Source organism: Leopardus geoffroyi, chromosome B1 (genome assembly GCF_018350155.1).
Source record: "Leopardus geoffroyi isolate Oge1 chromosome B1, O.geoffroyi_Oge1_pat1.0, whole genome shotgun sequence".
NCBI lineage: Eukaryota > Metazoa > Chordata > Mammalia > Carnivora > Felidae > Leopardus > Leopardus geoffroyi.
Genome location: NC_059327.1, coordinates 181,148,074 through 181,292,252, shown reverse-complemented (window position 1 = coordinate 181,292,252; position 144,179 = coordinate 181,148,074).

The following is a 144,179-nucleotide window of genomic DNA, read 5'->3' as shown; positions in this document are numbered from 1 at the left end:
GGTTAAGCGTCCGACTTCAGCCAGACTTCAGCCAGGTCACGATCTCGCGGTCCGTGAGTTCGAGCCCCGCGTCAGGCTCTGGGCTGATGGCTCAGAGCCTGGAGCCTGTTTCCGATTCTGTGTCTCCCTCTCTCCCTGCCCTTCCCCCATTCATGCTCTGTCTCTCTCTGTCCCAAAAAAAATAAATAAACGTTGAAAAAAAAAAAAACAAATTTATTTGTCACGGTTTTGGAGACTAGAGGTACAATATTAGGGTACGAGCATGGTTGAGTTCTGGGGAAAGCCGTCTTCAGAATCGTAGAATTCTCGTATCCTCAAAGAGAAGAAGGGGCTAGGGAGTACTATGGAGTCTCTTTTACAAGAGAATTAATCGTATTCATGAGAATCCCCCCATTATGACCTAATCACCTTCCTAACACCATCACACTGAACGTTAGGATTTCAGCACATGAATTTTGAGGAGACACAAACCTTTGGACCACTGCAAATATCCATTTTCTAGAGAGAACTTAATGAGTTTAAGTGGCTACGAGTTCACACAATATCAAGCCTTCATTGAGGAGTAAAATCTTGTCCTCAGGGTCAGTGTATGATTCTGGGTTCTACACAGACCCTTTGCAGCCTCCTCCTCCCAGGGGCTGCAGGTCTATGATCCAACTCTCCACTGAATTCTAGACTTTTATGGCAAGAGGTAGGGATCGGGAAAGCATTCGGTTCTGGGTCTTTGGGAAGCATGAAGCTCTGTGACAGGTCCTATATGATGATGTGTGCACAACAACCACAGCGCTCCTGGACTACTGTCGTTCCGTGGTGGCCCAAGGAACGCCATGGGACATGCTGCCTCCAAGGGGGAAGGGATAGATGACTTTCACATCTCTGGGAGTTTTATCACTTCCGGAATGACATTTAGAACTCAATATGAGAGAGTGAGGGCAAGGATTTTGGTCAGAGATCAACTGAACATTTCTCTCTATGGTTGCCTGTCCTTGCTCTTTTCTCCTGCTTCCTACACAGTGTTAAAATCTTACTCAAATGTTCAAGATTGCTCACGTTAAAACTTGAAAACAAATGCTGATAACTTGTGTCAAATGTCTTTATCAACTCTATAGTTTATCAAATATCAATGTAATTGAATATGGTATCTCTTGTGACTTTGTTTCACAGCGTTTGGAATTAAGATTCAGACAATACCTGGAAGAAAGATTTTAGTCTGTTCTCTGGTCCATGATAACAGAAATAACATAGGAATCATACTGCATATAAATGTTCGTGAGACTTCAGACATAAAACAACCTGGATTAAGTGTGTTTTTCAAATTGAAGCGTTCATCTCTGAGTGAAAGTCCTGTGAAGGTTTTCTAACTCTCCTTGTGTAAATTTTGGCATTAGAAATTTCTCAAAGCATCTAATTTTAATATTCTCTTAAATATGTTTTATTTTGGAGAGGAAAAAAGGAACTCCTCACTAATCTTTTGTAATTTTTTTGTAATTGTCCTTTCTGTGATTTTTCATGGTAATTTTTGGGTATTTTTTTCTTTCATATAAACTGTGAACTGAATTTACTAATTACAAAAGCAAATCATATATCACTTAATATATGATTGGAATGTTATTACATTTATAATTAATTTAGGAAGAAGTGACATTTTTATGACCATGAGTTATTTCCAGAATATAATTGTCTATACATTAACTCAGATCTTATTTTATTATGAAATCCCATGAAGTTTTATGTATCTTTCAGTAAAAAAGTACCGTTTTTTTTCACATAGGCCCTTTATTTTCTGCTACACTTATTCCTAAGCATGTGTATTTTTCTAATTTTTATTTAATTGGATGTTTCTAATTATCAAATTTCTTACAAATTTCAGTCATTTAGTGTCAAGTTTGCGTACTTTGGGGTTATAACATAGAATATATAATTTGCAGATAAAGACAATATTTCTTCTCTGTGTGTATATCTTTGTATGCAATATAAGCGCACAAAGTTATTTTTTTTTATTTTATTACCTAAAATGCAGAAAAAATGCTGAATATTTTTGGTCATTGCAATGCCACAGATTCTTTATGGAAACTGTTTTATATACTAATATTTTTGATTTGTTGATTGTTGAAACTATTGGTAAATATAATTCATCATGTTAGTCATTACTTCTTTTGAAATTCTTCAAAGGATTGCTGCTGATTTGTATCGTTTCTTCATAAATCTTTTTTTTAAACCAAATATTTATATAATGGTATGGTATTGATCATTAATTTGTTAAATAGCTTTTGAAATTAAGATGTATACAATATTTGGGGAAAGAGTTTTAGTATCTTTCTATATAGTCTGTAACAGCAGAGGTAACATAGGAATATATAAACATTAAATTTTAGATGTAAAATAATCTGGATGTAGTATCTTTTACATTTAAGCATTCATCTCTGAGTAAATGTTTTGTTGAGGTTTGTAACTCTTTAAATAAATTTTCCCAGTAGAAATTTTCTGAGACATGTTTAGAGTCATTAAATATCCAACATTATTAAAATTAATTTGTAAATGCATCCCTGTAATCTTGTTCTCATATTTGGCATGTTTCAACTTACTCTTTCCAACATTGCATAATCTTATTTTCTAATTTTAATTTTCTTTCATCAGATATTCAAGGTCTTATTTCTTTCAATATTGTCACAAAATAATCAATTTAATGTTACCTAACTTTTCTACAGTTTCTTTACTGTTTTATTAATTTCAATTTCAACTTACATTTTTATGTTTTTATTTTTTTTGGTTTTTTTGTTTTTTTTTTTGTTTTTTGCTTCGCATTATACATTGTTGTATAGTTTTGTGATTCTCTTGTGGTATGTATTTTATTAAAATATGAAATGTTTTCATTTTTAAAATGTTTTAGACATCTAATACTATCTTTAAGGTATATTTTAAACACATTACATTAATTTTGTTATAAATAAGTCCTTTGATTAATTATTATTTTGTTCATAAAAATATATTTTACTTATATAAAGTGGATGTCACTTTTAAAAAAATGTATCAACCATGTTTTATTAATTTATGCCTGACTATTTCAGTGTCAAGGTATCTCTAGACTATGTAAAGTTTTTAGGGCTGGGTTGGCTTTTGAGTCTTGCCTACTTTTACCTTTATTAAGACTCAGTGATGTTGAAAATACTGTAGACAGGTGTACTTCCAAAGAAATGTACAATTTATTGACTTGCAACAGGCCATCCTACCCTGGAAAATTCCATTTGTTTTGGATCCTAAAAACCTACGCCCTAACAGCAAAAGTTAAAATCAAGCACAAAAGCAATGCATAGCACAGTCGGTAGAATCCATTTCTTAGTAGGACATAGCAGATATCAACACATCATCAAGTCTGCTACAAAGACTGTAAGTAGAGGGAGGCACCTGAGGGTCACATATGTGAACACCTTGGGAATCTACAGAAGCCAGGACAATAGGTTAAAGTAACAGAGAGAGAAGAACCTGTATTAGCTTGAGTTGAGAATTGTTTCTCTTAGAGTGGCTATTTGTCAACTTTTATTCAGAGCTAAAAATCAGTTTTGCTATAAGCAGAAAAACTGCACTGGGGAAAACGAAAAATCAGCATAATTTTTGAGGTCTGCATGAGCTGGCATGACATAATAATTCCCAAAATATTTTCTAATTTTCTGCCAATTTGCATTCCTTGGAATTTGGCTGACTACCTGGGTAGCACGCTAAGCTATAGGACTGAGATGAAAGGGTAAAGGAAAAATCTTTTACTATCTTGCAATGCTTGGGAGACAAGTCATGCTAAGGAGAGGGCTTTCTCCTAGGACCTTTGTCAGATTTTGAACTTATTTGAGGTTAAACACCAAAGCTAAGCTAAAAATCTTTGAAAAGCAAAACTTTCAGAGTAAGAGAGGGGGGTGTCTGCCAGGATCTCAGTCAAAAGCTTGCACAAACCAAACTCTAGGAAGCATTCCATCTGAAAGGCAGTGATGTCTGTCTTTACAGTGCTCAAGTATAAAGCCCTTCTAAGAGGTAACTGCAAGATCTATATTTGGCACAGAATCTAGTATTATAAGGCATAAACTGGTATTAAATAATAAATGATAATCAAGGCAAGAATAAGAAAGATTGAAATAAGTGCACTGATAATTTTCATGTTGGAGTTAGTACAAAAGGACTTTAAGATGACCATAAAAATAAACAATATAGAAATCAGAGTGAAATGAAAGGTAAAAACATAAAGGAATTCAATAGAGATTGTAATTTGTTAATATAAAAGAATATAATGAACATCCTAGAACAGAAAAATTGTAACTTTTAAAATTACTAGTAGAGTACAGGATTTACTTACCTAATTAAACATTAGTGCTCACTCAAGTACCTGTTGAGTTGGAGACTTTCTTCACCAGGTGTAGCCACAGTGTGTGACATTTCCAAAATAGTGGAGGAAGGAGGGAAAAACAGCCAAACCATCTTTCCGTTCTGGAAGAAAGTCACTTTATCCTTAAGGGCTGGAGAAGCAAGAACATCTTTACCTGAATAATAGTTTTGACAAAGTCAACTTCACACACACCTGAGACTTTTTGGTTTCATACAATAATATGATGACACTCGGGTTAAAGCCTTTTAATCTTTATGACCTTTTTTCTATAATAAAGGTGAGTTTAAGATTCTTAATTCCACCTGTGTGAACCCCTTTCTTCAGGCCTCTGTTATGGCCCATAAGCATTGGAATTTAGTCGTTTAATATTTCTGAGAATGTTTCTAAGTTCTTTAAGAGAGTAGACCGTTTCTTCTCACCTACCAGTCCCCTTATCAATCAGGGAAAATAACTGACAAATCACAGCGGTGAACAATTGTGAAAACTTGGAATAAAATGTGAGCGTTGAAACTCGGAACGTTCAATGTGAAACTTGGAATGTGACTTTTTATAGTATTCAAATGAAATCTTTGTGGAGAATTCTTACCTAAACTAGTGGATGTATTGTGGTCAGAGAATTTAAGAAAAGAAGAAAAAGTAATAGACAATACAAAACACCAGAAAGAGTTTCATCAATATTATTCATCAATACTAACAAATAGAAAGCTATTGGAGTCACCAGATAAGTGAAAATCAGGCAACTTTCTTAATTCTTCGTGTAAACTTCAAAACTGTTACCACTGTTCTCAGAAAGTTTAAAAGCATTTTAGAATGTTAATTTTTGAAAATTTCCTGTAAATTGGGGTCCTGGGTGGCTCAGTCTGTTAAGCATCCAACTTTGGCTCAGGTCATGATCTCGCAGTCTGTAGGTTCGAGCCCCGCGACGGTCTCTGTGCTAACAGCTCAGAGCCTGGAGCCTACTTCTGATTCTGTGTCTCCCTCGCTCTCTGCCCCTCCCCCACTCGTGCTCTGTCTCTCTCACTCTCAAAAATAAATAAACATAAAAAACATTCATGCAAATGAAACAAAACTTGAACTATCAAAATAAAACTCTTCAAGGAATTTTGAATAAAGACGGTATGATCGTTAATTTAGGATAGCCAAAAATATTACCTTAATGAAATGTAAAAGGAAAATTGTGGCAAAGGGAACTTGCATACTCTGAAAATTCTCGCACATCGTTTGAGTGGCCTGAAGAACAGAACTTTCTAAATCCATTTTATTTCTTTTTTAAAATGGGAATATAGCAAAATTTGCTTTTTGGGTGTACAGTGTTGGGAGTTTTGAGAAACACATAGAATCATAAAATCACCACTACACTCCCCCCCCCATCAGGATATAAACAATATAAAACAATGCTGCACCTTTGTAGTCAAAACCTTCTCATTCTTAACTGATGGTAATCATTGATCTCTCACCTATTGAAGATATGGCTTTACATGCACTAATATTATATGTATGCATGATAGAGTTTAGTATTAATTTGTATTCAATATTGTCAAAAGAAAATATATAGCTATTTGGCATCTAAATCAGAACAAAGGAAAAGATTTATAACTGTAACACAAATTTGGAGTCTCACACACTTTATTCTTCTCTTACATCATTATCATATTTACAATGAAATTACCACTGTAAAATGATTTTAGTGTTACTTGCATTTAGGCAGAAATATATCTAAGAATTAATTTGAAAAGTTATTGAATCAGTGTTTTATGATCTCCAAAGCCTAAATTCCCGGAAAACTCTAGTAAAATAAAGTAGCTTTTAGGTTTACTTCTTCAGTTATATGTAGAACTATGACAGCAATAAGCAACAGGAAATAAACTTTCACAAAAGTTTAATATGATCCAAACCTGAAAAAAGTACGTGATAATTATTGAACCATCATATTTTTTATCTTTGTAGTCACATGGTTTTACATAATCCAAATTTGCAAGTTTATTTGTTAATGGATTAAGGTAGTTTATTACTAAATTTTGTTGTATAAATGCTCTAATAATTGATTTCCCCAGTGAATAAGCTTTCGCATTTTATGTATTTATTTCTTTACTTCTTAGAGTACAGTCTCCACTTACAGATCTATCAGAAATTTTTACCTCAAAATGATTTGAAATGGTCATTAGCATTACTGTTTGTGCTTATTAACAATATCAGGATTTGTTTAAATATAAGAAAAAGGAAAGTAGTCTCTCATTTATAGTTCTTGATGTTAAACATGTCCATTTTTCCCCCCGTTCGGTTGATTTTACCATTTCCATTGAATGCAGCTCTTGTAATTTTCTCATAGTAGACAGTGATGCTAATGCTTAAATGAAGATGTTCTGAGCTTGATGAAATATTAAGTGATCGAGATTTGTAAAAAGTATTAACATCCATGTTATTTCCAGTTGCATTCCAACTGTACAGACTTGGTCTTTTTTCAGTGTTTGCCAAGTGAAAAACCAAAGTGTTAATGGTAGGGAAACATTGTTTTGGAATATCTATTACCAAATTACTGTTTTCATCTAGGGAGAATACCTGCTTTGCTTGATGAGGACGCCTTCCTTTGCAAATCTGCATAAGAAAATGCTTAAGAGCTTGCAGACAATATTAAAATTGCCTTTCGATATCTTTTAAAGGTCATCCCCAATCCTGAAAGCCTTTTTCATATTTACCATGAGAATCTTAAGCATAATGGTATTAAATTATAAACCTCATGAGAACAGGGGTTGAGTGCATTATGTTTATGACTGTTTTCAAGTACCTGGCATGGTGCCTGGTACAGAAATACTCAATAAATATTTACTGAATGAATAAAGAAATACATGGACAAATGAATAAAGACAGTAGAACATCTGACTTAAATCTGAGATTATTAAATCTGATTTTTTTACTTCCAATATATTGTGCAACCTAAAGAAAATTTGTCTCTTGAAATTAATGAAAAGCATATTAGACTAATAAGTAACAACACATACTTAAAAGTGTTATGCCTGGTGTTCCAACATTTTATGGAAGATAAAATTAAAATTATAGAGGAAAAATTATTTTTATTAAAATGGAAAAAGGAAACAATTCTGCTCATATTGTCATAGGAGCAGAATTCTATAAATGGCCACCTAGCTAGAAAGAGTATTGTTGTTGTTGTTGTTGTTATTTAAGAAAATAAAAATATCCTTGGACAGCTATTTTGTTTAAATGTCAGCCCAGATTTCACTGGAAACATATGGAAGGGAAATGTGAGGTTTCTGGAGCTCACAGGACAACAAGGCTACACAAATATTAAGTCCTACTTTAGCAACTAATATCATTGGAGAGCGATTTCAGTTATTGACAATCATCTATAACACCCTAGATGGTTAACTCATCTCCTTAAGACCATCCTGGCCAATGTGGTGAATTGGAGATGACCCTTGACAGTTAAATTCAATTTAGTTGTTCAGTATGCAGACATAATTGCAAACAAGAGATAACTTGGTTCCAGATGTATATTTACCTAAACTGATAAACACATTTTTAATCTAAAAATGGGTGCATAAATAGTCTTTTGATGTGTGTATATTAACTGTTCACAAGATATTTAAAATTTAATATTCACACTTTTGAAATGTTCACCATACAGTCATTTAAACCAATCTCCATCATCTTGATATTGCTTTCTCAGCATGTTTCAGAAATGTAGGGGTGCCTGGATGGCTCAGTCGATTGAACATCTGGCTCTTGGTTATGGCTCAGGTCATGATTTCATAGTTTGTGAGTTTGAGCCCCATACTGGGTTCTGTGCTGACAGTGTGGAGCCTACTTGGGATTCTCTCTCTCCTTCTTTCTCAGATTCTCTCTCTCTCTCTGAGAACGAATAAAAACTTAAAAAAAAAAGAAATGTAAATGCATTTAAGCTTCAAGAGCACATTTCACATTATACTGCAGATGAAGAGTTGCCCCACATTGTTTAGATGTTAATTGTGTCAGAGCCATCCATTTATAGGAGCACATTTATGGTCAAACTTAAATTTATTAAACTTTGATAGCAGAAAAGGAAGAAAACAATGGAAAATGTGATATTTTACCAAAAAGAGTTGTTAAGAGGGTGTAATAGTTAATCTTATGTGTCAACTTGACTGTGGTAAGGATGCCCCAGTAGCTCATAAAACATTATTTGTAGGTGTGTTTGTGAGGGTATTCTGAAAGAGATTAGCTTTTGAGTTCAGAGACTGAGACAAGATTACTTTCACCAGTGTGATTGGGAAACATCTAATCTGTTGAGGCTCAATAGAACAAAAAGTTGGAGGAAGGATACATTTGCTTTTTTTAATTGAGCTGGGACATCCATCTGCTCCTGCCCTTTGACATTGGTGGCCCCGGTCCTCATACTTTCGGACTCAGACGGGGTCACACCATCAGTCCTCACTTTCTCAGACATTAGGACACAGAATTATTTCCACCACTGGTTCTCTAGTTTTCAGACAGCAGATTGTGAGACTTCTCAGGATCCATAAATATGTGAGCCAATTGCTGTAGTAAATATCCTCTTATCTGTATCTATATCTAGATGACCTATATCTATATTTATATAATCTATACTATTGGTTTGATTTCTCTGAAGATCCCTGACTAATACACATTTAACTATAGAATTTGGGGAATCTGTTAGGAGATTTAGTGGAAAGGTCAAGAAAGCATGGGCTGTTCTAGATTGAGGACACTCGGAAGTCAGAGACACTTTGAAGATTTTTTTTTTTTATGTTAAATCAAGAGAAACAGAACAGCCCAGGTTATCTTTAAAGAAGAAGCTATGAGGACAAAGGATTGTTTGGCCAATTGTTTTGTACTTGAAAATATGTTTACTTTTATTACTCTTTAGACATATCTTGTACTAATCTTGGTTTTCTCTTCTTTTATAGACAGGGATAGTTCGTGTTTACTGTTGATATTGTGAAAAAAAAAAAAAGTATGTTAAACAAAACATCATGGCTAAGTTGGTAGAAAATAGCTCCCAGATGTGAGGGCTGTCTTTTCTGCTCTCTTTCTCAAACCAATATGATAGTATGATGTGAATAAATTCTTCCACAGACCCAGTTCTGAGATATAGTTTTTACAGTTTTTTTTGCAGACATTTAAAGTATACAAAGAAATACATTCCAATTAGTTGTGGTCATCTTTCCTTTTCCTTTTTTTAATGTCCATTATTTTTGAAAGAGAAAGAGAGAGAGAGAGAGAGAGAGAGAGAGAGAGAGAGAGAGAGAGAGAAAGGGGCAGATAGAGAGGTAGGCAAGACAGGCTCTGTGCTGATAACAGACAGCCTGAGGCAGAGCTCGAATTCATAAACCATGAGATCATGACATGAGCCGAAGTTGGACGCGCAACCAACTGAGCCATCTTGGCACCCCAGTTATGGTCATCTTGATAATAAATTTTTGTATTTGTTCTTCCTGGCCCTGCTCTTGTACTTCAACTGCCATCTTTGGGATTATGCTTCCTCAGACTTTCCCTCAGACTCTGCCTTCTTATGAACCTGAGTATGACAGTGGCTATGATTACGGATCCTAAATATGTGCAGGATGGATTTTGGGACCTAGATTACTCATTAGTCTAAAAGGACCGTGTTACTGATGGCAATTAGGATTCTTATTTCTCTTGCACATAGTACATCATCAATACTAAAGTTCTTACCTATGATTAATTGGTAAGGGGAACATTAAATCACAAAACACCAAACTAGGCTTTAACTTCACTGCTTAAAAAGCATGGAAATAATAATAATTATAACAACTGCTGAGTGGCCTGGCTTTTTTATGACTGCATTTGAAGTTTTTAGAAAAGAAAATTACAGTCCCAGGGAATACAACTGGTAACTTAGGGCAAACAGTAGAAGCCAAGGGGATTCTACAGCAACATTTAAAGACACTCATATGTTTTGCAACTGTTATAAATCAAGCTTAAGATCTTGATCAATGAAAGAAATGCTTCATAGAGTAGAGTTAGACACTCTATGTCTAACCTTGATAGGTTTCCTATGTGAAAGGGTAGGAAGAAACTGAGAGGTTGAAACTTAGGATGGGGGTGTCTAGATAAATGAGCCTGCGAGAATTTTGAACCCTCAGACTCTCCTGAATCCTCTAGGGTTGGAAAAGTAATTGTCTCCTACTATCTTGAAGACAGTAGCACATTTTCCTCAAGATTGTGCAAAGAAGTCACACAGGGCATGTATTTTGAAGATTTTTCTTGCTGGTTTCAAGATACTTCACTGATAATCTTAATTGCCTGAATGTTAAAAACAAGAGCCAGATATTATCTTAGCCTAAGTTGTAAAGTACAGCCCTTGCTCTGAGAAGAAATAGCCTACATACTGAAAGAAAGAAATGGGTCAACACTTACACCTACCAAGCAGGTAGGTAAATACATTTGGAATGATTAGTGGTGTTGCTGGGTCATCATTAAAATAGGGAAGATATAAAGATGGTTAACAAAACATCTGATGACATGGGGGCACTAAATCAAGTCTCTAAATACAAGGTTTCAAAAATATCTGTGGACATTACTAACATTTTCCTGAGATGGTTTCTCAAAGTTTGATATAGAAATAGATGACTGGAATAAAGTAGAGATGCTAGAACTTCCTTAGTAGGATGTATAAGGCTCAAGAAGATGACCACCTTAGAACAGAATTTTCCTGTGTATTCTGAAAATACTATGGGAATTTATTTCCTATAATTTCTACAATAAATCCCAGGGGACATTATCTTCATGCAGAAGAAAATAAATATGGGGAGTGAGGGAAGAGAGTGATACTCACTAGTGTCTTTGAGAAACTGGAGGTGGTTTCCCATGTAAACTAGAGGTAATGACAGGAGGAGTTTGCATGGGATTGGGCATTCTGGGATTCTGGAATGGCAGGAGCCCAATAACAACACTTGCAAATTAAAGGCAATGCCTGGGTGAAGATCATGATGCCTTGGTTCACCAGGATGTGTAATGATGGTTAATAGATTTTTATATCCTTGAAGCAAGATGGAGAGGGGGTCAAATATCATACTGATCAACGTGATCAGTATTGATCAAATATAGTATTTTTTTTTAATTGAGATAGAGTAAGTAGACGTCTGGTGATAGCTTCTAGAGTGAAAAGTGACAATCTTTTACCTAATCTTATTTCTAAGACAATTCACAGACCAAGGACTTAATAGAAGAAGGAAGCGATAGGTATCATTTAAGAAGAACCTGTAATATCACATTGAGTACAGTGTTATGTTGCACCTGATAAAACTGATATTATACCACTGGAGATGTCCTACCTTAAACCAGATAAGAATTTCAGGAAAATTATTTTATCCTTTAGTAGTTATTGACAGTTACTGATTTCCAATCTAATATTACTTAAACACTATTACAGTGTTCAGTTATTTGGCACTGTCTTAGGACATATTTTATTATCCCAACAATAGTTAAAAGATGAGAAATATTCTTAGCTGTAGTGTTAAACTTCACTCAAAGCCTCAGAGGTTATTATTGTAACTTTAATGATATGAAATTGTATTCTGAAAAAACAAATGATGACAAATATTTCTTCTAATATCTCTAAATATTTTGACTCTACTGAGAGTCAGACAGTTAGGTCTAGCTCTATGTTTATGCCTATTCTTGAGGATGTTATCCTTTGATTTCAAAGCAGTAAATGAAACTATTTGGGGGCACATGGATGGCTCAGTCAGTGAAGCGTCTGACTCTTGATTTTGGCTTAAGTCATGATCTAACGGTTCGTGGACTGAGCCCCACATTTGGCTCTGTGTTGACAATACAGAGCCTGCTGGAGATTCTCTCTTTCTGTCTCTCTGTCTCTGTCCTTCCCTCGATCTCTCTCTCTCTCTCTCCCTCTCTCTGTCTCTGTCCCTCAAAATAAACAAATTTAAATAAAAGGGAAATATTTGAAACATAGCAACAAAAATGTGGGAGGATGTCACAATTTCTGTATCCCCAATGAAGATCACAGTATAGATAGGCCAACAAAGAACAGAATACAGTAATGCCAGGAATGAACACTTCTGCACATTGGTGGATTATAAGCTCTTCACGACATACTCTTTGAGGTCTTCATTTTTTTCCAGGTTTTCTAACATGGAAATATCAAAAGAATCAAAAGTTAAATTTCCTGACCACCTCACCTGAAATACACTCTCAGGATTTCCTAGTGCTCTTTTCCGAAAGGTGTTAACAACCTATTGGTTGTCAGGGCATTACAGGATCCTTGTTGTGAGGTCGAAAAAGGAAAATGGGAAGGCTTGACTTGACTCCAAAGGTGGAAGGCAGGAGGTGGTGCTTGGGCTTGAAGACCGATAATAAAGCCCAAGAAGCAGGGGGAGAGGAAATGGCTGTTAGGATAGATATATAATGGAGAGATAGATCTCTATTTCCATATAACACCCTGGACCTTACATGATTTTGAGAGCTTCCTGTATGGATATTTTGGGTCAGAAGAGTATATCAATCATTGTAACTCTGAGAAACGTTGATGAGTTCCTCTTTACCATGTTTAGCATTATAGGATGCTTTCTACTATTTTCCTTCTCTCCTTTTCTCCTTAGTTTTGTTAATTTAATTTTTAACGTTTATTTATTTATATATTTGAGAGAGAGAAAGAGAGAGAGAGGGAGAGAGAGAGAGAGAGAGAAGAATGTGAGGGGAGGAGGAACAGACAGAGAGAGAGAGAGAGAGACAGAATCTGAAGCTGGCTCCAGGCTCTGAGCTGTCAGCACAGAGCCTGATTCAGGGCTCAGATTCATGAACCACAAGATCATGACCTGAACAAAAGTCGGATGCCCAACTGACTGAGCCACCCAGGCCCCACCCCCCTTAATTTTGTTAAAATTTAAAATTTAGGTATAAGATCTATATATTCACAGATTTGAAATCTATTCCAGTTCAAGTTTTGGTTAGAATATTAAAATCACCACTCTCACAAGTTACAAAGTGGTTTGTTGAAATGTCAGATTAACAAGGAAGTTGGTGGTATTTTTGGAAAGTTTACTATATATCTATAGATAATATAGATATAGATATAGGACTAAAATATAGATATAGATTGTAGATATAGATATGTCAGGCATTTAGTAAGCTCGGGGTCACTTTAGCTCAAGTAAATCTCAATATCCTGGAAACCCTTTTATTTGAAAAATAAAATATGTATAAACAACTTAGTCTCTGCCTGGTGGAACCATTTGAAATAAAGATTTCAAAACAAAAAAATAGGATAGGGCTTCTGAGTGGTTTACTTGGTTGATTAGCTGACTCTTGCTTTTGGCTCAGGCCATGATCTCATGGTTTTGTGGGTTCAAAACGCTGACAGTGCGGAACCTGCTTGGGATTCTCTCTCTCTCTCTCTTTCTTCCCTCCCTTTCTGCCCCTCCCCTGCTGTCTCCTCTCACTCAAATAAAATAAATAAAATCGGGAAATAGGAGAACATTCTGTATCCATTCTGATAAGAGTGCAGAGTGTGATGGGGAATTCTTTGGATTATAAGAAACATCATTGACAAAGTTCTTAGTGATGGAATCTTTTACTCAAGATTTACATTACTTTGCCTAAATATATCTCATACACTTTACTTAATTTACATTTTGCTTAAACAAAATAGACTACATTGCGGTTTTCTAGTAAGAACATCTATTGGGTTGATGAAATACTTCAGTCTCATGTAAATGACAGTGCTGTGGAACCTTTCAACGTGGAAGGTTTCATAGAATGTGTCAGGTTTGAAAAATGCAAAACGTTTTTTTAGCAATAATTTAATAATTTTGATATTCACCTGCAGAAGAATTATTCTTGGATTTATAAAGAATTTGTAAGTCACTGGTCCTTTTGTTTTTCTTATATTGTGTTATATATAAAATTGTCAGATTTTCCTTGTAAACTGTGCAAAGGTATGGCTTAGTGTCACAAGTAAGGAAGGAAGAATGCCAAACCACACCATTTGCCAGGGAAAGATGTGTGAAATTTTTTGATCAGTGTCAGATTTTATATGACCTGATAGACTGAGAAAGGGAGATCATAACCAAAAATGACAGCCTCTGTGTCTGCAGAGCACTGTGTTCATGCCAAAAAACTTGTTTGTGAGGGTCATATAATCTACCATTTTTGAAGCATGTTACAAATTCAGAGAACAAAATACATATCCTCCTCAATCAATCAAATCTCTCTGAGATGGGGCGCCTGGGTGGCGCAGTCGGTTAAGCGTCCGACTTCAGCCAGGTCACGATCTCGCGGTCCGTGAGTTCGAGCCCCGCGTCAGGCTCTGAGCTGATGGCTCAGAGCCTGGAGCCTGTTTCCAATTCTGTGTCTCCCTCTCTCTCTGCCCCTCCCCCGTTCATGCTCTGTCTCTCTCTGTCCCAAAAATAAATAAACGTTGAAAAAAAAATTAAAAAAAAATAAAATAAAATAAAATAAAAAAAAATCACTCTGAGATGATCTTTAATTATGCACGATAGTAGCTAATGATGTAGTAAAAGTCTTAGATTCCGCTGACAGAACTTTTTTTTTAAGTGACCCTGAGATTAAATTTATACATATGTCTTCCTGATCTTTCTTATTTTGTCAAGTCTATCCATCAGTGGGCAAGCAGATGTGTTAAGACAGAAAAAGAAAGACAAATGCAATCCAACACTTCTGATAAAAACATAACCAAAAATTTTTTAAATAGCTATTCATGTAAGTATACCTAATTTATGGATAGCCATTTGAGATACCAACCAACATGTTCACGAAGAAGATTTTGATTGATGTTGTTTTACCTTCCATACCCCTCCGCCCTGCAGGAAGAGTTGATGCCCCTGCTGAAACAATAAAATCATACCTCACTAACTGTATAATTTCAGCCTCTCTAATCTTTATCCACTGCACCTGGTTCATTGTCTCCATTTACTCAACCAATTTCCACAAGCTAGAGTTACAGCCTTAACTGGCTGCTGGCCAAAAATAAACAAAAGAAGGAGAAAGTGAGTCTCTGCATTCACGCCTTCCCAACACAACACCAGAGAGAAAAAGGAGTTTTAATCGGTACAGCTTTTCTTTTAAATACATAAAAACTAAACAAGCCATTACGGTTTGTTTCCATTTACTTAACTTTAAAGATTTGATTTAATTCTCATCTCCAAGAGTACTTGTAAACTTTTGGATCCTGTGGTGAAATTTAATTTGCAAGTGATTTAATTGATTGCATAAATTCAGTGTGTTAGGTCTTGAGAATAGATATGGCCAGTTTTGCCCCACTAAGCATTTTTGCTGGAGTCTTTCGGGTACATGTTAGGAAGTTTGACACATATCGTAGACCAGAAAGATACATCTGTGGAAATTTCTGTATGGAGTGTGAGGTATTATGATACATATGCAAACTTGTTTATAAAATATGCAAATCTCTTATTGTTATTAATACTGACACCTGTCCAAACCATGTGTTGCCCATAGAAAGAAAATGTATGTATTTACTGTAACGTAGAGATTTACCAACTTGAATTTTTCAAGGCTTTATTTTTAACGCATCTGTAAGTTTCAGTTTTGGCTCCCAAGTTGAGAGAATAAAAACAAAATGTACCGTGGTTTTATGAATAGATTTCTAAGCAAATGTGGCTTGATACATGTAGAAAAGTAATCGGGAACAAAACATATTTTTGTGTGCAAAATGCAATTTGGGTTTTTAATCCTCATTCAACTAATTATTCTAGTTATTTTTGGTCTCCAAACTCATTATATCTTATAAAGCACACGTTCCTGTACAAAAACTGTAGTTTGTACAATAATAACTCAAGCTACAAATAAAAAGCAAATGAGTTAAAGATAAATGTGATAGAGGTGATAAGGAAGGAGAGAGGTGAATGCATTTCTACCCGAAGGACTGAGAAAAATTCACATTCCAGGAGACGATGTAGTCAAATCTTAAAACATAGGTTAGTATTTGACACAGGAAACTATGTCCTCCTTCTACACATTTTATGGAGGAGACAGCCTTAAGCTATCATGATAGTTTATTAGGCTACAGTCATAATTTTGTTTTATTTTTAAACCTCATTAGTAGTTATCAGGGTGACAATTATTGTGTAAAATTGGTCAAGAAAATCATTAGAGATTCAAGGTCTGACAGTGCACACAACGGGCACGGTTTTCAAGTCTGGTGCAACGGAGTGTTGTGTGCAATGAATTTCCGACTATCGATCCCAGTCATGAGCTGTTCAAACTCTGCTTTGTTGTAAGAACCTGCTGTGGAGAGCAAGCCAAGCCTGGCAGAGGCTTCTGGCTCCACTAAGTAAGGCAGAAACTGGCCCTGAGACACATAATTAAAGCCAGAAGGTAGAGGGTTCCTTTCTAGGGTATGTCTACCACTGACTCCCTTACTTTTTCTTAAATTCTTTTCTCCCAACTACACTTGGTTCCATCACAACTATTTTAATAAGAAGTATAAATATATATAAAACATGGTCTACTACATGTTCCAAACTTGGTTATTTTACGAGTGGAAGATTATAAATAATCCTGAACACTTTCACCCATTCCCAACCCCCACCCTCACCCCACTTCTGGCAACTACCAATCTGTTCTGTTTCTATAGGTTCAGGTTTTTTGGGTTTTTGTTGTGTTCTGTTTTGTTTTGTTTTTAGATTTCACATATAAGTGAGATCACACAGTGTTTTCCTCTGACTTATTTCATTTCTCATAAGTTCTCAAGGTCTATCCATGTTGTCACAAATGGCAGGACTTCCTTCTTTTTATGGCTGAATAATATTCTGTTACATGTATAACTTTTTAAAACATTATATTCATCTTTCAGAGAAAAGTTAGCTTTTCTCCGTATCTTGGTGATTGGGAATAATCTATAATGAACATGGGGTGCAAATACATCTTTGAGGTGGTGATTTTGTTTCTTTGGTATATATACCTAGAGGTTGGATTGCTGGATCATATAGTAGTTCTATTTTTAATTTTTTGAGGAACCTCCCTATTATTTCTGTAGCAGCTGAACCAATATACATTCCCACAAACACTACAAGAGGGTTCCCTTTTCTTCATATCCTCACCAACACTTGTTATCTCTTGCCTTTTTGATGATAGCCATTCTAACAGGTAGGAGGTGATATCTCAATGTGATTTTGATTTGCTTTGAAATGGTGAGTATTTGCATTTTTGTTTATATACTTTGTTTTTTAGTGTAGTTACAGAGGCACAGAAAAATTGAGCGGAAGGTACAGAGATTTCTCATATACCCCCTATTCTCACATGAGTACACAGCCCCCCCAGTATCAGCATCCCCCACCAGAATGGTATATTTGCTACAAAGGTATATTTGTTACAATTGATGAACCTACATTGGTATAAAATCACTCCAATTCTGTAACTTCTTTTTGAGTTTACTCTTGGTGTTATGCATTCTATGGGTTTGGAACAATGTATATGACGCGTATTTGCCATTATAGTATCATACAAAGTAGTTTTACTGTTGGAAATGTCTTGTGTTTTGTCTGTTCATCTCTCTCCACTAACTCCTGGCAACCTCTGATCTTTTTAGTGTCTCCATAATTTTGCCTTTTCCAGAATGTCAAATAGTTGAAATTACACAATATGTTGCCTTTGCAGATTGGCTTTCGTTTTCCTAAGCAATATGCCTTTAAGGTTTCTCCACATCTTCTCATGTGATAACTCATTCATTTTTAGTGATGAATAATATTCCATTGTCTCTATGTACCACAGTTCCTTTACCTGTTCACCTAGTAATGCACATTCTGATGTCTTCCAGTATTTGGGAATTATGAATTAGCCTGACATAGACATTTATGTGCAGGTTTTAGTGTGGACACAATTGTCAATTCTTTTGAGTAAATACCAAGAAGACCAATTGCTGGATCCTATGATAACAGTATATTTTGTTTTGTGAGAAATCATCAAACTGTCTTCCTAAGTATTTGTACCATTTTGCATTTCCTCCAGCAATGAACGAGAGTTCATGGTCCTCCACATTTTTGCCAGCGTTTGGAGTCATTGCTCTAGATTTTTAAGTATTCACATCTTAATGCTTGTGTAGTGCTATTTCATTTATTATTATTGTTGTTGTTGTTGTTGTTGTTATTTTAAACCTATATGTTAACTTTTATTTAAATTTTTATAATTGTTTTTCTAAATCTCAGTTATAGAAAAGAGCATTGTGGTAAGGGAAGAATATTTATTTTTTGTTAAATGTGTTTTAATGAGAACAGTTAAAAATTCTGGGACATCTGGGTGGCTCAGTCGGTTAAGTGTCCAACTTTGGCTCAGGTCATGATCTCACGGTTCAGGGGTTCAAGCTCTGCGTCGGGCTCTGTGCTGAACAGCTCGGAGGCTGGAGAACTTCAGATTTTGTGACTCCCTCTCTCTCTGCCCCTCTCTTGCTCATGCTCTGTCTCTATGTCTCTCTCTCTCTCAAAAATAAACATTAAAAATACTAAAAAAATAATTCCTTGGTCATTTAGTTAGCATACTTAAGTGATAATTGTACAAATATTTTAGCTGCATGAGTTCATATATATATATATTATTCATTGTTTTAATTTGCATTTTCCCTGTGATATATACCATGGAGCATCTTTTCATATGCTTATTTGTCATGTCTGTATCTTCTTTGGTGAAGTGTCTGTTAAGGGGTGTGGCCCACTTTTTAAAATTGCGTTGTTTTATTATCGTTCAGTTTTAAGAATTTTTCATATATTTTGAATAATAATTATTTACCCAAAATTTTTTTTTGCAATTTTTTTTTAAATTTGTGGTTTGTCTTTTCATTCTCTAAGTGTTTTTCACAAGCAAAGGTTTTTGATTGCTTTTGTTTCTGTTTTAATAAAGTCCAGCTTATAGCTTATCAATTGGTCTATGTCTGGTTTTTCTTTGTTTGTTTGCATGTGGATGTCCACTTGTCCCAGCACCATTTGTTGTAAAGACTCTTTGCTTCATTGCATTGCCTTTGCTTCTTTGTCAAGGATCTGTTGACTATATTTCTGTGGATCTCTTTCTGGGCTCTCTATTCTGTTCCATTGACCTATTTGTGTATTCTTTCACGGTATCTCACTCTCTTGATTACAGTAGTTTTATAATTTGTCTTGAAGTCAGACAGAACCAGTCTCAGGCTCTGTTACTTTTAACCACCTTTTAAATTGTATTAGGAAGGGAGTGACTGGTGGCTCAGGACAAAGCCTGTTTGGAATTCTGTCTCTCTCTCTTTTCTTCTCTCAAAATAAATAAATAAATAAATAAATAAATAAATACATACATACATATATTTAAATTGTACTGGGAGGTAGAGTGGCAATAAATTAATAAGGAGGGTATATGGGTTAGATGAAGGCTCTGGTCTTAGACAATTTAGGAATGAAGCTCAGCTCTGCTCCTTACTGATACTATGAGTTTAGGTATAGGCAAACCACTTAACGAGTTTAAACTTTAGCTTTTCTTCATACTTAAAATTGGAATAATTGAAGAGTGTACCCCTTGCATTGTGAAATTAAATAAAATTGTTGATTTGCAGTGTTTTGTAAAGATATACCCCAAGTCAAGGTGAGGTATATCATTATTCTCAGTGGCAGCGATATTTTTTTTTTCAGTTTATTTATCTATTTTGAGAGAGTGAGAGAGAGAGAGAATTGCAAGCAGATATCTAACTCATGAACCATGAGATAATGACCTGAACCAAAGTTGAAACTTACCCAACTGAGCCCAGCAGTTTATTACTCAGTGACAGCAGTTTATTACTATCATTAGTATTGATGCGGCATTGACTTTATTGTTCACCCACTCTGGACTTCAATTCCAGTTCTGGACTTTACTATATAATATACAGCTACATAGTGTATTGTGAGTATGCAATCTAAACACACCCAAAAAAGCACTTGGCACAAGCAAGCTCGCGAAAATGTTTAAGAATTGGATAATTGGAAATCAATCTCTCTGACATTCAGTTTCCTTTTCTGTAAAAATCATGAAAATAATACCTACCTTTCAATGCTCTTGTCAGGATGAAATCAGATTATATATTTAGCGGCCCAGAATATTATAAAGACTAAACAAATTACATCATCATTATTATATTATTATTGAGAAGTGTTTTAACTACAGAACTGGAAATATGTTCACTGTGTTTGTCATATTTCAAACTATATATTTAAGAAAATTGGATGTTACATTTTGTTTATTTTTGCCGGTTTTTGTTTAATGTACTGATATGTTCTTTCTAATGAAAGCTAGCTTAGAAGTCCAAAAGAAAAAAAAAAAAAAGAAAGAAAAACAGAACTGTTCCATTTAAAGTAGTGGGGACTAAGGGTTCCTCATACTGGACCCATTCTTTACCCCTCCCATCAAAATGTCCTTGAAGTGTCTCTGTAGAAAACAATTGGAAAACCAATGATCTTATCCAACCCTCTCAATTCACACAGAAAGGCATAAGGTGAATTTCCTTCTTCAAAGTTGCAGAGGAAGCTAAAGATAGAGCAGAAATAAAATCTGAGATTCTAGATTTCTGGTTTATGCTCCCTAACTCTAAGGCGTATGCATGACATTGGGCTTGACAGTGACATTGCAATATATGATTTGCATCACACATTCCCAGGAGGCAGGGGCAGTGGCATTTATTTTGCTGTTGCAAGTGCATTGGGCACTTAATACATAGTTTATGCTGCTCCATTCACTCCTTTCGTGGCTGGGATTTATTGACTGGTAGTCGTTTGGTTTTATTTTGTGAAATACAAATTTAATTCATAAGTTGGATTATTATTAGAATACTCTACAAAGTTAGTGAAATTTGAAAGTTTCACAGATCAGTATTCTAAAGGGCCATGCCACAGAGCCAAAATTATGAAAGACATGTTCCTAATTCTTTTAGCTACAATGAATATGATTGAAAACATATTCTGTTTTAAAAAATACAGGAAACAAGATTTTCAAGGGCTTTTCAGTAATAATAAGTTGGCATTTAAAACTTTTTTTTTTTTTTTTTTGAGAGGGGTGGTGCCTGGGAGGCTTAGTTGAGTAAGCATTGGACTCTTGATTTCAGCTCAAGTCATGATCACATGGTTTGTGGAATTGAGCCCCCCATGTTCCGTTCTGTGATGGCGGCCTGGAGGATGCTTGGGATTCTCCCTCTCGCCATCTGTACATCCCCTGCTCACTCTCTCTCTCTCTTTCAAAATAGATAAATAAAAATTTTTCAAAAATGAAGTGAGAAGGATTGATTTTTTAAAAATATTTTAAAAAAAGAATTTTTATTTATTTATTTTTTTGGTGTTTTAATATAGTGACAAAGCACTTATCCACCGTTCAAGGAAATGGCAATACCATTCTGGTTAGCATGATGTATACTTATTATTAAATCTCAAAAATATAATTTGGGGGTTTGATGATCAGCATAGAGAATATAGTCAACAATATTATAAGAGCGTTGTTTGATGACAGATAATAGCGTCACTTGTGGTAAGCATAGCATGACATATAGAGTTGTGCAACCACTAGGTCGGAGACCTGAAACTAATGTAACATTGCGTGTTAACTGTACATCAATCTAAAAAAATTCAAAAGTAAAAGATTTAATCGTTGTCATGCTGATAGCTTAAAGGTGTTAACAAACCAATCTTCACTGTTTACCTTTTCGTTTGGTCCACAAAAATGGAATGCAATGGTAGACTTCTAAATGTATTAGTTAATAAAAATGGAAATAAGTGTGCCAATGTGAGAAGTATTAGGAGTGGGTTGCCCTGAAATATCACCGAAATGTCTTGATGAGTTACTGCTTACTGTGGTAAGGGTAATAATTCCCTCCATAAAGTTTTAGTGATATTTATTTTAGTGATAAAGGATATTTATAAGATTTTGAAATCTGCTTTCAGATGACACTTTAATTCAGAGACTTCTTTAGGTTTCCATAGAGTCATAATGTAATAGTTCAAGATAGGTGAGCAGAGTGAGGTGAGAAATTTGAGGCAAAATGGTCAAACCTTTGGGGCATAATTTGCATTTTGATCCTTTCTACTGAAGAGCTGATGGGTTTTGTAGGTAGTTTCTAAAATAAATAATAATTATCTGTTCCCTTTATTTTCCTGGGCAAAGGTCTCCCAGAGTGGGAAGGTCATAATGATGAAGAAGGTGAATAATAAAAATCACTTTCATAAGAACAGGAAGCCGTGTTGATTTAGATGTTTTGATTTCCAGTGGATTCACACATAAGAGAGATAAAAGAGAGATAAAATCAGAAATTGCATATTCTGGCAAATGTTAGATGTATAAGGGTTTTAGTTTCTACCACAAAATCAATTTATATGTATTTTAAAAAGTTTTCCCAGGTCTTGCAATCTTCAACTGAATTGTTTAAAACTCCATGCTCTGGAACCTCGAGATTACTTGTTCAATGGCATTTTCACGGCCTCAAATAGTTAATGACATTTTCACACATAATTTACACCGTGTTCCTTCATGTACCCCAGGGTGGCTTTGCCTCCAGCCAAAGGTACTAGATAAAGGGTCCACAGAGAGACTTCCCCTTAATGCTCCATTGCCTGCCCATATTCTCTATCTAATCTTTTCTCTCTTCAATGAATTATTTCATTCATTCAACAAATAACGACCAGATTCCTAGTATGAACAAGACAGTTCAGCAGTCCCTGGGGACCGAGAAAAGAAAGAAGAACCCACAGTTTTGAAGTTTCATTCTGTCTGACTGGGAAAGAAAGAAAATGAACAGTTAACATTGTAATCACCATGAGTGATTTGAAGGAAAATACAGGCTGGGGCCCAAAAGAGTCTATAGTAAGGGAAGCAAACCTAGTGTGGTCAGGGTGGTTTAGGAACGAGTCTTTGAGGGGATGAAGTTTAAACATGGAGTTTCACGACGAGTGAGATTTAGCCAGGTATCATGGCAATGGGAGGGAGAAGGCAGAGGAAATATCAGGTACAGAACAAACATTTTTTTATTCATAAATCTGGCATTAGTTTAACACTATTTTTCAAGTCTATCACTTTTCTAGGCATGTCAATGTAGTAGTAAAAAGAAAAAAAAAAGAAAAAAAGAAAAATGGGCCTGCTATCACACAATGGAGGAGAAGATTATAACAGTTATGAAGTTCCAAGATAGAGAAGAACATAGTAACGGTCATGGAACTTGAAACAACATGCGTGGCTTGAGATAAGAAACAGTATAGAAGGACAAGTTACCAATGAGGCTGGGGATAGACAAGGTTAGATTATCCAGGACCCTTCTCTAAACTGTGTCAAGTAATTCAGACTTTTCTGAAAGGTAATGGGAAGTCACAGGAGAATTTTAAGTGTACATATAGTGGTATGCTCTTTAAAAAAAAAGGAGCTCTAGATAGAGGTAGAAATCCTTAAATGGCTTTATATGTATGCTGGGGGTGAAGAAGTAAATAGATGAGAGTGGATGGTTAAGAATCAGGTTTGTGATTGTCGGAAAAGGAAACTCAGATAAACAAGAATTGAAGATAGATTTTATGCTGTGGTACTGGATTGGGGCCTAAGATATCAGTATGAACTCATGAATAGTTTTAGACATGCACACACACACACACACACACACACACACACACATATAGAAGCAATTATAGATATCTCTGTAAACATAGGTTAGTATACATATATTATCTAGTTCTGTCTGTTAAGACCTAGAAACAAGGGTACCTCATTAGCAAGCACAGCACTCAGAACCCAAATCTTGGTTTCTGAATGATATCCATTGATTAAAAAAAAAAATCAGTCTTTGAACTAATGGCTTATTTTAAGATTGAGGCAGGGAAAATGTGAGATAAGCAACAATGTTCTAAAAGACATTTGATGACATGTCGAAAAGACATAGGAACCAAATTGAAAGAGCTGCCAATGACGAAAATTTGGACAATTTGAACAACAAACTAAATGCAATGTGGACTATAACTTCGCACAAAAACAATAATATTCTAGCCTATACTGATTAATTACATAAGTAACTGAATAAGTAAATAAATGTATAAAAGACAAGTTTTCTTACAGAAGAATTCCAAAAATATATATACGTAAATACTCCAAGAATTGGGGGTTATTTCACCACTGCAATTCCATGACCCCTGAAAGTATACTCGACTCAATGGCTCAATTTCAGAATATAAAATAGATAAAGAAAAAAAATCTGTAGCCTTTCAGTGGGGAAACCTGGCAAAAACTCTCCTAAACAAGAAATGAAGAGAAACATCATCAGGGATGTCATGTGAATATCATCTACCTGCTGAATGACGTGATAACAAAGACACCTCAACTCTACAGTAATCTTTTCAAAACCCCGTAACCTGAGTCTAGTGAGAAAAAAATATATACGTATTAGATAAACCCAGTTTGGGAGCTATTCTAGAGGATACCTAGACAGTACAATTCAAGACTGTCAAGGTCATGAAGAACAAGGAAATGCTGTGGGTTTGGGGAACACATAAGCACTAAACGAAATGCAGTACCCTGGTGCTATAGACTAAATATTTGAATATCCCAAAATGCATTTTTTGAAACCTAATCTCTAATGTGATGATTTTTGGAGATAAGACTTTTGGGAGCTGATTAGGCCATGAAGTGAAGACCCCATGAACAGTATTAGTGTCTTTATAAAATAGATTCCAGAGAGCTCCGTCACCCTCTTTCACCATGCAAGGACACAATCAGAAGGCAGACATCTATGAACCAGGAAAGAGACCCCTGCCATACACAGAACCTGCTGGTACTTTGATCTTGGACTCCCCAGCCTCCAGAACTGTTAGAAATACATGCAGTTTAAATACCCCTAGTCTAGGGTATTTTTGTTACAACAACTCAAACAGACTAAAACATCCGGGTTATATCAAGGAACAGGAAAAAAAAAATCATCCATGAAAAAAAAAAAATGTTGAAATCCAAATGAAGTCTGGAATTTAGTCCATTTCTTCTTTCTATACCAATGTCAGTCTCCTAGTTTTGACAAAAATACTAGAGTCATATTAACAGTGGAAGAAATTGGGTAAGGGATTTGCAGAAATTCCTTGTATTTCAACTCTCCTGTAAATCTAAAGTTATTCCAAAATAAAAAAAAAAAAATTGAAATACAAATAAATAAAAGGCAGCCTCACACCCGTCAAGATCCAGACACTATACCTCAGCCATGGGCATGTCTTCAATTAGCTGCTGAGTATCCATGGGGAGGTATTCAAATACTACAAGTTAATTATATTTCAGTATATATTGACTCTGAAAATGTTACTTGGATTTTTTTTTTTTACTCTAGTGTTCCAGAAAACACTCCAAAAAATAATTTGTGGGGTTTTTCCCAGTTGGTTTAGAATAATTGCCCCCAAAATAATAATTTCAAGAAATAAATGAAATCAAGCATGTTACCAGAAAACTATTAAAGGACAGAGGAAATATTATATTTGACAAGTCGACATTAAGCATCTTTTATTTTTTTGTAGATCTCTGTAGATGTCAGCAGTGAACATTATTAGAGAATGTAACGAATTATTATTTTAACATAAAAGACATTCAAAATTATTTATTTCTTGGTGACTTTTAAGACGCAGCTATTTTTGGAATGTTTTTAACAACAGCAGGACCATAACTACACAGCATGACTATGTGCAACTGTCCTCTGACTTCTTCCTAATGGATTTCTTCATTTTTTCCCACTGAGACCTGTGTGACACTGTGCTCATGGCTCAGTAATGAGCCAAGAGCTTGTTCTATTCCACAGAATATTTGTTTTCAGAAGTGACTCCTGATTGGTCAGAAGCCGAGGAGAGAGAATATTCTGTCAAGGTATTTTGCATCCTTTCATTAAGCTCTTCCCGAGCATGAGTATCCCCAAGTCCATTCTATTTCAGAGTTCTGCATTGCTGGAGACTCATTATGACAAAACTTCCCTCAGGGACCTGCATCATCTTCTAATTTCTCTATTCACTGCAGTGCACTAAGTTTTCTGAGCCTTAAGAACGATGATCTCTGGTCCTTGCCTTTATTTTAGTTCATCTTTTTAATTAATAGGTCGTTTTAATTATTCTAATTTGGAGTTATTTTTCTCATAGTCCTTCCTCCATAACTATGCCTAATAATACAATTGTTTTTTGGGGTGACTTCCTTCCTGGACAGGTCATTTTGCAAGCCCTGAATAGATGTCCCTGACTTTTGCTTTTCTCTCTCTCACATGCTCTGATTAAATGCTGTGTCTAACTCTCCCATTCTCCCCAGGAAAAACCTTTTTTCTCCACGAATTCTGGTGGCCAGAGTGCTTGACATTCATTAAAATCAGAATTTGTTTTTTTTGGTTTTTTTTTTTTTTTTACTTCTTGGTAAAATAAAACACTGTATAAAAATAGGAACCAACTAAACAAAAATATAATCTTCAGGAAAAAAAACACCCGTAAATATCTACATTTATTTTTCCTAATGCTATCGTTCTTAATTTCATTTGGGTTTGTCCCGCTTCTGTTTGTTACAGAGGTATATTTCAAGAGTCCTTCATTAGATCCTTCCCGAAATTGTTCAAGTACCTTTTACAGTTTTATTTTCAGATCTCATATTTCATTTCTATGCATTTTTCAACATTACAGCATTATAATTTTAGTTTTTCTTTGTTTATTTTGTTTCTTGAACAAAAGGAAAGGCTTTGCATATCTATTATGTCCAACTCATTGCCTAACACAGCTCAGTGAATATTGGAAACGATAAATTTAATTGCTTGAAACTCAGCTAGCTAATTATGTACATATTTGCTGTTTTCTCCTTTTAGGTACATGGTAACATCATATCAGAAATTTGCTAAGAAAGTGGCTTCAGATCTACATCTATATCTATTCATTTTAGGATATTTACAAATATAATGTATAACTAGAAAATTGGAAAGTTTCTCAGTTGCCCATAAAGTTACCACCCAACGATCTACTGAAAAACACCTGAATAAAAATGTACAATGTTAATATACTATGTATATAGCATATTATATTATAAGTAATTAAATTATATATGTAATATATATATAATTTGCTAATATATATATAATTTTCTTTCTTCTTAATATAATATTATGAATAAAGAAAATAATTGCCATGAAATTATTTTCTTAAAACATAATTTAAATATTATACCAAAATTCATTTACAAAACCATTATTATTGGAATTTACATACTTTACATGTATATTTGTACTCAACTCTGATTATTTCCTTAGAAACAATGTTTTAAAGTGTAATTGTTGGGCAATGGTATATAAATGTATGAAAGTTGTACTATTTGCTTTCTTATTAAAACTATAAGGTGGTGGGACACTTGGGTGGCTCAGTCGGTTAAGCATCCAACTATGACTCAGGTAATGATCACATGGTTTGTGAGTTTGAGCCCCACGTCGGGCTCTGTGCTGACATCTCAGAACCTGGATCCTGCTTCAGATTCTGTGCATCCCTCTCTCTCTGCCCCTCCCCAACTAGCACTCTGTCTGTCTCTGTCTTTCAAGAAATAAAATCAAAACTATTAAAAAAAATAAATGTTTCATAGGTTGATGCATATTTACTTTTGCAATATTTCCATTTTATTATTTATTTTTTCTCATTTTATTTATTTGAGAGAGAGAGAGAGAGAGAGAGAACATGAGCCAGAGAGAAGACAGAGGGACAGAGAGCCCAGTGTGGGGCTCAATGCCACCACCCTGGGATCATGACCTGAGCAGATCAAAAGTCAGACACTCAACTGACTGAACCACCTAGGTGCCCCTCCATTTTATTCTTATAAAGACTTTCTCTTAACATAATAATATATATTTTTCCACATTGTTTTTCACTTCTTTTAAACAACTTGATATATTTGAAGTCTATTTTGTTGTGTGGTGGGTGGTACTTATGTAAATACGTTCTTTTTCAAATAGTAAATCATTTTTCCTAAAGCCATTTATTGAATTATCTTTTTGCAACTGATATTTGGCCTTTGTTTACCATATTCCAAAAAGCATCATTTCAACTACTATTGTAGCTAGTAGAGAAAAAAAAAGTTCAACATTAACTTGTATTTTACAGATTTAAACTTTGCTAATGTATAAGTCATAAGTTGTAGTATAAGTTTCTTTATTATTTCTCAATTTTTATTCTTTACAGAAACCACTATTATTGTTTTTGTGTTTTTGGTTTTAATCAAGACACGGACCAAGGTCTTTGTTCGCTCAGAGACCTACTTAATATTATATTAAATATGGCACGAAAGGTTTATTGGCATAAATGTCCTATATAAATCTGCCAAACAGTAGATTCCGTAGATGTTTTTAAACCACAACAAAAATAAAAGGGCATCATTTTTGTAACATACTAACAATAGGGGAATAACCATATAAAGAAAATCCAAGTATTTGCTTTCACAGTTAAATTTCCAGAATTAATTAATTAATTTTTATCATTAAGTCACTGCAGAAAAGAATAAAAATGGGGGATAAAGATGCTTGGAGAACAAAGAAACAAACAAAACCATTAACCAGAATCTAATAAGGTTTTCAGGGCTTTTATTAATATTAGTTTAATGCTATTCTATGGAAGAATATTGTTACAAGTGGAATTTTGTACAAGAGCAGAGGCTGGCAAATAATAAACTTTCATTTTAGAAAGAAATTATACAAGAAGATACAAAGCTCAATCTTTAGAATCTCTCGCAATTTCTCAATCTTTCTCTCTCTGTCTCGATTTCTCAGTGTCTATCTTTCTCTCTCTTTCTCTATGTGTTTCATTTAGGGCATTAAGTAGGGCTTATAATTTCAACGTAAGTCAATTTTCATGTCTCTCTAACCAGTATACTACTAAAGTTACATTTCATTGCTGTCATAGCAATAAGGGTTTAAGTTAGTTTCTAACCCAGAGAAGTCTGTGTTAAAGACTGTCTAACAATAAGTAAAATAGAAATCACTAAGAGGTTTTCTCTTTTAGGAATCTGAAATCGAATACAATTTCATTTCATTACAAATTTTAATAAATCAATTCATTTTATATGATATCTATGTCTATCCAGGAATGTGAAATTATTCTATCATTTTACATAGTTCAAATCCCATTGCTAATAGAAATTATTAGAAAATTTGATTTTATTTTTTCCATTGTTGAATCTCTACTCTGCCCATGACACCAGATACTGGATCACACATCATCTTCATTTGGAGTAGGTCTGATGGAAAATGTATTATTTCTGGTATTTTGAGAATTGACAAAACGATCTCAGATTGGCCTGTTAACAGCCCGTAACCAAGATAAATGCATAGATAAGCAAAATCACATCAACATATCTTGTGATAAAAGAACCTTAATAATCAAGTATTGCTTATATCAGACAAACTAATTTTCTTTCAGAAAATTTACAGTTTGTCGCCTACCTATTTTCCTCCCCATTGATTTTGTATAGCCTCTTTTTCACAGGTAGGTATTTTCAATATGATTTTATTACTCAAATTCATTAACCTGACAGAAACATTTCAAATTAAAGAATTTTTCAATCAATATGTTCCAGTCCACTGAAAACTACTTTGGCCATTTTAACTTGATATTTTATATGCTTAGAATGAAAACAACTGTGTATAAGAAAACCTATACGGATCCACTTGTAAAAAAACATGTATCTGGCTCTCTGATCGAAGTATTAAAAACTATAGGAAAAAGACAGTATAAGTCATGGTCTGGCATTTAGCAAACAAACATAGAAGCCTCTCTTGTGCATTAGGATTTGATATTTGCATTGACTTGTTTTTATAGCTCAGACATCTTTAGATAGAATCCTTAAATATTTTTGTATCATCTTGATAAATTTATTGTGAATATATCCTGTGGAATCAAAGCTAGTACACATTTTGGGATATATGTAAGGTATTATTTTTTTTGTCATTTTGTTTAATCGTGATTGAACATACTTTCATACTTCAAGTATTTAGATTTGGGGGTTATAAAGGACTTCTGCTATGTTTTGCTATATTAAGCTATTTTCCTAGGTAGCGCTATTAAGCCCTTTGCAACCTAAACGATTGATTTCTTACGCTGGTTGAAAGGTTTCGGTGTTAATTTGTCATTCTCCTTAGTTCCCAGTCTGAGGTGCAAGCCAGGATCCAGTACGCAATAGAATCTCATTCAACTGAAATTCACCACGATTTCCTGTGTATTTTGCCAGATAGAGTGTCTGCTTTGCTTCCTGATTCACTGAGAAATTGCAAGTTTCTTTTCCAGGGATTTTTGCCTTGAACTCTAGATGAGATACTTAGCCCATGATAATAAATATCCACTACTTCATCTGGATTCTCTCTGGCTCAGTTGCATTGAGCAACATGGAACTTAAAATAAGAATGGGTCTGCCATATACTGTGGATGTGGTTTTGTATCCCCTTGGGTAACTTCCCCTCTTATTGGACTTATTTCTCAACTTTTCTTAGTTGATATCATACTAGACCCTGTTTTCCACCACTTTTCACTAACACCTAACCTAAGTTTGCCTAAAATAAATACTGGCTCACACAGACATAAATAAATAAATAAATAAATGTTTTGTAGTCTATATCAAATGCCATTATTACATGTATACACCTGGCAACCGACACAAATCCATGTAACTGGCTGTCATTTTAAACATCTGTGATCTTAAAATAGGGAATAGGGAATCGGTTAATACCTTCTCACTCTCCTTCTTAAGTTACATGTTTTACCACGCTTTTACAATTTTTGTTAAACAGTCATTGCAATAATATGAACTTGGTTTGAAATGGTTAAACAGAGACATGAAAGATATTTGTAAAGATATCTGAAGTTGGGGCGCCTGGGTGGCTCAGTTGGTTAAGCATCCAACTCTTGATTTCAGCTCAGGTCATCATCTCATGGTCATGGGATTGAGCCCTGCGTTGGGCTCTGTGCTGTGCGTGGAGCCTGCTTGGTATCCTCTCTCCCTCTATCTCTCTCTGCTCCTACCCTGCTTCTGCTCTCTCTCTCTCTCACTCTCAAAAATAAATAAATACAGAGACAGTTTTTAAAAAAGAAGTTAAAAAGTTAAAAGTCAGTCAGAGAAGCAGGGAAGTGTGCAAAAGAGATCATGATTTTCTAGGGAACAGATTCTCAACATGATGTGGCTGTGTGGAATGTGGGCTCAGGGTTGACAGTCTCATTGTTCACGAGAAATCAGATATCTGCATTTCACACATACTGTACCTTTTAAAACTTTTAAAAATGTCTAATAATTTAATGTTTAAAAGTGATAAGCAAATTTTATTTATGGCCACAATCTTTATCTTGGCCTGACAGTGAGCAAGCAACATCTGGCTTTAAGTAACCAAAACTAACTTGACAATAGATTATTTTTATTGAAATAGTAATTTTAACCCGTAAAGGATTCTATGTTCCTATGGAGGATTTCTAAGTTACATCTACCTGCACGGAGTCACTTACCATACTCATGAATACATTTACTCAATATGTATTTATTAAATATTTTAACATGTATACTTACAGAGACCCAAGTGTTCAAATATCCAAACAACTAGTCTTGAGGAATCTAAACCACAAAGTATTACCCACTATATCCTCAGCTGCTCATTAGGCAGTAGTAAATATTTTAGGAACTAGATATTATCGAATCCACATTGCTGGAAACCAATCTTCATCTAGTCATGATAATGAGCAATAATTTGAGATTAAAATGAAACAATAGGCATCAAATATCAAAGAAGAGAATAAAGCAGGTTGCTTCAGAGAAGCACATAAGAGCTAACAGAAGGCTGTTTCTTTTCTTCCATAAGAGGCTCTATTAGCAACAGGGCTATGCGGTAACAAAAAAGTACCACCAGAAATCCAGACACTGTGAGAATTTGATCAAATATAGAAAGTAGTCCAGACAACGTGTATGGTTAGAAATAATGTGACTGAATAAATCAGGAAAGTTGGCAGTGAAGAAGCATAGATAAAAGAGAAAATTAATTTCCTCACGGAGCTCTCCAGGAATCCCCTGCAGTCATTTACAAATCGTCACATTACAGAACCATCTCTCAACCTGACTTTCCCCACCAGCTTTCTCTGCAGTTCCTTTTCTGTGTGTCGGTAAACTTCTCAAAATAATTGCCTGTGGTTTCCAGTTCCAATTTTATTTTTCCATTTCTTTATTAAGTCCCTTTCATTCAAGCTTTCATCCCTAACATTTCACAGGAACATTATTGTCCATTTCATAATTAATAGCTACCTACATAACACAGGCACCTATTATCTTTCATCTAATTTGACCTGTTGGTTGTGGTTGATAGAAGTTGTTCACCCTCTCTTAAATATACTTTATTTGACTTCTGAGACAGCAGCTATTCTTATTGTCCATTTCTATTTCTATTTCTCAATTTCCCTTGCTCGATACTTCACTTTCCCAAATCTGCTAATTATTGGACTGTCTCAGGGTACATTTGGAAGGACTTTTTTTCTTCTCTTCACTCAAATTGCTCACTTATTGTTATAATATAGCTTGGTGGCCTTTAATAATGCCCATATATTTGTAATAACTCTCAAACTTGTATCTCCATTCAAGGCTTCTGTATGCAATTCCAGATTCATCTGTCTGAAAGTCTACCCTAAATCTCTATTTAAATGTCCAAGAGACATTTCAAATTTTTAATGTTCAAAATTAATTTGATCTTTCCTCTCAAACATACTGCATTTTCAGTTTTTCCATCTCAGTAGATGAATCTCCACCCTTCAAGTTGACCTACCCAAAACACTGATGTCATCTTTGATTGAACCTTTTCTTATATGAACCCTGGATACTCCATTGGGAAACTTAGTAGATTCTCTCTACATAGTTCCAGAATGCACTCTATTCTCTTTACTCAACTGTTATGACTCTGATTTGTGCCACTCTTACTTCCACTGTGATGCCCTTGATGGGCCCCCCTGTATCTCTTACTTAGATCACTGCAACAACCTCCCTACTTGTGTCCTTGTTCCAACACTGGCCACTGAAAATTGCTCTCAACAAAGCAGACAGAGTGATACTTTTTAAAAATCTTTTAGGTCACCTCACCTGTCTTTACAGAACTTTTCAATGACACCTTATTTAAAGCCAAGGAAAAGACAAAGATCTTGCAACAACCCACAAGGCCCTTCATGATTCTGGCCTCTCTGACTTTATATCTACTCTCCTCATTGGTGGACCTATTTCAGGTACACTGCCCTCTTTGCTGTTCCTGGAACATGTCAGGCAGACTACAAACCTTTGGGTCTTCCTACTGACTTTCCCCTTTGACTGGATACTTTCACCTTTAGGTATTCATGTGGTGAGCTTCCTCACATCCTTCAAGACCTCACGTAACGGACAAGTCTTTAACTAGCCTTCTCTGACACCTTGATTATCATTTCAACCATTGCCACAGCTTTGCAGTCCTCCTGATCCCCTACCCTTTCTCAATTCTTTCCGTAGTACTCGTCAGTTTCTGTACATGTGATTTAAATTTCTCATGTTTATTCCCTGCCTCCCTCTGCGAGTACATAAACGCCATGGAGAAAAGGAATTATTTATTCTCTCTGTTGTACTCCAAGCCCCACATAGGATATTCAGGAACCATTTGTTATATAAATAAATCAAAACACACAAAAGATGGGGAAAAAAGTGAAAAGTTAGAAAACATGGAGGATTGACTTAGAAGGTGCAGGTTATATGTAAATAGATTTCCAGAAATAGACTTGAAAAATAATGCAAAGGAAAAAATACCCAAAACACAACAGGATAAATTTACCCATAATAAAAAATAAAAAGAAAGAAAGAAAGAAAAAAAAGAAAAAAAAAAAGAAAAGAAACATAGACACAAGCGTTCAGAATGAAAGTGGATACTAACTGTAGTCTTCTTATACACAGCAATGGAACATACAGGATATTTTATTGTTTCTAAAATTCAATACCTAATGGTCACTTTTGATATACAGTGGCTTGATCTGAAAAAAAATGTGCTGAGATAAAATATTTTCAATGGGAAATTGCAGTAAGTTTTCTGATGAAAAGTAATTTTCCTTTTAAAATACAATATATACTGATTTATACTGTGGTTCAATTTGAAAAGAGCTCTGGGACACCTGGGTGGCTGACTCTGTTAAGCGTCTGACTCTTGGTTTCGACTCAGGTCGTGATCTCACGGTTTGTGTTTGAGCCCCATGTTGGGCTCAGAGCTCACAGCACAGAGACTGCTTTGGATTCTCTCTCTTCCTCTCTCTCTGCCCCTCCTTGGCTCCCTCTCTCTCTCTCTCAAAATAAATAAATAAACTTAAAAAAGAGTTCATATAAAACTATAATATGAAAAGTGAATTGGAGGAGATAAAGCACATATGAATGAATCAAGCTAATAATTAGTATTATGCCTCAAGTACACGTATTGAATATGAATAATTAGTATTTTATTTAATGTATTATATCCTATTTAAAATTAATTAACCAAATATTGTACAAATAATTAAGAATTCTTTTTTTATTAAATTTGGAGGATTCTTTAATTTGCTAATTGGAATTAATTTTTTCTTTACTAGTCTACAATTAGAACTCATGCTTATGCTGGCTATATGATACATAGCAACCAATATATTAATTGTAGACATTTCACCTACAATACTATGGATACTTAGAATTTGTATTTCATAAAATATTTTATGAAATATTTATTCTCAAAGCAATCAATAAGAGATATCAGGGAAGAACTGGAGCATTGAACAGATGGGAAAATAAAAGTCAGGGAAACAAACTTCCAAAGTTGATGGATCTAGCACATTGCTACACCATTAGATCAAGACTAATACTTATGTTCTCTGTACCTAGATTAATTCTTATATTCTTTGACCAAAATTTGTACAGTGGGCTCAGTCAGTTAAGCATCCAACTTCGGCTCAGGTCATGATCTCATGGTTCCTGAGTTCGAGCCCACGTCGGGCTCTGTGCTGACAGCTAAAGCCTGGAGGCTGCTTCAGATTCTTTGTCTCCCTCTCTCCGCCCCTCCCCTGCTCGTGCTCTGTCTCTCTCTGTCTCTCAAAAATAAATAAATGTTTAAAAAAATTAAAAAAAAGAAATATATTTTTCTCATGCCCCATCTTTCTCAATATAATCCAATTATTTGTGATTAACATTTCAACCAAAATACCATTTTGCTAGAGTGATAAGAGAGTTGCTGTGAACAACAGAGCTTCAGGTAAGCAAAAATTAAGTGGTTAGGAATTTCATGATTTTGTGCTCTATATTAAAAGCAATAATCCATATATTGCAATGTAAAGGAAAGAACATAGTTCAGAACTATGTATTTGAAAGGGGTCCAGTATCACTTAGGGACTTCTGCTAATGCTGCTATAATAATTTTACTAGTTTTAATAATTATTCCTTGATATATTAACTACTTCTTAAAGGCTGAAAGAATTATGCTTTTTGATTCATGTTTCTTAAAATACAGATGAACTTAAAAGACTTTAAAAAGCTGAGTATTGGGGCGCCTGGGTGGCTCAGTCGGTTGGGCGTCCGACTTCGGCTCAGGTCACAATCTCGCGGTCCGTGAGTTCGAGCCCCGCATCAGGCTCTGTGCTGACAGCTCAGAGCCTGGAGCCTGTTTCAGATTCTGTGTCTCCCTCTCTCTCTGCCCCTCCCCCATTCATGCTCTGTCTCTCTCTGTCTCAAAAATAAATAAACGTTAAAAAAAATTAAAAAAAAAGCTGAGTATTTAGGGATATACTTTGGAATAAAGTTTCAATGAGTTGCTTTAAAAAAATGTTTTAATGTTTATTTATTTTTGAGACAGAGACAAAGTGTGAGTGGGGGAGGGGCAGAGAGAGAGGGAGACACAGAATCCAAGCAGACCCCAGGCTCTGAGCTGTCAGCACAGATCCAGATGCCGGGCTCCAATTCATGAACCATGAGATCACGACTGGAGCCAAAGTGGGACACCTAATTGACTGAGCCACCAAGGTACCCCAAAATTTCAATGAATTTCTTAAGTGATACTTACCCTGGCAGTCTACCCCCGTTGTAAGACTGGTGTTTGGAAATGTAGACCTTTTAGATTCCTTATTCTAATTTCAAAATGAATACAGAATTAGAAAGCACAGAATTCTCTGTGCTAGATACAATATGAGAAATTCATAAAAAATATGGTTGATATTTTCAGTAGCTTTAAATATTTATACACAGGTAGACATTAGTCTTTATCGTGAACTAGTAATGAAATAATTTCAGCTATATTAAAGCATATCTATGTACTTATAAATTTTGAAATGCTAGCTTAGGGTAGAGTAAGTCGCTTAGAGAAATAGATAGAATGGACTGTCTCAGTCCATCTGGGCTGCTACAACAAAACACTGTAACTGGCTTAAGCAATAAAAATTTATTTCTCCCAGTTCTAGAGAATTGGAAGTCCAAGATCAAGACAAATATAAAACAAATATTAAGTATATATATAAAACATATGGTAATGTAATTAAAAATCATGTAAATTAATAGAAAATGTCAGTAAACCTATGTTGTTGTTGTTGTTTTTTAATTCCAAGTCTATTTCGAGTAAGTCTATATACGATAATGCTATACACTGAATTTTTTCTAAATTTATGCCATTTTCTACTTGGATGATATTCATCTCTCACACAGGATATTTGGTTCCCATGGGTGGTCTTACTTCAATTAAGGAATGGTTGTTGTCCTTAAGTTTTGGCTTTCACGCCCAACATTTCTAGTCAGTGTCTTGCTACAATGAACCATTGTGTCTTTAAAACAAATAGAAGTGATGTGATCTAATCTAAGCTTGAAGAGACCCATAAAATCCTATAACTTTTAGTCCTTCTTTCAGGTCACAATAATTAAGAGTTACACTAGTCTGACTTGGTCCAGTGACAGAACCAAAATTACTTAAGGAAGGGAGAGGAAAACATGCTTTTATATGCTTTCCATAAATTATACTTTATGAAAAATTAATTTATCGAAAAGTAATTTTCTTACTTGAGAGTTCTGATGAGGTGCAAGCAATAGCTTGAGAGTATGTTCTTCAGTGAGAACCTGGAGTGTTTATTTTTTCTTACCCTGGTTAAGAACGGACCCAATTCCACTGGAAAATACATAACAAGTATAACGACTGGCATTGTCTTAATGTGGCTCAAAGAAGCTTAATTATATTTTTAACCAAGTAGAAAGCCAATTACTCAGAGAAAACTTATAAAAATTTTCAAATTGATAAATTTTCTGCAATATGGTGCTCTAGTCTATTTCACTATTTCTGGAAGCATAAGACATGGAGGTAGGCATTCTCACCAGAGAAGTATATAAATAAGTATAATTCATTTATATCTCTAAAGTAACACTGAAATAAGATCAAATAATATTTAAAATTAAGTTCTCCTGCCACCAATATCCCATAACTTTGTGTGACATTGTCTTCAACATACAACTTTCAATACACAACAGATAATTATTTTGTCTATGGAAGGTCCATTAGTTAACTAAAATATTTTAAAATTTTCTGCTCACAGTGGATTTTTGTTCTTTTCTCAATGCCATTTCAGCTTCACTTTTTTCTCCATCACACTATTTTCTTTCCTGTGTGTGTGTGTGTGTGTCTGCGTATGTGTGTGTGTGTGCGCGTGTGTGTGAGAGAGAGAGTTTTTCTTTACTAGCTCAAGTCCTTTTAAGTCTCCTGTGAGAACTCAATCCTCAATATGTAACCTAATTCCTAACTTTCTCCTAATCACACCAAAGTGAAATTTTACTAACTCAAAATCACTGAACAATGTTAAAAGTTCCATGATATGGAAGTAAATTATTTTCCCATAATTCTACCAGAAAAATATAGACTAAGTTGTGGGAAAGGTGACTGTTCATTAATAAGATGCTCCACAATTTTCTGTTTCCCATATAACCTGGTGATATTTTTCAATCATTCAGTTCAAATTAACCCTTCTAATCTTATAACTACCTGACAGGTGAGTTGATATGTGTACTGAATTCCAAACCATTCCTGGCACTCAATAAGCATTTATTACATTTAACTTCCTTATCAATTGAGAGTGCTATGATTTTTATAAGATATATTAATTCTCTAAGATATTTATTAAATGTATTTCCTGTGCACAACCCTGAATTAATAGCTGGGGATTCAGTGAAACACAAAAATACATCTTTCTCTTAAAAGACCTTAAGAGTAATATACTCATAAAACCTAAAGTAGAATACAGCATTCCTACGTGATATATCATATAAAATCCATGTACGGATAATTAGGTCAAAGTTGCCTAGGGATTTACAAAATAAATTTTCTTCAATCAATAACAGTTTCACATGGAAAAGTATAGTTTTTCATGGAAAATATTTATGGGAAATTATATAAATATATTTTTAAAAGATTGTACTATCAAGCATACCATGTATTCTTTATGCTATGTCTCTCTTCCTTATCCAAAAGAACTTCCAAATACTTTAATTATATAAATTCTGGGAGCATCGATGTAGAGATAGTGCCACATGCCATTTTGAGCTTTCAAACCAAATTTTTAGGCCATGATTTGTGTTTTGTTTCCCTTGTCTTACACGATGCACACTGCCATTACCCAGTGCTACATTAATAATAAGGAGACAACACTTCACTCGTGCAGAATCCTTTTCCTTAGCTATATCTTTCAGGTAATACTTTATCTATTTTTCCATTGATATCTGGGGATTTATGTACCTTATTCCACAGCACATTGATTGGAGAATAAATTCCTGCAATATATTTCTTTTCCATGACTTTGTTATATATCTATATTTCAGGCCAAATGTTACTGTCATATTTTTAGTGCTTTTACCACACAAACTATAGATAATCCAATCAGGCCAAGCATCATAATTCATTTCTTACTCTGCTAAAAATACATATGCTTAAAAATCTGTTTTTTGAAAACTTAATAGTTAACGTGTGCCTTCAGTTTTTAAGACATTTTCTTTGCTGAAATTTGTAGAGAAAAACAAAAGCTAACCTTGAAAAAAAACATTGTTGTTACTACTTGTATTCATAACCCATAGTCTGACACAACTCTGGAAAATACACTAGGTAAAATCAATGAGTTGTTAGAATATATCCAATAAAGGTTTTCAATGTAGGGCTACGCATCCAAAAGTTTCCATGATATCCATTCCGTGAGTTCCTCTGTACGGGATTTACCAGTACATCTTCAATTCTTAGAACAACATCTAATAGAAAGTTGTTTTAAAATATTGTTAAATTAATCCAATCAAGTGACACTAATTACTGTTAAGATACTTTGCTCCTACATTAAAATACATGTGATGTGTTTTTTTATTTTTATATCATAGTGATCATTCGGCTAAAGCATTTCCTTTAGGAAAATCAAGCACTACCTACTCAAAATAAAAAAAAATAGTAATAATAAAGGAAATGTGATTTCATTTCAACAGTAACATGATCAATGGGAAAGCAGTTATGTTATCTTGGTGGAGTTATGTTGGGCACAGCTATGCATTGCATAGTATTAAGGCCAAGTTTATGCTGGAGATGCATGCAATAGAAACCTATGAATGAATGTTCCAGCCATTTTAAAAATTACTTCAGGGGCACCTGGGTGGTGCAGTCGGTTAAGCGCCCGACTTCAGCCAGGTCACGATCTCGCGGTCCATGAGTTCGAGCCCCGCATCGGGCTCTGGGCTGATGGCTCGGAGCCTAGAGCCTGTTTCTGATTCTGTGTCTCCCTCTCTCTCTGCCCCTCCCCCGTTCATGCTCTGTCTCTCTCTGTCCCAAAAATAAATAAACGTTGAAAAAAAAAATTAAAAAAAAATTACTTCAAAGGGGTTAAGGATATGTGAAATAGATAAAGAGGATTAAGAGCACACTTATCATGATGAGTACTGAATAATGTATAGAATTGTTGAATCATTATATTGTACCCCTGAAACTAACTAAATGCAATTTTAGATAGGTATCCATTATGGATGCTTGCTGCCTTACACATGAAAAGACTCCCCAGAAAGAAAATGTAGATGATATAAGAATAATTTTTTGTAGTAATAAAGTTAGATGGTTCAATTGAAAATTTTAGTTGGTTATGACTATGGATCATTATTATAATTTATTTGAATTGATTTGAAGACTTTCATAAAGAATATTAATATGTTATGCATTTAATGATCACAAATTTATGAAAGATAGACAATTACCTAGACTTAGTACGGCATAATCAAATGGAGACTATGAAGTTTTATTAAAAAGTCAAGCATTTCAACATTCAGACACCTTCTTGGGCCATTGGGTATATTTGATAATTGTAGCATTTTACAGTGACTCAAGACTTTCACTTTATTATTTCAAAGCTATTAGGGATATTCCAATAAATTCAGACTTCCTTACAACAAAATTATAAGAATTAAATAACCCCATATATATTTGGATCCTTGAAACATCTTCTTTCTAAAGCTTCTCAAATCCACTTGCTGTATTTCAAATTCCCATATGCCAATCGGAATATCTGATAGCACTACCTTCAAGCCACGTATGAAGTAGCAAATCGGTTTTTCAGTGCATTAACAGATTTATAATGTATAAACAAATCCTCATGTTTTTATGTTTTAACTCCTAGTGTTCCACTGTTGGTCCTGAGAGTTAGATGTACAGTGAATACAACCAACTTTGACTCACATCTTTTTGTACCACTTAATAATAATGTTTAGAAACATCATAGCCTAAAAAAAAAAAAAAAAGGAAAGAAAGAAATATCACATCCTAAAATAGATTAATGATACAAAAAACAAATGTGTAGAGGTGCCTGGGTAGTGCAGTCAGTTAAGTGTCCCACTCTTGATTCATGACTCAGGCCAGGTCATGATTTGGTGGTTCCTGAGATCTGGCACCGTAAGTCAGGCTCGATTGGGTTTCTCTCTCCTTCTCTCTCTGTCCCTCCCCTGATCATGTACACTCACTCTCTCGAAAATAATAAATAAATAAACTTTCTAGAAATAAAAAAAATGAATATATATGAAAGGCAAAATGTATAATATATACTGATATATAATGCTTGAAAATATATATATATATACATGTATATACATATATACATAGATATACATGTATATACATACACACACACACACACACACACACACATATATATATATATATGAGAATTTGAGGAATTGATAGAGTCCTACAATGTCCACTTTGCTGTACCTGGCATCAGTGGTCCATGGTCTTGGCATAAGAACAACAAACATCACATTCAATAAGCTTCTTCCATCTGTAAGTAATAAAGCTCACTTAGCCTTAACAATGCAGAAAAAAAGGGGCGCTTGGGTGGCTCAGTCAGTTAAGCGTCTGACTCTTGATGTCAGCTCAAGTCTTGATGTCAGTTGAAGCCCTACTTTGGGCTCTGATTTGGGCACAAAGCCTACTTAAAAAGAAAAAAAAAAAAAAAAAAAACAGAACAAGAATCTATACACAGGTCATGTTCCAAACATGCCAGGTACAGTATTTTATGTCTAAATAATTCTGCCCTTGGCACCTACATTGACATTAAAGAGTAGGCTGAATGTTTGAGGAAAACCTGAATTCAGAGAAACCATCACGTATTATACATTAGACCCTTCAGACATTCATGATCAACTCTCATTCTCCTGGTTCTCCTGAATTCCATCAGTACTGGTTGCTCTTTACTCGATAAGCATGCTCCTAAGCACCAAGTCTTGGTGCTTGGTCTGGTACGTATGGCTCAGCCATGTTTTGAGATTGTTGTAGAACAATATCTTGAATCATATGTTCCAGGAGAATTTACCAAGACAAATGTTCAGGTACCCCCCCCCAAACTAGAGGAAAGGCCATAGAACCAGCTGGCAACACTTTTCTTCCAATGCAAATAGTAACTTAGGTTATCTAAACATGGGCTAATTGAATAAAGGAAAGCCGCTAAAATGTTTTTCTATTAACCAGACATTTGTTGAGGATGCAAATTTAAAATTAGTATTTCCTATATTAATATTATGAAATATACTAATTGAATATGGACACAGAGATCAGAACATGATCATTCAAACAGTTTGGAATTCATTTTTAAGTGGCTGGTGGGAAGTCTGTTAAATGAATGGATTTTTTTAAAACCTCACCTCTGAGCACTATAATAGCATCAAGTTCCTTAAGCAGAGTACAGTTAGATCTCCTTCTCATTTTAATTTTCTAATTATGTTTTAAGTGAATGTATTTTGTAGATACTTTATGATTTGTAGCCTCCTAATTGATGAAATATTTAATGGTTGACCTTTCTAATATCGCCTTCTTTTTTCTGAATCTTAATCAGATTAGAAAGTACTAACTGAAACTCCTAATATCTGCATTGTGGAAATAAAGAAGATGCTATTTTTTTCTATCTTTTACTCTTTTAAAAAACAACTTTTGCTAAAGTAGTAAGAAAAGTAGGATCCTTGTGTAAAAGTACTTGGCAATATTAGAGCAAAAATAAATGTTTAAATGCACAGTCTAATTTGCTTTTGTCGAATAAATGGCTATTTCTGAATAGATTTGTGTATTCATATATTTAAATTTTTATATATAACTTGTGAAAAATCTACATGCTTAAATTCCTAATCTCTAATGTATTAGTCTACATTTTTTAAATTGACTATTTAAATCTTTAATTGCTTGATCTTTTAATTTGCCTTTATTAATTTTTATTATACCATAAAATTTTTAAAAAGTATAACAGAAAAAGTATTGGTGGTTATATTTCAAATGTTTAAATTAGGCTCTTTGTTGGCTTTAATTTAACATGAAAGAACATTTTGTCTATGCAGATTATGCATTATAAGTTTTTTTTCTAATTTAAAATCTTTTGTGTATGGTTACTTAACAAATGTTTACTGACAGAAAAAAAATCATGAAACATAATTTATCATTTTTACAACTGGTATACAGATGAATATATTTTAATATCTGTTCTCCAGACCCATATAGTGTGGCTGTTATAATAACCCTAGAACACAAATAACATTTTGGAAAGTAGTTTCAAAAGCTACAAGATTCTATCAAAATTCAAAGGAAGAAAATTAACTTCCATCGTCTTGAAGGGAGGTGGCATTTAAGTCAGGTTTTACAGGCAAGTAAAAATTCAGCACAATGAGAAGGGCTGGGAGAGGGTATTAAAATATGGAGGAGGGAAACCACATGGTGTGTTCTAGGAATGATGAACAAGTCAGATTGGCTGCATCATTTAACATATATTGAGAAACAGTGTGAGAAAAGATTGGAATATATAGTTCATGGCGACATTCGAATAATCAGATCAAGTTTTAAAACATTATTGGCCATAATAGGTAGTTGTCAAGAGTTTTTGAGTGGGGAAACTTAATTAAAAAGATTCTTTGATTTAACATTAGTAATCTGACATTCGATCTATATAATTACTAGAAGTAATTAAAGAGTTTGAAGAAAAAGCTATGAGATTGCTGTGTGGGGTAAGGGTGGTCTAATGTAATGGCCTGGGAAACAGAAACACTAAGGACTTGAAGTAAAATGGCATTTGGAAATGAAGACCTGATGTCCACAAAATATAGAGACTAAAGTCTTTGATAAGAAGCAGCATCCAGCCAGGGACTGTAGTTTTTAACCCCCACTGCAGCGAGGGAGAGCTAAATGTCTCAAAGAGGCAAAGGTATGTAAGCAGAAATGCATGTGTGTGGAATTGTTAGGACAAATGAATATGAAGCAAATTTACCTTATCCATCTTTCCACCGTGTCTACTAACTGAAAGCATAATAACTGAAGAGATTAAAGATGGAAGGATCCCAGCTTTGTAAATAGCCATGTGGAAAAGCAGTCCTAGAAAATCTGTAAAGGAGTCAAGTGTTATGTTACTCAGCTTCTAAGGTTTGAGGTTTTCACAATTACAACTATCCTTACCCTATTATAATTGCTACCAGATACAAACACCTAAATATGTTTCAATAGTTTAGTGTTTAAGCAATAAGCAAGAAACAATCCAATCTATTATCCAAATATAGGGACCAGGGCTCCTTGGAGAAATGGTTGACTCTAGACCTGAGGCAGAGGCAGATTAGATCCAAGATGACCCTGGAGCATCTTCTAGTGTCACAAACACACACACACACACACACACACACTCACACACACTCACACACACAGATTATATCAAAGGAACATAGAAGCCAACTGAAGGATCTTCCAAAGGACTAATAATTTGAGAAAGAGAACAAATAAAGGAGGATTAGAATATAACTCAAAGTAGAAATAAATATCCATGAGCCCATATTAATATAAATAAATAATTGAGTGAATAAATGGGGTGAAAGAAACAGCTCTTATTGCAGAAGAATTTTTACAAAAAATGTGTGTAGATACTCCACTTTCAAAGAGGTGGAGCACAATTCCCCACTTTTTCAGTCTAGGCTGTGCTTGGTGATTTACTTCCAAAGAATACAGTAAGGGAAGGGGACAAAAAGGAGGAACTCTGTGCTGGAGAAAACTGCCAAACACTATCTCAGCTAAGTGATTATGATTAATATTAACAATTAAAAATCAGGTTGATAATGTACACTCTTTTTTTTATGTGTTTCTGGGACATTTTAATTCTTTTTTTTAATATGAAATTTATTGTCAAATTGGTTTCCATACAACACCCAGTGCTCAGCCCTCCTCAATACCCTTCACCCACCCTCCCCTCTCTCCCACCTCCCATCAACCCTCAGTTTGTTCTCAGTTTTTAAGAGTCTCTTATATGTTTTGGTTCTCTCCCTCACTAAATTTTTCTTTTCTTCCCCTCGCCCATGATCTTCTGTTAAGTTTCTCAGGATCCACATAAGAGTGACACTCTTTTTTAAAAATGTTTATTTATTTTGAGAGAAAAAGAGAGGGAGACAGAGAGAGACAGAGAGAGAGAGAGAGAGAGAGAGAGAGAGAGAGAGAGTTATTAGTGGGGGAGGGGCAAAGAGCAAGGGAGAGGGAGAATCCCAAACAGACTCCATGCTGTTAGCTCAGAGCCTGATGCAGGGTTCAAACTCACAAACCATGAGATCATGACCTGAGTCAAAATAAAGTTGGAACTTAACCTACTGAACCATCCACGTTCCCCAATAATTGGTACTCTTGATATGTTGTGATAAATAGTACTTTATCTCAGTAGTCTTCCCATTAACGACCCAATCCCCCTAACAAAAAAAACAAAACAAAACAAAACAAAACAACAAAAAACAGCTTCAGTCTAATCACGTGAGGAAAAAACAAACAAATGCCAGGTGGGGGCTGTTCTACAAAATGCTTGATCAGTACTTCTTAAAATTATCAAGGTATCATGGTCATCAAACACAAGAAAAGCTTGAAAAGCTGTCACAAACAGGAGACATGATGTGGCATGATGAGACATGACAACTAAATGTAAGGTGGTATTTGGGTGAAATCTTAAAACAGAAAAAGGACATTAGGTAAATCTAATTAAATAAGCTTCATAACTTAAATTTCCTAACAGTATATTAAACGCAACTCACAGGTTGTGACAATGACACCATAATGACACAAGATGTTAACAGGGAAACCTGTGGGGTGTAGGAACTCTCTGTACTAATGGGGCACCTGGGTGGCTCAGTTGGCTGAGGGACCGACTCTTGATTTCAGTTCAGGTCATGATCCCAAGGTTGTGGGATTGAGACCCATGAGGAGCCCTGGACTGGGCTCTGTGCTGGGCATAGAGCTAGCTTGGGATTCTTTCTCGGCCTCTGTCCCTCTCCCCGGCTCTCCCACTCTCTCTCTCAAAAAAATAAAAATAACAAAAAATAACTATCTATAGTATATTCACAAATTTTCTGTAAATCAACTATTCTAGAATAAAAAGTTTATGAAAAGTAGCAATAACTTTGAAATAATCGCCCAGAGGATGGTGGTAGATCACAAAATAATACTTGACAAGAGCATCTATCCCAGAAAGCAGAGTAACTATCTAATCAATATATTTGCCCCATCATCAGGACAAAGGCATTTTGGAATACAATTCTCTATGGGTTTCTTAGGTTGCACATTTTATGAGTGAGATAGTAACTGCCAGTTTGCTACAAAATATGTTCCCAAGGCTATTCATGCAGCAAACTTCGTATATATTAAACATTTCTATAGCAAAATGCCTTGAAAGATAGAGTTAAGACCAGGTTAATTTACTGTGAGTTACAAAAAAAAAAAAAAAAAAAAATCCAGACTCCCTAAGCTCATGTTTCCATTATTGTAACCTCATTGTCTGTGCAGGTGATACAAAGGTTCTTCATGTATCCCTTTGTGAATTGGGGCTCAGAGAACTGGTACAAAATGCAGACCCCAGAACTGTGGGTTTGGCTTCTGGCTTTGTCCAGCAAAGCTGAGGAAGGCAGAAAGGATTACTCCAGACTCTACAAGTCAAGAGAGATGAGAGGAACACTAAGGGAAGTCTCCCTGAGCCGTTCTCAAGCTTCAGTATTTACTGAGCATATGTTCAGGGAAACATTGTGCAATACATCGGCAGTTCACCCCAGTAAGAACATACAGGAAGCCTGCAGAAAGACAAGGTGGTCCCAAGACCACAAAAGAGCAGATGCAGAGAGCAGGGTGGAGAACAAGATAAGATATTCCACAGATAACATGGTCTAAGGAATTCATGAGCACAGGCGGGACCTACCCCCTACACACTATAGACATTAAGTAGATACTGGGCCAGTAATTTCAACAAGGCCAGAGAGCAGTGTTCTGCTTTGCAATGCGTTCCCTTAATCTCCTAACCCAGGACATAGTTATTTGATTTCCCACACTATTGCTGTCGCTGTGGATATTTAACTTTCATCTATGACCTACAAATCTTGCATAGTCTACCAGGCTCCAGAAAACTGGGCAAGCTAATGTGTTAGCTTACAGGTAGGGCAGCATCTCAGATACCTCACAATTCTTAACAAGAGATATCACGATGTTTGGTTGGTATGACTCAATCACTGTGGTGAAGCAGTGACCCCTGGGTGCCTCTCATTCTTTCTTTTTCCAAAGGAGAGTTTCTGTTGCAGTTACCCACTGTTGTGTATTAAGTGTTATAGCTAAATTATTTTCAATTAATTCATTTTCAAGCCACAGCATCCATATCCAAATATAATAAAGAAGGGTATACCGCCAGTTCTGATCAAGTGGCACATCTCCTTTAGACAGGGGCTCTTGTCTGCATGGCAAGAAGAGTTTGCAAAAATGTCCCATGGCCTGATAGTCAGCCTTCGGCCCCGATGTACTAACATGTTTTTGTTGTTTGTTTTTGTTTTTATGGGAAGTAGCAGTGAGACCAGGAACTATATTTCTAGTTTCCTTAAAACTGGGCATGGCTATTTAATTACTGAGTATAAAATGAAGTGATATGCAATTTTCTGAACAATGTGGTAAAATTTATATGGGTTTTCTAATAACCTCTATCTCCTATCCGCCATCTGGAGACAAAGGATTCCATGGTCTTCTGAGATGTTTAACTCATAAATTGGTAGGGTTCATGCCTCCAAATCACTGTGTAGAATACTAGTTACTGATCACACACATCAAAATATTACATGAGTAGGAGGTGAACATATTTGTGTTAAGCTACTAAGAATTGGAGCTTTATTTGTTATTACAACTAATATTAATATACCTACAGCAATGGTAGTAAAAAATTAATGCCAATTAGGTAAATAATTTTTAATGGTATCTGTAGATTTTGCTAAGTGATTTATGTAAAGGTAAACAAAAAGATAATCCCCTGGTGTCACCAGAGGAAGATATGGTTGAAAGCTTAAATTTTGAGATTCCTTTAAAATTTTCTACCTAGACCTTACAAATACCAATTTTGATTTGGTAGATGTATAGGCAATGTAGCAGAGCCCCAAAGACATTTATATGCTAATTCCTGAAATGTATTAATAAGTTATTTTATGTGGCAAAGGGAGATTAATGTAGAATATGGAATTAAGGTTGCTAATCACCTACTTAAAATAGGGAGATTATTCTGAAATTATCTGGAAGGGCCCAATGCAGTGACAAAAGTCTATACATTGGTCAAGAGAGGTGGAATGGAAGAGGAGCTCAGAGCGATATAATGCTGGAAGGATGAGTCTGGCTGTTGCTGATTTTGAAAATGGAGGATATGGCCACAAGCAAAGGAATACGGGCTGCCTCTAGATGCTGTAAAGGGCAAGAAACCAGATTCTCCCTGACAACCTTTAGAAAACAATGAAGTTCTGCCAGCACCTTGATTTTAGCCCCCCGAGTCCCAGGATTACAACACTAGAGGACTGTAAGATAATACATTTGCATTCTTTCCAGATACAGTATTCAGTTTGTGGCAATCTGTTATAGCAGCCATGAAAGGCCAATGCAGTAGTCATCTACACAGAGGCGATATTTTAAACCACAAGAGAGTAAAAGATCAGCAGGAACAAAAAAGAAGAGGAGAGAGAAGAGAACTGAAAGGAAGGAAAAGAGGGCACAACGATTCTTTGATGACATCATATTTTACCTCCAGATATAGGAAAGAAACAGAGGAGAGGATGTCTCTTTATAGGAATGGAAGAGCCTTGTTAAAAAGCAGAGGAAACGTGCAAAATGATTAAGCTTTTACCTTTGTTTCTAACATCTTTTAACCTGTTGTGGTGTTTTCTTATTTGCCATGTAATGTCATACTCTCTTAACCACAGATATGCCCTGGGTTCTGGGTGAGTATAGACCATCACGGAAGGCTCTGGCTCATGACTTGGCATATATTAGGGTTCTACTTGGCTGCCGGACCCCTTCCCATTATCCACCAAACCAGGGTGCCCTGCCTCAATTAAGGGCAAGGAGTTTGAGGCAGGGGTATTCTGTCTTTTCTCACAGGGCCACAGCTCTAATCCAGAGAAGACAGGTAACCACCGAGGGTTAATCTGCACTGTTGAAGCATTCGGCACTTGGATGGTGGAGTGGTGGTTGAGAAGCTCACTCTCACCAAGGCAACTTCCTTGTGTGTCACAGCAGGCTAAGCATCTCCAGTCGTGGCGGGGAGGGGCGGGGGGGTGCAATTCTCAGAAGGTAAGGCTGTGAGTATGAGTAGCCAACACTGAAAGACGCTGGAGAAGGATGTGCCCACCTAGAAAAAGATGGAGCACTGCAGTGTCTCCTGCAGTAACGCAGGATTCTGCTCTGACTGTGGGTGGCAACACGTATCTGTACTCCTTTGGCCAAGCAACACCTTGCTTTGCGACAGTTTGATAATAACTGCAGAATTGGAAGACTGACATTTAAAATATCAGGCCACATATTCATTGGTTAGTAAAAATACGTAGTAAAATTGTAAACAGATTTTAGATTACTATCCATCATCAGGAAGCTCTGGAATTGGTTGTTATTACTGTACTGTTGATCCGGATCATCAGTGGGAATAAAATACAAAATAATGAAAACTGAAGGGCGGGGAGAACAAAAGAACACCCTGTTCTTTAGGGTTTGTTGAAGTCATGTCTGAGTGTAACTTCAGAAGAACCAGGGCTATTTCTATGGCTATTAAAGACAAAACAGGAAAAAGGTCATTTGTTTATGCCTGTCTAGGATATAACACATGCAAATACCACTTTTTTATGCATAGGTGTAGGTATAAGAAATCGCTAAGGTTTAAACATGGCCCAATGACATACACATGCAAATAACCATTCGGCTAAGATTTTACTAAATCTTGATTTGTTTAAATATACATAGGAATATATTTCTGGCATTTGGTATTTTTTTAGTGTCACAAAGGTAACATAATATAAGAATTATGTTGTAATTCTTATAAGATCAAAGTCTCATTGACATTCATATCTGTAGAAGGTATGCTAATGATACCTTATGCCTTGTATTTTCTTAAGAATACGGGATAATAATTTTGGGATAATTTTAGTTATTTTATTTTGTTTATTTGACTGAGATGATTCCTAGTTTTTTGTAAAATACATTTTCTAGAATATTTTTTGTCTCAAAGATACTTGAAAGCAAGTAGAGACAGTTTTCTTAAATTTAGGCTAATGGCTCAGTTTTTGGTAATTACAAAATTTATTTCCATTAAATTTGGGAAAGTGATATACTCTGGATATTTCTATAAGTATATTTTGGTAAAGCTCTGGTAATTTATTAGCTAATGTAAGGGACATATTTTCAAACATTGACCTACCTACCGGGTATTTGTGATGTTAAAAATGTTAAATATACTAATAAAGAATGAGTACTAAAGAATACTAACTAGAGGGATAAGGCTCTCATGATTTTTAAAATATCAGTGGCCTAATTCGCCTTTCCATTAACCAAACAGTTACAAATTATCTCCTATCTATCAGGTTTGCACGAATCACTACTGATAGGAAATATCTCATTTAATATTAACTGACTACATGACTACAGTAATGAATAACATATGAGTAAATTGCTGTATGTTTATATTTGAACCAGTAGTACACATAATTTAATACAGAAAGACGACTTAAAATATGACACGAAAAATAATATACAGGAAGCTTGAGTTTAAGTCACATCTCTGACATGGTTGGTGTATGATCCTAGTGAAGCTATTTAATCTTTCCCTAAAACACAACATGCTATATATTTTCAATATTTCATGCTCTGAAACCCTATTTTCTATATTCATTTCCTAGGTGAGGGGCCTTGGTAAAAATATCCTTTCAATGCCCCAGTTTCTTCAATAATAGAAAAGGAAATAGTATTATTTTCCTATTAATATTAAGATTAAGTGAATAAGTACATGTACAGCATTTAAAACAGTACGTTTAGGATTTCAATAAGAATTAGTTATATGTTATTATTGCTTTCTTCATCTATATACTTTAATTATCCTGGTAAAATGAATATTTCAGTAAAACAATTTTCTGAAGTAGACAGTTTATGGTTACCTTTTTCATATCTGCCCCTCCCCTGCTTTTGGAATTTATATATCTCCATAATGCACGTGTTTTGGATGAGATCGAACAGGTGTGTCTGTTAGGTCATTGATATCATCATTTAGGCAACTAGGCAAAGACTTACCCTGAAACCATTTACCCCTTTATTGCACCAATAAAACATATTGTTTTTTTAAATGTTTATTCATTTTTTGAGAGAGAGAGAGAGAGAGTGCAAGAAGGGGACAGGCAGAGAGAGAGAGAGAGAGAGGTGGACAGAGGATCCAAAGTGGGCTCCACACTGACAGCAGAGAGCCCAACGTGGGGGCTTGAACTCATGAACCTTGAGACCATGACCTGAGCCAGTCAGATGCTTAAACAACTGAGCCACTCAGGCACCCTTAGAAGATATTACTTAAGTTGGCTTACATTTAAATGAAACCTGGGGCGCCTGGGTGGCGCAGTCGGTTAAGCGTCCGACTTCAGCCAGGTCACGATCTCGCGGTCCGGGAGTTCGAGCCCCGCGTCGGGCTCTGGGCGATGGCTCAGAGCCTGGAGCCTGTTTCCAATTCTGTGTCTCCCTCTCTCTCTGCCCCTCCCCCGTTCATGCTCTCTCTCTGTCCCAAAAATAAAATAAAACGTTGAAAAAATAAATAAATAAATAAATGAAACCTACAGCTAAAAATAACTATTGATGTTTTTGGTAAAGAGAAAATATAATACATTTTGAAATGTATTTTTAAAGAAGTTTATGGTAACTTCAAACAGAAAAACAAATTCCACCTCCTCTTTAAGCTCAGTGATTTTGTACTTGGCAGAAGGCAAAACTTAGATTTAATAATAGATTATATTCCCAAATTCCAAGAGCAAGTATGTAGAGCACTTTCAAGAATGTTGTAAAGGGCATTGAGTTTAAGAATCCAAAAATTACAATAGTCCTGGTGTGTTATTACAGGGAAGAAAATTGATAATAGTGATACAATATTCATGATGCCTTTTAACTGTATCTCTTTGAAAGCTTCACTGGAAAAGTATACAATTTTCAAATTTACCTTGTAGAAAGAAACAATTCTCTTTTTTTGAGTTAATCACTATTGACAGGAAATATCGCACTTAATATTACCTTTCCTTTCTTGTCTTTTCTCTCAATTCATCCCGGGGTGTTGGAACACAAACTACTACTTTTATTAAATCATTTAAATAGAAAACAAAATTCTACTATTTGAAATGAACCATATTTATTTACTGTTTTCTAGACAATTTGTTTATTTAGGTCAAAATATTCATTTCTGGAACATGCTGATCTCATCAGAGGATTTGCTATGAGCAAATAATTCTACAATGCTCATATTAAAAACTGTGGACATCAGAGTTCAACCAGAGAAACAAAACCAATAATATATATATATATAATATTTATATATATAATATTTATATATAAATATATTCATTTATATATTTATTTATATATTTTTATATATTTATATATATATTTATATATATGGGATTAATTGTAAGTAATTAGTTTACACAATAGTAGGGGCTGTCTGAGGAACCCCAATAAATTCTAGGGGTAGTCAATTGGGCAGGAAAGGCTGGAGCTCTAGAGCAGGGATTGGTCTGCTGTCCACAGGTGGAATTTAATTTGCCTTGACCTTGCTTACATTTATAAAGACTCTTATGATTACACTGGCCCCACCTAGATAAACTTTTCACCTTAAGAAAGATCCTTAAATTAACCATATCAGCAAAGCCCCTTTTGCCTCATAAGGAATGTATTTTTTAGGTTCTAGGAATTAGGATGTAGACATCTAAGGGGAGGGTTATTCTGTACGCAATAAGAATTAACAGTAACAATAAAAATAGAAGTTAATAAAGAAAGATTCGATTTATCAAATTTTCTAATTTCATCAAATATACATGATGTTTTAATGATTTTAAACTTTAATGAATAAAATGACGGAACCAAGTTTTTCATAATTTTGCCCACAGCTAAAAATATAACGTTTGTTGTGATCTACCTGTGTAGAAACATTTTTTTTAATTTTTATAGTGTTGTTTATACAGAAAAGATTTATTGAGAAGATATCATGCATAAAGATCAAATTACAAAAAAAAAAGTTGTAAGTATATAAAATCATTTCCACCTGGAAAAATATATAATCCACAGATATGCAAGAGATCATTTTAAGATTCAAAACGAGAAGGGATTTTGAATACGGTGTAGGTTGGGATATTCCACTCCACTGAATTGCTCAAGGGAGTATAAATGATTTTTTTTGAATTTTTTTTAACGTTTTATTTATTTTTGAGACAGAGAGAGACAGAGCATGAATGGGGGAGGGGCAGAGAGAGAAGGAGACACAGAATCGGAAGCAGGCTCCAGGCTCTGCGCCGTCAGCCCAGAGCCTGATGCAGGGCTCGAACTCACGGACTGCGAGATCGTGACCTGAGCTGAAGTCGGACGCTTGACCGACTGAGCCACCCAGGCGCCCCTAAACGATTTTTAAAAAATGCAATTATGTACTTTGGATTTTATCCGGAACACTTTTTTTTTCTTACCAATCCAGTTTCCAAATGTACCATATAACACAAAAAAAAAAAAAAAAAAAAAAAAAAAACAAAAAAAAAACAAATGATCTTCTTGGTTGTCCCTGGCAGTGCAGAAAACTATACATCTATCGAGAATAAATGTAATAAAACAAACGCCATAAAAGAACAGTGTAAAACAAGAATAATTTTAGAAAAAAAATCTAAAACCAGTAGATAAAACAATGAAAGACTCAAAATAATGTTAAATTAGTAATACGAGAAGGAGTAGTGAGTGAATTGAATCAGTATTGATAAAATATTTGACTAAAGATAGGCAAAAATTTACCAAATTTAACCCTTTGAGAGATTAGAAGCACAAGTGGTAAATTTTTGAAAAGAAACACTATTTTTAAAATTCTTCTTTCAAAATCTTCAAATTTTATTTTATGGATAACTTATATACAGGTTTTGGTATTACTGTACATGTATCTTTCTTTTCTTTTTAGGATACCAAAACACCTTCCTTGATTCCACACTTAATTCCTTGTCACTAGAAAATAAAATTCTAGTATATTTATAATTGAATATATTGTTTTATTACCTACCCACAGTGTTTAATAATCAGCTCCTTTAAAAAATATCACCACTAGATGTTTACTACGACCCTTATATTCATCTAGTAATGATGTGTGTAACATTCTCTGGGCACCATGTCAACAATCTAGAATTCACAGACTGTCGTCTGAATCATTTTCAATCTTTATTCACTCATCATAGTGTCTGGCACAGGGGAGGACCTCAATACATTATTATTAAATAATGAGTACATGTGATGCATAAGCGAGTGGTTATGAAGTTTAATGAATATTTCTATTTCTGCTGATAAAAATCTGAAACATGTAAGTGTTATTAGTTCTCAGAAAAGGATAGGGGATAAGTAGGAGGTGTTTCTTTTAATTTAGGGATATCAAATTGTCAATAATATTATTGAATATCCAGTTCTTTTTTTCCTCAAGTGAAATCCGGGGGGAAATAAAGAATTTCTAAAAAAAATGCAGGAGTGTGGCAATGTAAAATAAATTTTCTGATATCAAGACATAATACAGATAACAAATATGAGTCTCTGTTTAGTTAGCTATATGGTCCTAGTGCTAGTTAATGTTCATTGTGCTCAAATTTTGAGTACAAATCGAATTTAATCCTCAAAGCAATTGTGAATAATAGTTACCGTGTCTCTTTTACAGATGAGAATGCATATGCTTAAACTCCTACACTTAGAAAGGGAAGGATTACAATTTACTACAATTTTGTTGAAGTGTAAAATGGTGTCTTCCCATTAGAAAGTACCCTTCATAATGCTTTCATTTATACCCTTTACCCAGCAAAAGCATTCATAAAGAGTTAATACATGGTTTCGACGTGCATCTGTATTCTCCACACTGACACCATATTAGATGAATTAGTTATCATTACCCTTTACATTGTTTTATACCATTGTCAAGGATTATGCATTATATTTAAACAATTTATGAAACCTGAAGAGTTTTATATTCCAAGACTTGTGTCCATAGAATAACCTCCACCCTTCAGTTTTTTACATCTACTGGATTTTTTTTTTTTTTTAAGACAGAAACTCTCCTGAAGTAAACATTTTTTTTCAATACACTTTTTTTGCTGCATGTGATCCCCAGGAATCGTAGAGAATGTAGCTTCCTAAGATAGACTGGGGATTGCCATTAAACTGCTCATCTCCCTAGCCTCTGGCAATGATGTGGACGAAAACCTTATTTCTCACTAACCTGAACATTCTTTGTCCAGAAAGCAGTTGCCTGACAATGACTATCTTCTGAGCCTCTGTGGTGGGAAGGGGCAGTAAACCATGAAACTGTATAATGTAAGAAAAATTACATATTCTCTCTGAAGTTTTTCCCCCTGCATTCTTACATATAAAAATCCTGGGATTTCACTAGCTATGCTTATTGAATACCATTAAGGAAGAAAATGTCAAATACGTTGTGAACTTTCTTGTAACTCTCCAGGTGAACATTGAGACTCCCTTTTCTGTGTTCCAATTGCAAATATTACTTGCCCTAATAAAAATTTAGTGGTATTTAATTGCATTACATTTTCCCCTTTAGAGAAATAGACAAACCCAGAAAGAGACTCTCTCTGTCAAGCGTATATCCTTAACGCTAAGCAGAATTCGGCACATGATACCTGATCAACACGGTCAGTGAATAAATGACTACTTTTAATTATGAAAAGATCCAAGATATAGATCTCTAATCTTAAAATACATGGCAAATTAAATCACATATTAGTTTTTAGAAAAACTAAAGAGAAAGCACATCCCCAAGAAAAACCATTCTCAGGAATTACCATCTTTTGTCCTGGAACACCTAAAACAGCTCATTTATTGGTCTTCCAAATAGATGCAAAAAAAAGGCAATTCATCTTTTCTAAATCCCTTCAGGAGTTAGAAATAAATCCTATTCTATTAAATTACAAAATGAAGTATCTAGATACTTACCTGATTATTAAGCAGAGGCAAATGCATGTCGGAAGTTTTAACTTATTGAAAGTTTTAATATTCCATTAAATATTTACTTGAAAAAAAAAACCTTTTTACACAGACATGAATTAGAGACATATATCTACATCTTTTAAGCTAAATTGTCTAGAACATATTTCAGATATCACAAAACGGAATTAGAGAGCCAAATAAAAGTAACTATGTCAGGGTGCCTGTGTGGCTGGGTCGGTTAAGCATCCGACCCTTGATTTCGAGTTTGAGTCCTGAGTCAGCACAAGCCTTCTTGAGATTCTAAATAAATAAATAAATAAATAAACTATATTTAAAAAGTAAATATGTAATAAAAATGTTGGGAGCATAGATATATGCTTAGGCTGATATTACACTTCCTCAAAAATCAAAGTAAACTATAGAACCATATATTTTACATATGAAGATTAAAAATCTCTGGTTAACTTGGTAAAACAAGAATGATATTTCAAATATCATTCTTCACAAAATAGTCTTTTTAAACTGTGAATTGGAGGCTTCTTCTTTAACAGGATTAAGCATAAACGTAAGCAAAAAACAACATCATGCTTTTCAATTGCTGAAAGACTATCCCCTGAAAATTTTGGGGGGTATTTTCCCTCTTATTGCCGACAAATAAATATGACACCTTTTTAAGTTCAATTTGCATTAACATGTTCTATGTCACATTCTTAAGTCTACACGATTTAAAGTAAACAAAGAGTCAAACCTTATTTTAGTATTTCCTGATACCTATGATGTGAGTACTCACATCATGGCTGATTTTGAGCTATTAATGTGATGTCACTGGACACAATGTTGGGAAGAAATTTACATCAAGGCATTCTCGTCAAGCATTTCCATCATACAGATAAACAAACTTCAAAAACCTCAAGTCCATACATAAATTGTAGCACGATAGAGTAACGGTGAGTGTCAATATTTATTAAATTTGTTTTTAATGTAATGTTTAATTCGGTTACAGAATTTATTGTTTTAATGATGGTCATATTTCACAGCTGGTTTGCAATATTAAAAATCAGCATTTGTGAGGTGGTAAAAACTGGCTCAAACATACAATTGGCAAGGTTTATAAAGCAGAAATTCAAGACTGGCTCATAATCTTAGAAAATACAGACCAAGACAATAGTGTCCCACTATATCATCAAGATATTGATTAAACAGGTATCTCATGGATTCTCTTAAGATATGAGTAGTGAATAGAGCTGTCACAGATATAAGTCCACACCACTACTGCTTCTAACCAAGATGGAGTAATAGGGACCCAAATTACCCTTTTTACTGAAACAATTTAAAAACTGGACTAACATGTATAAATCGGCACATCTTCAGGCACTAGCCATTGGGCAGTGAGGGATAGTAATCTCTGAGAAAGTGGGGAACATGTGAACGTTATAATTTTCCCAACCTTTAGCCTAGGTGAAATTTTTGGGCCATGGTGAATGAAGGGGGAACTCAGGCAGAATGTAGAAATCTGTTTTACTTTAAAGATATGGAGTTGGGGATCCAGAGAATCCGAGATAACTGGAGTTCACAGAACAAAGAGCAGAAAACTGCACAGAAAACTCTGGAAATCTTCATAGTTTCTTCTCAAGTATTCCGTTGAACACTAAGTGCATGTGTAAGGATGCTGTTGGTGGCCAGAAAATTAATCAACTGAAAAAATTAGAGAAAGTGGTGCCCCCACTATAGGGAAATCTATTCCTCTATTCCCTTTAGCTGGAGAAGAAAAATTCATAATCCATAGAGAATCCACTCGACTAAGAGGATTCTTGTCTCAGTGATAGAAATTAACTTGAGACTAAAATTTGATGTGGGCTCATCCAAAAAAGTGCTTCAAAATAAAATCCCAAAGGAGTCAAACTGTCTCTAAGTAACTTAACTGTATCCCATAACTAGGCTTTGTAATATTTAAAAGTATATAAAAATAATTATCACAAAAAAGGTAAAAAAAATTGGCATCCAATAAAAAATTACAAGGCATGAGGAGATCAGAAAGTTTAACCCACAATAAACAAGAACAACAACAAAAAATATCAATCCAAATGACTCACTGACGACACAGATAATATAATTAGTGGACAAGGACAAAAAATAAGTATTATAACTGTAGTCGATGTGTTGAAGAAACTACAGAAAGGATTTAATTTGTTAAATGGGACATTAAAGAAAAAGACAGAACCAAATTTCTATAAGTGTCAGTGATGAAAAATATGCTGCATGAGATTAACAATATATTAGAGATTTCAGGGGAAAAAAAGTAGACTTGAAGGCAAAACAACAAAGATTCTCTGAAATGAAACACAGAAAAAACATAGAACATTAGTAAAATGTAGCACAACTTTAAGCAGTCAACCAACATATGTGTAAGTATTGTCCTTTGGAAGGGTAGTGACAAAAAAAAAAGACAAAGATGAAGACGATGAAGGAGGCGAGGAGGAGGAGGAGGAGGAGGAGGAGGAGGAGGAGGAGGAGGAGAAAGAGAAGAAGGAGGAGGAGGAGGAGGAGGAGGAGAAGGAGGAGGAGAAGGAGAAGGAGAAGGAGGAGAAGAAATGATGGCTGGGGCACCTGGGTGGCTCAGTTGGTTAAGTGTCTGACTTTGGCTCATGTCACTCTCTCATGGTTCATGGGTTCAAGCCCCTCGTCAGGCTCTGTGCTGACAGCTTGGAGTCTGGAGCCTGCTTCAGATTCTGTTTCTTTCTCCTTCCCCACCCCTCCGCTGCTCACACTGTCTCTCTCTCTCTCTCAAAGCTAACACATTGGAAAACAAATTAAAAAAAACATGATGGCTGAAATTGTTTTTCAACTTTGATATAAACTATAAACCTACAGATCCAAAGCAAACCAAAGAGTTCCAAACACGAGAAACATTAATAAAAATTGCACAATGGCATTGATTATGCAGATTCTCAAAAAATAAAGAGGGCATTTAAAAATTTGTGAGAAAAAAATACTTGTTTATGTACAGAAATATAAAGATAAAAAATAACAGATTTTTTTTTTCTTCAGAGACAATTCTAGCCAGAGGGCAACATAGCTACATCTTTAATGCATCAAAAGAAAGATTAACAAATTGTGTTAATTATTTTTCAGTGGAAATTATTTTTCAAAAACAAAAATGAAATACAACTATTACATAGACAATGCTGAAATAATTCATTACTAGAAGACCTGTACTGCAAGAAACATTAAAAGAAATCCTTCAAGCCCAAAGAAAATGTATACCATATGGAAACTTAGATCTACACAAAGAAATGAAATTGTATCTATATTGGTGAAAGGAGTTTAGAGTGGCACTCTTATGCCCTGAAGACTTAGAATTTGTTCATCAATATTATATAAAAATGTTCTTCTCACCTCAAGTTCATTTAGCAGGGGCCTACATTAAGTTCATATCTCAATCAACAGCTGAGTAAAAGAATGGAATCAAACCCAATATGTCCATGTTCAAGCCAGAATCTCAGGTAAAATCAGTCATGTTAGTAAACATAATCTAATTTAAATGCTTTTTCTTCTCTCCAAGGTCTACACCAGAAGAACTAGTTACCACAAATCATCCCAATACTGTGTCAGTTTAAAATAGCAATATCCTGAGACTTATTATACAACCTTCTCTACTAGGCTATAACAGTCTAACAGCACTTACAACATGATGGTGTTTTACTCTTGTTTCGTTGGAATCTATGACAGTTGAAGGATGAAACTCAGAATATAACTAACCAAGGGAGTAAGACAAGGAAAAATTTCTCCACAGAAACTGTCTGTTGAAGACAGTTATGTGCCCCAAACGTCTGCCACTGAAACACAGAATTCCCAATTCCTGTCAAGACACTGAAAAGTATACTTCGCATTTTATATAAAATTATGGCACTATTTCTAGTTTCAAAATACACAGAAATTATTTTTTTAATTCTAGAACGTAAATTATATTTTAATTTTTTTTCTTCAAGAAGTTAAGAGAATATAAATATGTGACCCACTACTAATTCAGTAGCAAAAGGCAGGATCCTGAATACTCTTTATTTGGAGTTTCAAAAATATGAATTAACAAACATCCAAAAAACAAATAGGCCATTTCATTTGGGGAATATACTTAGAGTTATATTAACAAAAATATAGATTTTATTTAAAAAAAAACAGAAAATGCAAAGCTATACCACCATTTTTTCTATAATTTATTTATTTTTTATAATTTACATCCAAGTTAGTTAGCGTGTAGTACAACAATGATTTCAGGAGTAGATTCCTTAATTCCCCTTACTCATTTAGCCCATCCCTCCTGCACAACCCCTCCAGCAACCTTCTGTTTGTTCTCTATATTTAAGGATCTCTTATGTTTTGTCTCCCTCCCTGTTTTTATATTATTTTTGCTTCCCTTCTCTTATGTTCATCTGTTTTGCATCTTAAAGTCATCATACAAGTGAAGTCATATATTTGTCTTTCTCTGACTAATTTCACTTAGCATAATACCCTCTAGTTCCATCTACATAGTTGCAAATGACAGGATTTCATTCTTTTTGATTGCCGAGTAATACTCTAGTGTGTGTGTGTGTGTGTGTGTGTGTGTGTGTGTATCACATCTACCACCATTTATGTAAACATTTATTAAATCATGGCTTTTATCACAAAATTAGCTTGAAAACTTGTTTTGTAATTTAAAATCAAAATCCTAGTGTTGATTAGAAACTTGATAAACTTATTTTATAAACCAAATGGATGAATACTCAGAAGAATATGGTCAAGACACCTGTGATGAAAAGACAATTAAGAAAAGACTTGCTTTTTTGAGATAAATTATACTATTAAATTAAAATGTCTGAAATTATTATTATTGACATTATTATTTTAATGTTTATTTATTTTTGAGAGAGAGAGACAGAGTGTGAGTAGGGAAGGGGCAGAGAGAGAAGGAGACACTGAATCCAAAGCAGGCTCCAGGCTCTGAGCCATCAGCACAGAGCCCAATGTGGGGCTTAAACCCATGAACCCCAAGATCATGACCTGACCAAAGTCCAACACTCAACCGACTGAGCCACCCAGGGACCCTAAATATTGAAAATTATTTAGTAGCATTAGTGGAAACAAAATATCGAAATGGTTTGTCAACCTCAAAAACAGACTCTAATTATGATATTTCACATTAAGAACATAAAGATAGGCTTTCTACTAATGATAGGAAAATCTGGTAACTAGAAAAAAAAATAAGTATAATATTATATCCACTTCATCTTACTTAGAAAGTACATTCTAGAGTAACAATCTAAATTAAAAAGATTCAAATATAACTAACAGAAAGTAGAGATGAAGATGAAATTTCAAAATATTTTAGAATTATTTAAAATATAACTTGTTATTTTTTTCTATGTGTTTTTATTACTTCTGTTTTACTATTAAATACTCCATCGCAAGGGGCTCCTGGGTGGCTCAGTTGGTTGAGCGTCTGACTTCAGCTTAGGTCATGATCTCACGCTTTGTGAGTTCGAGCCCTGCGTCGGGCTCTGTGCTGATGGCTCAGAGCCTGGAGCCTGTTTCAGATTCTGTGTCTCCCTCTCTCTGCCCCTTCCCCGCTCATGCTCTGTCTCTCTCTGTGTCATTTAAAAAAAAAAAAATTATGGGGCGCCTGGGTGGCGCAGTCGGTTAAGCGTCTGACTTCAGCCAGGTCACGATCTCGCGGTCCGTGGGTTCGAGCCCCGCGTCAGGCTCTGGGCTGATGGCTCAGAGCCTGGAGCCTGTTTCCGATTCTGTGTCTCCCTCTCTCTCTGCCCCTCCCCCGTTCATGCTCTGTCTCTCTCTGTCCCAAAAATAAACGTTGGGGAAAAAAAAAAAAAATTAAAAAAAAAAAAAAACTCCATCATGGATGTGGCTCCTGATATTTTGCCAATTAACCTAGTTTAAGCTCACTTTAAATGTAACCTGGAAATATAAACCTTTAAATTCTTTGAAGTGTGTGTTCTGAAAGATCAGGATGTGAACACTTTACAGCATATTATCCTGCATATTTCATTTTAATTTCAAACAAAAAATGGATGACTTTGATCATATATTGGCCAAAGTGACATAGGTGTTGATTTTTGCCAGCTGTATTTATTAAAAATACATGAACAAATTTACCTGTCATTCCACAATGCCAAATGTTAAGCCAGAGAGTTGCATATTAAGAAAGAATCTGAAGATAAGTTCTGGGGATATAATATACATCGTGGTGACTATATTTAACAATAGTGTATTGTATATTTGAAAATTGCTAAGAGTGTAGATCTTAAAAGTTCTACTAACAGAAAAATAATGTAACTCTCTGAGGTAGCTGATGTTAACAAATGTATTGTAATTATTTCATAGTGTACACATATATCGAATCATGATGTTGTATATCCCAAACTAATATAATGGTATATGTCAATTATATCTCAAATTTAAAAATAAATAGATTATACTGGATTGTTTATTATAGTGTTTACAACGTCAGAGCGTAGTTGGTGTAATTTTTATAATTACACAGGAAAAATCTGTGGCAATCCTGTAGACTCTGAACGAGAAACCATGCTATTAAAAACCAGCTCATTTTAAGCAGTGGAAAGAGAAAGCCATTGTTATCTTCCCCTATTTTTCTCTAAAAAAGGGACTGTTAAAAAAACTGAATTATTTTTTTTTGGCCTTCCCTAAATTAAGCTTTATTTTTCATAATTATATCATCCTAGACATGAAATGCAGTGACAGTAGATATCACATCAAAACATTTTACTCTTAATCCAGAACACCACAAGAAGAACTGTAAGGAAGGAAATAAGCTTTGACATCTTTGTCAAGTCAAAATTGCAGGTAATTATTTTAAAGTAGGCCTTCTTTTTTATTTTAAAACTGAAAGAAGAAAAGTGGCCATAATTATTCTGTGATGGAAATTTAAAAATAGTACAGTCCATAATTCCAGGACTTATCAATTCTATTCTCCGTGATGCAGTAGAAACTTAACAAATAAAACATTTATATAAAAAATGTAGCTTAGTACAATGAGCTAAATACAATTGAAGTTATGTAGAACATTCAAATAATGAACACGAATTTAAATATTGTATCGTTTTGTATCCTGCCACAAATATTAATATTTAATGAAATGGTGTGCATATAAATGGCATATGTAGTGTATGTAGGGATTTTTTAGTTCTCGGCCTAGTAAAAAGTACAATTATCTGACATGTGGTGAAAACATTATCAATGTCGTCGTGATACTACACAACAATATGATTTCCATGATATTCCTAATTAGTATTACTCCATAGAGAACAAAACTTTCCTTTAATACATTTTTTTTCTTTTGCTATCTACTCACAAGGAAAACATTTTCAGTACTTTGAAAGATATTAGAAAATTCTCTGGATTTGAAGGAAGACACAGACAAAAATAAATTGTCAATTTACTAAATATTAAAGGAAAATAAAGTAAAAGCCTGGAAAAGAGTAAGTACTAGAAGTAACAATAACTATAGGGGCTCCTGGGTGTCTCAGTCAGTTAAGCGGTGGAGTCTTGATTTCGCTCAGGACATGAACTCCATGATCTCGTGGTTCTTGAGTTCCGGCCCCACATCAGGCTCTAACGGTACGGAGCTTTCTTAGGCTTTCTCTCCCTACTTCTCTCTCTGCCCCTCCCCTGCACATGCTCTGTCTCTCTCTCAAAATAAATAAACTTTAAAAATATATTTAAAAAAAGAAATAAGGCTAACTATAATAATAAACGGAAAGTCAATAGAAAGTGGATAGAATTTCCCTTAATCCCCCAAGAACAGCTCAATGATTTCATGAATCTTCATACTTTTTACAATAAGGCAATAACACAATTCAAACTGAAAGTAAATAGGTCTTTGAATATGGTTATTAATGGAATCAAAGTGGTCCGCAAAGTTATCTCTTCCAGCCAAAATGGCTTTTATTAGTCACCTCTGCTTTATTTTGGGGAGGCTAACAATGGGACACTTGCGTGTCTGTGCTAAAATATACAAAATATGAAACTAGTATCTATTAAACTAGACTTGAGATGACATGGGTTGAGTTTCCAAATGTAGTCACATTAAAAAAAAAAAAAGGCAATAAATCTTTGATTTTGGTAGCCACGAAAGTTGAATTGTCTTCGGGGCTTTCTAGATGGCAGATGCTGTTGCTGCTGTTTTTTGTGTATTAACACTTTCAAATCGCACAAGGACGCTTTGCAGATTAGCGATCTTTTTATTAACCAGATTTGCTGACACAGAAGCCAAGGCACAGAGATTAAATTGCTTAAATTTACGAAGCTAAGTGGAACAGCTGGGGCTCACACAGCAGAGCGGCTCTCTCCTCTCTGAACTTTCCAATGCAGTAAAGAGTGCCTTCTAAACTCTGTGTCGTGAATCTGTGTGGACATTCATAAACTCTCCTTTCCCAGTAATTAACTAAGCCTCAGATTAGTGTGTGTCTGTTATTCTGTTCCAGTGCCACATGGGATAGTTTGTTTTCATCGGATGCTAACTTCTCATTTTAAAATTCAAAACCATTTATTCTTCTCTAAACCAATAAAGAATAATTGAATAGAGCATTCTTTTATTTGTAAGCAAATATTGAGCTCACATTATAGGAAAATTCTGGTAAAATTAAGTTAATAAGTCCTAGTACTTGTCCTGAAGGTATTTGTAACACTAAACATTGTTCAACTTGTTCAAAATGCCCTACAATTTTACTACTCTCGACTCCACAAACTCAAATTCTGTAATTCTATGATCTTTAGATGAAAACTTTCTTGACTTGTCCAAGAACAATTAATTCTTCTTTTATTTTATTCAAGTATTATTTTGCTTATTTTTTGCATTTTCTAGAAATAATATTTGCTTTTGTAATAAATAAAGATATATTTATAATTTAATAATATAATATAGATAGATATATGACAGATGATAGATGATAGATAGATAGATAGATAGATAGATAGATAGACAATGGATAGATAGAGCTTTCTCTGCTTCTTTACCATCACAATTTAACTCCCTGAAGATAAGTAGCGTTCAGAGGTTAGTATGTATTCTCACAAAGGAGTAAATGAAAACAAAACATAACAAAACTTTTAATGTATGCCCAAACTTATATTTATACTGGCTACGAGATTGGTTTTGTTGCTTTACTTGTATAAGTACAATCTGGAAAGTGAGATCAACTAAAATAAGGAAATATTTTCCAATTCCTAGACTTTCTGATTAACTTAGTATATATATATATTTGGTTGAATAATTATACCAATTCATGGTTTCATCAAACATGCAAATGCACACACACACACAAATGAACAAATAAATGAATACATTTTGACTTGGATTTGAAAACAGAAGAACTTGTTATAATGCCAATCTTTCTTTACTACTAGCAAAGTTATCTGGGGTATTTCCATTAAATCTCTGCATTTTGACTGCTATTTGAAAAATGGTAATAATAATACATGTGTAAAGGGATCTGACAATAATGTTGTTGTAAATGTTTTTCTTGTAAACTGTAGAGACCTCTATAAATTAAGTATGATGTCAACATACACTTTTACAATAATATTCATATTAAAACATACATATGTAATTATTTATAAATATAATTTAGTCATTGATTATGATTATTGGACTAGGTGATAGATACAGCATGTATCTATCTAGAACTAGAAATCTCGCTTATGAGATATAAGGTGAAATTACGCAGTATTTTTATTTTTTCAGAATAAGATGCATGAAATTGTTAGCCTACAGGATTTTTAAGTAAAATGTTATCAATTATTTATGGAAATGGAAAGCTAGGCACAACATCAATAGAGCAAACTGCATTCAATAACAATTCTTGCACTGTCATGAAATCAAAGCCATTTTCCCTGACAGGGCTGCCTGTATTCAATAATTTTTGTTTTTGTGTTTTAATGCTGTCTTGATTTTGGACTGCAATATGAGACCAATGAACAAATGAAGATCTTCAAGATTTGCACACATGACCTCTTCAGCCCACGGTCTCACTAGCAATTTTGCAAAACATTTAGAAAGTAATGTCATCTGCCATTAAGTAAAACATCTGGTTTGTTATGTATGATCATTATTAACATAACTTTACCAGTTTATTTCATGATGGAAGGGATGAAAAAAGATAGATAATACTTGAAAGTATTTGAATTTAGGTCAGCCTAATGGCAGGCAGCTCACGATTAAGATTATGCAGCAACATCTTTCTATTTTTCTCTCACAGTTATATTTAGCTCTTATAAAAGTCATCTCTGGGAAGATATTTGTGAGGTACAGTTATTATTCAAAACCCAACTGAACTGACATATCAAAATTTTATATTTTTTCCTCTAAGGTTAATGAATATTTACAAAGTTAATCAAGAATTGATATAATAATTCAGGAAAATTCTGGCATATATTTATTTTTTTTTGCTTTGAATAATCAAGATTTTTGCTAACATTCATCAAATTTAAAAGGTAATCACTGAACTATTTATTTCTTGAAGCAAAATGTGAGAGACTTGGAAATTAAGGGAACAGTTGGAGGAAATTCCACAACTATGGTTCCATCAGCAACCAACATTGGGGAAAAGAAAGCACTTTCTGGAATACACAATGAGTGGATTCTTTTATTTATGTATTTATCCAATAAGCACACATGCAATGTTTAATCTGATTCAGCAATTCTGATAGACAACCGAAACACAAAAGTAATGTACACATGGCCCCTGACTTGAAGGAATAAACTGTCCAGAAGACAAACTGAAATAGAAAGAACACAAGTCTTAAAACTGCAAAAACTAATTTAATGGTTCATGGAGGTAGAACAGAAAAAGAAACAACTAATTACCTTGAGTTTCAGAGAGAATTTGAGCTTGTTTTTAATTTAAGAAAGATCCAAGATTTGTCTTAAAAAGTATTCCATATTTTAAAGACTTGAAAGTTTTACCTAAGTCAAAAATTTCAAGCACTTAATTTTTGTAATATTTTGGTTTCAGAATCTAGGTTTCCAACAGACCATCATCCATGATACCAGTGAGTGAGATGTTTTCTAGGTAGTTCTACAATTTATTTATTTGTTTAAAAATTTTTTAAGTTTATTTTTATTTATTTTGAGAGAGAGGGGATGAGAGGGGACAGGAGAGAGAGAGAGAGAGGGGAAGAGAGAGAATCTCAAGCCAGTTCTGCACTGTCAGGATAGAGCCTGATGTGGGGCTTGAAATTATGACCTGAGCCAGAATCAAGACTTGGATGCTTAACTGACTGAAGTGCGCAGGAGCCTGCGGGTAGTTCTACATTTTAAATAAATAATATGAATTGCTTGTTCTGTATTTATTTCCCAGTGTATTGTATTCCTTAGCACACAAGGACCTGTGTTTATGTTAACTGATGGAAAGGTAGCTTGAGATAAGAAAGAACTTGTTAATACCCAGCAGGGAAAACCAAGATTTTCTGTAAGGAATAAAAAGTTGAACTCTAGATTTATTGGGAAAAAATATGTTATGAATGCTAGTTTTCTTTCCTTTTTTTTTAAAGATTGTATTTAAAAAAAAAAAGATTGCTCTTTTTATGTCCCATGTCTCAGTCTTCTTTGTCTTATTACTGATTTAGGCTACAATATTCCTACATGTAGAACTCATATTTCAAGTAAGCAAAATAACATTGAATCATATCGTCATGGCTGGCTTTTTGTGCATTTCCACATATCTTATTTTCCTATACATATATTGTATAGTAGGAAGTAAAATCAATGCTAAAAAATAGAAACATCTCTCTCTCTCTCTCTCTCTCTCTCTCTCTCTCTCTCTCTTGTTCTCATTGTAATTGCTTCTTTTCTTCCAACAGTGATACAGGAAATAAAGTTGGTGTTATTTCCTTTAGGATGAAGAAACTTGGACTTAAAATTTGAGTTGCTCCATGATATACATATGAATGGTTGCCACTGTTTCTTTGTGCTGCTATATGCTGGAGAATATGAGAAGCATTAATACACTTGGATGTTGGGGCGCCTGGGTGGCGCAGTCGGTTAAGCGTCCGACTTCAGCCAGGTCACGATCTCGCGGTCCGTGAGTTCGAGCCCCGCGTCGGGCTCTGGGCTGATGGCTCAGAGCCTGGAACCTGTTTCCGATTCTGTGTCTCCCTCTCTCTGCCCCTCCCCCGTTCATGCTCTGTCTCTCTCTGTCCCAAAAATAAATAAACGTTGAAAAAAAAAAATTAAAAAAAAATACACTTGGATGTAGCAAGATAAGCACTTTAATTTACAGCTGAGACCTCAAGAAAGTTGCAATTTCTCTGCATAAAAACCTGCGAGGAATGTTTGCTTTTCACATTAGTAGCCAAGGAGAGAAGGGAGCCCCACAAGACGACAAGAAGCCAGTGCTCCCAATGGGTGAATACACTATCAAACTCAGTGCCCAAGTGACTTTGAAACACGAGGAAGAACAATATTCAGTATTATGGTGTATGTTGTCCTCTGTTGTGGAGTAACATCCCCCACTGTGTTAGATTTTCATGGCTTAGCTCTTTGACTCACAGAGACTTACTTAATTGGTTCTTTGAGGGTAATCGAGGAAGCGGAGCTACATCTGGGGACGAGAGAGGAGACACATGACGCGGCACAAGCAGAAGATAGAAACAGAGAGACAGAGGATTTAGTAGGAGCAGCAGTGACAGGGGAGTTGAGAGCATCTTCAGGTTTCTCCAGAGATGTTAGGAAGACTGCTTATTTGTTATTAAATCACATGAGATGAGGAGGTGAGTTTTAGCCAATTTCAACTAAATCTTAAAGGTCAATGAGACCCTTAAAAGCTAGAAGTCCTGAGAAACACCTGAAATTTTTCCACTTGGCTTACACACACACACACACACACATACACACACACACACACACACACACACACACTACTATGGACTGCATTTTCTCTTCCCTCTCCAAACACACACCCAGATACATATGTTTAAGCTTTAACTCTAATGTGATAGTTTTTAGATATGGAGTCTTTGGAAGGTAAGTTTTGATGAGGTCAGGAGGGTGGAGTTTCAAATGGGATTCTCTCTCTCTCTCCTTGTCTTCCTCTTTCTTTCCATCATCTCTCTCTCTCTCTCTCTCTCTCGCTCTCTCTCTCTCCCTCTCTCTCTCAGCTATGTGAAGCATAGAAAGAAAAAGTCTATCTGAAATCCAGAAAGAGAGCCCTTACCAGAAAGCTAATTGGTTGGCACTTTGACTTCTTAATATTCAGATCGTAAGATAAATCTCTGATATTTAAGCCACCCAGACTATAGTACTTTTTGTAGCATCTCAAACACACTAACACACGTTCTATATATTTGCAGTTAGATTGGGATTTACGCTACTGTTTTCGAATCTGCTCCTTTATTTAGTCAGATACCAGGGATGTTTCCCCAATTCATTTAATTGAGGAACTTAACTTTCAAAAGCACCATTGTACAACATTCTGTGTATACATCTAAAACATTCACCATACTTTCACAAAACAAATAATTTAATTTACATCTATTAAGTAAAGAAAGCATTTTAAAAAAAACTATTTGAGAGAGAGAGAGAGAATGAGAATCCCAAGAAGGGTCTGACCTAACAGTGCAGAGCCTGATGTGGGGCTTGATCTCATGAACCCTGAGATTATGACCTGAGGCCAAAACCAAAACCACTTAACTGACTGAGCCACCCGGGCACCCAAAGTAAAGATAGCATTTTGTTTAAATATTAATTTACAGTATTTGGATATTATCTTTTTTTTTGCTTAGAGTTATTAAAATTGAACATTTACCTACATTTTTAGCCCCTATGCTATAATTTGAATATATATTGTACATATGGTTTATTTATGCTAAAATTATAAACACTGATTCGTGATATTTTATTCATCTTTAGATTTTCCATAGTACATAGCACAGTGGCTTCATAAGGTAGAGACTCAGTAAATATTTCTTGGATGTTGAAGTAATCAAGTATTTATATTACAAAACTACCAGCTGTCAAGCAATAATATTTTTTTGTTTATTTTATAAGATTTGAGCAAATACTTATGGTTTTATTAGTATTTTTATTAATTTTTAATCCTCCTTATCGTTTTGTATTTTCCCTCAGCAATCATGTGACTTAATGGTTTTACACCATTAACTCTACTGTCTCTCAAAATTAAAAAAAATAAAAGTACTTTGCAAATTAAGTTTTGAGACGTAGATTTTTCAGCCAAATAAAAATTTCTTTAGAAACTTTCCAGTAAACCAATTATTTTGAATGACTTACAATTTGTCCAAGGTTTTACTGTAACTTACAGATTTGTTTTTGTTTTTGTTTTTGTTTTTTAACAAACACATTAAGCCTTAGAGAGATAAAACCAACACATCTCAAACCTGAATAAGCCAGGATATATCACACAATGCAATTAATAAGCGACATAGTACAAAGATGTCATTGAGCAATCATTGAAAAAATAAACAGAAAAAAATAATTGCAATTGATTTAATCAAAGCCATGCCTTTTTATTTCAACTCTAGAACTTGCACATACAAAATAAGAAATAAAATCCTATATCATAATATTTCAGAGGAATTAGCTGTGAAGAAGTATTGAGTGGTAGTTTTTAGGGCAATTCTGTAATTTAAAACCTAAAAACTTTTTTCAGGGCATCCCCAAATGAGACCGTACCAACCATGGCGTTGCCCATATTATCACCTAAATGAATACCCTAATGATCCAGAGAATAATAAGTAAAAATCTAGTGATCTTCCTTTGCTGTCATGTGAAGTCAATATTAGATTTAAAGAACATTCCTGATAGGGGAAATATCATAAGATTTGCAAGCCAACAAACCTTGTGTCTATGACACTAGTCGTAAGCCAAGCCTTTCTCATCATGTCACATTGTTTTGCACTGTTTATATGTGAGTGTAAACTATACTTTCAAGTTAACAGGCCCAAGGTGTGTTTGATCAATAGCTCAGCATTTATATTATCAATATTTTTACTCTTTCTAAATCCACTCTTTATTGGATGATCTGAATGATAGGATCAGTCATGCCTGGATTCTTTCATTCTGCATGTACTGACTTTATGTTTCAGTTGAAGTTCAGGAAGTTGGAGGATATCTTGTTCTTAATATCATACCTATCTTCTTCCTACGTGTTTGTTTGTTTTCTCAGACTGACAGTGAGAAATCAATCTTTGATGAAATTATGAGAGTCATCCTAAACAACATTTCTATCATTTGTCACTTCCTCTTTTACTTCCAATTCACTAACCAAAACAGTTTTGTGTTTTTAACCTATTTCTTTATTCTAGGATAGACTTCCTCCAAATTTCTGGCATTACAAAATAACACAAACTAGAACCTTATTTTGTTACAATGTGACTTTATTATAGCTCGAATATAATGTTTATATATAAGCCATAAGGCCACATAACTTGGCCAATGCTTTGATAATTTTTTAAATGTTTATTTATTTTTGAGAGAGAGAGAGAGAGAGAACGTGAGCAGGGGAGGGGCAGATAAAGAGGGAGACACAGAATCCGAAGCAGGCTCTCAGTCCCCGACTGTCGGCACAGACCTCGACGTGGGGCTGGAACTCACAAGCTGTGAGATCATGACCTAAGCTGAAGTTGGACTTTTTTTTTTTTTTAATGTTTATTTTTGAGAGAGAGAGAGAGAGAGAGATCGCAAGCAGGGGAGGGTCAGAGAGACAGAGGCAGACACAGAAACTGAAGCAGACTCCAGGCTCTGAGCTGTCAGCTCAGAGCCGGATGTGGGACTCGAACCCACAAACCGCGAGATCATGACCCAAGCTGAAGTCGGATGCCTAACCGACTGAGCCACCCAGGTGTCCCTGCGCCTGATAATTTTTAGATTACCCCTTTTTTTTGTCTTTTTTAGCTCCACCCAGAAGAAGTCACATAAATCCATTACAGCAAATTAATGGAAATATTGTTTTTATTCTCCAAAAAATTTTTGGGAAACATACTTATTAAGCCGGTAATGTACAAGAGGTTAGGCGAGGTTTTCCAGGAGTTGCCAGTTTAAGTTAGCAAACCTGTACCTGAATGGGGATCTAGATTAAGATTAATAATAATCAGGATGACAATAATAATAGACCTCATACTTTCATAGCAATTGACATGTGCCAGGCACTATCCTCGGTGATTCACATGTAGTAACTCATAAAAACATTAACAAACAGAATGTTATAGATTGTAATGATATTACAGTATTTAATGATGTCTATGGTTCATGGCAGAAACTGCAGTTTCTAAGGGCAGGTCGGTAACTGTCTGGTCGATATAGGCCAGACCTTGGTGCTCATGATATCTGTGGGTTCCAATAGGTATTGAGCTGACTATCCTCTTGAGTTCTAGCACTTCTGGCAGGAAAAACATCAACCCTGCAATTTCTAGATCTGCCCTAGGGGGCTTGCATCTATGGACCTCCTCGGGCCACTGGTGTGTTTTCAATTTGGGGGCATTCTGTGGTGTCTCCATTCTCTTAACCCCTTATACATTAGTTTGAAGTAACTGCATGGGGAGCCCCAGGAGGCCCAGGCAGTAGCTATTTATCAACAGATAAACTTGGAAATTGTACCGATTAGCACAGGTCTCCCAGTGAAAACCATAGAAGTGTTAGCTTGGGTGATGAGTGAAGAAAACAATTTCCCTCCAGGACCATCACATCAGAAGCAAAAGACTAGGTCAGGTGTTGTTTTTAGGAAGTGTTTTGAAAACATGGTATGGACTGAGAATGGATTGCAGATGTCTACAATTGCCTTTACAAGGAAGTTGAAGAAAGCAATATAGTCTGAAATGGAAACATGAGTTCATATCCAGGGGCCAGAGACTGACCATGAGACAGGTCCAAAAAATACAGAATTTGATCTTGACTTAACGGGAGGTTATGGGATTTATAAAAGGTAAGTCTGGAAATATCAGTTGACTTTAAATCGTAGAATACCCACATGTCCCACAGACATCAATTGGAGCACAATTGCCAAGATGTGGGGAGTTGTTAGAGGCAGCGGGAAGGGGAGTTCCCTGATGACCAACATTACTTACAGGGGAAACTGAGCACCAGGAAGTAGCAGGAGTTAAAATGGAAAGAAATTGGGGCGCCTGGGTGGCGCAGTCGGTTAAGCGTCCGACTTCAGCCAGGTCACGATCTCGCAGTCCGTGAGTTCGAGCCCCGCGTCAGGCTCTGGGCTGATGGCTCAGAGCCTGGAGCCTGTTTCTGATTCTGTGTCTCCCTCTCTCTCTGCCCCTCCCCCGTTCATGCTCTGTCTCTCCCAAAAATAAATAAACGTTGAAAAAAAAATTAAAAAAAAATGGAAAGAAATTAATGTAAAGGAGATCATTTCTGAGGCTACACACACAAAACATAAACATAATGGAGAGACAGAAAAATTGTTTGGTGAGAATAGAAAAGAAGGATTCAAGAGACTTTAAGAGAATAATTTCCAGCAATGATTGTGAACTATGTCCATTGGGTTGGTAGGCCACCTACCATGGCGGGGCGGTTAAGCAGCCTCTAGGCCTATTATGCTTCTCGCACCTGGAAGAACTGAACTTCTGTATTCTACATCGACCAGCGTTTTTGAAAACGGTTCCATTTTTAGTTTTTACATATTCTCTGTTAAATTCTTCTTCAAAATTATAAAAGTAATGGGGCTCCTGGGTGTCTCAGTCAGTTAAACGTCAGACTTCGGCTCAGGTCATGATCTCACAGTTTGTGAGTTTGAGCCCAGTGCTGGGTATGTGCTGACAGCTTGGAGCCTGGGGCCTGTTTCAGATTCTGTGTCTCCTTCTCGCTCTGACCCTCCCCCACTTGCAGTCTCTCTCTCTCTCTCTCTCTCTATCTCTCTCTCTCTCAAAAAGAAATAAATGTAAATTTTTTTTTAATTATAAAAGTAAGGATCCAATTTGGAAAAATGAAAGCTCTGTGATGCTCTCTTTCTATATATATTTGTTTATATTTATATATAATATTTGTTTATATTTATATGTAAATATATACATGGCTTATATTTATATATAAATATATACATAGTTTATATTTATATATACACATATTTGTATATATGAAATATATAAATTATATATAAATAAATATATAAATGTAATATTTGTTTATATTATATGTTATTATAGAGTTTTGTACAGATATATAAATTATATATATATATATATATTTATATTATGTTTATATAACTGTATGCATATATTTATGCTTATGAATGTATATATTTGTATATACAATTGTATATACAATTATACAATTGTATATACAAATATACATTGCATATTTATAATACAAATGCATTTATACATGTATATATATATAAATGTACGTGTTTACACTGGACATGAGTTTTGTATAAGAATTTGGGGAATTACTGAATGAGAAGAACAAGAAAGAGAGAGAGAAAACAGTGGAAACAAAAAGAAAAACCTGGTAATTGAGAAAAATCCAGAAGAAAAATCATACGAGGGAGAAAAATATATATTTTTGAAGTCTGTAGGGTTTAGTATGCTTCAAAAAAGCACACACAAGATATTGGAGGTGAACATTTGGAATTGGATATTATGTCTATAGAAATTGCTCTTGAAATCATGAGAACATAAATTTGCCAAGTGGTGAAAAGACAAAGAAAAGGAAAGGTGTTTGCGAACAGAGTAAACTTTTGAGCTCATACTTTCAAGGGAGAGAACTAAAAACAAGTCTTGAAGGGAAAATATGATCAGTTCTACTGAGTAACAGAAACTAGGCCTCTTTGGCCAATAGAGAAGTCAAGGACAGTTGGAGTTCTGAGAAAACTTGTAATTGGAAGGAGGTTCTCAGTAATTTTAATTGTACGTGGTCAAGACAGATTAAGCCTTAGAAAGTGCTGATGAATCCAGTTTTCAAAAGAGCAGTTGCACTCAAATGATGTGGAAAGAACACCAAGGTGATTAAGTAATGAGAGCATGATGAGGGAAAGGACACAGAGATGACTATTTCAGGACATTTGACAAGAAAAGGAAGGGAAGAAAAAAAATATTGCAACACTTTGGTAGGGTCTAAGAGAACCATTTTTGTTTCTGTGTTGTTGTTTTAAATTTCTTTTTTTAGAATTTATTTATTCTTTAGAGAGAGGGAGACAGAGCATGAGTGGGGGAGGGGCAGTGAGAGAGAGAGACACAGAATCCAAAGCAGGCTCCAAGTTCTGAGCTGCCAGCACAGAGACTGATGCGGGGCTTGAATTCATGAACTGTGAGATCATGACCTAAGCCGAAGTGGGACGCCTAACTGACTGACTCAACACCCAGGTATTGTTGTTTTAAAGACCATAGGATACCTCACTGTACATTCTGGGGCCCATAGAAATTGCTGATATCAGTGGAGAGAGAGATTGAGATAAAAGATGAAAGTTTGAAGGAATAATTGATTGAGCACTAAGGTTTGGGGAGTCAGGATCAAAAATAAAAGTGAAAGGGTATTTTTAGCAACAAAATACAAAAACATAGGTTTAAGGAGGATATATGAAATTACATGTGCAGGCATCAATTTCAGTAATTGAGAAAAAAATTTCCTGCTGAAAATGTGAAGGGAGACTAGGACAGAGTTCGATAATTGGGGCAATTGGTAGTGTTTTATACAGCTACTATTTAAATAAGTACTTAAAAAGCAATACATATTTGAATTAAAAAGATTATTGATCAGTATGGATGCTTGGAGTTGAGGATATAGTCATCACAAATAAAAAACAAATCGAAACTGGGGCGCTTGGGTGGCTCCCTCCCTTAAGTACCTAACACTTGATTTCCCCTCAGGTCGTGATCTCAAGGTTCATGGGATCAAGTCCCCCTTGAGCGCAGAGTCTGCTTGGGATTCTCTGTTTCCCTCTTCTCTGCCTCTCGCCTGCTTGCATGTGTATGTGTGCACTATCTCTCTCTCAAAATAAGTAAACATTAAAAAAAAACAAATCTAAACTTAAGGAGACACATTATTTGAAAATACTGTTGCAATGGTGGTCAGGAACTTTAGCAACAGGGACAGCAGTCTGGTCATGAGATGTGCAGGCATCTCCAAGTTAGGCAAAGTTAGGCGTCCATTATGCAAATGACTTTTCTTTTATAAGGAGAAGTAAACAAGGCTAGCAAGAACCAGGTGTGAGACGAACAGAAGGTGTGATCAGACAGTTGACTGGTGAATGTTTTTCCTTGAGATCAGTAGATTCTCTGAAGGGCCCTTAGGGAGACATTGTTCTCCATTCAGACGTTTGCTCAAGAATGGGTCAGAGAAGAGACCAGTGGGGAGAGGAGACATCTGACTCCATTCTGGCCAGGCAAGCTAGTGAGCATTTTGCCCTAAAGGGACAGTGGGCACATAGTATTCAGCTAATCATTTATGAGACAAACAATGGGAATTTGGGGGATTGTGTCTGTCCCTGTCATAGGCAAACAAGAGGGTCATTTCATTTGGAAGTCTTGTCTAGGTCAAATGGAGAAGGCAACTGTTTCCCAGACACAAAGGTTGGGACGATTCTTCACTGTGGCTGTTTTCCAGGAACTTGAGGTCAAGTAAATTTCAATATTGTCAGTTACTACTGCTTTAACTTAAATATTTCAAATGTCACTGAACTACTGAGAAGAAATGGACAAAATGGGAACTGCATGTTGCTGGAGAATGGCAGAATTTAAAAAAATGTGAATTCAGATGGGGCTAAGCTTGTTCAGCGGCATTAAGTAATCATAGTTAAATGGCTCCCTCTAGAGACAAGGACGGAGAACAGGCTTTCTTCCTGCAGGATGCTGGCAAGAAGGGTCAAAGCAAAGACAGAAATCTGAACTATTACATCCAGGCCCACAATATTGTTTAAATGAAGAAGACACGTGTGCGTGTGCATGTGTGTGTGTGTGTGTGTGTGTGTGTGTGTGTGTAGGAGTGTCTCAAAATTGCAACTAAATTTTATTGGTGTTTTCCTAAGTTTTATACTACAGCTGTGGGAGATCTAGTCATTCCGAGAACACATAAAGTATCAGTGATGGATAAAATAAAGTTCCACTATGATTGCATCCCATGAGTCATGTTTTTTTAATGGAACAGCTGCAGGCTTAAGGTTTGCACATAGGTCAGGAATTGTCAATGTTGTTAATACTGAGAATTAGATGGGCTGGGGGTACATATAAGTAATTGAATGTAGCAAAGGCTGTTCAGGCATAATTTAATCAACCATAGGGTATCAGTCAGAGTCCCTAGAGAAAAGAAATGTCACATGCTTGGGTAATAGAAAACTGTTTTAATAAAGGGGGGATTTTCAAAGTCATGATCATATGGAGGGATCCCCAAGGAATAGTCTAGGGAGGCTGTATTACTCTTAAGTCTGAGAGAGCTTCTGGCCATACATGGGATTCAGCTAACCACCAGGGAGCAGGTCTAGGAAACCAAAACAATCTGCATAATCTCATTCCCCTCCTCTTTTGCAGTCATCTGTCATACTTCTCATCCTGAAACCTAACCAGAAGCCAGATTTCCCCTTTGTTAAATATGCGAGTCACATTACTTTTGTTGCATGTGCTCTTTGTCTTCCAGACAGCATCACCAGACGTCCCAGTAGGACTCACAGGAAGACACCTTTAAAACCCTAAAGTGTAAGCCCCTTCACAACCTAAGGCCCAAATATGGAAGGAATTCTCCCCTAACCCGGAGCAGATGGAGTGAGAATGAGGAAAACCTATCTCAGACTTGTCTCATGGCATATCCAGGCTTTATATCCTGAAACAGAGACAAAAAGGACCATTTGAAAGCTACTTATCTGCTCTTATTTAAAGCATCTAAACCTAGATGAATCCAAAATATACCTTATACGAAAAAATATATATATATATTTTAATATTTATGTATGTAATTTGAAAGAGTGCGAGAGCAGGAGAGGGGCAGAGAGGGAAGGAGAGACAGAATCTCAAGCAGGCTCTGCGCTCAGCTCTGCAGAGCTAGACATGGGACTTGGTCTCACTCCCACAAACCACAAGATCATGACCTGAGCCAATATCAAGAGTCAGACGCTTAACCAACTGAACCAGAAAAGATATATTTTTTTAAATTTTTAAATGTTTATTTATTTTTGAGAGAAAGAGAGACAGAGAGTGAGCAGGAGAGGAGCAGAGAGAGGGAGACACAGAATCCGAAGCAGGCTCCAGGCTCTGAGCTGTCAGCACAGAGCCTGACAACGGGGCTCAAACTCATGAACTACGAGATCATGACCTGAGCCGAAGTCGGACACTTAACTGACTGAGCTACCCAGGCCCCCCAAAACATATTATTTTTAGTGGATAAATTACCTTTAACCTAACCTGTTCTTGTCACATTCCTAAAGCAATTCCGAGGAAGATTGGGGATTTGAGGGATGTGGTTGGATGACAGCTTGTTGGAGAGACTATAAAAACAGGGCAACTAGGAAGGACAATGTGTGAATCTATCCTCCAAGGGACTATTGCTCTATTCTCTCATAGGAAGGGAATTTCATGACTGCATACAACACAATACAGGCATTATAACAATCTACCTATGATATCTGAGTTGACATATTTGATGTCAACAAAGGGTTAATTAGAATGGAGAAATGGCAACAAACCTGAGCCTGTGAAGTAATTTGTGGTGTTAACACACATATTTCCATTTTTGGAAGCAAAACAAAAAAATAAAAGAAGCATAATAAGCAAATGACATAGAGGAATTAATAGTTTAATTACCATGCTTAGCACAATGGAAATATGTCAAACTAGAACCAAAAAAACGGAGAGGGAAAGCTTTTCCAAAGCCCTGGACATACTCACAAAAATCAGCTATTATATTAGGCACAATAGCAATGTCAAAAGTGAATAAATAATATGTCTATTCAAACAAACTAATAAAATTTTCTTTCAACTTTCCATATTTTGGACATGTAATGTGAAACTGCATTTAGATAATACTGAGTAAATAAAATAAGCATTAGTTACCAATACTTATAGAAGAGAAAAAAACTGTATTCAGAGGAAAAGTTACATGTTTAAATAGTTTGTCATAAATCAAAAATGATATAAAATAAATTAAATGTTCATTTATTTCAGGAATTAGAAGTCACAAAATATATGTAATGAACACAATAGGAATATGTAAATATTATAGCTAACGTAATAGAACAGGATACATAAAAAATTAAATCTAATAAACAAATGTTTTGCATGTGGTAAAAATAATCAAGAAAAACTGTTAGAAAACAAAATAGCTAAACTGAACATAAAAAAATGTATATACTTATATCGGGAAAACCTATAAACACAAATTATATTTTATATTATATAATAACAACACAAGAAGTAAACAAAAATTTAGTATGTTTTATTTCATTTTTATTTAGTAAATGATATTTTGTTATATTCATTTTTGCATTTTATTATAAAATATTTATAATATTGCACTTTATTATATTTATATTATGTCTGTATTTTATTTATTATTTTTACCATGTTCTATTATAAGATACATATTACTGTATTTTTCAACTTTGAGAAGATAAATTTGAAATCACATAAGTTAAATGTTCTTTTAGGAAAATTTAATTTAATACATTTTCCCATGAGAATTCTTGCAAAATATTGAACAGATAATTCCCATCTTCATAAACTGATCTAAAACAAAGCTCTGGATGACATATTTCTTTTTCTCTCCTGCTGGTTGCATGTTTCTTATTCCAGTAAGGTTATGGATTTTTTATCTTTTTTACTTTATTTTTCTGCTTTATAATGGAATTTTTCATAGAAAATAATGCCACAGTAGGTTCTTATTTCATGCATGTTAAATATATACAGAAAAAAGGTGACCGATGCAAGGTTTTTCAGTTTGTTTCATGGAGAAGCATGTTCATTTCTTGCCTCTGAATCTTTCTCCTCCTTCTGCCCATCTGTCATGCTAAAATTTGTTTATGTTAAACTTTACACATCTTTCTCTTTCCTTCATGGATACCAGTCCCTTTGAAATGCTAGTAATTTCTATTTAATTCCCTTAGTCTTTGTTACCTCTGCATTGTACATTTTTAGGCGTGTGTTGGACTAAAGTGGGCCAACAGTTACAAGCCTGAGTACTGGGTGATGTGTGGAAGGCACCAAATTAGCTCCGCGGGGACTTCATCCTCCTCTTTCTCTCTGTTGTCAGATTAACTTTCCTAAAACATGGCTTTTATAAACCTTAATTGCCAATAAATTTCCATTTTCTCTGCAGGAAAGTATAAATTTGAAAACAGGAAAGCTACCATGGGTTCCATTTTTTAATCTACCTTTTAAGCTCTATCACCACTACTCATCGTTATGAACAAAACCTCAAGCCATGCTGAGCTATTCATTATTACTTTTTCTCATTATCCCTTTTCCCTTTGCTACACTTTCACTATTTTTTAATTTCCCAGTGATGCCTTTTCCACCACATCCCTATGTCCGAAAACAAAACAAACAAAACAAAACAAAACAATCCAGGGCCATTAAAAAAAAAAAAAAAAATCCCATCTCTAACTTTCTTAGGTCCTCACGGGTAGCTGCTTCACTCAGGAAAGCAAGCACACCAACAAACCAATCTCCCCTAGAATAAAATGCCCTCTCACAGGATTTTATCCACAAATGGCTTAGTTCAATTATTTTCATCTTCTTTTGCTTCTCAGATGCATGCTTTCCCACACGACAAAGAACACACTCGATTCTTACTTATATTGTCACTGCTTCCACAAAATGTCCTAACAAAATTACACAAAAACAAAGAGTAAACAGAAAATATTTGTGAAATAAATGGGTAACATAATCCATTGCATACTGGGCTCTTAAGCAACTTGAGGTTATTCCGTAAGTGATGTTGTCATTTCACTGGGGACAAACTACTATTTTAATGCTGCCAGCATTTTCTTTCCGTGCAGCCTAGACATTGAATTTGGCTCTGCTTCAAAGGACCACTTGCTTATGTAAATGCAAAGCTCGAATCTTAAACAACATAAGAAATGAAATAATTCTGAAATAATATGAGAAACCAAGAGAGTCTGCTAATCTTTATATTGTTTAAATCCTCTATAGCAGTTCCTCTCAGCTCAGAGCCAGAAAAAGTGTGGCGTCTCTCATGTGACCAGCTCCCAGAAAATTATGATTTGTACTCCATTAGATTTCCCTTTTGGTTTCAGATACAGGGGGTTCAGAAATAAATTTTGGATATACATACCACAACTTTCCTAATTTTTTGTTTCTCACCTGATTAAGAATTTCTTTGTAATTATAACATCTTTATTTTTTTAATTTGTTGCAGAACTTTGTTCTCTGATGAGGAATTTTGTAAAAGTATTATGATAAGTAAGCTGAAGACATTTTGGAGGAGGGCAGACAGACTGTAAATAAACTAAGTATTGCTGTATAAAGGATAAGTATTTTTCTTTGCGTATATCTTGTCTTTTCAATTTTAAGATCATTGAAGGCAAAAATGACACTCATATAATAATCACTAGAAATTACCTTGTGATAATGAATTGCTAGAATTTTTCCACTTTCCTTCTTTTAGTCAACACATCTAACTCAACTGAGGGTTCCTGTGGAATCTATGCAAAACGGACCCTAATCTGCCTGCTTTTTTCCATTCTCATTTCTCCCTTCTTAGTTCAAACCGCTGTCAACTCACACCTTCATTACTTCAGGATTTTCCTAAAATCTCTCTTATACTTTCATTCCCAGTGATTTAGTGCCATCATGGCAGCAGAGAGGTTATCTTACATCTCATCATTTATATCTTGGTTTAAATATAACCTTCTAAGAAGATCTTCCCTGATCATCAAATCTGAGGTTGACCGCTCAGTCATTGTCTATGTCACCAACTGTTTTAATTCTAATAGCTCCCTTATCATTCCTTGAGATTTTCTTATGTATATCCATCCATCGACCCATCCATCGTATGTCTTCTGGTTGGTTCATTTATTACCAACACCCATTTGGAATTCAAGATCCCTGAAAGAAGAAATATCAGTCATGTGTTCACTCCCATTCTCCTTCTGGACCCACACTGATGTCTAATGTATGGAAGGTATTTAATAAAAAAAATTAAATAAACAACTGTTAACATGAAAAACAGTAACACTTTGTGTACATCATCTCAATTATTAATATTCACTATAAAGTATCTATCTTTCTAGTGACAGATCAAGTAGTAGTCGATATCATCCCCTCAATGAGTGAGGAAACTAAGACTTGGGGAGGTGAAGTGACTGGTGCAATTATCTTTCTCTATAGGTTCTATTAAAAATGTGTTACTCGCTTTTTTTGGTGAAACAAAACAAAATTTATGTACAACCTCAGTGCACAGATTTGGCTTTATTCAATCGATTGTACACTTTAGTTACAGGACATTATAATATTTATTCAAAAATAGATTTTTCTGTTACTCTTTTATGCTGTATTTCTTTTTTTTTTTTGTTATTTATTTATTTATTTATTTATTTATTTTAATGTTTATTTATTTTTTTTTCAATATATGAAATTTATTGTCAAAATGGTTTCCATACAACACCCAGTGCTCATCCCAAAAGGTGCCCTCCTCAATACCCAGTTTGTTCTCAGTTTTTAAGAGTCTCTTATGCTTTGGCTCTCTCCCACTCTAACCTCTTTTTTTTTTTTTTCCTTCCCCTCCCCCATGGGTTTCTGTTAAGTTTCTCAGGATCCACATAAGAGTGAAAACATACGGTGTCTGTCTTTCTCTGTATGGCTTATTTCACTTAGCATCACACTCTCCAGTTCCATCCACGTTGCTACAAAGGGCCATATTTCATTCTTTCTCATTGCCATGTAGTACTCCATTGTGTATATAAACCACAATTTCTTTATCCATTCATCAGTTGATGGACATTTAGGCTCTTTCCATAATTTGGCTATTGTTGAGAGTGCTGCCATAAACATTGGGGTACAAGTGCCCCTGTTTCTATGCTGTATTTCAAATAACATTACCATCTACTGCCATAGTTACGCTTGAGAAGATACGTATGTTAGTTGTCCTAGTCAAATACATATTTATTCATAATAATATGACAGTATTTGGTGAGTTTTTAATTGAAAATATGCATGGTATTCAAGATATCATAATTATCTTTTTCAGTCATCATTATGTCACTGAGGTTCATTCATATTGATATCTACAGATTCAGTATTGTCTTTGAACATCCCTGTGATATTCTTCTATATGAATACCACACATTTTACTCTCTAGATCTACATCTTTAGGCCCTTAGGAATATAGCAATTTGGGCTATTCCAGACAGTGCTGCATGAAATTTTTCATCTGTAACTTGTGTGTCCCTGCAAATGATTCACAGGCCTTTAGCAGATATTGTATGGTCTGTAGAAACACCTGAAAATATGCAGATGCTTTGTGTATGCACCATGTGATTTTTTTTGTGGAAAACTTTGCCCAATTCTCAGAGATATATAGATCCAAAATATGTAAGTATCAAAAGCTGAATTTCTCCGTTATAACTTCTCAATATTTTCCATATTAGTATATGTTGACGATTTTCCACATTGACTGCATTTATTTATATGACTTCTAGCAAAGGCTATGACTTCTAGCAAAGGCTATGCCTTCGTAAAGTTAATATCCATTTCCTTTTTTGATTTTTGCATGCCTGATTAAAAATTTGTATCACATTATTATTTGAATTTGAATGTCTCTGTTTACTTGTGAGACTGAGCATCCATGGGAGTGTTCTTATCATGTACTTGAAGTATGATGAAAATTGACTTTTCATTTTGTAATAACATTCCACCAATGGTCCCAACATGGCATCTCTCTCAGAGTCTATACCCTTTGCAGTGTCCTCCCTCTACACATGGGAAGCAGTTCCCACTTGGAGCTCAATCATGATTTGCCTAACTGAGTCACAATTGTAGCGATGCCACCAGTTTTAACTAGGTATCAAGAGGCTTGGTGTATTTTGCCTGCCATTTTATGCCTCCACCATTTTCATTGAAAAAGCGCCCCAGTGGTGTATAGGTCAGAAAAAGGGGGGTGAAAGACACAGGGAGCACAGCTGCCCCAGCTAAGCTACTCCAACCACACCAGCCTTGAATGTAGCCTCCAAACTCAGCCACAGATGCATGAGTCCTATGAAACCTGACAGGGTTCTACGAGAGCTAGAGAGTCAAATATGTGGTATTCATATAGAAAAATATCACATTTATTATTATATGTATAATTATAAAACCCACAGAAAGTAGAACCTGTAAAGACAATGCTTTAGATCTTTAAGATCTTTAAGTATGAATGTGCATGTGAAAAAAAGAACACTTTCTGGTCCATAAATTAATTATAATCATCAGTCAAATGGAAGCCCATATTCAGTGTTAATGAGTAATGAGTCTGGAAACTCTCTATTAGCTAAATATCTTTTAAACTATAATAAATTCACAGCGCTTACTAGGAAGATATTTAAAGTAATAGTGTCTTTGGGGAGTCTTGGTGGCTCAGTCGGTTAAATGTCCGACTTCAGCTCAGGTCATGATTTCGCGGTCTCTGAGTTCGAGCCCTGCATCGGGCTCTGCGCTGACAGCTCAGAGCCTGGAGCCTGCTTCAGATTCTGTGCCTCCCTCTCTCTCTGCCCTTCCCTCACTCATGCTCTGTCTCTCTCCCTCTCTCAAAAATAAATAAACATTAAAAAAATTAAAGTAATAATGTCATAACATGCCATTATATAGAAAGAATAGACATTTTAGCATGTGACCTTAAGTGTGGGTATGAATGCGTGCTTGTGTTTTCTGAGCTGCTTCCAAATATTCAAGTGTATATAAATACTTAAATGGAAACATATTAGAACAGATTTTATCTACTTGTTCTTCACATTCTTCAAAAATCTTTAATTTCTTCTCTCCTCCCTGCTTCTAATATTGTTATAATCACTGTTGTTCATAGTTTCATATCCACAGGTGTGGATCCCCAGGTGTGCAGGGGGATCCTGCTTCTAAAGCATCCACATTGCACATGTCATAATTAGAATAAAACAAAATAAATCTCCTCATAAAACTTTCATATAAGTAGTTAGTAGTGTTTGCTACATTTTTTGGTAGTGATATATAATATCAGTATACGGATTGCATTATTTAAGTAGTGAATTTTATCATTCCTTATGTGTTTATAGTGGCTAGCCGTGAGCTAGGAATATGAGCTTTTAATAAATATTCTAATTGATTTTTCATTTAATGCATTTACCTGGATTGATGCAACTCATGGTTTCTAAATCTTCTACAGAACAATAAAATATAGAAATTCCTATGCGACTTCAAAAATAGCTAAAAAGTACTTATTTAAATCTACATGGCAAATGTATCATTTATTTTCTTTATTTCAGGAAAGATTTAGTTAAAAAAAATTACAGACTTATTAAAATATCGTTAAATTAACCAGCAACCAATTGTTAAAAAATGTGAGTTAAAGCCTAAATTCTTTATAAAATGCATCGTATAGTGTTTTCAGGTTATACACTGAGCATTCAACGCATATCTTTTGTTCTCTTACCTTTTGGGTGTGAAAGCAACTGAGAAGGGGCAGTGGGTACTCCGCCCCATTCCGGTGTGGACTCTATGACTCCAGACTCAACTTTGCAAACGCTATCTTCGGACAGCAACAGCTCTCATCTACTTGCTTCAGCAGGTCACACTCTCCTGGAGATCTATCAACAAATGTCATCTCTATCATTTAGCATCTCTTGTGGTTTGTTTTCCTTTCTTTTCTTTCCCTCCCGCCTTCCCACATGTTCATATTTTGTTTCTTAAATTCCACATATGAGCGAAATCATATAATATTTGTCTTTGTCGGATTAACTTTTTCACGTAGTATAATGCATTCTAGCTCCATCCACATTGAGAACAAACTGAGGGGTGATGGAGAGAGGTGGATGAGGGATGGGCTAGATGGGTGATGGGGATTAAGGAGGGCACTTGTGATGAGCACTGGGTGCTGTGTGTGAGTGAAGTCACTGGATTCCACTTCTGAAACCAATATTTCACTGTCAACTAACTAAAATTTGAATTTAAAAAAAAAAGGCATCTCAGAGCACCTGGGTGGCTCAGTGGGTTAAGCATCCGACTTCAGCTCAGGTCATAGTCTCCAGGTCCATGGGTTTGAGCCCCATTTTGGCTCTACACCTACAGTTCAGAGCCTGAAGCCTGTTTCAGATTCTGGGTCCCCTCTCTTTCTGTGTCCTGTACTGTGTGGTCTCTCTATCAACAGTAAATAAACATTAAAAAACTGTAATCTCTTCTGAAAATGCATGTTTAAAGGAAAATAAATGTGGATAAACATTAACTAGACATAGTCCTTTACCTTTCCACCAAGGCCCTGATAACAAATCAACTATCACGTCCAGAAAACGCCACATTAACTTAGTGATGAACAACAAGAGAGTTATGTCTCGTTATTAAACATCATAATGAGTAGTATCACAAAGGCATATGCTAATTTGAATCATCCATTCTCTCAACAAATACCTTATTCACACTCTGCTGTGAACAAGGCATGATGATTGATCTTTTCTTTCTGCGTGTATTCTATTTATTCGGTGTATAAAAGTATTCAAGCTTTATAGGAACGATATTCTAGATGCACTGTATTTTTGAAACAAATAACATTTGAACTCCTAAATGCTTATTATCTAATTTAATAAGAAATGTTCAGTTTGCTTTCATGGAGATTATATGTGTTATCAAATGTGGTAGTTATGTATAAGGTTTAAGTCAGTAGAAGGCAATATTTTATTCATTGTGTCCATATTATTTCTATATCGTTTCTATAATTTGGAGTATTTCTTAAATTTTTGTATATATAGTTTATATCTCTTTGTGATGTTTCTAAAAGTACAATGTATAATTTTAGTGTACATTATTTCTTTGTGAAAATCATGTATCACAGAGAATAATGTTGCACTCTGATATAATAGAGGTCATAATTGGAACAACTATCTTATAAATCATTTTAAAGGCATGTTGTTGGGGCGTCTGGGTGGCTCAGTCGGTTAAGCATCTGACTCTTGATTGTGGCTCAGGTCATGAGCTCGCAGTTCATGAGTTCGAGCCCCATATGGGGCTCTGCACTGGTGGTGTGGAGCCTGCTTGGGATTCTGTCTCCCTCTCCCACTGCCCCTCCCCTGCTTGCTCTTTATTTCTTTCCCACTCAAAAATAAATAAATAAACATTAAACAAATAAAAAAATAAAGGCATTTTGCTAAAACCTAAAAGAAGGTTAATAAGAGAAAATTCCCCTGTTAAAGTTTTCCCGGATAATATTAGCTCCTCATACTTCAGTTTATAGAAAAGATAGTTAATAATTTACTGAAATATTATGTACTGAATGTGTATCTTCGTCCTATAAAGTGATTATTTTAAAAGTTCATAATGTAGTTATCTAATCTGTCCTGTCATGTTGCATAATACATATTAAGATGTTTTATGTATAAGTAACTATGTTTAGTAGATTTTCAAATTTTTCTTTTTAATAAACATAAAACATGGCTTTTGCTGTGGATATGTTCAATGACTGACAATCAAAATAAAATGTCAGACAAATAATACATATCAAGGTAGGTTTTTTGTTATCTTTAGAAATTTCTCATAATGAATAAGGTTTGTCTTTTAGATTAATTAATACTAGATATTGAATATATTGAACGACAGTTTGTTCCAGTTGGGGTGATTTTGTTCAAATGCACATGGTCACGAAATCAGTAATCCGTCTATATGCCATATAGAATTTTATTTCATAGAATTTCTTGATGTTGATTATTGCATAACGTAAAATGAAGCCATAAAGAAATGTGTGTTCCTATTATCTGAAGACAGCTTAAAAGTATTTGAGAAAATTAAGTCAAATGTTTTAATATAAATTTAGGCTATATCTTCTTCCTAAAATTTTTATTTCAAATATAATCCTAACCTATGACTTTATGCAGGAAAAAAAGTTTTCTCTTCACACAATCATTTAAAAAAAGTCAAGTACCTACATGAAGAGTTAAGAATGAACATTTGGGATATCTTTTTTTTTTTTTTTAATGTTTATTTATTTTGGACAGAGAGAGAGACAGAGCATGAACAGGGCAGGGGCAGAGAGAGAGGGAGACACAGAATCTGAAGCGGGATCCAGGCTCTGAGCTGTCAGCACAGAGCCCGACGCGGGGCTTGAACTCACAGACCATGAGATCATGACCTGCGCCGAAGTTGGCCGCTCAACCGACTGAGCCACCCAGGCGCTCCTGGGATGTCTTTTCAATAACTTAAAATCTACAGCTGAAAAGAGTTGAACCACTTAGTTCTATTACACATATTAAATTATTAAATAAAGTCAAATATGAAAAAAGATTCCCATATATATCAAGGAGTTTTTATTCTTTGTGACTGTTTACATTTTTAGTTTAGCACATTATGTTGACCGGTTAAATATAAAATAAAGGATAGTTCATAAAAGTGAAAAATGATAGATAGAAATAAAATTTTTCCCAGTTTTAAAGATGATATAGTATAGTAAAGCTGTCAAAAATCATCAATCAAAGTAAACGTTTAATCTGCAAATGCAAAAAGCTATATAAACTATTAAACAGGAATTTAGGTTCCTTTTTAAAGGTTGTATATGGTATATTAAAAGTATTAGTTGTGAATTAGGGTCCTATATACATATCTAAGGCTGCATTGATCAGTATGTTAAGTACTAGCCATATATGGATACTTACCATTTGGAATGTGGTTAGTCTGAATTGAGAAGTATTGTAAGTATAAAATGCATGCTGTATTTTGCACTACTAAATGGAAAAAAATAAAAAAATATATCATTCATAATTATATATTATATATTGAATAAATTATACAATTATAAATATTTATTAATGTACATTATTAAATTAATTTAACTTGTTTTGTTTAACTTCTGTCAACATGGCTATTAGAAAATGTAAAATTATATTTGTGGTTCACAGTACATTCTGTGGGATCAAAGGATTATTTACTGATCAGTTATGTGAGACTTTGTGGAATTTTTCTCCCAACATTTATATAAATATCAACTTGCTGCATTTTACTTTTATAGTATAAAATAAAGCATATTATAATTTAAGAGCAGATAATCATTACTGAAAGAAAAATCAAGACTCAAAGTCAAACAATATAATGATTGCAGGTGGTTCATCAGGAAAATTTCAGGTGCTTTAGAATATTTATAGAAAGAGGGAAGTATGAATGTCCTATAATAGTTTTATCAAATCCACTATACATGAATGTAAGCCCAAATGTGAAAATCACCTCAAAGACATCAAATTCGTACTAGGACACAAACGTTGTTTGCACCCATATTATAGATAATAAAATGTTAATGAAAGACCATTCTGGTAAGAAGGTTTGGGGGTGAAATGGAATATACAAAAAGCAAAGGACAGAGGCAAACACTAGCAATAGTGAAATAAACATCATGCGGTAAAGTGTCGCCTTAGGATAAAGTTAGTATCTAGTTGTCCTAGTGAAAACTATGTTTGTGTACACGAACATACCAGATTACCAACACTTGATGTCTTTAATCATTCTAATTATACAAAAATTCTCCGCTTAGCTCTTATTCACCAAGCAGCTTTTGGTAACTTGTATTCCCAGGTAACTTGTTTATGAATGAGAATGTGGTAGTTTATAACATCAGGTTCATTGATATTGACTGGTATTGTTTATATTGAATGGTATATGTTTAACTGAAGGATCTCTATTCTGGTTTGATCTATTTGTGTCTTTTTTTAACTTTATTGAAGTATAATATTTATCGCTTATATGCTTTATAAAAACAAATAGTATACCCGAGGACTGTTAAATCTGAGGCCCGCCCTGATAATCAGGAATACCTAGGTTGACTGAAGGTTAATTATCAGAACAAGGATTTTTAAAAAATGTACCCAGGAGGTCATCAAATGTTCTCTGGCAGTATGCTCTAACTATATGCCGAGTACATCTCTTAACTGGTGTTTTCAAAATGTACAGACTTATCAGACATTTGAATAATATCCATATTAATACAGTTTTATAATTGATGCATGACTATGTGTAAACATGTGTGTGTGTACATGAAAAAGAAGGAAAAAAACATTTTATATAATTAACTTCTCTCTAGTACTGTCATTGAATCCCTATGAGAAGCATGTGATGTTTGGAAACTTTGGAAGTAAGGATAGAAATGCATCCTAATGCATTCACATTGGAAGTAGGTATATATGTGTGTGTTTATGTGTGTGTGTGTGTGCATGTGTGTGCGCGTGTGTATACTTTTAATGTTTATTTATTTTGAGAGGGAGACAGCACGAGTGAAGAAGATTGAAGAAGGAGCAGAGAGAGGGAGAGAGAGAGAATCCCAAGCAGGCACCATGTTCAGCATGGAGCCCGATGTGGGGCTCAATCTCATGAGCTATGAGATCAATACTTGAGCTATGAAATCAAGAGTTGGATGCCTACCTGACTGAGCCACCCAGGCGTCCAAGAAGTTGAGATGTAATTTTGAGCCAGACAAGTGATGATATGAAATCATGACTGTGGTTGATACTTATCTAATTTATAACTATTTGCATAGCTTACCTAGCACTGAACAAAATTATCCAACCTTCCTATGTTAAGCCTAGAATCCAAGTATAAAGATATTGAAAGTAGATAAAATCTGGCATAGATAAAACACTAGGAGTAAAGAATTTGTTACTTTCAGAACTATGACATAATAAAGTATATTTCCTGCCATTGTAACTTCACATCATGCAATAATAATATTTTCACCTGTTTTCCAGTATCAAGTTCATCAGCTTTTGAAAACAATAGTAGCTATGGAGACATTTTTGAAGGAAACATTATGTCGTGGAGGGTTGGTGCAGGGGAAGCAGAGTGTCTAAAAGGTAGTCAAATTTTAGCTGACTTTTAGAGTACCTGCTCAGAAGAGAGGTCAACAGTAATAGATGAGAAGGGTGAGATCCTGGAGAGAGAAACATACAACCACAAAGAAACAGAAATAATTATTGTACGAGAAAAGATCCAGGATAGAATAATTTTATTAGGTGCATATTTAATTATCCCCCGAGAATAAACTCAGCAGACTATCAGGATTTGGACAGGTCTCAGAATGATATTGATTTTCCCAGTGAGACTGATATTTTACCATGAGAAGCTAATGGAGTAAACTCCATTAGGACACAATAATAACAATAATTGCTTGGTCTTATTTTTGAGTCCTCACTGTGACTGACAAAGCTATTTCTCAGTTAATAATTGTCCCAGGGCACCTGGGTCAGTTAAGCGTCCAACTCTTGATTTCGGCTCACGTCATGATCTCGGGGTTTATGGATTCGAACTCCATGTCGGAATCTACGTTGACAGTGCGGGGCCTGCATGGGCTTCTCTGTCTCCCTCTCTCTCTGCCCCTCCTACCTCTTTCTCTCAAAATAAAAAACTAAACTTTAAAAAATGTATAATTATCCCATACCCAATTGATAATTTGAGTAATACCTCCCCCGTACCCCAGAAATTGTGGAAATAGCAAGGTTTTATTTTCAGTGCAATTGGAAGGCAATTCATTCTGTATGTACCACATTCTCAATGAAATCTACCTGCATATTTCAACCAGAAGTCATTTCCTTCCCAAAACCTCTCTGCAGTGTTTCCATAGATTTCCCTTAAAAAACATCATTCCTCCTTGGATTATGAGTGGCTGCAGATGTATTTTATTTTAGGAATTGTAACCTCAGTTCCCACAGGAATTAGAAAATGATATAAATATGAAAGGCAGATTCGAGAAGTGATGATCAGTGCCAAAGTAGAAAGTTATCTAAAGAAACAGGGACTACCCCAGTCAAGTGACACTGTTTGAGAACTCACACCTGGCACGGTCCAGAAAATTCTGTTTCATCTCCTATTGTGCAAGTTCCTACAATCATATCTATATTTTACTTTTTTTAAGTTCATCCACATAGTATCAGAATAACAAATTGCTTATAGTAGGTGTTAGATTAATCTGTTCTGTTTAGTTATGACCTGTAGTATAAAAAAATGTAATTTTAAAGGGAATAAAATTAGTCAAAATAAAATAAATATGTATTTATTTTTTCAATTTATTCTGGTTTACCTATACAACATATTAGGATAAACTGATCATTTGAGTCAAGGTCCTGCCACAGGAATCATATTAGAGATGTGTAGGTTGCAGTGTATATCTTTATATATTCAGTGAAAACTATTTCAACATGTACTCCTGATTCCTCTTAAAATGTTACCACATAAAATTCAGATAATATAAGACTATTTTAACTTGTCTGTCCAATCAAGTAAATACTTCGAAAAGCACAACCTAACCGTAATACTGAGAAAATGGTTATAATTCTAGAATTCATTTAAAAAAAAATAATTGTGAGTGAGGTACTGAAAGGCAAGAATGATTTTCCACTCATTCTTTCATTTGTTGATGCTCAACACGGAGTTTTGTAATCTTTTAGTATCTCAAATGGTATATAATGAATTAATGAATAAAAAGGAATAATTGACAATTATAAACTTTGCTAAAAACAAACCACGTGTAGTTTATTAACAGTAGCCTTAAACCTAAGTGTTTTAAGAATCAATAAATTCCAGTAGGTGAAACTGACAACCTGTCTCTTAGAAATGTTTGAAGGGTAGTTTTCCCCTTTTGAATGTGTCCCATGAACTCCTTTGCTCTTGTCCTGACTCCATATCTGACTTTTCTTATCCAACCCCAACATTGCCCTTGTCAGAACAGTCAGACCATTGGTTTAAGAGAACTAAAGCTAGGGGTGTCTGGGTGGCTCAGTTGGTTGGGTGGCCCAGGTCATGATCCCGCATTCATGGGTTTAAGCCCTGTGTCGGGCTCTATGCTGACAGCTCAGAACCCGGAGCCTGCTTTGGATTCTGTATCTCCCTCTTTCTCTCCCCCTCCCACATTCACACTCTGTCTCTCTCTCTCTCTCTGTCTCTCTCTCTCTGTCTCTCTCTCTGTCTCTCTCAAAAATAAAAATAAACATTAAAAAAAGAAGAAGAAGAAAACCAAAGGTAAAACTTCTCTTTCATATGCGCTTTGAAAATTTCACTACTTAAAGTATAGCTATTCGGTTAAAATTATAAAATTGCATGTATGACATTTCCCATATCTACTCGTGCTTTTTATTACCAAACGATCAATTCACATATCTGTCTCTGCATTAAAGACTCAAAATCGAAAGTCTACTCTAATGTCAACCTGCTCTCTTCTGTATGCTGTCACAGGTAGCAAAATCACCTTCAAACCCGCTGAGCTCCTGTGTTTGCTTCTGATGCTTCTTACTGCTGATTCCTAGTTCCTGCCTTGGCTTCCCAGACTCTCTCCATTGTGCAGACATGGGTAACAGGTAACATTTACTAAGATTCTAGGTCACCTTGAACGAAAGAAAAAAAAATCATTATCTGTTTGCACCCCAAATCTCTCACCTCAACTTTTTAGCTCTTTTAAAAAGATACCTTTTAGTGATGCCTGAGTGTCTCAGTTGGTTAAATGTCCGACTTTGGCTCAGGTCATGATCTCATGGTTTGTGGGTTCGAGGCCCACATCAGGCTCTGTACTGACAGCTCAGAGACTGGAGCCTACTCTGGATTCTGTGTCTCCCTCTCTCTCTGCCCCTCCCTCTGATTGCATGTGCTCGCTCGCTCTCTCTCTCTCAAAAATTAATTAAAACTTTAAAAAAATAAAAAAAGATACGCTTTAAAGTTATATGTAATATCAAACAATAAAAAATAAAGTTGCATGTAGTATCATTAATTGACAATTCTTCTATATTTATAAAAATTGAGTAAAATAAAGCCACTTTATTCTTTGGTCGAGGAAGTTACTACACCCGGATGTACACACGTAAACCATATGATTGTTTTACTTTCAAAACAAACAAAATTTGAGACATTTCCTCTGACCAAAAGTAAACAAACAATCTTGAAAGAAACTATTTCTGGAACACTTGGTAATTTATTTAAAATCAGGACTGCAATAAGAGAACAAATTGTAAATTTGCCAAATAAATCATATGGAAACATTTGCCCATTTACTCTACACAACTGGTAATACAATGTATAAGAGGTATAAATAAACATACTCTTTTTCAAAACCTTTATTATAATACTTTCCTTATGCCTCTTCTTTGGATATGCATTGACATTTGAAAACAGAAACCTCAATACGTTCTTGAAGAGCTGAAAAGTCTTGGTACTTATTTATTTATTACCTTATTATTTAACATTTCAGAAAAAAAAGGCATTTGAATTTCATTATGACTACTTTATTTGGGCCATCACTATAATTCTCAGTGTACAATTCACAAGATGTCTTTATTTTACTTTCCATTTTAGTTCTCTTGCCAGATGGAAGTGAAAGAGAGATTGGTATCCTTTGTGATTTTTTTTTTTTCAACGTTTATTTATTTTTGGGACAGAGAGAGACAGAGCATGAACGGGGGAGGGGCAGAGAGAGAGGGGGACACAGGCTCCAGGCTCTGAGCCATCAGCCCAGAGCCTGACGCGGGGCTCGAACTCACGGACCGCGAGATCGTGACCTGGCTGAAGTCGGACGCTTAACCGACTGCGCCACCCAGGCGCCCCTTTAAATTCTACTTTATATTTTGCTTTCTTTCGCATCTTATTTTTGATATGACGTGTAACTTGGCTTCTAGCTCTCCCATTTCCGTAAATTATTAAAAATGTGATCCTTAGTAAAACCCTATTCCATGAGACTATTCCATGAGAAAACACCACTACTTATCACATTTAAGAAGGAAAAAGACAAGCTACAGTGATGGAAAGTAGTCAAAAAGTATTAATCTCTGCTGTATTTATCATAAGTAATATGTGAAAAATATTGTACAGCCAAGCCATTCTAGAAAAACAGTATTTTTTCACTCCCGTGCGATAATTTATACTTCTATTTTCCATCAAACATTGTGTTCTTCTGTTCTGAAAGGTTAAGGATAATTATTTCACTCACATTTACTTTCAGTTGGATAAACTAGTTATAAAACTGGGACATTTTCATTCATTATGTAAACTAAGTTTATCTGCAAAATTGCCTGCGTCCCATCTTGATCCCGGTTATATTGCTGGCACCATGACTTGACACAGAAAAGATGAAATGTTTTCTTTAATTTTGCATAATATGTGTTAAATTTTAATGGTCTCAAAAAGATGGTTTAAAATGTACGTAATCAAGTACAAATACGTGTTTCTCTTCCAACTCCTTGATTTTATACAGAGAGGATGCAATACACATTGTTCAAAACCTTGATTTTTGCATTTAGCAATTTATCTTGGCGAACTTTCCATATCAGCACATAAGAGCTGCTTGTTTTTTTTTTTTTTTTTAAATTTTAATAGTATTCCATTATAGGGATTTGTCATATTTTATTTATACAGTTCTTTATGAAGGACATTTGTATTACTTCCAAATGTTTTCAATAATTATAGGCAATGATGCACTGAGAAAACTGTATGTACATTACTTGAAATATTTTCAACTAGACACGTTACCACATTCCCAGAATTTGAAGTGTTAGACACAAGACTGTGTGCGTTTTTTTAAAAAAAAAGATTTGGGCAAATGGCTCACTGTATCCATCTTAACAATTGAAAACTCCATCAATAATGAATAAACAGACCTGTTAATACAGAGTTTAAGCAAATGTTTGTTTGCAAATCTGGGAGGTTACAAAAAAGAGCTATTTTCTTTTTTTCTTTTTGCAAGTGATGATGCAGAGATTTTCACATTTTTGAGAGCTTCTAGGAACTGTCTTTTCACACTTTTTAACAATTTTTTTCTATTGATTGTCTTAATTTTTAAGAGCTGTTTATGTATTTGGGGGTTCGCCTTTTATCTATGATCTGAGTTGTGAAATGTGTCTCTGTTATTTTGCCTTTTAATTTTGCTTGTGGTGTTACATGGCATAGCCATTTTCTTTAAATTTTTAGTATTTGAATGCATCCATCTTCTCCACTGTATCTTATGGATTTATAATCAAGTTTAGAGATATCTTCAACATCCTAGAATTGTAAAATAATAACTCATATAATATTAATATATTTTGTTGCTTTTTAAGGAATTTCATCTTTGCAGCACTTGGAATTTACATTAATGTGATGTCTGGGTTTCATCCAAGTAACTCTCTTCTGTATTCAAGCAATTACCAAGACATAAATTTTGCTCCTATCCAGCCCCGTTAGTACTCAATACACAATTTTACTTCTTGCCCTTATAATATTACGATGCTGGGCATTTCCTGTTCTGGAACAAATGGCTCTATTTACTAGTTATGAAATATTAGATAAACAAGGGAAACCCTCCATCTTTTCCCTAATCCCTAACAGGAAGAAAAGAATAATGAGAACCGTACATGAAATTCTTAGCATGACAGCTGGGAGGCATGTAGTTGATGATTGATGTTATTTGTTTATGGAGAAAGAGTGATAGACGTTGTAACTACAAAGGTGGAGAATAGAATATTTCCTTTTGTGAACTTGTAATTCTGATTCAAAAACTAATAAGATGATGCACGTCCATCCTAAAGCAACATTCCAATGTAAGATATTATCATAAAAATTACAAATTATTATTAATTTTCCAGAGAATGTTTCTCCTACCTACTAAGCAGTCATTATTCCTATAATGGAATTCTAGTCTTTGATAATAATCTTCGTGCATATTTCATTCAGTGATTAACAGAAATTTATTGAGCGCCCACCACATGCGAGGCCTTGCTGTAGGCATATAGCAGAGGAGAAAACAAAGTCAAAATAGGCGAGGCCCTTATTTACGGTGAGATAAAATATATAAACAAATAAGGAAATGTGTAATGCAAACTCATATAATGACAAACTTTATGAGACAGAATAAGAAGAGAGAAAATGGCAACGCATGGGCAACAAAAGACATGGGATTTCAAGTGCCGCCTCATGCTCTGTGTCAGATTCCCACGGCTGCAGTACAAACTACCACAAACTTTGTGGTTTAAAATCACACAAGTTCATTATCTTACCGCTCTTGAAGTCAGAAGTCTGAAATGAATCTTACCAGGCTAGCAGTAAGATTTCCATAAGGATGGTCCCTTCTGGCGGATCCAGGGCGAATCCCTTCCTGGTCTCCTCCAATTTTCAGAGGTTTTCTGCATTCCTCGGCTCCTGGCTGCATGCCTCTATGTCTACCTTCCACAAGCACATAACTTTCTCTTACCTCTGATTTTCCTACTTCCCTCTTATAAGGAAACTTGTGATTCTATAAGGCCAAAATGGATAATCTCCCCATTTCAACATCTTACCTCAATCACAATTGCAAAGTCCCTTTTACTAGGGAAGTTAACATAGCCATGGGTCCCAAGAATTAGGACCTGTGCATCTTTGAGGTGAGAGACGGGAACATTATTCTTTCTCCAACGTACACTAAAGTCAATCTGATGAACTCTTTAGCACCACATCTAGCTATGAGAAATGTTAACATTTGCTTGTGGTGTATTAATATTAGGACAAAAAAATGGGGGAAAAACAACTTATGTTATCTTGATAGCACTTATTTGTGGGGGATTACAAATAAGGGATCTCTGCCTGAAAGAGAAGCTAAAATTTCAAAATAGGAAGAAACAATCTCTGAAATTAACCAGTTTTCCTTTCAAATGACAATAACTACAATATTTTAATGCATGGTATGTTTTGGGGGAAGTTATTTTAAAGCAGTAAAGCATGTAACTCCTGAACAACAACCCTGAAAACTTTTCTGTATTTGTAAACAAGGCCCAATGGGTTCAATTTTCCACACGAGCAAACTTCACACGTGCAGAAAGAGAATCCACTGATTTGCTTAAGTGTCATGTTGCTTTAGTATTTAAATGTGTCTGTGTGGATGCTGCTGAAAACATATATACATTTTTACCAATCTTTGCTAAACTCTCAACAACAGAATACTATCTTTTAGTTTGCCGAGTGCTATTTATTCAATCTATTGTTGAATACAACTCTGAATCTGGTCAAGAGAATTTGGAATAATGGCTTCTAAATTCAACTCGACATGTGTTTATTAAGCATCTGGTTTTTCCCTAGCACTGTATTTTTTCTATTTGTCTATCCTCATATAATTGGAACACATGAAAATAGATACTAGATTAAAATAGTAAAGTTTAAGCCTCACATATATTAATTTCGAGTTAGGTTAGGAATTTCTATTCCTGCTTACTATCTCTTAGTCTGCAAAATTCCATACACTGGGTGAATTTTAAGTAAAAGAAAATTAGTTTACACAGTACTACAGGCTGGGAAGTTCAAGATCAAGGCACAGACAGATTTGATATCTGGAAGAGAGTTTGCTGCCTGGTCCACAGATGACCATTTTGTTACTGTGTCCTCACATGGTAGGAGAGATAAGGACCTCTCTGTTGCTCCATTTTCTAAGGGTTCAAATTCCATTCATGAGGACTTTACCCTCATGACCTAATCACCTCCTAAGACCCCTCTCCTGTTAACCATCTCCTTGGAGGTTCGGATTTTAAAATATAATTTTGGGGAGGACACAAACATTTAATCTATAACACTTATTTGCACCAAGGCCATACTTACTCCATAAATTTAATAATAAAGTTTAACTTCATCTGGTTTTATTATATATTTTGCCACTTTTAAGCACATAAATACGTTTAATTTATTAATTTATTTAACATGCTATTCATTATATAGTGTTTATTACTTTAGTAATTTTAAACTAGGGATGGACAGAAATGTAACTAATGATCTATCAACCTGATCATGAAAAGCCCTATAGGAGATTTTATCATCTTTAGCTACAAAAACATAAGGCAGTTTGCAATGACATTTTGCTTTGTGGATTTTTACTGTCATTTCACAGAATAAGTTTATTTTAAGTCAAGCCCAAGCAGGCTGAATGTGATATGACTGAAGTGTAATATATATTTAAAAAAAAAGTCTCTAAACAGATGATGGAAGAATAATTAGATATTAATAAAAAGTGACTGCATGGAAATTGAGAATCCTATCTGGGGGAATTAAAATGAACATTGTGGAATATGAAAAAGTCTCAGGAAATAAAATGTCATTTAACTACCCTTTCAAATATATGAAATGCAAAATATTATTTTACTCAAAATATATGTAATTCCTAAATGTACGGTTAAGGTGGAGATTTTCAGAGTGGATCAAAAAATAAAAACCAACGACATGTTACCTACCAGAAGCCTAGTTAAGTATAAAGACATATATAAATATGAGACAAATATAAATGAATGGAGAAATGTGTACCATGCTAACACTAATAAAAAGAAAGCCTGAGAAACTTTATTAATTTCAGATAGAGAAGACCTCACGGCAAGAAAAGTTATCAGTGATAAAGAAAGGCATTACATACAGATAAAAAACTCTTCAAGAAGACCTAACCATCCTTAATGTTGTATCTGCCCAACATCAGAGTGTCAAACTACGTGAGGTAAAAGTGGCTACAACTTCAAGGAGAAATAGATACATCTATTATCATACTTGTAGACTACATTGCCCTTCTATCAGAAATGGACAAATCTTACAAGCAGAAAATAAGGAAGGATGTAATTGAATTCATCATCATCAATCAATTGGATACAATTGATATCTTTATGTGACTTCATCCAACAACAACAGAATACACATTCCTCTCAAGATCACATGGAACATTTACCAAGATAGGCCACATTCTGGGCCATAGAGCACGTGTTAACAACTTTAAGATGAAATCACACAAAGTCTGCTCTCAGGCTCCAATGAACATAAACTGGAAATCAGTAACGGAAAGATAACTGGAAAATCGCAAATTACAAAAAGATTAAACAACAAACGTCTAGGTAACACAGGAGTCAAAGAAGACATCTCAAGAGAAATTTTAAAAATATTTTGAACTTAATTAAGATAAAACGTAACATCAAAATTTGTGGGATCCTGTAAAATGAGTACTCAGAGGAAAACTTCTAGCATTGAATGCATATATTAGAAAAGAAGAAAGATCCCAAATCAATACTGTAAGTTTCCACCTGAGAGATCTAAAAAAAGACAAAATTGGGTTCCTGGGTGGCACAGTCAATTAAAGTTCCAATGGTTTCGGCTCAGGTCATGATCTCAGGTTAGTGAGATCCAGTTGGGCTCTGCACTGACAGCACAGGAGCCTGCTTGGGATTCTCTCTCTTTCCTTCTCTCTCCCTGCCTTCCCCCCACTTATGTTCTCTCTCTCTCTCTCTCTCTCTCTCTCAGTAAATAAGTAAACATTAAAAATTTAAAAAAATATAGGGTACCCGGGTTGCATAGTCAGTTAGGATAATGGCTTCTAAATTCGACTCTTGATTCTGACTCTCGATTTTGGCTCAGGTCATGATCTTACAGTTCGTGAGTGTGAACCCCACATAGGGCTTGTGGAGACAGTGTGGAACCTGCTTGGGGTTCTCCTTCTCTCCCTCTCTCTCTGTTCCTCCCTCACTCATTCTCTCTCTCTCTCCCAAAATAAATAAATAAACTTAAAAAAAATAAAAAGAAGGTAAAATGAAATCCACATTAAGAAGAAACTATAAATAATAAGAACTAAAATCAATAAACGTGAAAACAGGAAATCATTAGAGAATGTCAACAGAACCAAAAATTGGTTCTTTAAAGATATCAATGAAATCTATGAGATTCTAATCAGGTAAATACAAAAATAAAAAAGAGAAAGAGAGAGAAAGAAGAGAAATACTAATAAACACACAATTTACTAACATCAGATAATAACAAATTATCAGAAAGAAAAATGAAGAAAACAAGCCTATTTACAATTGTATCAAAGAGAATAAAATACCTAGAAATAAATGCAACCAAGGAGATCAAAGACTTTACTATGGAAAACTATAAGACATTAATGAAAGAAATTAAAAAAGACACAAATTGGGGCGCCTGGGTGGCGCAGTCGGTTAAGCGTCCGACTTCAGCCAGGTCACGATCTCGCGGTCCGTGAGTTCGAGCCCCGCGTCAGGCTCTGGGCTGATGGCTCAGAGCCTGGAGCCTGTTTCCGATTCTGTGTCTCCCTCTCTCTCTGCCCCTCCCCCATTCATGCTCTGTCTCTCTCTGTCCCAAAAATAAATAAACGTTGAAAAAAAATTTAAAGAAGACACAAATAAATGGAAATATATTCCATGCTCATGGATTGGCAGAATCACTATTGTTAAAATGTCCATGTGACCCAAGGCAATCTACAGATTCAAAACAATGCCTATCAAAGTTCCAATGACATTTTCAAAGAAATACAACAAAAAATTCTAAAATGTGTATAGAACCACAGAAAACTCTGAATAACAAAAGAAATCTTGAGAGAAAAGAGCAAAGCTGGAGGCATCACATTCCCTGATTTGAAACCACATTACAAATCTATAGTAATTAAAACACATTATGGTATCTACATAAAAACAGGCACATAGATCGACGGAAGAGAATAAAAAGCCCAGAAATAAACCCATGAATAATGGTCAATTAATTTACAACCAAGGAGCAAGAATATACAATGAGGAGAAGATAGTCTCTTCAATAAATGGTGTTTGAAAACTGGTCAGCCACATGCAAAAGTAAGAAACTTTGACCACTTATCTTATACCATATACACAAATTAGCTCAGCGTTGATTAATTACTTGAATCTAAGACTTGAAATGATAAAAATGAAGGAAGAAAATCTAGAGGGTAAGCTTGTGGGCATAAGTCTTGGTGATGATGTTTTTTTCATCACACAAAAAGAGGAAAAACAGCAAAAACAAAAATAAACAAGTGGGGTTACATAATGCTAAAAAGCTTCTTTCTGCACAGCAAAGAAACCATCAGTCATCAATAAATACATACATACATACATACATACATACATAATACATAAATAAGGCAACCTCACTAAATGGCAGAAATTATTGGCAAATCATGTAACTGACAAGGAGCTACTATCCAAAACATATAAAGAATATATACAACTTAATAATAAAAACAATCCTATTTAAAAATGGGCAAGGGAGCCTGCGTGGCTCAGTCAATTAAGTATCTGACTCTCAATCTCTGCTTAGGTCTTGATCTCAGGGTTGTGAGTTTAAGGTCTGGTGTTGGGCTCCATTCTGGGTGTGAAACTTACAAAAAAGAAAAAATGGGCAGGAAATCTTTTTTTTTTAAGTTTATTTATTTATTTATTTATTTTTGTTTTGAGAGAGAGAGAATGAGCAGGGGAGGGGCAGAGAGAGAGGGGGACACAGGATCTGAAGCGGGCTCTGGGCTGACAGCAGAGAGCCAAATACGGGCTCGAACTCACAAACCGCGAGATCACAACCTGAGCTGAAGTCAGACACTCAACCAACTGAGCCACCCTGGCACCCCCAGGAAATCTTAATGTCGACAGTTTTTTTTTCAAAGAAGACAAACAGATGGCTAACAGGTACATGAAAAGATGCTCAGCATCATTAATGATCAGGAAAATGCAGAACAAAACCACAATGAGATAGCATCTTCTACTAGTCAGAGTGGCTAGTATGAAAAAGACAAGAAATAGCAGTGTTGGCAAGGATCTGGAACAAAGGGAACCTCCGCGCACTGTTGGTGAGAATGTAAATTGGTGCAGCCACTATGGAAAACAGTATGGGAATTCCTTGAAAACTAAAAAAAATATATATAAATACCATATGATCAAGTAATTCCACTCCTAGTTACCCAAAGGAAATTAAAACACTAATGCAAAAAGATATATGCACCCCTCTGTTTCTTGCAGTGTTATTTACGGTAGCCAAGATATGGAAACTAAGTGTTCATTAATGGGTAATGAAGATGTGGTATATACATAAAATGAAATACTACTCAGCCATTAAAAATAATAACATCTTGCTATTTGTGTCAACAAGGATTAACCTAAAAGATATTATGCTAAGTGAAATGTCAGACAAAGACAAAAATCATGTGACTTTATCTACAGGTGCAATCCAAAACAAAACACAAACATTAACAAACAGACAAACGAAACAAAACAAAACAAAACAAAACAGGCTCATAGCTACAGAGAACAAACTTGTGGCTGCCAGAGGGAAGGCAGGTGGGGGAATGAACAAAATAGATGAAGGAGGGTAAGAGATACAAACTGTCAGTTATAAAATTAATAAGTCACAAGGATGAAAACTATCACATAGGAAATATAATCAATAATATTGCCATTAAATTGTATGGTGACAGATGAATTACACTTACCATAGTAAACATTTTGTAATGTATATAAATGTTGAATCACTATGTTTTACACCTGACACCAATATAATATTGTATGCCAACTACACATTAATTAAATATTTTTAACAGTTTATTTGTTTTGAGAGAGAGAGAGCATGGGAAGGGCAGAGAGCAAGAGAGAGAGAGAGAGAGAGAGAGCGAGACAGGGAGTCTCAACCAGGCAGGAAGCCTGATCCAGGGCTGGAACTCATGAACTGTGAGATCATGACCTGGGCTGAGACCAAGAGTCAGATGCTTACCTGAGTGAACCACCCATGTGCCCCTAATTAAATAATTTTTAAAAGGGATAATAAAGTAATACTGTGACCAACTCTATGCCTAAAAGCTGGATAACCTAGATCAAATGCATCAATTCCTTGAAAGACACAATCTGCCAAAAAATGAAAATAAACTACAAGATTTTGATGAACAAACTCAAAAAAATTGAGTTTTGGAATTTCTCCTAGTTAATGAAAAGGAGGACTTGATATTATTAAGATGTTCTCCTACACTGTTATCTTTTGATTCAATGTAATTCCAAATGAAATCACAGCACGTTATTTTAAGGAATTTAACAAACTGATTAACATTTATATGGAGAGGCAAAAGATCCAGAATAGCCAACACAATATTGAAGGGAAAGAATGAAGTAGACTGACACTTTACAACTTCAATACTTACTATAGAGGAAGAATATCAAAACAGTGTGGTAGCAGTCATAGCCTAATAAATCAATGGAACATAACAGAGTCAAGCAATAATACACATAAATATCATCAACTGATCTTTTACAGAGGTAAAGGTTAAAATGGAAAAAAAGATAGTCCCTTCAACACATGATGCTGAAATTACTGGACAGCTTCATTTAAAAAAAGTGGGGGGAGAAATCTACACAGGGAATTTACACATTTCACAAAACTTCACTAAAAGTAGATTAAAAACTGACATATAACACAAAAGTATAAAGCTTCTAAATGATAACATAGGGAAAAGCCTAAATTACATGGGTTATGGCAATGTTTTCAGACACAATGCCAAAGGCAAGATTCATGAAAAGAAATAATAGAAACTGGGCTTCATTCAAATTAAAGACTTCTTCCCTGTGAAAGACAATATTCAGAGAATAAACAGATAAGGCACTGACTGGGAGAAAATATTTGCAAAAAATACATCAGGTAAAGGATGGTTATTTAAGACACAAGGAACACTTAAAACTCAACAATAGGTAAACAACCCTATTACAAAGTGTCCCAAAGACCTTAACAGAACCTCATCGAAGAAGATACATACATGGCAAATAAGCATATGAAAAGTTATTCCACATATTATGTCATCAAGGAAAAGGCATAGTCAAGCAACCAGGTACCACAGGCTTGTTGGAATGGTTAAATCTGGAACACTGGCAACACCAAATGCTGACGGAGATGTGGGGCAATAAAAACTCCCATTCTTTGCTGGTGGGAATGCAAAGTGGTACAGCCATTTTAAAAGAGAGTGGTAGTTTCTTGAAAAACAAATATATTTACTATACTATCTAGAAATCATTTTCCTTGGTATTTACCTAAAAAAGTTGAAAACATGTCCGCCCCAAAGTCTGCACACACAGGTTTTTATAGCAGTTTGATTCATAATTGACAAAACTTAAAAACAACCCAGATGTCCTTAACGAAGTAAATAGAGAAACTGTGGTACATCCAGACAATGGGATGTCTTTCATGCTAAAGAAATAAGCTTTCAAGCCACATGCAAATACACACACACACACACACACACACACACACACACACACACACACACATCATGGAGTAATCTTAAATTTGTCTTACTAAGTGCAAGAAGCCAATCTGAAAAAAAAAGCCAATCTGAAAAGGCTGCATACTATATTATTGCTACCCTATGACATTTAGGAAAAGGCCACCTATAGAGACAATAAGAAGACCAGTGGTTGCCAAGGGTTGGGGGAGGGAAGAGTTTGAACAGGTGAGCACAGAAACATTTTAGGACAATTGAAAATATTCTGTACTGTTTTATGACAGTGGATACATGTCATTACACATTTTTTCAAAACCCATAGAATGTACAACACCCATTGTGAACCCGGAGGTAAACTGCCAGCTTTGGGTATTTCAGACATGCCAATGTTTGTCCATCAATTATAACAAAACATAGCACTGTGATGAGTGATGTTGATAATGCAGGAGCTTATGCATATATGGAGGCAATGGGGTAAATGGGAAATTTCTGTATTTTCCTCTTAAGTTTTCTATGGACTACTCTAAAAACTAATCTTAAAAACAAAACAGAAAACTCTGTGTCAAGCAGACAGACATGTGGTCTGAGAATGGCTAAGAAGATGTTTATTGTACAAAAATAATAATAATAATAAGAGAAGCGTTATGCATGGTGAAAACAATCCTTTCAGACTAAAAGTGCAGGGTCAGCAAATAACAAAAAAAATGTCAAAAACATAAAACAGAGAGAGATAAACCAAGAAACAGACTCTTAACTATAGAGAACAAACTGATGGTTACCAGAAGGGAGGTGAATTAGGATGAGTTAAATACATACTGAGGATTAAGGAATGCACCTTATGACTAGCACCTGTTGTTGTATGTAAGTGAGGAATCACTAAATTCTAGTCCTGAAACTAATATTACACTGTATATTAATTAACTGGAGTTTAAAAGAAAACTTGAAAAAAAATCATTGAATACAGTCAGCAAATAGAAAAGTACATCTTCAAACATTTTGTGACAGTCTAACTTTCCAAGAAAGGTATTAGAATAGTCTACCTAATCCAATAGTTTAGCTATTTATAAACTAAGACCACAGGACCCACAAAACATTTAGAGAAAATGGTAGGTGTAAAAACAGGTACTGACAATTTATAAATATTTAAGTTATTTTCACTTATAACCTAAAGAATGCGTATACAAACTGTATCATTAAAATTTTCACTTTCTGTTTTTTTAAAGCTGCATGAAAGTCCAAGTTTAGAAACCATTCTCCACAATACTTGTTACATAATTAATTTTTAAGTGTAAAGGTTTGCTTTGTTTTGTCTTGTTTTTTAAGTTTTTATTTAAATTCCAGTTAGTTAACATACAATGTAATATTAGTTTCTGGTGTACAATGTAGTGATTTAACACTTTTTAAAAAAAATTTAATGTTTATTTTTGAGAGAGAGAAAGAGAGATAGCATGAGTTGGGGAGGGGCGGAGACAGAGGGAGACAGAATCCAAAGCAGGCTCCAGGGTCTGAGCTGTCAGCACAGAGCCCGACACAGGGCTAGAACTCACAAACCGTGTCATGACGTGAGCTGAAGTCGGACGTTTAACCCACTGAGGCACCCAGGTGCCCCAGTGATTCAACACTTTTATAGTCACCTGATGTTCATTACAACAGGTGCCCTCCCCATCACCTGTTCAGGCAGCACAAAGACATAGTTATTTGCAACTTGTCTTCTTGCTTGCATTTTTCTTCTTTATTTTTGTGTGTATCTCTCTAGGATATACAAAAGGAAATTAAACATTATGATTTGAAAAAAAATTAGCCTAGCATTTTGTTGTATAATCAATATCATACTGCTCTGATTTGTTTATTTATTCTTTGATTTTTAGTACGATATCGTAAATTGTTTTCTTTCAACTGCTGTCTGGCATAGGGGTTTAATTCAGAAAGAGTATTCAAGTCCCTGCTTGCATTTCTTATTAAAATTTTTCATTTTCTGCTGCCATAAATAACTCCTGTCGTCAATGATGAAAATTGTGATGATGTGGATTGTGTTCAATTCCAGGTAATGAAACAGACATTTTAATCTTTATGTTTCACATTCCAGTTGTGTATCAGTTCATATATATATAGCTATAGTCATAGTTCATTAAAATTAAATACTGGAGCTAAGATAAATCTTCTATTTTAAGTGTTTTGTTTTTTTTTTTTTTTTTTTTTTTTTTTTTTTTTGAGAGAGAGAGAGAGAAACAGAGTGCGAGCAGAGAAGGACAGAGAGAGAGAGAGGGAGACACAGAATCCAGAGCAGTCTCCAGGCTGTGAGCTGTCAGCAAAGAGCCTGATGCAGGGCTTGAACTCAGGAATCCAAGATCACGACCTGAGCCGAAGTTGGATACTCAACCAACTGAGCCACCCAGGCGCCCCTAAGAGAAGACTTTTAATATAAATCTGCAGTTGACAAAATTTTGGCGTATTTTAGATAAGTTCATCAATGTGTGTGTGTATGCAATGGTTGTGGTACTTTAAGTTTTATGTTACTTTCTTTCTTTCTTTTCCCTTTTTATATGGTGTCTTTATCTCCAAAAAGTATAATTTGAGGTCTGCAATTGCATCCACTTTGGCTAAGAGAGCATTAATTACAGCTGATCTGTCTGGCAAGTGCAAAGGCAGATAATTTGATAAATAACAGTGAGATGAAAATGGAAATCTAATTTTATATGTAAAATTTCACTGTAAGAGTTTCCTTCAGTACTAAAATAAAAGGAATTAGACTTACTGCCAACTTTCATAGACTCTGCAACTTAATGCACTCAAAATATTTCAGGAAGAAATGTTATGTACAACTATTTCCACGTGATGATAAATAAATATATAAATTATAAGAATTTGAAGTGATAACTTTTTGGTTACAGGAAGGCATGAAAAGAACATGAATGTATCCAGAAATGTACATACTTTTAAGACTTTCTAATGAGGTATATTTGATACATCACATTAACAGAAATAAAAGGAACTATCTGAAAAGGAAAAAAAAAGTTCTAGGTTTGTACAAAGAGGTTTCTGTTGTTGTGTGGAAATTGTATATTCACTATCCTTTATTAATATGCCTACTGAATATTATAAGACTTGACACACTAGGAGAAAGTTTCATTCCTTTATAGGTCATGACAAAATTAAAATGTATTTTCATAGGAGTTAAAAGACTGTTATAAATGAAAAATCCTGGATTTTCTTGATATTTTACGAACCTACTCTCAATTAAATTAATATAAATGTTTATGCCTTATTTTCAATAAATACAGTCTCCTGGAGAATTTACATAAGTTCAGCATATGTCACAGTTTGCTTTATTTTAGGGAGAGCCAGCCTTTTCAAATATCAGCTTTATTCCTTCCTAAGCGTAGTCATATTATTTTGGTGATAGTTTCATGTGTTTTCTTCCATGTGTTATTTTTCTTTTTACACACTAGAATTTTAATCATCTTGGATGTTTATTTAGAGTGTCCGAAAATAATGCGTGGAAAAGTTAGTTTTTAAATGTATCTGGGACGAAAGAGAAACTGCATAGTTACAGCAGGGTCCTTGCCAAGCAGAGTCAAAGTGTCGGCAACTGAGTGGTTTATAAGTGTGTTGGGCAAATAGCAACCAGACCACGGATTTTTCCAATTGACCAATTTTTCCTGAATGAATAACGTGTAAGGCTAAATAGTACTAAGAATAGTAGCTCCCTAAGAAGGACTGTCTTAGTACAATGTGATGTCATTCACGTGGTATGTTATGAATATAAATAACAATTCGAATTGTTACATGTTAGAGAAGCAATAATCATCACCAACATCCTCCATTATATATGCCAAGTAGGAAAAGAAAAAAGAAAAAAAAAAAGATTAGAACAAATTAAACACCAAATGTAAATCTCAAAACTTTAGTGGAGAAAGACAAACTATAGTTTTGACAGTTAAAGAAACTTGGACATAGCTTGCTTTGAATAACAGTGAAAAGTCCTCTAAACTGTAAAATGTCACTCCACTAACAATCTTTTCGAAAATTCACCACAGAAAATATTCGTGAATGCATTACCCCTTATAAACTTGAAAAGGGCGGTATGCTACCCGAGGAAGCGTGACAGAAACCTGTCATAACTTCTTGTCTGTGAGTATTTCACATCATGGTAAACCTCAGAGCAGGGTTTCAAAGGTCATCAATTGGGAAAAATAATGGGAGGAAAGAACATTCAGGACATTTGCAGTTTGAGAACCAAAATAAATACTATCTGGTTCACCAGCTAATCTTGGAGTAACTCGCTCCTTTGGGGTAATTTTGTTTGGTTTGATTTTAGCCTTTATCCTCTGTGAAACTGTAAACTTTTAATTTTTTTAAGGTTCATTTATATTTTGAGACACAGAGAGAGACAGAGCACGAGCGAGGGAGTGGCAGAGAGAGAGGGAGACACAGAATCTGAAGCAGGCTCCAGGCTTCGAGCCATCAGCACAGAGCCCGAGGCGGGGCTCGAACTCACAAACCATGAGATCATGACCTAAGCCAAAGTGGGACGCTTAACCGGCTGAGCCACCCAGGCATCCCCAAACTGTAAACTTTTAATACAGAAACATTCAAGGCTCCAAATTCTTGCTGAATAATCACAACGTTAGAAAAATAAATCCCAACTTCTCAGGTCAGTCTTCCATTCAAAAGCTTTCAGTTTCACAGGTGCTTTGCACTAAATCCATATTTCATTACACTCTGGATTTTCAAGCGAACCAGCAAATTTCTTTTAAAATAAATGCTACGCATTACATATTTTCCTTAGTAAACAATGATATTTTTGAGTGATACACTCTGCCGGTTAGTATTCTAATACAGTTCTAATACTGCGTGTGTATATGTATATGCACACATTATGTGGGACTAATAATAACTTATAAAATATATTATGAGTTAACTCCTATTATTAGTCCCATAATATTATTTGGCAGCTGAAGAAGTCAAAGTTCAAGAGTTAAGTAATTTGCCCAGAGATTAATGGGTTTTTTAATACCGGAAAGAGCATTTGTCTCCAGGGTCTGAATACATTGTCATTAGCGTGCCTCCCTAAACAAATCTGAACCTATAACACAACATGTATAAATGCTATCCTGGAGAAAACAAATAAACAAACACATCTCTCCATCTCTTGTTCTTGCTGTTGCTTTTCCTTGAACACTGACTTAAATCATTTCCATTAAAATCCTCAGATTTTTCAGTATCAACTTTTCCTTTAGGAAGCATTAAGTAACGACATCTCTGTTGATATCAGTCTAAATTGATAACAGATTGCTATTCCATCCCTGTTCTCAGAACACTACTCCAACGCTTTGCTCAATCTCTCTTATCATAAAATCGACCTCCAAGCTGAAAAATATTATTTGTGTGTTCAGATTTTTAACCTTTCCATTAGGATGATTAAACCCAAATTCTGTGCTTTATTCATGTCATCATCTCCTGAATGCTAGACCAGTGCCTTTTTGTCACAGAATATGTTAAAAAGGTCAATTTATATGGGCATAGAAAGAAGAAACATGGCGGATGTCAAGCAATCAGGCAAATAGTTCTCTCTTCCTTTCTCGTTCATTCTTGAGAATAACCTTTCAATTGCAAATTGAAACGAGAACATAGCATGAGTGGAATGTATCACCCATGCATGATTGCTCTAGAATTCAGAAATGGAGACCTGGAATCATTTTGTAAGAGCTACTGAATTGCCACCACATGCAGGAAAATAATGGTGACCCCCAAACTTCTGTCCTGGAGGTCTGTAAAATGTGGGCATAAGCGCTTCCATTCTCAGGCTGAAAGCTACAACCCCTCTCCATTGCCTGTTTAAGGAAACCCCACCCACCATCCCTTGTTCTTAAGGGTCTCTTCCTAATGCGAAACGTCCAGCTTTAACATTCATCCCTCTTCCTTTTCGTTCTCCTCTCCAGTAGCTGACCATTCCACTCACATTGCTCTGCTTAGATTAGATTGTTCTCCAAATTGCTGGAGAACCGTGCTCCCTGCTTTTTCTTGTGAGGACAGTGCCATTCATCTTCCAAGTGGCAGTTCAATGATTTGTCCCATGATTCTTCTAGTTCGGAATCATTTACTATCCAGTGTTTACTTACCTTATTACAATATTCGCGATATAATTTGTTTTGTGCACGCTTTCTCACTTACCAGATCATCTTATTTTAAAGAGTAAGAATGAGGGGCGCCTGGGTGGATCAGTCGGTTAAGCGTCCGACTTCAGCTCAGGTCATGATCTCGTGGTCCGTGAGTTCAAGCCCCGCGGTGGGCTCTGGGCTGATGGCTCAGAACCTGGAGCCTGCTTCCCATTCTGTGTCTCACTCTCTCTCTGTCCCTCCCCCATTCATAGTCTGTCTCTCTCTGTCTCAAAAATAAATAAACGTTAAAAAAATTAAAAAAAAAAGAGTAAGAATGATAGAATCTAAGCTCCAGAAAAATAAGATTTTTTTTTAACTAATGTTGTTCATTGCTACTACACCTTGAACACAATGGATACTGAATTTCTGAATGAATATTTTGTGGTCTTCCAAAACTTATAGCACATGGCACAATCATTTGTCTCAAGTAAATTACCTTTCTAAATGGAAAAATAAACACTGTGGAATGTGCCTATGTGAAAAAGCAGTGGCAATAAACAATCATGGCAAATATAGTGTTTAAATAGCTACAATTTACTGTATACTTTAGGTATTTTTCTAAGTGTTGTGTATATTTATTTTTCACAATGACACTCTGAGAAAAATTAATATTATTTTCACTGTCTTTTCTGCTGAGGAGACACAGGTGCAGAAAGGCTAATTATTTCCTTCAAATGATAGAGTTATTAAGTAGTAGATCCTGGGTAGACGTCTAGCAGACTGATTTTAGAGCCTGGAATCTATGCTTTTTAACCATTATGCTACCCTATCCCACTTTTCCAATTTAAGGCTTGCAAGAGAAGGTAGAAAATGGAAGTTAAAATCTTTGAATGTCAGCTCTTTGCTAAATATATAGGGCTCAGTGTAAGTCGTCGGTGACTGATTTAGAAGTGAGCCAGAGAGGAATTTAAAAGTACTGTTTTATCTTGTAATGAGGACATAACAGCATATGTTTCTTTTAGAAAAAAGAGAAGCCTCGTACAAACAAATGAAGTCGTGGGTAAAATTTAAATTCTTTATGATTTAATTTTGCAAGTGACCAAAAGTCCACTCTACTTTCACTTTCTACTTGCTTCGTGTGTTTGCTCTGTGATTCTTTCCCAGCAGGGAAAAAAGGCTACTCAGTTATATTCTAAGAAGCAAAGTGCCTGATCTAGGTCGGACTGACCCCTAAGGTGTGTTTTCACTTTTTTCCCCCCACGATGGACAATTTGGAACAATCATGGGAGTTGTTGTTTTTATGTAAATCATCTTCAGTAAGTACGTAAGTGAGTTTTATTCACTCGTTTTATTCACTAGACTTCTAAAAAAATACGTGTTCAGTCTTTCAAGGTATAATATACAGCAGTCTTTTAATAATAGGGCCTTAGAGAACTTCAGAGCTGCAATTAATTTCAATATTTTATAAGTGATTATTTAATAACATTCATATAATAATAATTTAGGATTTCCCACTCTCTGTTAGTGCTTTTTTAAAGTATTTTACTGACAGCCATAAACAAAAATACCTTCTTGGGCTAGTTGGGGTTGGGAAGACAGATTTATCAACGACAGCTATCTGGGGAATAATTTTTTTTTTTTTTAAAAAGCCCTGATTTGCAACATTTTCCAATTTTCATGGTGTATAAACTTCTACTAAAATTGATTTCGGGCATCCGACATACAACCACTGAAGGTGGAGTTGGGGAGACAAGAGCATGACCGACTTGTCACAACCTGTTACCAGGTGGTATAAGCCAGCAAAGCACAGTATGTTCTAGAAGTCACATGTCCAACCTAGGAGGTAATGGGAAGTGCAGAGTAAAACAAGACGGAATAATTGAATATAGAGGAAGAAAAGGAGACCGAAAAAATAAATGTCAGCAATGGCACAGAATTACCAGAAGAGAACAGTGAAACAAAATCAGGGCGAAAAGATTTCAAGAGTTGTATTATTCAAGGAAGCCTGAAAATATGTGGAGGAGATAATGGACCACCAGGAGAGGAGCAGAGCCTCTTAGGAATAGGAAGCCAGGTAAATAATACATACTCATACATTCTTCAATTATTGAGAACAGGAATCCAGCTTAGCTATCCTGTCCAGCACTGTGCTTTACAGGGGGTAGGAGCGCAATGGAGATCTTCAAAGACGAATGAAGGAATGTTCCGTTTTCACTCAATATCCTTCAGTCTAACTTCTCTTCATAAGAGAAAAGATTTCTTGGAGTTAGTTATACAACTTTGAACCTCATTACTCCCTGGAATTCATCATTATATAACTTGGACTTCCTTCTTAGAGCTTGGAACGTCACCTCTCTCATCTAGAATCTAGTACATTCTCTCTAATCACAGAAAAAATGGTATTCCTTTTTTTTTATCCCCCCAAAGAAGAAAACGGTATTCCTTTTTTTTTAATCCCCCCAAAGAAGACTAGTGAAGAGATGTAGATACAGAAAGACATTGAGTTAGATTCCCAGAGCTCCCAGTTTCCTACTCTGGGATCTTAGGGAGTTCCTTAACAATTCTTATCTCAGCTCTGTCACGTATAGAACAAAGACTTTAGTAGCAGTAGTAATACACAGGCCCACTGAAAATATTTAAACTATATTACTCATGTAAAAATGACATTTAAAATAGCATTTAACATTTATTAAATAAGGCATAATTTAATAAATAAATAATGTACAATTCTGACTTTGCTTAGATTATATATCCTAAATACCTCCCCAAATTTCAATATATTTCTTGGGATTAATTATTAGTATACCTATTATATATATTTTTTTTTTTTTAATTTTTTTTAACGTTTATTTATTTTTGAGACAGAGAGAGACAGAGCGTGAATCGGGGAGGGGCAGAGAGAGAGGGAGACACAGAATCGGAAGCAGGCTCCAGGCTCTGAGCCGTCAGCCCAGAGCCCGATGCAGGGCTTGAACTCACAGACCGCGAGATCGTGACCTGAGCTGAAGTCGGACGCTTAACCAACTGAGCCACCCAGGCGCCCCTATACCTATTATATATTTAATAGACTCTTCAATATTTTCCATGGTGTCCCAGATACATACTCCAAAAGACTTTAGCTGATTTATTTATTTATTTTTTTTACGTGAATGGAGTTTTAGCAACCATGTATTCTGGCACCTAAATTTTACAATTGAGAGATATGAGACTCAAAATTCTAATCTTTTTTAAAGATAACAATATTGAGAGAGAAAGAAAAAAGTATACTCTTGCAATGCATTGAAGGGGATGTTAGTTATTTCTAAATAATCACAGAACAGAATAAGTTACAGTATAAAACACATATTTTTTTTTTTTGCTCACGTATAAAAGAAGACAAGACAACAGAGGACCTCTTTTACTTGTTAGGATCTTTTTAAGAAAAAAACAAAACAAAGCAAAACCCCACTTATTTGAGTGAAGAAAAATAACTGTCATTTTCTTTAATACCAATGAGATATATAGATATATGTATATGCTTCTATTATGTCACATAGAACCAATTTGTGGAACATTCCTTATATGTCACTGAATATTTATGAATAATTTAAAACAGGTCACATTAAAATGCACGGACACACCCTCTCGTGCACAAGCACATGTATATACAATTTTTCAGTTATTAAGTCAGAAACTGCGAGAAACGTCTTACTGTAAGTCTATGAGACTAGATCTACTATTATCTCATTTAACACTAAGGATAAGAGTAGCAATTTGAACAAAGTCGCCGAGTTTTTCAGAGGCAGAACCGAAACATGGACTTAAGTTTATCGGATACCAATGGCTGCCGCTAATCATCATGCTATGAGGTATTCATTCATTCATTCTACAAACAGTTAATCAAGGCTCAGTAGAGGAGGGACACCATACCAGATCCTGAAAAACAAATTCGGGTATGGTCTTTTTCCTTCATCAATGCCGAAGTCTGACAAGGAAGATAATCATGTTAATAAGGAATACAATATAGTGTGAAGCACAATAGGATAACAGAAGCACTTCAAGAAATCCTTGGATAAATGCCTAAGACTTTCAGGCAATGCTTCATAGAGGAAGAAGTAACATACTATTCCTAAAGCAAAGGTAGACATTTATCAGATACCAATCCAAGAGGAGGTAGATGGAATCCACAGGCTATTTAGGAATCTGCTGCGCTAGCTTTCTAAAAGCCTGGGGAAGTGTTTAGATACTGAAAAAGGAAGAGGGCATTTAGATTGTGGTGATGAATTCCAGAGGCTGATGGGGTCAGGCAAAAAAAGTGGAAAAAATGCAAGCCTAGGATATTAGCCTAATAAGTTGCTGAGAAGCTCTACTAACTTTGTTTTGAATTTAAAATCACTTTTCATTCCCACACCAAGGTCAGCGGACTAAAGCATCATCAGGATGGTGTTTTACCACAAATATCTCCTTCAAACTCAGAGGATGACCTGGTTTATATCTCACTTAGACTGCCCAGGGATGTCTGAATTGCCTATTACACCATGAAAAGAAGATGTTCTCACTTAGAAATAATATAGAGCCATGCTTTGAGAGCTATTTTCAAGATTTGTTATCTTAGGGAACATGACAACCTAACAAAATGTGGTGACTTGGTAAAGAAAAAAAAATGATCACCCAAACCGTGCAGAATATAAGCATGACAATAAGGGAATTAATTCTCCATAATTTGTTTACTATCGATTAGTTCTTTTACAATAGCACCTGGAATACAATATTCAAGTACTGAAATAGCCAAGAATTAAGGACTCTAATTAGAAGGACTGTCGAGTCAGCAGTGAACGCACATGGGCCAAGGGAAGCTAATAACAGGAACATTTTATTAAGGTATAAGTCACGGGTTGACCTGCTTCCAATGATACCCACAGCTAAGTGATGCAGCAGTTAAAATCCTGACAAAGCAAGTCAAAGGACCATCGGACTGTCCTAAGCAGAGCGACTTCTAAAAAGAACCACTTTTCCAAAGAGCAGTACCCAGCATTCTTTGTAGGAACCTTCTTTTAGATGTTATCTCCTAACGAGCAACTCTCAGCCCACTTAATTGACCATCCTCAACACAAAGTTGCAGTTACATCAGATAACATGGGCAAGAAGATTTAGGATATATTTTATTTTCTTGCACAACTAGGTGAGAGAACAGCCCAGAAGAAATGTGATGGAATGAAAAGTAGGTGGCTTTAAGGACAGGCAAGGAGGGTAAATGAAAGAACAGGAAAATGGGAGTAAAGCAGAATTGAAATGTGAAAATTTTTTCAGGGCTACGCATGATGAACTGTTAGTCTGCGGTGCCCTCCAGCAAAAGTGCTTGCTGTTTACAAAATTACATTTGTCGGCTCCATCAATGTTTCAAGTGAGTTTACTGTAAATGGAAAGAAATCATTTAAGAAACTTTTTTTTTTTTTCCTAAAGAGGCTTATTTATTTATTACCTTTGTTACTCTCTCTTTTAAAACGATATTGATAGGAGAAAGCTTGCCTATACAGGACAGCTGTACGTGATATTGGTTTATTTTAAGTGGCGTCTGGATCATTCTGCCAGTTTCTCAATATGCTGTTAATTCACACTGGTATGAAAAAACTAAAGACAATTCAGATTTGCTGATAGTTAGGTAATATGTCCCATTTTTTAAATGTATGCACAAATCTTATATTTCACAGGTTTTAGACTAAGTCTAAAAATATATACTTATTTAATTGACCAAATTTACCCATAGAAGCAAGCCATTCTTCCTATTTAACATGAAATTTTAGGGCTTTACAGATTACATAATACAGATTCTTTACACATGAAAATGTGAGGGTTTTCATGCTTGACTAGTCCAAGGTCACCACATCGAGTAAGGGCAAAATGTACTAGACAAAAGTATTTGGACTTGTGTCCAGTGTCCTCATCAGGATCATCTGCTGTGTTTCTCATTCTAACATTGCATTCAGAGTGAGTTACATAAAATGAAGGATGTATGTTGTGGTCTGATTGGCCGCTGACAGTTCTCCTTCTCTATTTTACATGCATTCCACAGCAGTCTTCTTCTAGCTTACCCCCCCACCACACCCCAAATTAAATTTTGAGGGATTTTGTGAATCACATATAAAAGTTTTATAAATTTATTTACTGACGTTTTCAGCATTATATTTGACCTTGGAAACATTTCTGCTCAAAAAATATCAAATGGCTCATGTCTATATTTCAAAAGCGCACCAACTATTTTATGATTGTGTTTTATGTTTAAGAACATGGTTTATAAAACCATAGCTCAATTTTTTAAGACGCGTGACAGAGGCCAGTGTCTTAAAAAGATGAAAATAGTAAACATTTGCTCCCTTTGGCAGAAACAGAAATATCTAGAGGAAAATCCCAGAGCCATTAAAAATCTTAGAAAGTGTGCTGGTCTAGAGGCATTTTCTGTGAATACAGTCTCCATCTATTCTGACAAGTGGGCAATTAGTTGAGAGTGAAAAATGTGATTTATGGTTTCTTTTTTGCTTTATTTTCATCTTCTTTGTGTCTGTCTCAAAACACAAAGCAAGAAACCATGTGGTTCCATGTGATCATTTATGCACAGACAGCACTAGCCCAATTAAGCTGCACTTTTGCCAAAGTGAAAATGGTAAGACAAGATGAGAAAAAAAGAAGAGAATTAATAGCATAGTATTATGACATGTCTTACTTCATACTATTAAGGAGAGTGCCGTTATCTTGGCTTAATCGTTCCAACTATTGGTTGGCAACCTTGGAAATTTCCTGGGTGAAATGTGAAACTGGTCCCCATTCACAGAGGGCAAGGAGAGACAGAAGAAAGAACCCCCTCCACCTTGGTAAGTGGCAGGTTTAATAGGCAAGAGAACTTACGTACAAGGCTGGCGTAGGGGCTGTGAGACCATTTGGTCTCCAGATCCACCTGCCAGAATCTTAAAAGTTTATACAGAGGCCTTAATGCAGTCACATATGCAGTCTGGATGGCCTCAACAACACATTGCTTTCCTAAGGGTGTGTTCTTGCAAACAGCTCCCACCCTGAGTTGGTGAGTGGAACCTATATCCCAAGGACAGGGACAGTACTGGGGATCCTCTAGTTTCCTGGGTCCGGTTTGCAGGTAAACAGGTGGCCCAATGGCCTGGATGACCTCCTCTAACACCTGTAACTAATACTTTCCCCATTTTTATATACCGTCAAGAAAAGTATTTTTTACAGTATGTAAAATGAAAGGAATCGGAACGTGATTGTTGCTCTCCCTACAATGAATGATTGATTTGTTTCCGTGAGTCTTTCCCACAGTGCTCCGATTCAGTACCAGTGTCCTCAGATATACTCAACTTGGAGAGAAAACCACAAAGCACTAAATTCTACTGGTGGAGAACCATATTCTGGAATTGTTCTGAGGGCTTGGGTACTTAAGTGCATACATGTTAAAGCTATGTCTTTCAGTGCAACATGGAGCTCTGTGCATCCAGGATACTCTTGATTCTCCATTTAAGCATACGGAGAAAGGAGATAGAAACCCAATTTACAAATTGCGCAATGATCTGGAAAGCCATAGACAGGATTACTCTTTTCCTTTTTTAAATTGTGATCCTATCTCTTAGAGTCTACTTGATATTGCTGCCTGAATCCTTTGCGTGTCTGTGTGTCTGTGAGTGTCTGTGTGTCTGTCTTTCAATTTTATACCGGAATGCCGGGTAACATTTATAAAATATTTTCCCATAATTTACTGACATTTTTTTCTAAAAGTTACATTTCAGAATATGCCTGCTTAACAATTGCTAAACTTTGAAAATTTTACTAATTGTTACCCACTGCCCTGAGCTATGTCTCAGGTAGGGATCTCGTTCAAGGCAATGAGAATTGCTGTTACACTGACTGTGAATTTAAATTTTAAAATTAGTTAACGTACCTTATAAAGTTCATTTTAACTTAAATTTACTAGCAGAAATATAATATTGTAAGCAATTCGTATGTGCATTTTATTTAATATAACTTAATGGAAATTGATGCTTTTTAGAGAAACATAGGTATCTGGTGAAACTTTTTTCAAAAGTTCCAAAATATACTTTTTAACAGATGCATAATCTTAATTAATTCCATTTTTTAAGTTAACTTATTTGAGAGAGAGAGAGAGAGAGAGAGAGAGAGAGCAATCAGGGAAAGGGCAGAAAGAGACGGAGAGAGAGAATCCCAAGCAGGCTCTGCACTGTCAGAGCAGAGCCTGACACAAGGCTTGAACTCATAAAACCATGAGATCATGACCTGAGCCAAAATCAAGATTTGGTCACTTAACTGACTGAGCCACTCAGGCGCCCCTTGAATAATTCCATTTAACTGCATATAATAGTGACAGAGAAATTCATGGGAATTTTATTTACTGGAATTTTAAATAGTAGAGGTTATGTTCAATGATTGAATCAGGAACTAAGACTTTAAGAACTTTGAAAGATATTTCAAACTCCCTTAGTATTCCAAATATATTTTCCATTTTTTGTCCATTTGTTATTATTTATTAATACTTTTTTTCTGGGCGCCTGGGTGACTCGGTCAGTTAAGTGTCCGACTTCGGCTCAGGTCATGATCTCATGGTCCGTGGGTTCGAGCCCCGCATCGGGCTCTGTGCTGACAGCTCAGAGCCTGGAGCCTGTTTCAGATTCTGTGTCTCCCTCTCTCTGTGACCCTCCCCCGTTCATGCTCCGTCTCTCTCTGTCTCAAGAATAAATAAACGTTAAAAAAATTTTTTTAAAAAGACTTTTTAAACAAAATGAAAAGCGGGGAATGGAAGTTGATTTTAAAAATACAGGAAAGTAAATTAATCTATTAGAAGTGATGGGTATCATAGAAAGTCAGACTTATGCTGAGAAGAGAACATGAGATAATTCTTAGGCTTTATGAAGTTTACTTAAAGCATATACTACACATGTGTTACTTTTTTCATTTATAACTTCATTGCCCTTTGATTTTTTCCCCCAAAGTATTTGCTGTTATCTGTATTTCTTTTGCTGGAAGTCAAGTAACTTACATATATGTGAAAAACTTATGGATATATTTTTCTGGAAAGAAATCTGACCAAACCCTCACTCGAAATTAATTAACCAAATAACAAAGTCCTATTATTAGCATTTCTTGAACTAAAAAAACAAATTCTCCTGCTGCCAACAATTCTAAAAATTGCCATTACTGATTTGACCCTTCTAGAACCTACAATTATACCACATTTTGGAAATGTACAGTGTTGTTCTCAAGTGAAACCACCGTCAACATTTGATTATCAGAAAAATAATAAAACTGTTGAAAGAGGACAAAACTTGAAGAAGAAATATGAATATACAGTTTTGTTTGAATTTTTAAAAATATAATCACGCATATGCTATATAGTATTAGTAGTAAATTTGAAACTATTAACAGTAAATTTGTATGAGTACATATGCAAACAAAGAAGGAGAACTAACAATCAATCAAGAAGAAAGAGGAGGAACAGATGAAAAGTGATTAAGCTCCAATAGTTAAAACCCTATCTCCAGTAAAGCCCATAGAACCATCAAGCTTAGGATTCTCTGATCTAGTCTCAAAGGCTTCCATTTAGACTTGACTTTGTACTTTATCATCCATCTTGAAAAAAAAAAAAAAAAAAAAAAGACTGTGGCAGCCCAGGAGCAACATAGAGGCTAAGATTATTTTGAGTAGGGTTCTATTTCACTGAACCTTGTACTTGCATCAAAAATTTCATGAACCCGTGAATTACTTTCTACAAGATAACCGATGTCTTTAGGATTGAAGATAGAAGGTAAAAAGAGAAATGTTACACTTTTTAATAATTTGATGTCTTTTTCTCTGTCTTTCATATTTGTCTTTCTCCATGTAAGTGTTCTTGTTTTTTATTCCATATGCTCAGGGATGATTTCTCAATGGACCTTAAGTTTCCTCTGACAAGTATAGTCATACAAAAATACTGAGTTGCTCATTATCAGTTTTAAATTTCTGGTAGATGGAAAATGAATGGAATCAGTCATGGTTCAATCAGGAATGTCTGGAAGGTGAGGGGCAAAGTCACACAGCAGAAGCATGGCAGCTGAGGGCACATAATTTCCAGTGGCACCAGGGAGACTCAAACCCTCCCAGATAGATGATCATCACATTTAAACAATCTTGGATTGCTTACCTTAAAAAAAAAAAAAAAAGAAAAAGAAAAAGAAAGAGAAAAAACAAACAAACTAGATATAGTAGAGCTTTGTTAAAATATGATGCTTGAAGACAGGCATGAAACATCTTCCAGTTAGCAGTAAGACACATTTCGATGACTCAAAATGAGAACTTTAGAGTCATTCTCCCATATTGTGTAGTACGGATAAAGTCCAGAGAAAAAGAAGAAGCTTCTGAGGTATTGATGAGAGCTACCAGTGGACTGGACTTTGGGCTCTGGGGTATCTCTCCAGGGGACATACAGTAGCACCAGATGTATTTTGCAATACCTAGGAAGACAGAGACATACGAAAGGGTTAACAGCTGTATGTATATAAAGAGAAGCTTTTAGGGTTTTCATCACATCAACTACTTATGGAAAAATTTATAAATTGAGCACTAATTCTTATGACCTGAAGTGACCTAATCTTAACTTTTTGGAGAAATAATTTTTATTCAAATTCCTCTTAATACATTTTTTATTTGCATTGCAAGTTTTAAGTTAAAGTAACTTTCATTTTTGTTTTTAAACACTTATTGTTTATCTCTGTTTTCTTTAATCATAAATTCATTAAGTTATATATTGATTCTTGTTACTGAACACCTACATAAATTTCTTGGTAAATTTTTATTTTATACTGCTTTGCAATTATGTCTAAATGATTTGCTACAACTCGTAATTCATCTTTTCATTTAGTAATAATTACTTATCTTCAAATAACCTCAATTTAATTATTATTATTTTTTACTTATGAATTAAATAACACTAGCTATAGTCAATTACTATTTGGAAATAATTCATTGACATATGAAAATATAACAAATGATTGTCTATTTCTACATGTTATATTTATTCACTTGGATTTTTCTATCTATAAATAAAATTCAAATTTCTCTAGATGTCTAATAATTATTGAGTGATCAGTAAAGCTGTCGTAATATTGTTTCCCCATTTTTCATTATATGTATAAGTTTAATTTCTTGTTTCCTAATAGTCAAGTGTACTCATAATAATCTGTCAATATTTTCTTCCCCTTGTTCTTTAAACTGAAGCCCAGATCTTTAGTTTTAGAGATTGTTGCATAAAGGAAAACAAAAGTAGCTAGTCAGCAGCTCTCTTTCAAATTTAGGAAACAAGCCGATCGACAAAGCATTTTGGTATTCTGTAGGGAAAACAGTTGGAAAGAAGAATATTTAAGAGAGGGAGAATAGAAGTGCAAATGTGGCAGAAAAACTCAAGGAGTGGAAAATTGAGATTATATTCTATAGCAGAGGAAAACTGGATGCATCTTCCAAATATAACAAGAGATAAAAGGGATTTACTGATGGTAAATATTTGATAATTATTGAAAAAGGTTAAACTCAAGACTTTAAAATGGCCCACTGGGTGCATGCACGGCCATTCCCTCTCTTACCAACTCATGGAATTTATACAAAAGATATGGGGCAAAATGTATCCTAACTCAAAATTTACAAGAATTAATTTTGGCATAAAACGTGGGTCTAATATTCAAAAGATTGAACATAAGAAGAGAACTTCAGGCTAAAATGTGCTGCAAAATGTGATCCGTGAGGGAACTCAATGCCTGCAGGTTGTAGATAATAGAAGTATAAAAGGGTTCAGGATCTATCTATCTATCTACACACACACACACACACACACACACACACACGATTACTTGGGAAAAGAACAACTAACCAACACATCAGGCCAACTGTCTGCATCTGTCCCAACCCTTTGGACAAGTGGCAGCAATAAAAGTTTTCCTACAGTGTTTCCAGACCTCTGGGATTTTGGACCCTGTCCATTGCCCAGGCGGCTGGAGGACCCTGCAAAGAGGAACATTCTTTATAGACATTGAAGCAGAATATCTCTGTAGGTATTTCAACTTATAGTATGATTTACCTTTCTATTCTCTCAATAGACTAATAATATTTGCATCCAACAGCCATCTATTGTTCTATTCTTTAAATTACCCACCTTAAACATTTTCTCATTATCCTAAATGATTGTTTATATTTTTGTTATGGATTTGTATTAGTTATGCATTATGAATCCTAATATTTTGGTACAGTTTTTTTTCCAATATGTTTCCCAGTATTTCATTCATATATTGATATTTATTTTGGTGTGTTTAAAATGAAAAGATTTTCAAAAATTTTCTTTAGTATTTTAGATTTTTTTCTATCTGTGCTACATAAACCTTCCTATGTGTTAAGTCTAAAAATAGTACTTTACAATATTCTATATTAACCTTTTAAATTACAACAACATGAGACTTAGGACAATAGAAAGTAATTAGAGAAAAAAGTTGTATATATATTAATAGAGAAGGAACTGAAACATGGCATAATATACAATAGAATGCTTTAATGTAAAACAAAATTATATATGCATAGATACGAAAATAGACTGATAATTATATACATAGGTAGGTAAATATATTGATACTTAGACCCATAGAATAAAGATCAATAGATAGATCAATAGGTAGAATTAAGATGTGCAAGTACCTGTGTGTGTTTATCAATGGCATCATCATAATTCTAAGACATACTATCTAGTGGATATCTCTATTTTCTTTTTGAAGAATATTTTGTGTATGTAAGTAAAAAATTTGAAAAGTTAAAAGGAATCTGATAATGTGAACTTGACTATTGTGGTATGGTAAATAGTATGTGTAAGACTTTTAAATTTCCGGACTTATATATTAGATCTTTCTTTTCCGTTTATCTAAACAACACCATTTTCTGCTTGTTTCTGCTTTTCATCATGGGATTGATTGACTGGTTGATTTTCAGCCTTTTCTCAATTCTTTTGTATCCATCAGTTAAATGTTACATTGTATTATTGATTTTCTTAACTCTTCCTAAGAAAAAGGGAAGTCTCTTAGTTACCACATCCATTCTCATGGCTCTAGTGCTCTCTTGTATGCTAACATTTACCAAATTTATATTTCTAGCACACCACTTTTGGAGTTCTCCATACCTATTTCAGTCACGTAAGGGAATTCTATTAATTTATAGCAGACGTTCTGGAATGAGAGAAATACGCTGATTAGATGAGATTCACTGACTGAACGTTCCTAAGGCCACCGGGCTAATACAGTGCGAGCCTCCTTTGTCTGGGGTGGTAGCAGCAGAGAAGAATTTCCAAGGCTGACTAAAAGAAAAAAAAGGCTGCCCCTGGAAAGTAAAATGTTAACATATAATTTCTGGTATCACAGAGAGAGGAAATTAAGAGAAATGAGACATTCAATTGCAATTCCATTTGGCTTTATTTTGGTACCTGATAGACAATTTTCTCCTCATAAACAAGGAAACCAATACATTTAATTTCTAAACAAAGATGGATTTCTTACAGGCTTTTGAAGGTGTTGTCTCCTTCTTTATAAATAGACAAATTAGTTTCTTAGAAGAAATTCATAAACCTGGTGTTAACTTGATTAAGACCAATAGAAAATAAATTGAGTGTGCAAAGATCATGAAAAGAAAAAAAAAAAAAAACTTAGAAGTTTAAGAAGTGCCATGTGGAGATTTTCCCAAAGATTTCCAATTAAAAAAAAAAATAACATGTTAGATCTCATGCATAGCTGGGACATCAGAGAAATCAATTATCCTCAAAACACTATAGACATAAAATGTCAAAATTCCGGGCCTAATCCTATTACATAAGGTGGGAAACGTAACTCTGGAATGGTTGAAATTCAATGTTCATATACAGGTAGTATTTTATTTAAGCCTTAAAATAATATAGCATTGTGTCATTAAAGTCCTATGGGGGAAGTTCACTCTGTGGAGATGTATTTCCACGGTCAGTGGAGGACGAGATTGTAGAAAGGTCGGTTTCTAATCCAAAATCTATTCCTAAGGGTGGCAGAGACAAAGGGTGGCAGAGACATTTGTGTACAAGAAATTATTACGACAAATATGAGAGAAAGTCTTCTAAGATGTTGTGCATTAACACAAAGTTCTACGCACTTCAAGGAATGATGTCCAGGTAAGGCCAGAATTTTTGTGGCGATCAGAGCTCAGAGAAGCATAACCACTAGACATAGTACATAACATTTGTCACAGGGTTTCTGTTTTATGCCATTGTGAGAGTTAAATAGTCTTTTTTAAAACACTTTTTTTTTTAAATAGTCCTTATGAAGTAATCTTCTGTATGTCTTTCACTGAAGCTGAAAATCCTCAAGGCAGTTAGTTTGAGAGGAAAGATGGATGGACGCTGGAGAAGATCAAAGACCAAAGGCAAGGTGGAACCCACAAGCAGGTGGATAGTCACAAAAAAAAGATCCGGAACACATGCATATTAATCTTCTATGAGTGCTGTCACAAATTAGTAAAAGTTTATTGGCTTGAGAAAACACAAAGTTATTATTACCCAGCCCCAGAGGTTCTAAATCTGAAAGAGGGAATGATAGGAATAACATCAAAGTATCAGCAAAGCTACGTTCCTTCCATAGGCTTTAGAGAAGAATCTGTCTTGTTGTCTTTTCCAGCTTCAAAGTGTTGCTTGTATTCCTTGGTCCTTCCTCCATCGTCAAATCCAGCAGCATAACATCTTCAAATCTCTCTCTGAATGTGACCTCTGCTTTCATTGTCACATCACCTTCTCAGATTCTACCTTTCTCTCTCCTTTTCGTATTTTTTTTTAAATTTTTTAGTGTTTATTTTTGAGACACACACACGCAGAGTGTGAGTGGGGGAGGGGCGGAGAGAGAGGGAGACACAGAACCCGAAGCAGACTCCAGGCTCTGGGCGATCAGCCCAGAGCCCAATGTGGGTCTCAAACTTATAGACCATGAGATTCTGACCTGAGTCGAAGTCATTTGCTTAACTGGCTGAGCCACCCAGGCGCCCCATCTCTCCTTCTCTTATAATTTCTCTTATAAGTAAATTGAGACCATTCTGATAATCAAAAATAATAACCTTATCTTTATTTTAACCATATGTACATAGGTTCTTTTATTTTTGTGATGACATATGCACAGGTTTGAGGATTAGGTCATTGATATCTTTGGAAACCATTATTCTTCTTACCTACAACCTGCCAGTTCTTTTTCCAACTTTGGTGATGATGTAGTGCCTTTCGTGAGAAATAAGTGCCCTTTTCCAAGAGCTAATCCCATCTGATCTGGAAGTTGAAAAAGCTACGGGAGGAGTTGCAAGCCCAGTAATTGCCTCATACAGATAAATAGCATGTCGGAGCTACAAAAGCTTCTGGTGACCCTGTCCCAAACTTTAGAACATAAACGACTGCAATGCTGCTACTTATCCAATCTCACACAAAATTTCTATTGTATCCGACCCCAACAAGGGAATTTGGGAAAGAACATTTATCCTAGTCAGGTTGATACATTACAAAGCCATTACAGTTGCTAACAAGTATGCTGGGTACACGAAATTGGGTATTATTAAAATTCTTTTTGATATCCTACTCCTTGAAGGACTCACTACCTTTATAACAATATCCATTGCAGTTTTTAGTCAGCTATCATTAGTAAATCTTCTTATTTTGCTAGTTGAACTAACTGGCTGTAATTTGTTTATGATACAAGACCTCCTTGTATCCCAACCCTTAATTCATAACGTCTTATGAACAATTTGAGTTTCTTTGATCATTTATTAGTAGAAATTCACGGTAGCAGGATTGTCAATTTATTTATGTGAAGACTTAGGACCCAAGAGAGCAAAAGTGGAAGCGGCAAAGCTTGCAGAACTGTACAAAGCCGTACAAAGAAATGTACAGAATATTACTGCTATATTCTACTCACCCAAGAAAGCCAAAAGGCCAGATGTAGTGAAGGAGGAAACTACCCAAGAGCCTGAATTCACTGTGATGTGAACAATGGGGGAGTGGGGAGAGGAAAGTTTATAGCAATCTACCATGAGAGCTGTGGTCTTCAGACACTCACCTACACATTTTGCATATCTTATATAAAATGTTATGTGGACTCAATACTAGAGCTTCCATTTTGATCAGGACTGTCTTTCTAATATTTAAATTCTGACTCTAGGGTTAAATCTACTGTCATGGTCTCTGCGTGCTATAAGAGCCAATTCCCAGCCAATTCCATGGAATGGACAGCTATCTAGAATGAAGCTCAGTAGAAGCCATGTGTATACATGGTGGGGAGAGAGAGCCGTGGCGAGACAGAGAAAGAGACAGAAAGAGCCCTCCTTGGTTCTGGATGGCCTTCCGATCTACAGTCTTTTGACATCCCGCAATACCTGCTCCCTTGGTTTTCTCGAACTAAACCTGAGGCATCACAATGGATCTTGCAAACCTAAATACCTGGAATGAATTTTCGGCTTTTGAAGGAAAAATTTATACACTAAGACATGTGTACTATTGGTGATTAGTTAAAGAATAAAGATCTATAAAATTTAACATAAAATCATTATCTTGATCTTTATTGATTCATAAAAATTTTATTCCATTTGTATGTATTCCATATGGTGTGTTAGGTGCTAAAATTCTTTCTTTATACTCTTTCTTTGGAGTTTAATTTTTTGTTATGTGCTTATTTCTTTGAAATTTGTTCCAAATATTATAGAATAGTTTATAATCTGCCCTTGCTTCATAGCTCACTACTTCCCACACCAAGAGCTGCATTGTTCCTCCTTCCTGTGTCACTGGACTTTCTACCAAAATGTCATCTTCCATTATTTCAGACCTTGGCTATGTTCTTGACTCTACCTAATATCTTTCTCACCGAACCCTTTCTAAGACTGACTCTACTCGCCATCCTTGCCATGCACAACTCCACTTTGCACTCTTTTCAAGTAATCTCTATTCCATTCTCTAGCCTGACTCTCTCCTAAGAAGGCAGGAGACAGTACTAATGTTCATGCTTCACTGTAAGTGCTTGCTTATGACTATATATCTCACTGGAGTATAATGTCTTGAAAACATGAGCAAGTTTTTTTTTTCCATGAAACTAATATACAGCTTCTAATGCAATAAATGTTGATGAAGTAGTCTGTGTATATCTTATTTGTCCTTTCTTATTTTGTAATCTTATTTGGACTTCTAAGTTGGGCCAGGATTTATTCATGGCCTGTTAATAGTATATTCAGTTTTAAGTCTTACTAAAAGCAACCATGTCATTCATTAATATTTAAATTTAAGAGACAGATGCTATCACTTTATACAAGAAAATCAGAGAACGAAATCCATTACCGTATGTGTCCTTGATCACAGCTGATTAAGTCAACTCAAACTTCATTCTCCATCTTTCATTTTTGTGATCTTTCTTAGCCAAGCCTTTAATATTTATTTGCTCACAATGTTATTTCAATAAGTTTAATGAAATGTTTTTGTGTATACAGTACAGCTTAATTTAATTCTTAATTTTAATATTATTTAAGTGTTAACCTTATATTTTCAACATTTATAACCTGTTATTTTCCCTTATTTGATAATTTCCTCTGACAGTCATTATTAAAGTCAATAATAGGTGCTTTTTTATTTATCTATACTGTTGTTTCTAAAAAAAAATATCCTTTTGCAATTACAGTCTCACAACCAATTCTTTCTTCATACATCGATTTCCACTTAGGGTACAGAAAAAATAAGTGATTCAGATATCCCTAGATTAAAGTAAATTATTTACTACTTTTTTTCAATGCTACCATCTCAAAAATATTAAAGTATTTTAACATTCATAGGTAGATACATCAAGATTGCTAAAATTGGAGAAACATCTAAAATTAAATGTCATCATAAGTGAATTAGAAAATTGATAGAGAAATAGTCTTATTGACAAACTCTTGATAAACTCTAAATGTACAAAACCATGGACAAAAACACACCTATATGCAAATTAAAATACAATAAAACCTTGGTTTATGGGCATAATTCATTCTGGAATCATGCTTGCAATCCAAAACACTTGTGTACCAAAGTTAATTTCTGCTTAAGAAATAATGGAAGCTCAGATGATTCCTTCCACAACCCCAAAATATTAACATAAAGTGATTACAATACTGTAATATAATACATAATTATAAAAATGCAAAATATTAAAAAAATAAACAAATTAACCTGCATTTACCTTTGAAAACCTTTGTGGCTGGTGTGAGGGAGACAAGAGAAAGGGTAATTGTGTAGGATGACCTTCACTGTCACTAACATGTTGACTATGGTACAGTGTTAATAAACTCTTATCATATACTGTATTTAACACAACTGGCAATAAGGCAGCAGAGGAAAGGGTCTATATATGCAAGAAGCTTGACCTAGAATGAAGCAAAGCATTCTTAAGCTTACTCTTGAAGGGAAAAGCAAGGGACTGTCTATAGGTGCTTTGAAGTGACAAAACATACACTAGTGCCTATTGTGGGCACCTTCCAACATTCTACAAAATCGCTGATTTCTGCCAAACACCATAGCCTGAGACCGGTCATCCAAGCATGGGGGACCCACAATCCCACAACAAACGTGAGAGAGAACCATTGGCTCAGTTGTGATCATGTGACATTCGGGGTCAAGTACTACTCATATTGCAAGACATTGCCAACTTATCAAGTTAAAATGTGTTAGAAATGTTTGCTCGTCTTGTGGGACACTTGCAGAATAAGGTACTCACAATCCAAGATTTTACTGTAGACATAGTGATATCTTCTTTTATAGTTTCTCTGGATTAACAAGAAAAGGAGATTTATAAATAGCCTTATAGAATGAACTAGTTCATGGGAAGCAGAATTTTGCTACCTTTCCATCGCCTTGTTTAACCTGTAATTTAATATGACCATATTATGAAACATAAAGATTCTCTTTCTTTGCATATATATGATTATTGTACAGTTGACCCTGAACTACATGTGTTTGAACTTCATGGGTCTGCTTATATGTGTTTTTGTTTTTTATAAACACAGTATAATATTGTAAATGTATTTTCTCTTCCTTATGATTTTCTTAATAACATTTTGCTTTCTCTAGCCTAATTTATTATATAAATGCAGTATATAATACATGTAACACACAAAATATGCATTCATCAAAAGTTTATGTTACGGGTAAAGTTTCCAATCAACAGTAGGTTATTAGGAGTTAAGTTTTGGGGGAGTCAAAAGTTAAATATAGATTTCTGACTGGGCGAGGGATTAGCACACCTAACCCCTAGATTATTTGAGCATCATGTGTACTATATATTTGACTACTAGAATTCAACTAATAAAGGTACCAACTGTGTATATTATTCAACTCACAGTGTGTATCAGTCATTAACTGAAGCATACTAACTCCAAATTTAGTGGTTTAAAACAACAATGCTATATTATCTTACATATGCATTATCGCAAGTAAACTTCTTATCTATATACTGTCTTTAAGCCTAGACTTTTTTTTTTCTTTTAAGTTTTTGGTTTCTGTTCCCTTCCTGGTCCTCAAAACTTCATTTCAATTTAATAGCAACTACCTTTAGACCATCGCAAAGTGTTTCTATTAAGAACCAATACATTTAATCCCATTTTGAGTGCTCTGTTCACAGCCTTTATTAAATGTAACACCAATAACATCCTGCTAAATCTTCTGTTTCACATTACTTCCTAGGTGCTTCAGTTTTGAGTATAGAATGAGTTGGTGAGTTAAATTGCTTCATATGATGATGCACTTCATCAGCTCTAATCGCTGGCCCCAAGCAGAGAGCCTCTCTAATTTAGCCAGACTCTCTGCTTCTCCATCTCTGTTTATGGATAGACTACCCCACGACCAAAAATGTCTTTCTCCTAGAACTCAATTAAAAGTGATATAAAGAAACTATTGCCAACATATTTTTAAAAAGATTTACTATCATATTCCTTTCAACATAATTAAAATAAGGTCCTCCACTATTTTTTTTTTCTCAAACTTTATATTGGGACACATCTAGCCACAGGGCTAGGAAATCCACTCTTATTTTCATCCAGTAAAGTTCTTAGTTAGGAACTGTGGTTCTTTTATTAAGGAAGAAAATACTGATGAAAAAAATACAATGATACTACAACAGATAAGATTTTCAAATGAATACAATATGCAAATTAAAATCTTAAAATAATCAAAATTTATCACCTTTTTTGAAGGTCACCCCCAAGCTGTATCTAAATATAGTAGTAAATAAATAAAATTATATACATATATATGATAAAGATATATAGATATAAATAAATGAAAGTAATGAAGTCAACAAAAATAGACAGCAGAATTTAAAATAAGGCAAATGTTTTCTTTCTCTCTCACTCACATGCATAGACACCCTCTCAATTTAACTATAACTCCTTTAAGTTACCTTAAAGTGAAGGTATTTGTGAATAAGTGGCCTGAGTGAAGAAATGTATATAAGACACTTTTTGCTTTTTAGAAATTTTATCAAATTGTATCCCTACCTTTCAATATTCCTTCGGTACTTTTAGTGAGCTGTCTTGACTAATACCTGTCATTCAAAAAAGAAACTCATTTTGGATTTGACGGTGGTTTGTGCATTAATGCCATGAAAGCAGAATGAACACAGCAACTAATTAGAGAAATTAGATCCCGTGTGCTGCCTCAATCCCAAAAGAGAATTCATTGTTGTATATAATTTAATTTAAAGAGACAACAAATAATTGATGCATTTCTGTTTTCTGAAGTACAATGGATCTGTTCAATCATGTTTAAGCTTCGCTCCTTTTAGGCAGCTTGTGTCAGACGCCATATGAACCTGTCAAGAATACGTATAAATTGAGAGAACTTCCCAACCTGTTTCAAAATAGAAAATGAATATACCAATTATAAATAACCTTTTTTTTTTCCTTTACCATAAAATTCGAGGACAATCCAGGAGGGCTAAAGACAGACTTTACGAGCAAAACAGCCTATGTGAATAAAAATGTAATCAAGCAGAAAAAAGAGACTAAAGTTTATTTTATGCTAAATTATAGAACAAAATTAATCATTGTTTTAAGATATTTTTGTTGTCTTATTGAGGAAGCAGTCTACACAAACTCTAAATTTGGATTACAAAGATATCCAATAAAATTCCAATTTTAATTTAAACAGATTAATATATAGTGTATAGATATATTTATAACCAAGCTACTAAAGAGTACTTTAAAATTTGAAATTCAGGGCACCGGGTAGCTCAGGTCATGATCTCACAGTCCGTGAGTTCGACACACAAATCATGCTCTGTGCTGACTGTGTCTTGATATTCTGTCTTTCTCTCTCTCTCTCTCTCTCTCTCTCTCTGCCCCTCCCTGATTGTGTTCTCTCTGTCTCTCAAAATAAAAACATTTAAAAACAAAACAAAACAAAACAAAAAGATAAAATTTAAACTTCTATTAAATATTCTTATATTTTCAGCAAAATTTAAATTTATTCAGAAAACACAGAATATTTCCCCAAACCCCAATTTTTTTATAGTTCTCTTTATCTCATTGAATTATATAAAACCATACTGATTGGGAAACAAAGCTATGAATATATATTTAACTGAAAAGTTTTTGCAAATGCACAGCACAAAATAAGAGAAAGTTAAAAGTAGTGACTTCATCTCTCCTGATAAAATTACTTTTTTATACTTTTTAAAAAATTTTTAATGTTTATTTGTTTTTGAGAGTGAGACTGAGTGTGAGTGGGGGAAGGGGCGGAGAGAGAGGGAGACACAGAATCCAAAGCAGGCTCCAGGCTGTGGGCTGTCAGCACAGAGCCTGATGCAGGGTTCAAACCCACAAACCACGAGATCATGACCTGAGCCAAAGTCGATGCTCAATCGACTGAGCCACCCAGGTGCCCCGTCTCCTGATAAGGTTTCCATTATCATACTTGCAACTCTCCATCTTTACTCCCAGGATTGTGTAAAATGAGAAAAGAAAAAATAAAGTCTCATATATGTAGTCCTTGGTTATGGTTTTCACTTAATGGGAATAGATATCTCAATTTTTAGTCAGAGACAATGATTTCACAAATATTAAATGGAATGAGTACAAACTATGTTACCTTTTCCAACTCCCTGTAAGATCCCCCACTGTTTTCACCTCAGCATAGAAAAAATGAACATATCATATGACTTCACTCATATAAGGACTTTAAGAAACAAAACAGATGAACATAAGGGAAGGGAGGCAAAAATAATATAAAAACAGGGAGGTGGACAAAACCATAAGAGACTCTTATATATGAAGAATGAATAGAGGGTTACTGGAGGAGTTATGGGAGAAAGGATAGACTCAATGGATAAGGGGCATTAAAGAATCTACTCCTGAAATCATTGTTGCACTACATGCTAACTAACTTGGATGTAAATTTAAAAAGTACATTAAATAAAATTTTAAAAAGAAAAAAATTAACATTTCTCATTCTTGCCTTTTTCTTAATAATGCTTGACAATTTATGATCTACAATAACAAAAAAGTTTGTTGTAGAAATTCTATGCTTCTAGACATTTCAAACTCATGCTGTTCAAGACTAAACTCATCACCTTTCTTCATAATCATAATGAACAATTCTTCAGATTTACTTTTGTATTTTTAAAAATCTTTACCACTATCTCAATATAATAATTTTTTTCATAATGGGCCAGCGTCTTTTCCTTAATGAAATAGTTTTAATTCTATAATCTAACAAATATTGTACATAGCTAGTTTTAATTGGTTTAACTGTTTTAAATTATATATGCACATGAAAATATACAGTGACCATTAATATGATTTATAAAACATAGTTATAAAAAGCAAATAAAACAAAATGAAGAAAAACCCAAACAACCCAAAAGAGGGCACTAAAGCAGAAGGAAAAATCCTCAACAAAAACAAAAACAAATAATCACAAAACCAGTTAGTAAAATAAGGTGATAAACATATGAAAATACACTAGTAGCTAAAATGAATGATAATATACCTAAATGTAAAAAATATTAAAGTAAGATTGTCAGGGCACCTCGGTGGCTCAGTCGGTGGAGCGTCCGACTTTGGCTCAGGTCATGATCCCACAGCTCATGGGTTCGAGCCCCGCGTCAGGTTCTGTGCTGACAGCTCAGGGGCTGGAACCTGCTTCAGATTCTGTGTCTTCCTCTCTCTCTGCCCTTAACCCACTCACATTCTGTGTCTGTCTCTCTCTCAAAAAAAAAATAAAAATAATAATAAATAAACATTGAAAAAATAAAAAATAAAATAAGATTGTCAGAGATCACTAATAAACAAAATTCACACATAGGCTATTACAAGAGAAACATTAAAAACATAGCAGAATGGAAGGCAAGAATAAAGAGGGAAAACATATGCCAGGTTAACACTAACAAAAAAAGTCTACTCTACATAAAAAATCAGACAATGAATATTTTAAGTTAAAAAAAGAGCATTAAAAACTTCAAGAGTAATCCTATAATCATAAAGGTATAAAATCAAAAAGAAAATAATATGTAAATATGTATGTTCTCAATATCATACATTGAAATACAAGCCAAAAATTTTCAGAAATACAAGTAAAAAATTGCTTTCATGTAGGAAAATGTTGACAATTATACCTACTGCTTGATGAGTAAAATATCCATAAACTTACATTATTTCTACAATGCAATTAATGAATTACATATAATGAATATACCAAAGATATTAGCCAAACAGAGTGTGCATGTTATTTTCAACACAATGTAGTGAATATCGATAAAATTGATAAATTGGGGAAAAGTTCTTAAGATTTTATAAAGAATAACTTTTAATTTTGTCTATATTTTATGGGCACAATGATTTAACTGGAGACCAATAAAAAGATAACTAAAATATTACTTTAGGTAAAATTTATACATATTAAGACATAACTAAAAATAAATGCTGAAGGTTGGGTTAAATGTCATCCTAAAAATATGGACTATTAAACAGATAGTTTAAACAACTAGATAAAATATGAATGAAGCAACAAAGTCTTTAGTTAGGCTTATTGTTGTTTTTTTTTTTTTTGGAAGGCATTAAAATAAGTGTAATACTCTGGTAAAATTGATATAGAAAAAAAAGTGAGCATGTCACTGATAAACAATATTAGAAACTGAAATTGAGACAATAATTGCAAATGCATACACATTCAAACCTGCAAAAAGATATTAAAGAAATATTTATGCTGGTGAATGTAAGATCTTTATACAAAATGGTAACATGGAAACTGTAACTTGCCAAAACTGATTACAGAGGAGAGTGAAAACCTAAATAATCTTGTAATTATTGAAGGATTTGGATCAATGATTTAAGTTTCTCACATCCAAGAGGTGAGGTGAGTTTTCAAAGTACTTATAAAAATAGACTTTTCCAAGTTTACAAAATATTTCCGGGAAATAAGAAAATAAATATCATCCTTGGAACTATTTAATGTGTCTTATAGTCTATATAGCATTATATATAAATAATCACATATGGAAATATTATAGATATGACTCACACATATATTCCTTTACTCTATCAGCAAAGAGGGCACCGAAGCAACAAAATCCCAGTAGGAATGACCATCCTGATCATCCAATTTTACTTTCTAATACTGTTCTCTAGAAAATCAATCTAGGGGACCTTAGATAAATAGCTGATTTTAGGACTAATTTAGGAAACATACAAGATAAACCTAGAGCATTTTGTAATGCCAGAAGCATAGTGCTCAAAACAAATATTTCTGATGAGAGACTTCAAAAGGCCTAAGAGCCCACCAAAAGACCTCACAATGTACAAATAAAGTAGTAACGGATTATATTCCAGAGTATGAAATTAATAATCTGAATCCAGGCTGATTTAAAAAGCAATTGAATAAATAAATAAAAAGGGAAATAGAGAAATCTCCCATGTAGAAGAATTCCAATTAATTAGCATAGATACTCTGTTCCTACAAGGACGCAGTGTAATTCTCACTTCCTTACTGTAGACAATGCCTAGTGAGGAATTTTCCAAAAAGTGTAGTCTGGGAAGACCCAGGGGAGAATAACTTGGCAGTAGAGAATTCTGACCGACTATCTCAGTCAATTGAATAAGGTCAACATTGAAAGTGATAAGTCATGTTGCCTTTCTGGTCTTCCTTCCAACAACCCATAATCCTATGTCTAAACGTGAGAAAACCATCAGACAAATTCCGACAGAGGAGCATTGTACAAACATCTAATTAGTACTCCTAAAATTACAAGGTTACCAAAAATAACCAACAGCAGCTTAAGCAGACATGACAACAAAATGTAATGTGGATGGGGAAAGGGATTCTGAAACAGTAAGAGACATCAGCAATTTTAAAAATCTCAATAAACTAACTGATAATTATGTATCAATACTGGTTTATTAATTGGAAAAATGAACTATACTAATGTAATGGAAACTGGGTAGAGGGCATATGGAACCATTTTTTTTTTATAAATCTAAAACCATTCTAAAAATAGTCTATTTCAAAATATACCATGGCATATACCATACTTTTTTTTTTAATTTGTAACCTTCTTTTTAAAATTTTATAACAAAGTAAAAAAGAAATTTGAAAAAGAAATTATTCTATCTCAACTTAACCTATTCCATTTTAATGGATGGTACCAGAAAGGTTACATAACCGAAATAAATGAATAATGACAAAATCGCAAAAAAAAAAAAAAAAATCTATCTTATGACTTCCCAATTAATCTTGTTGAAAACAACTCTGTGATTCTATAACTTCCTTGCTTAAATAAACTTATGGTTACCAGTTTCTTAAATACCATCTGTAATTCTATATTTGGCTTTGAGGTCTTATCCTTTTTCAATTTATATCCAAAATCTATTCCCTGTATCTTTCTTTTTTTATGTTTATTTATTTATTTTGAGAGAGAAAGAGAGCATAAGTGGGGAAGAGCAGAGAGAGAGAGGGAGTGAGAGAATCCCAAGCAGGCTCTGTGCCTTGTTTTACCCAACTCAGTCACTGAGGCACCCATCCCATTTCTTCTTGACACAGATTTCCCCCTTGCAGTGAAATTATTTACTTACATTTCCACACAATGGAAAAACAAAAAAAGGAAACCTGTCAGAAAATTTGCCTTCTTGGCAAACTTTTAGCTGAACAATTCCCCCTTCTAGAATATTCTTTCTGTCTCCGACCTTTGACATTCTGCTCATATTTTACAGTCCAGCTCAAAATTTATAACTGATAATCAGTCTTTGTGCTTCCATTATCTTGGAATGAAATTTCATTCTATAAATACAAATTTTTCTAGAATCTTTTCACTGTCTTCTATTGCAGAGAATTACTAACTTTAAGTTGAAACTTAACATATATCAGAGTACTTACGTTATTCAATAAATATTTCTTCAACATGACACTAATGCAAACTAAATCCTTAACCAGAAAGGGATAAATCTACAAGAGTCAAGCTGTGAAAAAATAAAGCAGAAGAGATTTGAGGTGTTCCAGACATGCCAATCCAAGAGCTGAGTGTGCAATGCTGGCAGAATTTGGCAAAAATATAGGATTAACACATGCTGGAACTTTATACATAAAAGCAAGAAGCGTTATTTCCGTGCTGTGTAAGTGGGTCAGAAGACAGGTCGGCAAATTCAGATTTGGGCACACATTTCCATGTTCATAGGAATTTACTTGGCAATCCCACACACATGATCAAAATGGATCTTAAAAATACTTTTTCAGGAAAAATTTTAGGTGTAAAAGAACAGGAAGAATTGAGATTAATTAAAATGTTTCACCAAAGAAACAGAAAAGAATAAAAAAAGAGAGAGAGAAGAAGAAAACTTGACATTAATTTAGCTCCTCCGGCTTTCTTATGATTGGTGTTTGTATAGAATAACTTTTTCCATTTCTTTTACTTTGAACTCATCTGACTTATATTTAAAGTAGATTTCTTATAGACGGCATATACTTGGGTCTTTTAAATGCATTCTGACACTTTCTGACTTTTAATTGGGGGTGTTTAAATTATTTATATTTGATGCAATTTATATTTGATGCAAATAGTTTAAATCTACTATTTCTAGAATTTGTGCCATCTGTTCTTTATTCCCATTTTTTCCTCTTCCTCTGTCATCTTTTGGATTGAGTACATTTTAATGATTCCACTTTATCTCCTTTTTTTGGCTTATTATCTTTAACTCTGTTTTTTATTACAATGATTGTTTTATAAGTTAGCATATATATCAGTCTTCCTCCAAATGATAACACTTTTGCATCTGCCAAACCTTAAAAGAGTATACTGCCATAGCTCCCATCCTGATATTGCTTTCTTATATTTTACTTCTATCTATGCTATAATCCTACACATGTTGCTATTCATTTTCAAAACTCTAAACAATTATCCTTCAAAGTGATTTTATCTTTTAAGTTCATTTATTTATTTTGAGACAGAAAGACACATAAGTGTGAGAAGGGCAGAGAAAGAAGGAGAGACAGAGAATCCCAAGTCGGCTCCGCGCTGTCCGTGCAGAGCCTGGTGTGGGCCTCGAACTCACAAACCATGAGATCGTGACCTGCACTGGCAGCAAGTGTCTGACGCTTAACTGAGTCACCCAGGCGACCCCAAGGTGATTTTCAAAACAAGAAATGTTTATTTATATGCATATTAACCATTTTAACCTTTCTCATTCTTTCTGGTAGCTCTGCATTTCAATTTCTCATTATTTTCCCTCTGCCTGAAGGGCTTTCTATACCATTTTTGTAGTGTTGATAATAGTGATATTATAGTGATATAATAGTGATATTATAGTTGATATAATGATATTATATTTGGAATTTCATGTCCGAGTTGTTTTTCTTTTTTCTGACTTCATTTTTGAAATGAATTTTGCTGAAAGAAAATTCTGGCTTGAATTGTTATTGACAATAAGTCTTCTCTCATCCTTATTTTCATTATTTTGTATATAATTCTTTTTTCCCTTCAGAACTTTAAAGATTTTCTGTATATCACCGGTTCTAAGCAATATAATTATGATGTCCCTCAGCACAGGTTTCTTTTCCTTCATTATGCTTGGGGCTCATTGAGCTTCTGGGAACTTTGCTTTATTATTTTTACCAAATTTGGAAAATATTGGCCATTATTTCTTCAAATGTTTTCTCTGTCACTCCCACCTCTCTTTCTGATATTTGGGTTATGTCTTTATTAGGCCACTTGATCAAGAGAGTCTCGTAATTCTCGTGCTCTGTGTATTTTTTTCCAGACTTTTAGAATTCATATTTCATTTACTACAGTTTTTTGTAATGTGATATATTTAAATTAAGTAATATTTTCTTCTTTGATATCTAGTTTCTCTTGATTCAATCCGGTGTATTTTTCATTTTATAGGTCACAGTTTCAACTCCAGAATTTCATTTGGGGTGTCTTTATCCCTTTTATTTCTCTCTGTATCATCTTCATATACTACTGTTTTGAATGTATGGGGCACACTTTCCATTTGCCATGTATGATTTCTTGTCCTTTTCTGGTAATTCTGTGCCTTTTTGGAATCTATTTCAACTGATTGATTTTTCTCCTTATTATTAATGTATTTCTCTGCTTCTTTGCATTCCTCATATTTTGTTTCTTTCATATGCCAAACATTGTAAATTTTACATGATTTGTTCCTGGAAGTTTTGTATTCCTGTAAATATTATTGGACTTTGCTATGTTACGTAACTGAGCTACTTGAAAGCAGTTTTTCACCTTTCAAGGCTTATTTTTAAGCTTTCTTAAAGGAAGTCCAGGAAGGTTTTCATCTAGCACTAACATGGCCTCACAAAAGAGGCAATACTCTTTTATGGACTCTAATGGAAACCCTGTATGTTATGATGTCTCTTCGTTCTGGTTGGTGAACGATCTTTGGCATGCATAATTTTCAGGTATTATTCTCCTTGATCATTTATGTCGACCTTTTCCTGGACTTAGTTTTCTCTAAAGCATGTTCTATTGAGCACTTAGTCATATACTTGAGGGAAAAACAGTATATCTCCTCACTGCTTTCCTTCCATTCTCTCCCTTCCTTCCTTCCTGCCTTCCATCTTTCCTTCTTTATTTCTTTCTTTTCTTTCTTTCTTCGTTTTCTTTCTTTCTTTCTTTCTTTCTTTCTTTCTTTCTTTCTTCTCTTTCCTTCTTACTTTCTCTCATGTTTTCTTTTTTTTTTCTTACCTTCTCTTCTCATTTTTTTTTCTTCTTTCCTTTCTTTTTCTCTGTCTCTGTCTCTATGTTTGTGTGTGCATTATGCGTGTGCATGTATGTTTGAGTGTGTGATGACCTATTTGGTGTCTGCCTGTCAATTCTAGTCACCTTTATTTCCCTAAACTCTGAACTCTGTTTCTTCAGCTAAGGGATACAGCCAGGCTCTATCTGAGTCTCAAATCCTCATGCTTTTGCCTAGAATCTCCCTTCAGTTAATAAGCCGAACACTCATATGATTCAACTTTTTTCTTTCTCTCAGTTATTAGTTCCTGTCTTGGGCAGGAAAGGTTCCTATCTTTTCCAAAATCTGAAAATATTTACTACATATATATTGTCTGTGTTTAAAATTATTTAAGGTGGGAGGGTTAATTTGGTTTCTGACACTTCCTCATGGACAAAATTGACAAGCTCAAGGTAGCTTAAAGTTGGCAAATGATATATGGGGAAAATGGAGGCTTATTTGAGAATGTTTAGGCATAAAATGAATACAAAATGATTATTCAATATGACAGAAGTGGTATGGGAGTGGAAAGAACCTGGAACAACCCACTTTCTTTGCTCTTCATTGTAATTTTCACTGTGGATTGTAATGAGAAAGAATATGAACTTGACCAACATATAGGGTGTCTTAATGGACTAAGACACCTATGTAGTAGAAAGTCTCATTGTCCCCTATCATTATTAACATATATATTTACATTTTTAAAATGTTTTTATATGGCTGCGATGAGTTCTGAATATACAACACCATTACTTGTCAATTCTGGTATGAAAATGTTCATTAGAACTGAATGATGAAACCAACTGATATTGAAGTAAAGAGAACCTTATCTTGTCTTACCACATATTTTGCAGATTAATTAAAAAAACTCTTCTATCTATATCAATCATTGGATTTTGGAACATCACTAGATGGTCATAAAAGAAACAACAATGGAAACCATAGATGGAAAATATTTTTTTTTAATTTTTTTTTCAACGTTTATTTTTGGGACAGAGAGAGACAGAGCATGAACGGGGGAGGGGCAGAGAGAGAGGGAGACACAGAATCGGAAACAGGCTCCAGGCTCTGAGCCGTCAGCCCAGAGCCCGACGCGGGGCTCGAACTCACGGACCGCGAGATCGTGACCTGGCTGAAGTCGGACGCTTAACCGACTGCGCCACCCAGGCGCCCCTGGAAAATATTTTTTAAAGAAATAGATCTGTAAAACATGTATCTCAATATGAAGGTTTTTCAGACTGAATCACTGAGTCAATTCTTAGAATATAAATAAAATAACACTTTCCTAAATTATATTCTCCAGGGATTGAAATAAATTATACATGGAACAAAGATTTGAAAATACAATGGTAGACAGTTACTTATTATGAATCAACTAATTTGTCACAAAGGATCAAGTTGAACTGGTCTCAGAAAATTAGGGTCTGAGTTTATGTTCTATCTACCCTATGTTGAAATTTAAATCTTATATTTTGTATAAAGAATTATAAAACATGGAAATAAATATGTTTCTACTTCCTATATTTCTTGAATTACTCAACATTCACATACATGTACCAAAAAAAAAAAAAAAAAACCCAACAACAAAACAAAAACAAAACCAAAAAACAAAATACAAAAAAAAAAGCAAGACAAGAAACTGAGTTTTTGTTTAAGGTTAACAAGATAGATGGAATGGCATCTTACTCAATGATAATTTGTGAAATCTTCTATTGCTAATGAAATCAAATGTCAGCTGGTTGCTTTCTAAAACCCCAATTTTGGAAGTAGGCCTTACGCCCAATACTGACAAGGCAAGAGATATGAGCACTTGAACTTAGCCTCAAGAAAAAAGAAAGAAAATCTCCCAAACTGGTAGAGCACTCTAATGAGCTGTAGAACTCCATGCTAACTCCAGATATTACCAGAATTAGAAACTAGATATCTCTTACTTCCATTAAGGAAAGAAAATGAAAACTGACTGCAACTAAATATGCTTGACTTCTGAAACTTCTCTACAAGATATCTGTTCACATTAGTGTTTTCCAAATGGATTATAATATTCACATTTTGTTTACATTTTTACTGCACTGTAAATTGTCAGAATCAATGAAATATGTTACCCGAACTAAAAGAGTTTATTAGAACTTACACCAGCTCACTGTTCTTTAGTTATTCTATTTTATGTGAAAACATAAATTGATTACTTAAATTTAAATACAGATAATTTTTTATTTTGAGGTAAAGTTGTATGTCTCTGCGTATGTGTGTGGATATGTATACTGCATAAATATTACACATTTATTCACACTACGACCTGGGCAAGCAGCAAAAATACCTCTTCTTTATTTTTATCTATAACTATTATAGATGTCCTAACCTTCTAGGTAGAGGAAGAATACTATTACAGTCTCACTTATTAACATTAGGTGGAAAAAATAATATAGTCTCTTTAAGTAATATTCGATCTAAATAAAAATGGTCAATCTTTTACATTTCTCCTCATATCCTGCTTCTTCCAAGGATAGTTTCCTTCTATAGCATTTGGGTGGGTCTACATGACTGTGGATGTTTGGCAAAGAGGTCTTTAAATCTTCCTGGTATTTTCTTGTTCTGTTCATCTCTAAGGTAACATCCTTCATCTATCTGCTCACTCTGTGCAATTCTGGCATTTGGTCGTGTGGTTAGTAATGACATGATTGCGTCTTATTCAGTTTGCTCAGAGTTCAGCCCATGTTTCTAATTGATCTGCTGTCACTTATGAAGTAGTTGGCATGATGGACACGATTATGTCTGATGGGTGACTCATATGAGTGTAGAAGGTCACTGAATATCTCTGTGACCATGTTGAATGATTCAGATTACTTGGAATGACCTCATCCAGGACTGTATAGAGAAAGATTTTTCCCAACCATATATCATTCCACACCTCCAAGATTTTAGTAGTACAAATTCCACTTAACATTTCTCAGTCATAAGATATTTTGAGTGCCGTTCACCCTCAAATCCAGATGAACTGTGTTTTATTTCCTCTATTTCCATTCCTGTATTCACTTCTGGTCTCCATTCATCTTTCAAAATAATCTCCCATATTTTTTTAAATCTTTTCAACTTTCTAATGTAACATCTTACAGCATAAAATAATAGAGTCACAAGCTATATGATGGGGGAGATTCTACAATTGTAGTTTTTGTACTAATTTTATGATGCTCTGTAACAAATTTACTACCACTTAGATGCTTAACACACAATTACCTATTGTTTCACCAAATTGTACGTCCAGGCTTAGCATGGCTCAGTTCTCTCTCTTCAGAGTGTGGCAAGCCTAAAATTAACGTGTCACAAATAAGCTGAGTTATTTCC